The 105,002-nt window shown below is 37.3% G+C and overlaps 1 protein-coding gene across 11 annotated transcripts; it reads right to left on the reverse strand.

The window, feature by feature from the left end:
- Positions 1–1,199: 1,199 nt before the first annotated feature.
- LCORL (ligand dependent nuclear receptor corepressor like) lies at positions 1,200–86,095 on the reverse strand. 11 transcript variants are annotated; one of them, XM_027642716.1, is made up of 8 exons: positions 85,877–86,095; positions 57,813–57,878; positions 51,008–51,087; positions 50,653–50,782; positions 40,635–40,889; positions 32,077–32,167; positions 17,940–22,822; positions 1,200–2,293 (listed from the first exon to the last, which is right to left on the reverse strand). In XM_027642716.1, the coding sequence occupies exons 1-8, from the start codon at positions 86,022–86,024 to the stop codon at positions 2,280–2,282; spliced, it is 5,667 nt and encodes a 1,888-aa protein (XP_027498517.1). In that variant the 5' UTR covers positions 86,025–86,095; the 3' UTR covers positions 1,200–2,279. The 11 variants fall into 11 exon arrangements, with proteins under 11 accessions (XP_027498517.1, XP_027498523.1, XP_027498514.1 ...); XM_027642713.1 differs by lacking the exon at positions 1,200–2,293 and adding an exon at positions 2,300–3,814; XM_027642712.1 differs by lacking the exon at positions 1,200–2,293 and adding an exon at positions 3,774–16,245 and having other exon boundaries at positions 17,944–22,822.
- Positions 86,096–105,002: the final 18,907 nt, after the last annotated feature.

The following is a 105,002-nucleotide window of genomic DNA, read 5'->3' on the forward strand; positions in this document are numbered from 1 at the left end:
TTATTTACTTTAATTCTATGGGTTGAGTACCTAACTTCCTGGCTGCTTAATTAAGGAGTAAAATTTTAATCCCTAAAATATTCAAATTGGTTTAAAAACAGCCTCTTTGTTGCTCTGGACCAATTACGGTGTGACTTCGCTCTTTTTGATGGCTAAACACAACAGGGTGTGAAACATGGCCACACTAGACCACACATTCCCTCTTAATGATAAAACAGTAGTGGTCACTTGTCAAACTTAAAGCAATCCCCTGTTTATTCCCACACTGGTTTCTGTTTCTTAAAACCAGTTTTGTGATTGTCTCTTTAGACTACACCCTAAAACACTTTCTCTTGAGAACAGGCTTTTGGCTGGTCACTCTCCCAAGCTGAAGGGTGAGGCCTGCACCAAGAACGTTTCTTTTTCTAATGGTGGTGGTTTTTGTCTGACTTCCAGCAGTGCCTGGGGAGCTTGGGTTGTGCTTGAACTGACTCCCCTCTGACCACTTTTGCATCATCAGCCAATTAAAAATCAATGTGATTCAAATAATAATAATTGCTGATAGTTAACAAAACTAGGCTGCTGCTTGGAGCTGAGGGAGACATGTCCAAAACAGAAAAGTTCTGGTATTTACTGGGTCTTTGAAATGAGAAAATTCACGTGGAATCTCCTCCTGGGGGCACATGAGTAAGATACCGGCTGCATTGGCTCTGATGTCCCTCCTCACTCCTTACTGTTCCTTGTGCTTTGGTGGGGCTGCACTGAGTCAGTGCCTCTCCCCTGGGAAGTTTAATTCCCCTTTTGGCTTTCTTGCCACATAGAATCCACACACATTAAATAGCTGAGATACATAAAGACCCACTAGACAGTGCAGTGTGATGATTAATGTTTATTCTTTTAATCATGTTCTGCACTGTGTGATACTTCAGTGCCTCAATACCCTATTAGGATCTTTGGGAGACTTACCAGAATTCGTAACAATCTTTTTATTTCAGTTACTGGATTGTACCTGCAAACCAAGAAATCTCTGTAAAGAGGAACTGCATCTTCACTTTCAGGTGAATCCTTAAAACCTTTGTTTTATAAAATACAGTATCTTCCAAGGAAATTTCCTTCTGGAAGATTAGTTCTTGGCAAGCAAAGGACAGAGAACTTATTATGAAGTTGAATTAAGAAACCTCTACTCTAGCTATTGAATGTATGACTCCAGAAAAGAGAAATATATCATATGGTTTTATTCTAACACTTTTGTTATAGCTCTATTAATAATAAAGTTTTGATGAATGAAGTACATGAACCTTGCTAAAGATCATCTAAGCATGGAATGTCTACAATGTAGTCAGCTACAACCATTTACTACTTCTTTGAGTAGAGTTTAAAACTTTGATTTTACATTGCATTTCCAAAGTACACAGAAAAAATGAAATAGGAAGAGCATTTACATCCATTTTAATTGGTGGCAGGCATGAATTCATAAAAACAAATGGGGAAGAAAGACCATTTAGCAGAAACCTCAAAAAGTGCAGATACAGATTTGTTGAATGACAATCTCATGAGATTCTCCAGCAGGCTTGGCCTTTTAGACATTACGGTCATTAAACACTGTCACACAGAAGTTCTCAAGGTAAGTGAAGATGAAAGCATACTGCAGAAACAAACTGGTGCTTCCATACATTTCAATCCATTGGTAACGGAGATCTCCTCAGATAATTTACCTTTGTACTGCTTTGCTTCGAGGTAGTCGGTCTCCACTTGTTACAGATTTGTTTGAATTAATACCATAAATCTTTACATGGTGACCTATGCCACAAATTACATAATATATTAACTTTCGTGCACAAAAATAAAATTGGGAAATAATTAACTTTAAAGAACATAGAAAAATCACAATACTATTAAAGGGGAACATCCGATTCTGATATAAATTTGTACTGCAAGAATTTCATGATGGTCAGATGTGAAACTTTGTATTTAAAAAAAGAAAAAGTACATCAAACTGAATAATGCTAGTAGTATATAAAGCCAAATCACACAAGATCATTTCAAGATCAATGTAATAAACGCTTATTATTTTGCAGAAAAAAAAATCAGAAACAATGTACAAAATAATAGTGCAAGAACAGCTGCAATCTATTTGTTCTCATCAGTTTTGAGATTTTGGTTAAAAACTTTACAGCTGGCGAGAGATGCTGCTGAAAAACTCAGATTCCACTCAGTGGGCTGATTAAGGCACATCTTTATGGACTTCAAATGTTCATTTTCTGTGTTCATGTCTATTGAATTCTGCGGCTCCGAGACTTTCACTTGTAGTGTGCTGTGAGAAGAGAAGCGGGGGTGGGAGAGGGGGGAAAAAAATGACAAAAAGTTTAGTACACTTTCCTCTTCCCCTGCAAACAAGCTGATAAGAGGCAAGATGAGGTGGTGGCAGACTGTGCATTCTGGTGGGGGTTTTTTTTGTTGTTTTACTGCACTATGTTCCAGAAACACTGAGATTAGAACCTGACTGTGCTGTGCTCTGTGTTGTAAAGTAGACTGGGCTTGTTTGTGTTGGGATCTCAGAGCCCCTCCCACGTCAGTCTTCTGCTCACACTGTTCTTTGCAGAAGTGCAATAACAGGGTTCTGTTGCTTAAATTATCTCCAGCTGGCACTGTAAAGGCATAGAGCAGGACCTGGGCAAAAGTTTGGGGCTTGTTTTTTTCGCTGACAATGTTCATTTGGTACAGCCATGAAAGGTCTAACACACAGACAGTATTTTGTTTCAAATCTAGGAAAATAAGTAATACAAGAAGGGAAAGAAATCCAGCCCTTTGTAGGGGTCACTAACAGACTGGGACAGACATGTGGATTGAATCATTGAATAGTTTGGGTTGAAAGGGACCTTTAAAGGCCATCCAGTGCAACCTGCCCCTGCAATGAGCAGGGACATCCTCAACTAGATAAGGATGCTCAGATCCCCGTCCAGCCTGACCTTGAATGTTTCTGGGCAGCCTGTTCCAGTGTTTCACCATCTTCATCATAAAGAATGTCTTTTTTCACATATAAAGCACAATCAGAAGACAATTTCAATCCTAATTTCAAACCCCTCCATCCCTACTTTTTTTTTATTGTCTACCTCCTGCAGTGATTTACCTGCTGTGTGCATTTCACTGTTTTTCACCATCCTTTTCAAAGATTTCAAGAATGACACAAAATTGAAAATATTTCTAATTACTGAGATACTAAAAAATGTCCTAAGTACTGTAATTAGGGGTAGGAGATAAGCACCATGCTAAAAACTATCCAAACACAGTTTCCTATCAAAGGAATATTTAAAAAAATATCTCTTAATGGCTTTTACTTGCTGCATTTAATGAAACAGGACTCGAGTGCAAATTCTGAAGGACTGAATCTGCTCTAGTGTAGTGCTCACATGAGTGTGCAGGGTAGCTGAGGACAGACAGTCAGTATAGGGCTATAGCCTAAAACATATTGGCTTGCATTGCTAAATACCATGGACTGACTGATTAAATCTTTTCCTCTGTCCTGGAAAGAGGGAAAGACAGCTTATGTAACAGTGAAAGTGACAATTCACTGATATTTTTCACAGATCATCTGAAACACGGTTTTAATTCTTTTACATTTTGATGTATGCTCTCCAGAGAAGTCTTGTGTCCTTGCCTTTCTGACATGGCTGTGGAAGAGGCATTTCTCATGTCCTAACCCTAGTTCCCAACACTCCATAACTGGTGTATGGCTCCCATTCCCTGCATTTCCTTGTGTTGTTCTTTAGCCTCTATCTTTTGTCTCGTTTTTCCCTTGTACTCTTTTCCTCTGGATGCTCTGATCTTTTCCTTCCTATAGGGAAGGGAATGCAAGTGTAAGTGATGGAGACGACTTCAGCCAGCAAGGTTGCTTTCTTGAACTTCAAATCTCTTCAGACTTGAATATTTGCCCTCAGAAGCTCAAAGCTTTTTGTTAAGACCATGGGATTGAGTGCATATGTGAGATCGTGTTCAAGCTGACTTCTCAAGTTTGCAGCTCATCCCCTACTGATTTTGTACTTTCCAGCAAAACGTAAACTCCTAACAACTAATCAATAGCTAAATGGAGAGAAGGGCACAAATGGTGGTGTTTGGTTTGGGGTTTTTTGAGGGTTGGGGTGGTTTTGGTGTGTGGTGTTCTTTGGTTTTATTTCTACTCTCTTTAAAGCAGCAGGCAGACAATCCCTGTTTAATGCTGGGAAAATGCCAGACAGAAAAACCTAAAGGTTTGGGCTTCTCATATGATCTAGCATGTTACTTCTGTATATAAACTAGGAATTGTACCAACTTGGTATATTACCAGGATTTGGTGGAATTTGGACCATCATTCTTTCCCAAGAAAATGCTGAGTGCTATAATAGTACCAAACAGCACTTTACCAAGTAGTCAACTCTGTGAGGGACTGTCCTACTCTCCATCTTTTAGAGTTTTTTACAGGTTTCTGTACAAGGTGTAAAAAGCTGGACTGAATTTGCAAAAATAAAGCTGAAGTATGTGCTGATAATTGTCATGCAGTGATTTATTTACCTCTCACAGAAGAACTCTTTTGACTTTGCTTTTGAAAAGAATGCATAAAAACAGGAATAGAAAAATGTTATTTTTTTTCAGTTCCCAGTACAATACAAAAAGCTTAAGTGTTTTAGAAAATTTTACCTTGATAAAAATGAAGTGGAAAATATGGTCAGATATCTGCATTAAGATATTTGTTAACTGAGAAGAACCTAGTTTTTCATTTTGCTTTTCATTCTTTTACCTGTAGTGATTTATTTATTTATTTATGTTGACGTAACAAAGTAAGAAAACCTTTTTGAAATCAGAAATTTTAATTAAAGGAATACAGTTAAACAGAAGCAGTTAAATTTCTCCAGCCAAATCCATCAATAGATTCTACTCTAAATTTTATTCCACTTTGCTTGCAAAAGCTCCACAGTACATGAAGCATTCCTTGTAAAAGAAAGAGATGTTACACACAGCAACCCTCCTCTCAGGAAGAACTGCAGGTTACAGCCTGATGCTACCAGAAGCCATGAAGCCTATTTCAGCAGAGCTTGGAATAAGGCTGTAGAGTATCCCTACTCTACCTCTCCCTGGAGTTCTCTTTATCAAAGCTTGTACCAGTAAGAGGATGGAGGTCTCCAACTTCCAAAACGGCAGACATTTACTGATCGTATATAATGGTCTCTGAAAAGGTTAGAATTTCCAATTCTGAAGCCATCTGTTTACCATTCTAGCAATGATTATCTTTTTTTGGTTTTATTCACTTGAGACTGAGTCAGTTAATCAGCTTCCATGCATGTGATTTTTGGAAGTCAGCTACAGGTGCTCCTGTGACATGGAACATCAACTCCAGCCACAGCATATCCAATAGCTTTGTTTTCATTAGGGAATTTGAAGACAGGCCAACTGAGCTAAAAGCCCAGTCCATTTTTTCATAAATCTTTGTATGACAAACTAGTGAGGTTTCTTGAAAATTCACATGTTTTTCTCCATCTTTAGTTGCACTATCCTCTACTAGCCCTTGCCTCTAGTCGTGAAGTGCTGGTCACATATTTACTGCTTCATTTTAAAGATTTCATATTTCACCATGTATAATAATTGATCCTGATCATTGCTGTCTCTTCTTAGAAAGTAAAGAGAAAAAAGAATATGGAAATGTGACTATACTTTTTAATCTGAAGGAAGAGCAATCTAAAAAATGCAAGCTGAGGATACCCTCCTGTGCCCTTGGCTCTCTTTGGATGCTGCTGCACATTAAACCAGTGGGTCCAGAAAACTGTCATTGATGACTCCATGGGGGTCTTTTTTTGTGTGTTCCAACTGTAAGTTCCCATATCACCAGGACCGAATCACCTATGAATTTACTCTGTTTCAACAGTGCTGAAGAGTTAATTGCCAGTTACTCTAACAAATCACAGCAGCCAGATCAGAGTACTGCCCATGGCCTCTGAAGTCCTACCTGGTCTCCCTGGCTAAGCAGACAACCCTGTCTGTGATTATGTTTTCAGGCCCACTAGGACCTTAAAGGATCATCTCTCCCTTCAAAAATTTCCTGCTATCATTAAAGCAAAAAGAATTTAATAGAAAGGTCTTTGAATTCAACCTTTTACTAAAGTAATCAACAAGTGGCCTTCCCATGCTCCTAAGCGCAAAAGAAAACCCCACTCTTTTCTACACTTCCTGCTAAAGATGTACAAATGCAAATATTTCTTTGGGAAATTTTGCATTTCTTTATTTAGTTTTACCCAAATCATTGTGCTAATAGAAATAGATTTTTAATACAGGATGGGAAAACAACACAGGAGAAGCTGACAGGCTGCCAAGCACAAAATGAAAATAATTTTCTTTGAGCTGTGTATTTTCTGTGCAGTTTGGAGCCACATTGTTCAGGAAAAACAGGAATTTTTAAAAAATCTGGCTAGCTCGAATCCATACATTTGCTGAGTTAATCTGTGTCTACAACATGTCACAGCATGGCAAAAAAAGAAAAAAGGAAAAAGTAGGAAAAATAAAAAGTGAGAATAGAGAAAAATGTCTCTTAACTGTTAGGTGACCCCTCAGCATTTCCCATCAGAGACTACCATTACTGCTGTGTCTTTGTATGCTGTAAAACAGCTATGAAACTATCACTGTAGGGTTCTGTTTCTCTAAATCTTTTGCAACACTTACAGATAAAAACGTCTCCTGCTGAACCAGCTGAAAGCAAGGTCAAACTGGTTCTTATACCCTCTTGTCTGACAAAAATTCTGCAAACTGTACTTGCTAAAGGCCACCAACAGTGATGTGTAAATCGATAGCTTGGAAAGCATAAGAGCATCCATGATACACAGCACTGATTTGAGGTTTTTACAGGTTTCAAAATACTGAGTAGAAATAGTAAAACTTTAGGAGCATAAAAAAATTTTCTCTGTAGAGTACTCTAACATTTCCCAAAACCAGAAATAGTGGAATACATCAGGTAAAAACCTACAATGACTCAGCATGATTTCTAACAGAGATTGATTTGATAATGGAACATATATTGAAATGAAAGTAAACCAAGCACACGGAGTCTGATTGTCTCTAAAATTTAAGCTCTTTCCACAATGCCAAAATGCAATAACAAAAAAACCTACAAAGCAAAATTTTAGTGTCTTATTTCCATTTACCAAATGGATTCTCACTGTAATAAGAAATAATATATTTCAGCTGAGTGGATGGAATCCCATTTGGAAATCTGAGAGAGAGAAAGAAATGCCCTGGAAATCGATTAAAACAAGCTGGGCAGATAAGCAAGATTCAGGGAGTCTTAAAAATTAGATATAAGAGCTGGGTTTAACAAAGCTGGAATACTAAGACAAATAAAACAGCAGAGTACCAAGACAGGCGGTGAACGAAATAGAGACAGAAAGATAGGGATGGAAGTCAGAACCAGCCATAATCCCAGACCGAAATTATGGTGGAAAGTTTATTCTGCTCTTCAGACAAACTCAGAAGTGTTTTCTTGGTCTGAGGAAAAATAAAAGGGATACGAAGAAAGAAAATAGGAATGAAATACAAAACGTGAGAAAGAGAACTAAAATGAGGCAAGCAGGAATTGGAGAGTGCCTGTGGCACGTCAGTGAAAGAGGATTACTTAGTGGTTGCTATTTTCTGAATCTATATATTGAGATATCCACACACTATTCAAGCTTTAAGTTTAACTTGCACAGAGACAAAATTATAAACCAACCAGCAGATGGTTGCATTTTCAGGTAAACTTTTGGCAAGCGGAATGGATGGCAACAGTTTCAGAGTGCAGTTACAGAAATAACATGACTTTCTGCCCAAAACCAGTCAGCCTCAGAAAATGTTCTCACTTCCTTACGTGTAACAGATCATAGAGAACATAAAAGGTTTAAATTCCAATTTCATTGCAAAAATTGGGAACTAAAACTGTTTTACAAAAGAAATTTATCAGACTTGTGCAGCCATGGAAGTACAGAGCTCTGTCCGGATGGCTCCCTGAAATACAGGACAGATTGGAATACGCTGACAAGTTTAAATATAGACAACATTGCTTCCCCCTTTTAAAGTTATAATTATTTGAAGCAGTCTGTGAAAGTTATATGGAACAGTGATCTTTTTGACAAGAATCACCCATGTTTTGTGTTAATATAGATTATTTAAGAGTCCACAGAAGGCACAGGCTTCTTGAAGAACAAGGAAGTAAAATATTACTGTAAACTGTCACTGAAGTGGGCATGGAGAAGCCATAAAATTTTGAAGCATAATTTACTAGTGATGATAGTATATAATCTGATAAAAAAAATAATAATTCTATCCCTCAAATTATTCATAGTACTCTGTCTTAAAAGATCTTGGAAACAGAAAGCAGCTGAGTCTAACAGTTGAAAGGAAGCATCATTCATTTTATGATAGACATAATGAATTCTTAGCATCCAGTGAAACAAGTCTGCCTCTGACCATCAGTTCCATGAAAGGAAACTACTTAATTTCCAGTCAATACTAGAAGTTAGAAGCATGCAAACAAATTAAAAATCCCCTAAACACCTGTAGTGTAGATGAGAACTGTTGTATTAGCATTAGAAATATACCACAACAGAAAAAAAAGGTTTTGCTATCTTTATTCTACCTAATCATAATTAAAAATGGTTTTGAATGAGGCACAATAAGACAAAGGTTGGAGGTTCAGAACTACATATGCTGTGAGTTCAGGCTGCTCTCAGAGGAAGCAGAATGCCACCATCTCAGTGCTGTGATGAATGCAGCTATGGAAATCTTGTCATTTAAGCTCAAATCTTTAATTCATAATAGTTTTTTGACATTATAAATGCAATTATGTTATGGAGAGAGATCATCTCAGAAATATGATGAGACAGTCCCTGGGTGGTTTATAACCCACCAGACTTCTGAATTAAGGAAGGTCAAACAGCAATTTGCAAATAAGTAATTTCCTTTTCTGAGATTTCTACTACTTAAATAAAATTTAAAACCAGCTGTGAGTAGTAAACTGATAAATAGGAAATGTCAGCAACAAATATGATACACAAGGGAATTTCTTCAAACACACATCTCTAGAACTTTAAACTAGAAAGACAGGTAACAAAAGGCACAATTTCAAGAATTGATACTTCGAGTATAGCTCTTAACTATTTACTTGCAATTTCTTAAATTTTAAAACTAAATTATTGTTACTGAACTGTTTGAAATTTATGCTAAGTTCCCCAATAAAAATACTGAAACCTAATTTTAAGTCCCTTTTTCCCCCCCTAAAATTTACCCTTTATTCCAAATGGAAAACTTCACATATAGGTAAGACAGCACAACCTAAGTGAGAACAAGAACTTTTGTTAATTAAGAAAAACATCTTAAGGCTTCTAGACAAGAATTTTTCAGCTCTGCTTCCATTTCATGTACTGAGAAATAATCCATTGTTTGAACAAAGATTTCACCCTTTGTAAATAAGAGAGCTTTGAGGGTGAGCCTGTGTCAGTAAAACATCAAGTATAACCTCTGCATATTTGTGAAATCCACACCTTAGGTAATAGGAACCTGTGACAAGATCCATCTGAAAAGACTGACTTCTCTAAGCATCTGAATTTTCATGTATGCATGTATTTCAATATGAAATGTAAAAGTCTTATTATTCTAATTCCTAGCAGGACCTCAATTTAGAAATATTCTTCCCTGAGCTACAAAGTGAAAACAAAGAATAACACCTACATAAGACCTGCTTGGAAAAACATGAAATACATAAAAAACATTAATATAGTCACATTACTCAGTGATGGCTTGACAACTGACATAAAACATTCCAAACCAAGTAGAAATGCATAGACTTATGCTTTTGAAAGGATTTTAAGTCCTAAGTTAATGTTGAGGCCATTTCTACCAGTAAGCGTGAAGCAGATCTAAAGCTGATCACTGAAGAAAGAGCTACAGCCAAGTTAAGATACCTGCCCCCTTAGAGACAAACCACAATAAAAGACAGAAGCACTGATTCCTTTTATGGATGCCTAGATATGGAGAAAAAAAGAATGTGGCAGGAAGTGGAGGATGGAGAGTAGGTGAGTTGGCACAGCCACTGAAAGAAAAGTTTGTGGAATGTCTGTCTAAGTTTAATTTGTGATAAGGAACCAATAAATCTGAATGCAGACATAAGTCAGGTGAATTTCTGCTGCTGAAAGAAAAAAATCAAACAGTATAATCTGTCAGATTGACAAAACTAAACAAAAGAATACAGCAAAAAGTGCCTCACCTAAATCTCCATAAATCAGGAAGTTTCTCACATAGCAAGAGAAACCCTTATTTGTACTCTAAAGAATTTGAAGAATAATCTAAGTAGCCTTTACTGATGTCTAGAACATGAGAGGAATCAGCATCAGAAAATGGTCATGAAAACCATTTTTGAGTTATGAAAAAAATGCAAAGAAACAAAAATTGCTTGACCTGTTTCACAAGAACAGAAATGTGTAAGTTGCCATATGGGAGAGGAAACAGTAACTTCTCAAGAGTTATAAAGCATCCAGAGCTGCTGGCCCAAAAGCATGGAGCTGGGAAGACAAAATCTGTTTTAAACATCCTGACCTTGGAAAAAGCATGTATCTTTACATTGTAGGAAAAAAACTGAGTTACCTGGTCTTCAGTAAGAAAAAGAGGATTGTAAAGTAGGTATGGCTACTTATAAAGGATTTTCCACATCTCAGTTTGAAGAAACCTGAGAAAGGCTCATGGACATCTTGCTCACAGTATTATAAATCTCTTATCAGGTGTAAGAGATAGTATGGACCACCAATAGTACACAATGGGAAATATGCAGTAAAAACCAAAACAGGAATAAAACTAGGCTGCACTCACTTTCTGCAGAGCATCCTCTGGCACTCACAAACTTATACTTGAAATAAAAGGAAAGCTGATGAGTGATCTGAGAATTAGTTACAGTTTGGTACTAAGGGAGAGCAAAGTATGAAGAGAGGATGCAGATAAATGTGCAAAAACCAGAGTGTAATGGTCTAAATGGTCGGAACAGTGGTTCAGACATGGTTCTGAATAAACTAAAAGAATAAAAGCAATGCTGTGGAATAAACAGCAGCTCTGCAGGACCGCAGCGCTGCACCAGTGCAGGTTGGGCACTTCTGTAACAAAGGGTGGGCAGCTACTGGGGATCACAGATGGAGCACAAGCCAATGTTATACTGCTGTAAAAATACAAGTATCATGATATACAAAAAGCAGTGGGATAGCTAATATTGGAAGAGACAGCCAATGGCAATGGTGTAATTTTCATTACAGGAGCTAAGCTGATAGGAAGTGACTTGACATCCTGTTTGGGCTCATGAAAAAGTGTGTACACTTCCCATGCTTCTGTGAGAAAGGAAAAAAGGTAGGAAATTGCAGGGACAACATAGATCATCTGACTTATTAAAGTGAGTAATTCATAAAGTTCATGAAAAATCATACACTGAGAATGAAATACAAAGTGAGCATTTAGACAAGAAAACAAGTAATTCAGCTGAAAGCTGGCAATCCAACAAGGGGAAAAAAGAAATAACAGACAGAGGAGATACGAAAACTGCAGCAATTCAAGGTGATACCTTATGCATTAAAATAAGAAGATGGAGAGAGATGTGTCTCAAGAACAGCATTACTTTATCAAGGTATACTGCAACTAATCAAAAACATCAAGTCATAACCTGGTTAGGAATAAAATGTGTGGAGCACACTTTAATTATTGCTCAGTTACAGTAACTTCAATCTTTTCTTTTACTAGCAGTGAAATAATTAATATTTTGTTTTCTAGCTTTTTATAAAGCACTATTAAAAAACTCCTGTGAACAATAAAGTAATTAAAAAATTCCAAATAATTTATCAATTGGGATCTCAATCTCAGTTCTATTTGCAGTATTTCAAAGAAGTGATTTTCTCTTAAAGTTGTACCTTAGAAAGGTTCACAGTTCATTGGTAGTACATATCCCTTACAAATATATTCAGGTACAGGTCTATAAACCATACATTTCCATAAAACTGTATTTGGTAAAAACCATAATTTCGATTTCCAAACATTTTCTTCTGATTTATTTTAAAATATATAATAAATTTTTTAAAATAAGTACGAAGTAAACATTGTTAATGAGGACTCCATAAACTTGCTTTACTGCATTATACACCAAGAACACCATCATATTTTATACTTCATTGAAAACATGAAGCACGACACCAAGCTGTGATGCTGTTCTGTGTGCATGTGAATGCAAAATGCTGCTCTTAAAATCTTGAGCTTCCCATATAAAGCATTTTCCATTCAGATACATCCATATAATTAGTTGTTGATTACTGCAAAAATATCTGTCTTAATTAGAACCTGAAGGCTGTCAACAGCTTTCAGAAACACTCAGTTATGCTTGGGAACACCCAAGGCTCAAGGCCATTTTAGAGGGCCTTTCATTCTCATGTTGACCACAGGAAACACCAGAGAAAAAAAGGCTTATGAAAAGAAAATGGTGCCCTTAAAACATGACAAAAATCATATTTCTATTAAATTAATATACAGTTACCAAATGAACACAAGGAAAAAGGAACATAAAAAATGAAATATGATTTCTAACAGCCACCAAATGTTAACCTACATTTGAAACAGAATTTTAGGTAACTTAGTAAGAATTAGCACCACCCTGTATAGTCCTGAAAACAAATGTTTAGGCTTTTTCCTGAAATACTTTAAAATAACAAAAAACACTTCTATTAGTCTCAAAGCTTATTTAAACAATACCTTTAAGGCACAATTGTGTAATCATAGCAAACTTAAAGGACCCTGTTAGTGAAAGGATAAACAGTGAATAAATACGTGGCATTATATTTGGCTTGAAAATCTGTAGAAGATTTCAAATCATCAAAGGTCAGACTAAAACTATCCTTTGATGAACAAAGGAGGAATTAGGGAAGGAAAATCTACCCAAGAATACATGCAAACAACAGCTCAGTCATTTAAATTTCCCCCCTCAATTCTGGAATCAGAATCTGCACTTTTTGAATGTAACTAACTGATGGTTCTAGTTTAAGACACTGACAAATATGTGATGAAAGAAAAAAAGCAGCATTAGCTTTAGTATATAAACAATAGAGGAGTGCAAACTAAGGCACAGTACACAGGTCTCTATGAATTAAAGCACCTTTTTTGAATAGGACTATTTTCCCAGAGCTCAACACCAAAATGCGGAAGTGTCTCAGCATAATTAACCTGTTCCGTGACAGTCAGACTACATTCATACTTAATTTACAAGTTACATCTTCACAGGCTGTGTTGATTGACCTCTATCCTTTTCTATCTAACAGCAACTGAAGCTCTGCTTTAAGGCTGTAAACTCTTCAGAGAAAAGAGGATTTTAAAAAGGATATGTATTGTCAGATTTTCAAAAGTGCTGAGCAGGCCTTGAAAAACTGCTATTTTCTCTTCTAGAGAAAGACTTAAGTAGAAAGATGGAAGCTGGTCTTTATTTATATAGTATTACCAGTTCCCTAAAGAAAGCTGAAAATTTTGCTCATTTCCTCAGGACTGAGGACAAATATGAAAGCGTGAGTATGAGTTCCTCAGTTTTGGAAGAGAAAAAATTAAAAGATGATAACAAAACAATACTGAATAAAATGACAAAAAAGCCCCAACTTGGGTATAAAACTAGGTATATAAATGCTACATAAAGGCTTACTGATCATGGCACTAAACTACACACAGTTCCTAGCAGGTAAAGGAAATTAAAGATTTCAGAGTTGAGTTCTTTGAAAGAAGTCTATCATTCAAAGAAGCAAAAGTAAAAATCCTTAGCTGAGAACCCTCAAAAGAACATAAGGAACAGCATAGCCTAAGGCAATATGTAAATAACTACAGTTTAGAAGTAAATAGCACCCAAAACTTTTACACTCTACACTAGATCACGATATGAGAAAAAGAAAAGGGAAGAAAAGACTGTATGTAATTGCATTTGGCAAGTAGAATTCCAGAGTGTAAAACAAAATAGAGCATTAAACTGTGGTATTGAAGCTGCTGTTGTTGCATTATGGGGAATAAGGCAATAGACCATTAAGTTCATTAAATGAGTCAGGATTTATTGTACATGTATAGTCAACTATTTATCAAGTCTACTTTTCTGCTTTTATACATCTGCATTAAAAATGGCCCACTTATGAGAACAGTCATTCATTTCATACTCTTCCTACATTTCTATTAATGTTCTTACTTTGCTTAATGTCTGACTGTGAAAAAGTAACCTGTTGTCTGGCAACTACAGTTCTGAAAATTTCTATTTGCTTACTCTGCATCACAGGTGAAACTTATTTTAGAGCCAAGTAACCCTCCAATGAAAAGCCTTTGTGAAAAGAGCTTTCTCAAAATCAACAGATTTAAAGGCTGTTACAATGTCTCTTTTGCACTTTACCTAACCTATTATTTTAAATTTGTCCCTAATTAGGAGTGTAGAACATGCTCCTTCATGAAAGAGAAAGCTGAATAGCCCTGCTAAAGACAATCAATTTTGTCACAAGATCATTGGTGTGAGGCTGTCTTCCACAGCAGTAGAGAAGTGATTGCCATTTGTACCCTTATCACTACTGGATTGCACTACCCTATGACAAATACTCAACGATACTGGAATATTAAAGCTATACTAATATAGATGTGTAAAAAAGAGTTCACAAAATTTCCCCCCCAATTTTAGAGAAAATTTATGGTAATGGGGAGTCAAGCTTAAGAAAAGGTTTATCTGTAATATTAACATCCTTGTTATTTTATGTGCACAACGAAGAGATCAATTAAACTCACAAAGTTTCATAGCTAAGATTCTTAACTCTTGCAGTCAACTTTGAAATGACTATAAAAATTAGCAAATTCTCATTTCAAGTACTGCACTAACTTGATTTCATTAAGATAGCATTTAAAAACCACATTTAAACATGATGAAAAATTAAAACTGAAAATTCATATTCTCTGCCGAAAAATCTGACAGGTTTCTGTTCTAAAACTCCAGGCTACTTGAAGAAAAGCCAAACTGTAAGGGAGAAAATGAAAAAGTTCACTTTAGATGAAGAAAATAGCCTAACTTCAAGTGAATGGAATTATTTTTAAAAGCTTTTCTATGCAAAAGTCCCACCCTGATATGAAGGGCAAGTGAACAGGTAGGTGATGTCAGCACAGCACTGCCTGCTACCAAGAAGGTCCACAGCCTCCTGTGCATCTGTTTAAAGTCCACATCCCCTGAAGCAGATTTTTAAACTATTCAGTACACTGTAAGATCATAAAATGAAGTATTTTTCAGTGTCCCAGTTTTATTGTTGGATAACAGTTTCTCTTATTTTAGCTTGGCTTTCTTGAAGCCTTTTGGCCCAGTCCAAAGCACATGAATGTGACCTTTAGTGTTACAAGGAAAAAGAGTGAACTGCTCTCATGAAAAGAAGACATAAATGCTTTCCTAAAAACATGCTTATGTAATTTTCTTTGCCACCATAGAGAATAACAGTGTTTCAGTGTTGCTGAAGAGATTAAAATGGCCAGAACATAGATTTACAGTAAAAGGGAACTGCTCCTCAACACATCAAATGCATTGTTGAAGCAACAGTTCAGAAGTAGTAAGAAATATCATATGTATCTACCAGCCACCTTATCTTGAACACAACAGGTAATGTGAAAAAGTGATTAACTCTCTTCTGTTGCTACAATGAGTACATGGTTGCTTGATACTGCCCTGACCTGTAAGAACTCAATTGCTTTATTCCCGCTTGTACATGACAGTGAAAACTGAGTATACATAAAAATTTGGTAACAACATTCTGCCTACCTGCTACAATGCTTCACAATAAAATAGCATCACAAACCCTGTCTTTTTCAAGAACATTTGGTAAGACCCCAAGATCAGTAAAACTTGAAGAAAAACTTCAAATATTGACCATAAATGTGCATATAACAACATTTCAAGCATGACAACAGAACAATGATATAGTTTATGGTACCACATCAACAAAAATACAATCCAAAGAACATATGAACGAATAATGATGTTTTCATATGCATTAAAGTTCCAGATGCAGGAATTATGTTTAAAGTCACATGCATGCACAGCTAGAAATCATGTTCCTTCTTTTTGGGCAGTAGCTGTACTCCAACTAAAAATGGTTGTATGATTTCCTTGGCTGGTGTGGAGAATACACAATGTTGAATCAATGTGCCAAAACAAGACATCATTTCTGTATCAGACAATCCCCTGGTAATGCAACAGTACCCCTAAAAAAGATTTGGGGTTACAAGTGTGGAGAAAATCATCATTCTTTGTCTATTAACATTTCCTTTATCAATGAACTTTCTGTCATACCCTTTCTAAAGACAATGATAGATATGAGAAACTATGAGCAAAAGGGAAAATAACAAAAACTGTAAATGAAATAATGTAAAATATCAAAATAGTTATCAGATTTCCTAAAGATCCAAAACTAAAGGAGGAAAGTTATCAGGTAAATAAAATTGAGTCCCAATTAAAACTAACATGAGACCAATCACAGTAATAGGTCTTACACTGCTGTAGAAACAAAATGTTTACAGATAAATAGAATTGGAATGTAACATTTTCTCAATGAGTTACAAGGATGAGAGAGCTCTTTCTTCATTTGCAAAATAGAAACAGATACATGCTACCCATTTCCTTTTCTAGTTCTGTTTTTTTACAGCAATCTTGTGTGAAGGCTTGATCTTCTTCAAAACAAGTTATTTATGTTAAGCTTGGCCCCAAGTAAGTGAATTAAAATACAAAATAGTAGTCAAAGATAAAAGAATGTTGTATTTTGGGAAAGCAGGGTTACACCAAATGAGCTAAATATGAAGAATTCTATATTATTACATGAAGTACAAAAGAAATAACGCATACAAGAGCCGTAATACTGTTTATACTACAACTTAAATTAACTTTTCTATTTATTATCAGAGATCCTTTTCTACAATACAGAATACAAAGGGGGACTTATGACTTTGATATTTTGAATAGGGTTTTTTTTTTGGGCAGTGTATCAGACTAGCTAATACAATATTGTTTCTACAAATGAAAACTTCTGCAGTCGTTTACATCACATTGCAAAAGTTTTATTTTGTGAATATTTCACACCTTAGTTATTTTGTTGAAATGAGTTGAGACTTCTGTTTAAGATCTCTTCACCCAACAGAAGAAATAATAGTACCCTCCTTCTGAGTAATATAATGGCCTTTCTGAGATCACAGTTGTATTACAACGTATTATAAATATCTAGCTTTAAAAATTGATTTAATTTCACACTAGCCTAAAAAGATTCCAAGCCAAGGTATTCAGCATAGTAACTGTATATTGTACTTGTCAAGAATAATTCTGCATTTGAAATCATTCTGTAAGGATCCAATGTGCAAATCCCTTAGAGTCAGCAGATTTCATCTGGCATTGAATAGATACTAAAACGGATCTCTGAATGAATAATTCTCAAAAGTACAAAGTACTATCTTTTACTGTATAATTATAAAACCATTACAGATTTGCAATTGAAATCATTCAATGACAATTTTTTAAAGAACAGCTATATGCTAATAACACTGAATTTATGCGTCATTTTAGAATTTACCCTTCCTCACAATATGAGAAACGACACAATGGAATGAGATTCTGTTCCTTTTGAAACCAACAGCCAGTTTTGACTGACTTCAGAATGTCAGAGCTTGATTTCTTTCTGTCTGAACTATATTAGCTTATTGGAGCTGAAAGAGTGGTATAAAATATTATGCACATTTTAAAATTGCACTTTCTGCATTATTCTGATGTTATATACTGTTTAATTTCATAGCTTATCTGAAATTCAAATGAATGACATGCATAAAAAAAAAAATTCAAAGTGCTTAGTTGTTTGACTTCTCCAATTCCTTAAGATTTCAATTTCAAGATGAAGCGGGGAACAGGAACTTACCTACTTGGTACTTTGGGTAATAAGGTGCCATTTGTCCACTACTGCATGATTGTCTCTTATGCCTTTTTCTTAAATTTGTATCAGTGGTCTCCCATTGTGGACTTTTTCTTTTGTTTATTCTGATAAGAACTTCAGAACTACCAGCAGGATTATCGTCCTGGTTTACACTACTATTTAACTTTCTGCTGTGAAACTGGTCATCCAGCCTTTCAGTCACTTTAGAGGAATTAGATCCTTTAGATGTTTCCATTTCATTTTCTTGTTTCTTTAATGCATTTTGCTTAGTAGAATGGGACCTTAAAAGAGGATGTCTTTTTTCTTCCATATAGGCCTGAGTGCTTTTACTCTCAACAGCTTCAGGAGAATAAATGACATTATTTAGCTTAAATGAATTGTGCTGCTCAATATGGTTGATTTTTCTCAGAAATATCCTACAGTCTTTAAAGGTTTTGGCTTTCCAAGTATTTTGAAACAGTTTATCTTGGCTTTGTTCTTTTCTAACATTTTGCTGGCAACAAATTGTTCCATTCGTCTCTGGATGTGACTTAAGTATGTTTGCTATACCAGGATGTGGGTTAAAGTCAGACGATCCCATCATCTGTTGAACAAATGCATCTCTGGCTTCATTTTCAGTTGGCAAGAGGCTTTTCTGAGACTCTAACAAAGTCTGAGCGGGCTGGATTTCTAGCATATTTTTTTCCTGGAGCTTGGGTGTTTCATCATTGGTTTCCCCACTTGTACTTTTAAACAATTGGCTTTGGCAAAATAACTGCAAATTTTTCTTTTTTGATTTCCAGCCTCCAGGAGCTGCATTATAGAGCTTTTTTGTTTGTCCCCAACTATCACGCTGCAACTTTTTAAATTCATTTCTTTTTAATCTGGCTAATGCGAAATTACTTTTCATGTTTAAGACTGGAGACCTCACTATGTTATGCAATATTTGCAATTTCCCTGCTGGTTTTGAAGGGGAGGATAGTGCAAACTTTTTAAAGTGCTTTCTGAAAGGGCAAGTACTAAGATCAGATTGTTTAGTTTCTGTCTTTGTCTCTCTAGTACTAACTACTTCTAAGGGATTGCGAGCATTTGCCTTTCTCACTAGAGAGAGAGACTGTGTTTCTGTAGTTTGCATAAACCAGGTGCAGAGTTCATTCATATTATACTTTTTCTGAAAAAGCATTTTTACAGGTGATGTTTCAAGTTCTACAAGGCAGGAGTCTAAAGGGTTTGACATTTCAGTATTACAGTCTTGTTCAATGGGATCCCTTTTTTCACATACACATTTATCAGACTCACTTCCCCCCACGCGCAACCAGGTATTAGTTATCTGTTCAAATCTATTATTTAGTTCTTCCAACAAAGTGTCACTCGAAGTGGAAGTAGGCCACCACCTGAGAGAGGGATTTGATGAAAATATGGGATCTGATGATACTTCATTAATGCGTCCGAATTCATCATCCTTAAGATCCTTTTTAGCATTTCCCAAATTTCTCAGCTCTGAGGTATCTTTGGATGCTGTGCTCTGATTTGATTGCGCACGTTTTTCCTTTCGCTCTTTAGCTTTTTTCAAATGGAGTTTATAAGACTTATGTAGTAAGGCACTTCTACAAGTAAATGCACTAGAAGATGCTAATGAATGTAAAAAATGCAGTGAGGGTTTTCTGTCTCTAGCAGAATGTCTTGATGGAATGTCACGTTTTCTTGACATTGCTGCAGTAACATTGGGTGATCCATCTTCTCTAGAATCTTTCTGCACGTTCTTTACTTGACCCATATTATTGCACAGTTGATTTTTTCTCTCCTGTGGTGTGTTTTTTTCTAACACATTTTGCTGTTGTAAAGGAGGCAAACCGTTGCTAATGCTCACTTTTCTTTCCTGAGGTGAAAGTCTACTAACAGTCACTGATATGCCAGAAATTTTTACTTTTGCTGGCCTACCAGGTTTTCGAACGGTGGTTAATGGTTTCTTAATCTGCCGAATGACATTGCTGCAAGGATGTGGCGATGCTGGGTTACTCTTGATAGGTCTGACATAGTCATAACCAGAGACCTCCTCCTTTTCAGTAGCAGGATTCTGAAAGGCTTTTACTATTTCAGTCAAAGCATTTCCAGTTTCTGTATTGTGCCTCACTTTGCTGGGGTCATTGGCAAAATTAGAATCAATATGTTGTGTGGGCAGCACACTAATCACATTTAGATTACCTTCAGAAACATGTCTCTTTGTTCTTCTTGACCTTCCAAAAACAACTGTCACAGTAATATTTTTGTTGCTGTTAGCTTCTTCCAATACTGCTGCATCAGACTTGATGCTTTTACCACCACTGCCAAGTTCAGGTCTAGCTTTTGTGCTTTCATTCATATCCATTTTTGGTTTTGGAGGCCGTCCAATAGGTCTCTTAACCTGCTTAACTACTTGAGGACCTATTTTCTTTGGTCTACCGGGTTTTCTTTTTAAAACCAATTCACTGCTACTGCTTGATTTCTCCACAATTTCATCATTTTTTTTCAAGTCATTTACGTTAGTCTGACCAACTGGACAAGAGCTTGTAATTGCTTCTGCATAAACACAACTTGACTCCTCCCTGGTATCATTTTCACTGCAATCACAGTCCATGACACAGACTGCATGAGAAAGGTCTCCTGTGGCCTGTTTGTCTAACGAAGTGTTCGTGTGCCCTTGAAACAAACAGAGATCTGTGCTTCCTTTAGGAGATGCAGCTGCAGATGTCAAAGTGTATTTGACTCCTTCATGACTATTGACCTCTGAGACAAACATAAGCTTAACAGGACTAGAGTAGTTTAAGGGAGATGAGATCTCCCCAGCTTCAGGTGTTGCATCCAAGTCCCCATTATTGGAATTTGAGCTGGAAGAATTAAAAGTCAGAGATTTCAAAAGGCCATCATTAATTTCTTGATCTATAACCATTTCTTGTTTGTTTGTTGTGACACAAATTGCTCTGATTTTACTGCTGCTTGGCACATGTGAATGTGAAAGGAAGCTTTGTCCTGTGCATCCCATTTCACTCAGAGTGAAGGGTAAGCCCCTTCTAGCAGCTGGGTTCATAACCTGTTCGTAAGCATTATCTTTTAATTTTTGGCTTATTTTGTAACTATCCAATAATGAGTTGTTACTCTTTCTGGCTAAGTTTAATGTATCTTCTAAACGCTCCACAACAACTTGCAGATTTGTGTCTCTCACAATTTTGCTTATATTTATGTCACTGCATCTTTCAGCATCTTCATTTATTTTAATGTTTTCCAAACTTTCTAAGGACTTTTTTGCACTGGATGATTTTCTAAACATGATATTGTTTGTTACATACACAGAGTACCATCCAGGAGGTACAACGTTACGTTTAGTTCTGCCCAAGATTTCATTACTCTCATCCTTTAGAGGAATCTGACCAGTCTCTTGTAAGGGTGCACCATCTCCTTGTGTATTTGGGAGTTTTGCCTGGTTGGCTGTAATAGCACTGTTTTCTGAAAGAACTAAAAAGCCAGAGTTGGTTGGAAAATTAGTAAGAGGTAGTTTGAAAGACTCTGTTTGGTGTACTGGAAAGCACATTGGTTTGGTTTGGCAATTCACACATGGGTTGCTTTCAAGATGTTGCAAAGCCTCATCTTCTATCACAGTAAAACTATGTCTTTTATTTGGATGTATTTTATCGAATTTTTTTGTAGATTTCTTTGCATTTCTCTCAGAAATTGACTTTTTTCTCACAAGAGTTTCATCAAGGCTTGCAAGCTCTCTCTTGATTTGCAAAGACTGTCGTCGAATGACTGGTGAATCAGGAGAATTATATGTTGCAAATAAAGTTTCCTGACGCTTGCGAAATCTTGTCTGGATGATTTTATTTTCCATTTGTTTATCGTGTTGGCGAAGTAATTCCATAAAGCTGTAATCACTTGCCTTAGCATTATGTAAAAGAGACGTTACAAAGTCTCCCAATTTGACATCATTTTCTGGTGCCCTGTCACTGCTAGAAAGTTTTACAAGATTTGTTGCTATATCTGTAGTGTCTATTGATTTCAGCTTTTCATTAATGCGGTCCATTAAACCTTGAAAAATGGCAGAATGTTCACCCTGCTCAGACTTCTCAGAACTAATGTAATCATCACTGCTTTGGGTGTCTATTGACATCCATGTTCCATCTGAACATTTGGTCTCTTTTCCTTTGCGTGTTTTACCTCCATATTCAAATTCTTCTTTGCTTCCTTCAGCTGGCAGGAGGGATGGAGGCTGGTTGATGGATATTTCAAGCTTGTTGTTGTCTAAAGTTGGAAAATCCATAACCGATCCTTCCGATGATTCAAATTCTTTGCTGTGTACAGGTGACAGTGGAGGTGGTGATGGGCTGCGAGATCTATTTGCATTTTTAATGCTGCTTAAGAGATCACAGTCCTTAGTTGAGTAAGTACATGCTGCTGCTTTCACAGAATGCCTGTTATAATTTTGCAATTGGTCAGCACAATACTTAGGAGAACTACATGCTTTGTTCACCATTGTCTTAATACATCCAATCGTTACAGCTTGGCATGACAAAGAATGGAAATCTTTAATACAAACAGACAGAGGTGGTAAACAAGTGTTTGGCCTTTGATTTTGTAAACAGCACCTTTTCGTCAGCACATGTCCATCGCAACTGCAAAATGAAACGTGAACATCCTCTTCAGTAAGGGAACTGGGAGTTTCAGAGTGGACCAAATGTGTTTGCTTGCAACTGCAAACTATAGGAACATTTTCGTCTTGTATTAAGAATTTTAACATAGCCAGAGTCTGTTGCCAGTGATATGAACAAAAAGACTCCAAAACTTTGTTTAATGTTGATTTTCCTTTCTCCAAATTAGCTGTTTCCTCTGAATTTGCATCAGCTGTTGAGCTTGAACTGAAAATGAAAACAAATCAAAACAAAATATAAATTACAGTAAAACACCACATCTAATGGTTTTTATAATGGTTAAACTCAAACCTAAAAACCCGAAGTTTACAAAACAGTTCTGCTCTATTTGCACTATTCAATCACACTTGCAAGTGTCACTAGCAATGATGTGCACCTTATCAGTGACAGCACTACCATTAAGAAAAATAATCAGGAAGAAATTAGGGGCAAAAAGAACTATATATATAATTACAATAATGTTAACTTTCTGATATTTCAAACTATTTTAGCCGTTAATGAAGGAAAACCTTATCAAGAACCTGGTGAGCTTCATATTACTCCCATTTCACTAACTGAGGCACAGAGAAGGTAAATGACTAAGGTCAAGGTTGTGGCAGAAGAAAGAATGGATCCATCTCTCCCAAATCCCACTCTCAGATATTTAAATATCCAAGTGTATTGAGTGCTTTTCAGGATACACTTGAAGATATTTCTAAGGACATTTTCATTTCTCTATTTATTTTTAAAGAATACCTAACGAGTTAACAGAAAATGGGAAAAACAGCCACTTGCTACTGTTATTGTTCTTTGAAGGTAAAAGTTTGACTTCCAGTTTTCAAATAAATTGCAGTGGTGCATCACTGGCTCTTCATTGTAATATATTACACACACACACACACACACACGTGCGCGTGCATACACACACACACACACACACAGGTTCCTTTGTTAAACAAAAACAGAGAATAAGTAACTTCTGTGATAAAGGTTAATACCCTTTAAATCTCAAATACAGGGTAGGCCTATATCTAGACAGGACTTTTGAGCAGTTGTTCTCAAAGATATTAACTAAAAATAAAATAACTTATAAAATACTATCTTAACTATTTAATCAATTTCTTATAAATTATTAAAACTAATGTCACTACTTACCTAATCAATCATTTATATTGAAAAGCTGAAAATTTTCCATGGTAGAAATTAATACAGGTATTTCTTCAATTAAATACAAAATCCTTATGCTGGATAGCAACTATCAACAGATAGTTAACACCTAGTTCAAATGTTTTACTGAAATCAATTGCATGAGCAGAAAATGTTAGAAGAATTCTGTTTTAGAAAAGTATATATTATTTAAACATATCACCAAACTCTGAACATGACACTAACTTTTTTCCCTATTATCCCCTGTAATTTTTTTCGCATTTAAGCCTATAATTTGAAAAAAATTCGTTTTGATTTGGTTTACAACTATATTGATCAATGAACGAACATATTTAAAATTTGATGTGCTGTATTTATATAAAGTTACCTATTCATTAATTAACACATATCCAGAATTATTACATCAATAATAACTTTTAGCTTCAAGTATCTTAATAGAAATTATTACATACAAATTTGTATTTTTATTGTCCTACACAGATTTTAAAGTTTAGAGCTTAAAACCAGCCAACACTACATAATAATTCTTTGTGTTTTTTCCTTCTCCTGTAATATTCTGTATGAAATGGTATATATTCAAAATCAAGCATCTAGGTGATACTAACTCATAAAAGTGCAAGATAATTGTGCTGGTACTAGTTGAAATTGCAATTATGTTTAAACTGAAATCATTAAGTCTTAAAATCCTCTTTGCACCTGCAATCTAAAGTAGAAACAGCATTATTCAAGGGAATGTCATTGTCAGGATTTAACTGTTTTTGAAATACCACTACTTTGAGAAGAGTCTGACTTACTCTTAACTAATTCAGGAGTCACAAGGTGCTGAAATGTATCAACACTTGTGAAAATGTAGCTTATTCTAGTAATACAATAAAGGATAAAAAGGATTGCCCTCCCCACCACCACAAGTTTAATTAAACAATGTTTTGAAAGGCCAACTAGAAAAATTAACATGGCACCAGGTCTTCATCTTCAATATTTTGTTTGTATATCAAGAGTAAATTTTTTAAGTACTAATTTGCTAAAGATAGCTACAGTACAGTCTTTTTTAAAATGAATCTTTACACAGGTACCTTTCTGTCTGTCTAGACTTGCAAGGTAGGTCTATAGTTTCACTGGAGAGCTTTAATTGTAGAGAACCTGTATCCATAACTGCTACTTAAAGTCTGTTCAGTGGTGAAAGAAACTTCTGGAGCCCTACAACCTTCTCGAAGTCAGAAATCTCAAAGATTTCCACAGGCCTCAAAACTGTTTTGCATTTGCTACGTGAAGATTAACTTGTTGTATAAAGGAATATCCTGGTTACCACAGACATACTGGACATTTCTCTAAAACAAAATCTTTCCTGGTTATCTACCCCTGTGTGATGTCTGTGATCTGCTTTCCCTTAGTGTGAGTTAGTTTCTAAAACTGACAGACAACTTGACTTCACCTGTTCTATTGCAATAGTACCACACTCCACACGATCTTCCAAGTTTGTGGAAACACATCAAGCCCTTACTCAATCACCATCTGGGAGCAGAGCTTACTACACAAACAAGTTCAAGCATTAAAGCAATACATTTTCCTTGAAGTGTCTTTCTGAAGAGATATCAATATATTTAAACAAACTAATTATTAGTAGCTTTTCAATAAAACTATGGAATTATACTTCAGTCTCCTGTAATTCTTTCCTACAGTGCTTTAAATTTGCATTGTCATACAGTAGTTTAGACTATCCTCAGGATAAAAGGCTTAAACAATAATTTCATATAGGGAAGAGCTATCACTTTCACAACTGCACACTTCCCTAACAGAACTGCCTTACACCTCCTCCAAATCACAGACAGAAAGATGGCTGGAGAGAGTGCGAAGGAAACGGAGGGGTTGAGGTGAGAGGACCAATATGCACTGCTCCCCCTGTACCTTTGTGCAAGGCATCACTGCAGACAAGGGTTAACACGGAATGACACTATTTCCTTTCTGGAGGACAGGGGCAGTTAGTGACACAGAGTGAGGACTGGCTGGAGTCCAAAATTGGCACAAAGGTGGTGACATGATAAGGTTCATTACCAGCCTTTTAACTTACTATTTTATGCATAGAAGAAGTAAAACTTTGCCTGCTCCACAAAAACTATCAGCAAAGAGCTCTACCAGACGACTCCCAAAAGAGGTCCTTCCCTAGAGGTCTGTCTTCTGTCATCTTGAGCCAGAGATAAGATAGATCAATCTAGCAAGTTCTTTACAGAGTGAGAACAGGAACAAAACCGGAACAGAAAACATACTTTCAAGTACTCATACGAACGGCATAAACTATTATAGAAATATAAATCTAACAGAAATGTTTGTTTTCTGACTTTACTAAGTAAATAAATACCTCAAAAAAGCTATATCTTATCCATAATGTATAATTTTTAGCTGCAAACTAAAGGGGGTAACTGTTAGAAAATTAGTTCTCTGAATTTTTTCTCCTTAATGAACAATGAATCAATCTGAGAAAAGAAACCATCTTTCCTTAAAGCTACTATTTCTGATGAAATTCTCATAGTAAATTAGTAATTATGTGCTTAATTTGTACAGTTCTTGATCTTATGTCACTGCTAATAAACTTGTGCCTCAGGAATAAGTCAAATAAGTCAGTGTACAGGTTTTTGTTTCTTTCTTTTTTTTACTGAATGAGCAAATCAATCACACATCAGTGTTGTAAATTTATGTGCAAAAGCATTGAAGTGCTTTACTACAAATTACAACGTAGAAACACGTTAACTAAACAATTAAATTCATACAATCAGATTTAGGAATATAACAACACAAAGAAGAAACAGAATTACAGTACATTTACAACACAAGACAAATACATGGAATTCATTAGAAAATATTGTAATAAATAATTCATGAATTATAGTGCAATTGATTTATGCATAAATATAACTAATTGCCTAAAAATCAGTTGTTAACAAAAATCTGTCAAAAATCAAGGCAGCCACAGAGTTTTACTAAATTACTGCGACAATGGAAATACTGCAATTAAAAAACAAATACAAGTATTTGTACTGTAAACAACTAAAAAAATCAGTCTCACTAAAGTTAATATACAATTTAATATAAAATTGTCATTAGCTACCAGAAATGGTTTAAACAGCTTTACTGAGCAGTAGTTCTAAAAACAGAGGCACTGTTTTTTAATATAAAATACTTGAGAAACATTCAAATAAGTAGAAAGCATGTAGGGCTTGCTTTCGCCTTCATTTAAAAGTCTGCTGAAACAGGAATTTTCAGAAATTGTCAATTACTAAGTAGTGACTGGTAACTGAATTTATAAAACAGTTCAAAATGTATAATTTAAATGACAATTAATGAAATACATAGGGGTTGGGGAAGGAGAATTTACACATTTCCCTGCCTTTCCTTAGTTGTGTAATTAAAGGTTAGCCTAATAATTAGAAACAAATAATTCTGTTCCTTTAAACACTTACAGGTTGAGTATCATCTATAAACTATCAAAAAATATTTTAATTACTATTTCTGACCAAAAAATAAATACAAGTACTAAAATGTTGAAAATTAATTATAATATTACATACAAAACTACTGAGTACTGTTAAGTCAATAGTAAAATGATCCCTGATTTTATGAATCCTGTTACATTTTTGGTCAGGTCATCTTTTAAATGATATAAAAAGAGTACTGTTACTTGCCTTCAATATAAAGTTCTGACTCAAATTTCTAACATTGTCTGAGGAGTAGAAAACATCAGTATGGTACAAACAGTAGGCAATGTATTGAAGCCCCAGATTTTTGCAAGTAAAACTGTAAAAAGACAGATGTTGAAGCATTTACGTTTTTTCAACTGCATTTTTCAGTGGGGATATATTCACAAATTATTCCTTCTGGTCCTCACAAAATATGGCTTAATTCTTTTAAAATGAAAGATGACCCTGACACCTGCTCTTCTGCAAACTCTTTATCAGGTACACTTCTGCTTAAAATCTTAGAATCATAGAATCTGCTGAGTTGGAAGGGACCCGTCAGGATCATCGAGTCCAACTCCTGGCCCTGCACAGGACAACCCAAGAATCACACCATGTGCCTGAGAGATTCATTCTGTAATATGCAAGTAAACCTTAATGACTGAAGGAGATTCAGTGTAGATCTGAGAGACCAAAGAACTGAGATATTGGTTGTGCAGTTTCAAAGGATTATTCTGTTTTAAAATGGAAGTCGTTATTTTTTTAGTAGCGTTAATAGATACGGGCTAGATTTTACCATCAGTATTGCAGTATGTTCTCCACTGAATTTAATGGCAAGTTTATCTATAAATAAAATTACCTGATGTGGCCCATATGTATCCAATGTACCAATTCATTTATATAATTAACCCATACACATGCAAATTTAAGTGGGGAGAAAAATACGTGCATGTGTACGACACGTATAAAAGTTGGAGAAAAGTCTTTTTCTATGCCAAATTAGATGCATACAGAAAAAAATACATGTTGAGAGGAAAAGGGCATTGATGTTCAGTAGTGAATGTATGAAGCAAGCCCCCATTCATATGTAGACATGTTTTTGATATTACATAAAAAAAATTAAGTGTGATAAAAAGTCCAATGTAAATACTTTGAAATTTATGTAAAAACTGCAATATGAAGGTAATTGGTCTCCCTTAAATTCTATTAAAAGTTACGTATTTAAAATGAACTAACTTCTAACTACCAAATTTATAAAGACTTTATATTATTGAAAGTTCAAAACAGTTTCACTGTTTAATATTTGTATTTCTATCAAGACCCTGAACTGCAAATTTGGTTATTAGCAAAATGATAATGTAACTTGGTATTCATTTTGATAAACTGAAAATGTTTTGAAATGTCACAGCAGCAAATACATTACAGTTACAGTGAGGTTTTTCAATAGGAGTGTGACACAATCCTTAAATAAATTTTAAGTAGTCATAACATCAACTAACCAGCACGTTTAAACAAAAAAACAAACAAACCCAAACCATTCTTAAGCTCATTCTGTGCACATTATGAACATGCTCTAAGTTGCATTCCAACTTTCTTTTTAAACCTTACAAGTTACCTTAATCGTCAAACTAAAAAGGAAAATTATGTTAAAGTTTAAATTATTTTATGCTCTTAGTATTCCATCTTATTTCATATTTAATAATTCTATAACTACAGTAATTTCTCAGATTTCATAAGTGTACACTTTGTAAACACCAATTTCTTTCTAAACAAACAACAAAATTTTCTTAAAATGATAAAAAAATGCAGTTTATGCCTGCTAAACACACATTTTTAGTAATGAAATGTTTTTCTTACTTGTATTGGATATTTAAGTAACGATAAACTTTTTTTTTTTCACAGAATGTACTATATCCTACTAATACTTCACAAATCCACTTCCTTGTAAGGAACTAGCCTTTTTTTTAAAAAATCCACTGCTTTGTATAATCTGAGTTACTTACAATTTATTGCAAGTATTCTGTGAACTATAAAGTCTGCTAACCCTCGGTTGTGTATTTCCATAATAAGATGGATAATTGAATGGGTAAAGTGGTTCTCCACCAATTAAAAATTATGCTTCACATGACAAATACTTCTTTTCCCAAAACATCTTTATGCTATTGACTACTAAATAAAACCTGAATCTTTTCACCTATTTATACAAGGATTATATTAAATACACACTATCAGAATTAAGTGAGCAACTCTATAATTCTGTCCACAGTGAAAACCCTGAATAAAACTATTTTTCAAAAGGCATGTATGTGGTTTTTGAACTGTATAGTTTCATGTCTTCTGTCAGAGTGAGCATATGTATTTCTCACGTAGTGTGTGTATACAGACATACATACACACACACACACAATTCGCTAACAATTATTCTACACAGGCTTGCTACTATTTTTGCAGCTGCCAGTCCCTGAATCTGTCATATTAAATAAGCCAGTATCTGGTAATCGGAGTTTCTTCTTCGGTGGAGTCTTCAATGTTCCAGATCTTTCTTTTACTTTATATTCTAAAGTGCTGTGAGGTACCCCATAAATTCCTTGTGCTTTGGAAACACTCATTTTCCCACTCATTACCATTGCAATTGCTTCTTCCATTATTTCGTGATCATACTGCCGATAGCGGCCACGTTTTTTTCTTGGTTGTTTATTATCTTTACGATCCAAACTATCTTCTGTATTTTCTGAGGTTCCATCTACTGTCCCATTCTTAGCATTAAGACACAAAGGAGAGAGGTCCCCATGCAGAAAGTAGGAGTCAACACTTGAGTGAGTTACAGGTCCAGAACATTCAATTTTGTTCTGTTTAGGGAGGATATTTTTCAATTTTTGAAGAGCTGATCCTTCTAAGACTGAGGAGGTTTTAGAAACGTGGTACATAACATCCAGAAGACCAGCAGTATCAGACTGTGGTTTGGACACAGAACTTATTCTTAGCTGAGGAATTTTTAATTGTACAGTAGGACTTGAAGTTTCATATTGTAGATTTTCACTTTTTTCTTTAAATTGAGTGACCATTCTCTGTAGAGTTAACTGGTGGAGGTAACTGGAAGCTGTTGGGAATTTTAATTCTGAGGTTTCAAGTAGACTGAGTTTACTTTTTTCTGTGCGCTCTGCTTGAGCTCTTGCCCACAAGGCTACTTTTTGTAGGACTGCACAAGTTTCTTTACTGTCTTTAAATGAATAACTATCATTGAAATCTCGAGTTTTATTTTTAAAAGGTGCAGGCTTTCCTGCTGGTAAGGCTTCTAAGTGGAGAAGTAAAGTTTTTTGAGGTATGCCATAAAGTATGCCTGCTTTATTTATGTCCAGTGCTCCAGACTGAATGTCTTTCAAAGCTTTTGAGAGCAAACCATCTGCAAACTCAGCACTTCTTTCCACATAGTCCTCTCTGTTTCTGTGTAGTCTCCTGGATGGATGGAATGAAACGATGGTAAACTGATGTATGAGAGACTCTCACACAGCTATGGAAGGGAAGGGTCCACTCCTTTATTATACTCCTTGCTTCGGTAACATCACTGCTTCTGATACTTTTTAGTCTTTGAGATGTGGTAGTTAAATGATTATCCTAGCAAACTTACAGTTCTGGTAGGACAGTACGTCAAAAATCATACGGTGGCTTCTACAGCAGCCCTTCCAAGAACTTTATATCCTAGCTCAGTATTGGATAATAGTCTCATGTGCTTGTTATATTCCCTTGTTCACATGCTTGCAGAGCAACACTGTTATAATTTTAGTTATACAATTAACGTTCCATTAAATACCCAAATCCTGAAGGAGTTTTTGTTAGTAGAAACGTGACGTTACCGCTAAACAAGTAATAAAAGAGTCAACCCCCTCATAGAAAATTTGCAGCAATAAGTACATAACTACACACAAACATCCCAGACTTACACAAAACTAGGCTTTCTACAACAGTAAGATAAAAGTGCTGTTGTTAACAATCAAGTTCATTTTCGCAAAATGAGACACAGTTTAAAAAACTTCTAGTCACTACTTACAGCTCACTAGTTACAAAGTCATACTCATTTTCAAACTTCTTCGTATGAGTAAATTAATAAAATGCACTTCTACATCATTCAACAAATACTGCTACTGTAGTCCTATTTGCAATAAGTTATTTGGTAAGACGTACAGGTGACAAAAAGGGTCCTGCTATGGCTAGTGGATGGGAGGATGCCAAGATCATAAAATCCAACAAAACAATGCATTTCACTAATTTTGTGGTAGCTTTCAGCAGATGCAATAACATTTTCCATGCTGAATAAAGACATTTAACCATTTGCCACCACACACCATAGTCAGAACCATGATGTAAGTTTAAGTACGATGATTAAGAGCTCTCTCTCACGCGCTTGCTCTCTCTCTTATTAAGGAGTTTTATAGATAATAGTCATTTAACTTGTTCATGTTAGTTGAGGAACATTTTACATCTAATTATTAACATGGTCATTTTTGTCCAAAATTGAAGTTTCCTAAATAAACTCTAAAAGAATTATTTGCATTTTCTTCTACTATTCTATTACTTTTAATGTGTTATGTAATCAATTTTCAGGTAATTTTTAGTAACATGAACTAAAGTTTGGTGATTGTTCTGATAACTTTTCTTTAAACAGAAAAAAAGGAAAAAGACAAATGAAACATATGATATATACATAGACACACACTTATGAGTGACAAAAATTCTTTTGAAAGCAAAATAGGAACCACATGTGTGTGCCAGTATATACAAGTATGTTATGAACATAAAACCTGACCAGAGAAGAGAAACCCCGATTGTCTTTTAGATAAGCCAAAGAGAGTCCTAAATGTTGCTTACCCAGACACTGAGTTTTCAGAACACAATGGATCATATTTTGGTTCTTCCAACCTTGCGCTTTTCTTCGTAGAGAGATCTAGCACTCCATCCCCTGCAAAGAATGAGCAGTGATGATAACAGTGGTTTAAGGATCTCAACGATTTTGTTAGCAAATATTTTTTACCTATGGCACAATTTTCAAGCAGCTACTTTGTTTTTTAAAATTTCTGACACCATAATCCGTTAACAATGTCAGCCATCAGCAAAAGATTTTGTACATTTCATTTGGAAAAACACTTTTTTAAAATATGGAAAAAAATAAAAAATAAACCCATTCAGAGAGAATAAAATCTAAAAGAATCTATATTAAACAGAAACTTGACTGCTTTCCTTAAAATCATGTATGCATCTATATTGCACTGTTTACTTTCAAGGCAACCAAAACAATGTACTTGATATTACTATTATTATTATTCATATTTACATACTGTAAACAAACAAGTCTGATGCTGAAGTTAAAATTCACCTAACTAAATCCTAGGCTTACAGGACAATTCAGGTTAATAAGGATCTCAGGAGGCCTCTAGACCAACCTCCTGCTCAGAGTAGGGTCAACTATGAGACCAGCCCAGGTAACTGGATAAGCAGGTAGTACTCCAGCAATTGGGAAGCAAGCTTGAGCCCAGTACAGGGTTTTAAGAAAATGAGACCTATGCCATTAAAGGTTTAAACAGTTTATTTATAGAGACTCCTCCTGCTGCCTCCACATATATGCAATAATGAAATTAGAGAAACAGGAAGAGGTGGGAGTCTGGGGTGGAAGTCTGCTCTGTTAAGTCGCTGGTAAATGCTAAATTCAAGATTTATAGCTGGCTGTTGAAGTCTATGAAGCACTGAAACAGGAAAACATACTTTTTAAAAATCAGTATTTAAAAACATTGAAAACTAAAGAAACTAACTAGCACTTGAAATACTACTTTTAGCTTAAAGGTTTTTCTTTAAAAAAAAAATATCACATTTTAATCAGTTAAATCCCCTGAATATATTTAATTTCATACCTTTCTTCCTTGGTTCTTTGTTTCAAACTTGGGCTGTTTTGTGTGCCTGAGCTCTGCGAATTCAATTTTCAGTTTCAACATGTAGCTCAACATTCAACTCTACAATCACCCTCATACTACCCCTTATTACATTTACAGTGTCATTTTCATGTTACTGCTTATTATTTCTAAAGCATCAATCAACTGTATATATTTTCCCACAGCCTCAGATGTAGACATGAAGCACTGGCTGAAGAATCCAAATGTGAACAGCAGAATAAGACGTCAGGAAAATTGTTTGGGTTCCTCTCCTTTTTACCAGTAATGCAAAGAAACAGAGTTCTGTGTAATAATCAAAGCCAACTATTTGTTTTGGACTGATTTCTAGACTGTTCTTCTGCAACTATTTTGCAGAAGAAGGGTAGAGAAAGTAACATCATGAGTCAGCATTAGGAGAAAAATATTTATAAATATGCCACTTGTCAAAGATGCTCCTTTTCTTCTGAATACATTCCTTTCAAAGTCTTCCTTAGCCCTAAGAATGTTAAAGGAAGGACTAATGTTAATCAACCTCCCTGATGCAGTGAAGTTAAAGAAGAAAAAGCCAATTAAAAACACTACAGAAATACTCTACAGGGACTATTTGGTCCACCAAATACTCAAGTTTGCAGTGTCCCCAAGTCCTGTGCAAGACAGATTTTATCTGCTGTGTTCTGTCAGTCATACAACCCTTTCTTAAGCACAAGTGTTCCCTTTCACAACAGTTTTCCCATCTGCAATTGATATTCATAGGCAATATGATAAAGTTTAGAAGAGATCACTGAAGAAAGTCACTGGAGAAAAAACTACTTCAAAGTTGACAACTCATAAAGTAATGAAGAGTTAATCATCTCTAACCAATTTACAAAAAAAATTTCTAGCTAACTAGATTGTTAGGAAAAAAAAAAGCCCCAACAAACAAAACCCAAAGGTTCTTGTAAAATTCCATAACAAAATCTAACCAAAATAATTTTCATTTCCAATCTTTCAGAATTGGCTTTGACAATACAAGGCTAGTAATAAGTCGAAAAATGACTTAAAAGAACACAGTACTGAAAATGCAGGCTTCTGAAACCAAAAATTAGATAGATTTTGGGCCTCCAAAGGGTAAGCAGAACTGAAGTCATTTCAGATTCAAGACAGTTCCTCCAACTCAGCAAATGCATTAATTAAGTACATGACACTTCCCTGAAGACAATGCTTTATGGGAAGATGATACTCAGCAAAAAAGAACAATGCAAGAAATTTGATATCCATACAAAATATCAGATAAAGTCACTGCACTCCAGATTTTTATTCAGTGATTTCACTTGAATTAAAAAAAAACAAACACCAAAACAAACAGAAAGCAAAAACCAAACCAAATCACAAAATAACCCTCGCAAAAAACCACCTCCAACTGGTAGGAAAGTGAGAGCATTTGCTATAAAGCCTTAAAATATAATAAAATCCAACCTAATGAAAGGAACATATGTATATATACACAGTAATACCAAAGTTCACTTTGGTACATTAGGTACGAGATCTAAGAGTTTGCACAGGGGCATCCTGTATGTGGACAATGAAACATGAAAACTTGTTACTTCCAAGGTAGGAGCAGTTTTCTCTAAACTGAGCCAGAACTTTTTACTATTTCTTATCAAATCACTCAAAATAGGTATTAAAGCAAGAATTCTGAATAGGAACTGAATGATACCAGGAATAGAAAAACCACTCTCTAAAGTGGCTTTAATAAAAGACATGAAATTAATTCCACTCTTAGCTAAAGTCATGACTACTAAGATGACAGTCTTCATAAACAACACTATGTAACACTGGATAATATAAAAAAATTCTCAGATTTTTTCAGATATGCTACTCATGGTCTTCTAATGAAGCTATTTCTGTGCAAATTAAATAATTTTGATCTTCAAAGAAATGGCTCTTGCAAACTGCAGGTGTTTACAAACCCGCCTCCTCCTCTAAGAAGTTTCAGCAAGCCTTCCTTAGTTCTAATATAGTGAGATTTAGTAAATAACAACTCTCCCTTTACCTTGCCCACACACCCCATAAAGGTTTTTGTAGCAACAAAACAACAGTCTTGCCTTCCATACCTTTCCTGATGGTGTCTTGCCTTTTGCTGGCTATTTCCTGTGCTGCTGCACACAGAAACTCTTTTCATGGAACTGTCAGTAAGAACATCAAAGCCTTTTATTAATTCTTAACTACAGCTTTGACTAACACCTTTTTGCTGACTTGATGTGGTATTTTGTAACACGAAAAACTGCTAGATGAAAAGTGTATGACCAGGTTTTGGGTGGCCACAGCACAGTCTTGGCAGCATCTGTCAGGACAGGCAAGGGGTTGCCCTGTGCTGGACACAGACGGTCCTGGTTGGCTCCAACAGACCCATTGCAGGGCACGGCTGAGCCCAGCAGCCATTTGGACTGAATCTCTGGGAAATCACATTTAAGAAAGGGGAAAAAGTGCCAGATGGACAGACAAAACAGGAACCAAAAGAATGAAGAAATAGCAGAGGAAAGCCCAAAGGCAGAGAGAAACCATTAGGTACAGACTGTGGACACTGCACACCCATTACCCTTGCACCAAAGGGGCAGGCTGTGGTGGTCACAAGGGAACCTGGAGCCTGGGAGAGAGGAAAGGTAGTGTTGTAATGTATCTTTTTGTTTCTACTACCTGAATTAAAAATTAAATATTTATTTTAATAAGCAATAATTTGAGTTATTTTACCCAAACAGTCTGTTTTGCCCATGATGGCAAATGGTAAGCAGTGGCCATGTTCTTAACTCATACGCTCTCCTTTCTGTTCTTCCCATTTTCTCCCCTGTGCCATTGTGTGGGAAGCAAGCAAGTGAGCATCTGACAAGGAATTTGGCTGTTAGACACCCTGGTAGCCAAGGAATACACACCTACTTGCCACAAAAATGTACCTCTTTACGGTGCCCTTTTTGTGCAGAAGTATTAAACTGTTTCTTGAATGTATTTACAGCTCAAACAATTTATCTTTGTGAACATAGTATGTTTATCTTCAAAAACATAGTATTTTCCCCAATACATATAGCAAAAACAGGATCTTAAGAAAATAAAAGGTTATTTTCAGCAGTGTTTGGAATTCTTTCAATACACTGCCAGCTTTGATGTCTTCCAAACTATGATGGGTCAATGAAACATGGGAATTATGAAAATTTTCTTGCACTTTTTGGCTATGTTTATACACTATCATTGGTTCTAGAAGACCTAGAAACAAGAACAAGCTTGTACAGTTAAACTAACAGATTATACATTTGTACTGCTTCTACTTCTGACTCTTGTAAGTCACCTTGCTTAGAAGCTTGAGAGCTATCAACTCTCCCCTATCTACATCAAGGGAAAGAAGCCTTTGCATCAGAGTTAGCTGCTGTTGGGAACATTCCTGAAAGAGCTCAGCACCATGACTGCGTGAGGAAATAAGTTGCTGCAGGATATTCGAAGACTGTTCCTCACTCACCGTTTTACTCTGCAAGGATGCTGCTTCTTCATTGGTTTAGTTTGGAGGACAAGCAATGTTGCAAAAGTACACAATTTTGTTTTTTTGTTAGGAGCAGTGCATGAAAAACAAATTTTCTTTCACTGTACAGAATATTCTTTTCAAGGCCTGGACAGTCTTATGAGTTACAGAGATTAGGAAAAAAAGAGCAAGATACAGGTATTTCTGGAGAAAGTTGCTGCTAATTTACAGATGATTGCCTGATTATTTACCACTAAGGTGCACAGAAATTAAAGCATCCTGCTAAATTACCACTTCCATATGCAGAGGAAAGCAGAGGATAATTGGAGACTCCAATACAAGTCAGGTGCCAAACTGACATACCTGGATACCAGTGCTTAAATACTAGTATTCAGTACTAAATGCTTCAGTACTAGGAGTGCAATGGATTGATCTTGGCCAGTAGCTATTCCCCAGCTCAGCTCCTCTCTGTCCCCTTCCTCAGTGGAGGGAGAAATAAGATGAAGGTCATCAAGATAAATACCAGGATATCATTTGCCAATGACCATTATAGGCAAAATGGACTTGAGGAAAATTAATTTATTGCAAATTAAAATTAATTTGGATAATGAGAAAAAGATAAAAACTAAAGTGCTTCCCCACTCCACCTTTTCCCAGGCTCAACTTAACTCCCAGCTCCTCTATCTCCCTAACCCCCAGGTGGCATAGGCAGGATTGGTAATGGGTATGATTCCTCTCTACAGCTTTTTCCTCCTCACACTTTTCTCCTCCTCCATTGTGGGTTCTCCACAGGCCACAGATCCTTCAGGAAATATCCAGCTGCTCCAATGTAAAGTCTTCCACAGGCTGCAATGTGAACAAATACCTGCTCCATAAGCTGCAGTGGAACACCTGCTTCACTGTGGCCCTCTCGCTGTGCTCCATGGAAATACCCACTCTGACTTCTGGAGCACCTCCCTTCCCCCTTCTCTCACCTTGTTGTTCACTGTGCTGTTTCTCACTCCTCTCCCTGTCCAGCATTTTTGCACTTTCTCCCTGATGTGCTCCACTAGGGTTTCTGTTGCAGAGCTGGCTGTGCCTTGCACAGGGAAGCCCTGACACATTCTTGTAGATGCCACCCTACAGTGCTCCCCAACTACTAAAACTTTGTCATATAAGCCCAACATACAGGGGTATCAGATCTGGAAGTGACAGATGTGAGGTTTTTTCAGAGTGCTTCAGAGATGGCCTGTAGGTACTGGAGGAAAGTAAAAAGCTTTCTTCAATGGAGAACTTTGGTGGCAGAACCTTTTTTCAGTGTTGAGCTAGCACTTAGCTTGGGTCTGCTCAGTGCAAAAGCAACTGCTTCGAGTAATCTGGAAAACAGTTTACACCTTCCTCTCAAGTGCAAGAATCACTGCCATAGTAAAGAAACAAGACTGTCTGTTTTACTATTTAGATCATTGATTTCAAAGACAACTACTGTAAATACAAAGCAGCTGCCTAAACAGAAAATGAACCTAAAGCATTTATATTTAAGTCATTATCTGCTTAACAGGATTTGAATTGAAAAGACTTTAACCTTGAGGATCCATCAAATCTGAACAAATTTAAACTTCCTACTCTGTTATTGCCACTTCATTTGGAAATCCAATTTGGAAATTACAATTAGCAAATGGTAGGAAGAGTTGCATGACAGTTAAACAATACTACTAAGAAGGGAATCCTTGTATAGCTTTTATAAGTCTCCAGACTGAAGAAGTATACTATGTTAGATACAGAACTATATATTTTTAAAAATATATCCAATTAAAAAACCTTCATAATTTTCTACTGTAAGCATGTGACACTTCATTATAAACAAGCTTCCTTCAGGCAAATACAGAAGTGAGAGATAGGCAGAATAATAACACATAGTCTTTGACAAAAGCTAATTGAAATACCTTTTTCTTTAATCTTTACACATAGAACACAATGCAAATAAAATGAGGAAGCTGACTTTTTTCATCTTGATCTTATTTGCTTGTGCTGCCATCACTACAGTGAAAAGCTAAAATAGCTCAAAATTGGTATGTTAATGGGAAACAGGAAGCACAAAACAACTTTCCTGATAGGTATGATGTTCAAGCCACCTTTCTCCAACTACAGTCTTATTTCATCAGCAGCTCTAAATTTCACAGCAAGACCAGTACCTTTAACATCTGCAAAGTGCTCCAGCAAACACGGCAGTTTAAGTTCTGAGAATCTACAGTATCTTATATAGTTTACTGTGTAAGTTGTATTCTGTGTGCTGAGCAACTATTTTAGCCTAAGCTGTTTCACTGAAGGTGCAGATTTCTAAACTTGTTATTTAGCCTGATTGTAAAAAAAAACCTCCAAAGATATTAAAAAAAAAAAAATTAAATAACTTAATTTCTCTATATTTCAGGTTTTTCTTAGATAAAAGATTAATGGATTTTCAAACAGCTGTGCAGCATAGCCTTCTTCCTGTCCCTGTTCTGTTCACTCTCTGCCTTCCCTTTCATTCCTCAAAGATTTATTTGGGCTCAGCAACAACCAGAACCTGTCACTGGGGACTTTGCTCCCTCATGGACATTTAAAACCAGTTATTTATAAGCAGCTGTTGAAGCAAGCAAAAGGCAATAGCGCTGGTATCAGGAAAGTGTTTTTTTTGTTGTCCTTGCAAAAGAAACGTGCCTCAACCTGGCCAATTATAAATCTCTAAAATCTGGTAATTCACCAATAGCAGAAAGCACAACAGACATTTTCTCAGGATTTAATCTGCATAAGGTATTTACTAAACCCTGGTATTAACTGGTTTCTGCCAACCACACAGAATAAAAGCAGGAATTCCACTATTTCTTAATGCTTTTGCTGTCACAGAGAAGGGATGTTTGAAATTTAATCTAGAATAGGTATACTTAGCATGAGAAATCCATGTCAGACTTCTCTGCCCCCAAGGATGTCATCCAATTAAAGACTGCATCATTAGGCACACACCAGATCTGCTCTCATTCTGACAATGTATATTAAAAAAAAACCAAAAACAAAACCAAACGAAACCCAAAACATTTAGTTCTGCCTTCTTCCAACTCTTTTAGTATGGTACATGACAAAAGGTCAACCTTTCCCTTTGGTTGGCAGTATTACAGGATTAACACAGACCCTTATATCTGTAAAAGACAAAAGCTGCTTTTGCCAGTGCTTTCAGTTGCACATGACAGTCACAACCACTCCTGAAAACTGCTGCTAATCCAAATCTAGTTCAAAGTCCAAAACACTCTTGTGATTATACTGTTATCAGTTTTAGATAGCAATATTCCTTGAGGCAAAGAAATCATTTCCCTTATGAAAATGATAGTGAGACAGACTTTATTTCTCCAGCTTTACCTTCAATTAAGAAAGCTGCACTGATCTATAATGATTAAAGTATGAAGTATGGAAATTTCCTTCCAAATTAATCTTCTCTTTCCATCATTCTAATCAGCCTATATTTAAGAATCAAAGTGTCCAAGGGCTGATGCAGACTGAGTGACATCTGCTCTCTGAAATTCTAGTATCCTTCTTGCTTTTCTCAGGCTTCTAACAGAATCACTGTTACCTGTGACAGCCACAGGTGAGCTGACTTGGATCCAGTATTCCAAAGCTGTGAAATTCCAATACCACTTATTTAACCCAGGCACTCAGAAAGGAGAATATTTATCTGCTAACACACACTATGAAAAATGTTTCTAGAAAGAATGGAGAGTTTTTTTGTAGTGTGTTTTTTTTTTTTTAACACAGTTCTCTTATAACACTTCTCCTGGTGTTTAAGGGAAAAATGTATGAACTTTCTTTCAGCGTTAAGTTGATGCCATACCAATTTTCCTTCAACCTTTTTTTAAATACATAGGATAATTTTTTTTCTCCTGTATACCTATTACTACTTTGGAAAGGTAAAACACGTATTAGACATTGACGTTTATTTTTTAAGGGAATAAGATGCCACAAAGTAACAAATGACGGCAAAACATAGATTAGCAGATATAGAAATTTACCTTGCTGAGTATTCTGTTCTTGAGTTCGATTCACAGTGAGGTCTAGAGGGCTATCCTGTTCTTCCTGAAGGGAGTTTTCCGTTTGGTTCATTTGGACACTTTTACACATCAGACTTGGTTCAAACGATGAACCATTTCTGTTCTCTTGAATTTTGCTACTTTTTGAAATGTACTCAATCGCAAACTGACGGATCATTTTTTTCATTAATTCCTGAGCAACTAGGGGAATGTTAGGATCACAGTTCTGAGGAAGATCTAGGAATAAAAAAAACACAGGCAAGAGTCAAGCTTAATTACTTTTCTTGTAATAAACACTTCCCATAAGCACACAAATGTACATAACAAGTACATGTGTCATGAATGTAATAATTCAGGTGCCCAATAAATTTTTCTTATGAGCATTCCTAACTGGAGGTCACTTGGAAGAACATATTTAGCACAGATCAGTAATTTTTACCATATTCCTTTATCACAGCACGCAAGTAAGACTATGCGGGTTGCATTATTTATGGGAGTCAGAATGTGCATTTACTGTTGGCAATAAGTTGAATTTTCATTTGCAGACTGTTTCCTGTTTTGAAAATAAACAATTTTGAATAAAACCAGTGAAAGTTAAATGAGCTGTGAGTTAATACTGAAAGAAGTTACTTTCAAAGAACAACCATAACAAAATAATGTGTAGTAAAGTGTAGAGTAACATAACATAGAACACTTCTATAGAGTAACATAACATAGAACACTTGGACTTTTGAGGAATTGACCTCAAAAAGAAAAAAAAAAAAAAGAGAGATTTATCTCACCTTCATATTAAATTAAAATACCCACTGTAGATTCAGGATTGAAATGTCAAAACTGATATGATGCTCCTTAAAATGTCCCATACAATTTAAGGTAATACAAGCAATTGAATACAAAAATAAAGCTGTAAATTTTTATTGTAAAATCTTACAGGATTTTCAGGATATTTCCTAAGTGCTATCAATGAAACCACTTGTAAGAAAAGCTTTATTTCCTCTTCTACACTGGGTGTACTCTATTTTTTGCTTGTGTATGTAATAGTCCCATGGAAAGTAGTATTTCATTTTAAAAACAACAACAATAAAACAATTAAAGGATCAAACATGAGATACCTCTGACTTTATTTTAATGTTATCTGTCAGCTAGAAAAAAGTTAAACCTCTTATTGAACACAGATGAAACTACATTTGTGAATCAGTAAAAAGAATCCTAACAGAAGCACCAGACAGAACAAAACAAAGATGTGTAACTTAACATAAATAAGCTGTGTTACTACACTGATGACTGCAATACTTCATTTCCCAAGACAAGCAAAACTGCCCATGCTCAGAGATCTGTGTCTTCCTTGAAGTGGCAGTAGTAGTACTCACTTCACTATCCCACTCTTCCTTCTTTCCTTCAACTCTACACACATTCCCCCCCCCCCCCCCCCCCCCCCCCAAATATCCTTTTCAATGTTTTAACCATCCTTGAGTTCACAGGTAGTGAGTGAAGCAGTTTTCAATCCAGAAGGTACAGGGATTTAAAGATTTAAAAGTGTGAATGTGATACAGGAGAATTAGCTCTTAGGTCCATCTTGATTGCCTGAAAGGAATACCAAAGGACATGATTCTGTAGTTACTGGGATACTAAAGTTAGTCTGAAACAGATAAGGTAGATGAAAAGTTGGGTTTTGTTTTCATGGAAATGGAGAAACTGAAAGGCCTGGACTGGGGAGATGTTTGCATGCAAAGTGTACGTTTCCTAATAGATAGTTTGGGGATCATTTTCACCAACAGAACATGGTAAGGAATTACAAACACACACCTATGAGATCTGCTGTGTGAAGCACATGAGAGGGCAGCTGACTGTTCAGATGCTTCCTCTCAAGACCTTTTGGTTGGCGCCTCAGTAGTGCTTTATGAAGTACAAGTGAAGGTCCAAGATTTCCAAAGACTGAGTACATGTTAGACATCTTGGGTTCAAGAGAACTTATCCAAGGCATAACAAAACAAGTCCGCTTATGGTTAAAGCTCTATCTTCTGACAACCTTTCAAACAGATCTCTACCTCAATATCTAAAATTGACAGGCGTTTCTAGGAGAGAGGTATGAGGTAAAATTAGAAATGATAGAGAAAAGAGAAAGATCTCTCCCTGCCATGTAACATCCAGGTATTACTATTCTTTCTTTATATTGTTATTTCCTGATCCTAAATAATGAATCCAGAAAACGTTCAACTGGAATTTTATCATCCTAGAGACACAAGTAAAGAAAAAAATTCAATAGATATTAAAGTAGTAAGGCAATAGGTGTAAAAGTGCTAACGAATATATAAAATATAAAAAAAGAAGAAGGAAAGTTAAGAGATAAAATTGAATAACTGAATTATCTAGGAACAAAAGTGTTTGCATGACAGGAGAATGGTAGTTCTAGACAATGAAAACTGTTGATCAATAGCTTAACTTAAAAAAAAAAACATCAAAAGAAACAAAACCAAAAATCTGACAGTCTGTAATCAAGAAACTCATACAAAATTAATTATACAAAACATTATCATATTATATAGAATAATATAATCACACTATTATACTGAATAATCTACCAGATATCTGGTCTGGAATGACCCTGTTTATATCAGAAATTAGTTTTTTGCATGCACCCAAGAAAAACTACTTTGATGGCTTCTGGATAACAGGGGACCATCCCTGCAAATGGGAGAGAAGAGTTATTTTAAAGGCACAGATCATACCAGGATGTAACAAGCAAAAGACCATAGAGTGCAAGGGACACCTGCCATTAGCTGGAAAACACAAAACCCTGTAACAAATTTCTCCTTATTAATCACCATCCCCTGCATCAGTTATTATAAACTGATACAAAAAACTCAAACAAAACTCATTCAGAACTGTCAAGTTTCTACTGCCTTCCTATTCTAGTTTAGACTATTCACACTGGTAATAGCCAAGCATATATTGCTTTTAGACACTTGAAAGAGAAGTCAGCTTTTCCATTAGGAGCAAAGTCATCTTTTGACCTAGTTGGAATAAGAAAGCATTTTTTTTTGTTCTTATAACAAGTTCTTTAGCGTTAGTTTTTATTTTTTTTTAACTTCCCAATATTCCGTATGGAAAAATAAATGCAGCAGAATTCCTCATATATTCAACTGCTATAGCTATTGGTAGTTTACAGATTCTAAGTTAATTTACTCTAAAAAGGTAATACAGAAGTTGGGGTGTGTGTATACCTCTGAGCATATGATCTGAAAGACGTGCTCCAGGGATGCATCTGAAGTGCTCTTGCTGCTAATGCAAATTCAATCTACAGGGTGAGACTCAGGTAGTCTAAGATTAACTGCCACAAATGCAAATGGTGTTGCTATCACATTGACTGTTCTATATTGTAAATCATTAAATAGTAAATCATGCTGGAAGCACCTTGGGAGATCTCTAGTAAAACTGCTTGTTCAAAGTAGGGTCAACTACGAGGTCAAATCAGGTTTCTCTGGATTTTACATAGTTAGGTCAGGAGTACTTCCATGGATGGAAACTGCACAACCTCTCTGGGTAGCATGTTCCACTGCTTGCCTGGCCTCATTTTTCCTTAGACGAAAAAGAACTTCTAATTTCAACTTGTCTGTAATCTGTCACTATCCTGCTATGCACCACTGTAAAGGCTTTCGCCCTCTCTTAGAATCATTCAATACTCTATGTTGGAAGGGACTCATCAGGATCCTCAGGATCATTGAGTCCAACTCGTAGCCCTGCACAGGACACCCCAAGAATCACATGAGCCCGAGAGTTTGTCCAAATGCTTTTTGAACTCTTGGTGCTGTGACCACTTCACTGTTCCAGTGACCAACCACCCTCTGGGTGAAGAATCTTTTTCTAATATCCAACTAAAACTCTCCTGACACAACTTCAGGCCGCTCCCTTGGGTCCTGTCACTGGTCACCACAGAGAAAAGATCAGTGTCTGCCCCTCCTCTTCCCCTCACAAGGAAGTTGTAACTGCAGTAAGGTCTCCCCTCAGTCTCCTCTTCTCCAGGCTGAACGGACCAAGAGAACTCAGGTGCTCCTCATACGGCTTCCCCTCAAGGCCTTTCACCATCTTTGTTGCCCTCCTTTGGAAGCTCTCTAGAGACTTAATGTCTTTTTTTATATTGTGGCACCCCAAACTGCACACAATATTCAAGGTGAGGACACACCAGTGCAGAGCAGAGTGGGACAATCCCTTCCCTTGACCGCCTGGTGATGCTTTGCCTGATGCCCCCCAGGCCATGATTGGCCCTCCTGGCTGCCAGGGCACTGCTGACTCATATTCAACTTGCTGTTGACCAGGACTCCCAGGTCCCTTTCCGTGGCACTGCCTTCCAGTCTCTCATTCCTCAGTATGCATATATATTCAGAGTTGCTGGAAATCTGCTCTTGATCCATTACTATTAATGCTGGTTTGCTTCTTGATGGAGAATGAAGCTGGGGACGCTTAACTTGTATTATGAGGAAGAAGCAGTTTAGAGCAGTTTGAAGTTAGAAATAATTTCCCGCAGCTCTCCAAATGTTATAGAACACAAACGAGTGCTGTAAGATCTCAAAGGAAAGAAGAAAGTTATACAGTTTCATAACTATATTCTTTTTATACACTGTACATTCCTGAAAAAAAAAGACTAAGGTAAAGGCAACTTTTATATATTTTATCAATGTAACACTCAAGTTATCAAAAGATACACACTTGAAGTAGGTTACATAACGTCTAATTACTTGCCTTCAATGGCTGTAAGTCTGCAATGAAAACAGACCTGGAGCATCTCTCTTACAAGGACATGGAGTTGGGCCTGTTCAGCCTCAGAGGGGACCTCATCACTATCTATACGTGTCTGTAGGGAGGGTGTCAAGAGGATGGAGCCAGGCTCTTCTCAGTGATGCCAAGCAGAAGGACAAGAGGCAATGGGCAGAAAGTGATGCACAGGAAGTTCCACCTGAATATGAGGAAGATCTTCCTTACTGTGCAAGTGACTGTGCACTGGAACAGGTTGCCCAGAGAGGTTGTGGAGTCTCCCTCACTGGAGATATTCAAGAACCATCTGGATGCAACCTGGGCAATGTGCTCTAGGATGGCCCTGTTTGAGAAGGGAAGTTGGACCAGATGACCCCACTGTAGTCCTTTTAACCATACCCATTCTGTGATTCACAATGGCAAAGTTCCGCTACACATGAGAAATTTGTAATAAGTCATATAAAATTTTTAAATGCAATGAAACATATTCTGGGGCAAGAGAGGCATTAGATGTCTGGCCTTCGTATCACTACTAAATATTTCTTAATTATTATCAGCAGATGGCACCAGATATACTTTGTATGACCTAAAGAGTCTTTATTCTAAGGTGTTTCATTAGGAGTCATGATTATAGCTCCTTAAAAAGTTTTAAATCTACACGCCTACACCTGTTTAAACTCCTATTTTTCGCAGTTGATTTAAAACACAAGGTATCTGTATTTAGTCCATAGACCTTTTGCTCTAAAGATCACTCTGATGTTCCTCCATTTTCTCTTAGATCACTGTAACCTGATGTTATTAGGATAAAAGATGGTTAAATGACACATTTGTACACTATAATATTTTCTGCTTGTGATTTTCAAGATTACAGTCAGAATGCAAGAGAAGAGTAATAAACATCGTGTAATTATGACTAATTGCAATGATTTATTTTAATTCAAAGCTCATGTTTAGGATTAATACTTACTCAGTTTATGTGCTGCAACAGCTTGTAACTATTTGAATTCATACTCTTAACTACTCTGTTCATTATGTGTGATTATTAGACTACAATGTACAATATAATGACTGCTGTGACTGACAGTTCAGAGTTACACATGTATTTGGCAGGACAATGAACAAGGAGTTAAAAGCTCCCAAAATAGTGTTCCACAATAGTATTCTATTTCTTGAAAATGCATAATTTTTCATTAAAAAGTCAAACTAATGAATTAATTTCTCTACTGATACAACACCAAAAAGCAGTGAAAAGCAGCAGGGAATTACAATCTTCTTTGTACCTTACAAGGTTGTTGTGCGAGTAGCAGGACTAAGAACACCTGGTTGTTTATCAGCGTGTTCCCTGCATTCACTCCACCTTTCCTCTTTTCAGAAAAAGGTCATGTTTTCTAGAACAACCCCGCCTCAACAGCCACTAAACTGTCCCAGCAATATTCTTAGCTGTACTCATAAAATTGTTCATGTCACTGTCAGATCACTGACAAGTTAAAACCAGAATACAAGAATTTATTCTGAGCCATGTATCACAATTAGTTAACTTGACTGATCAACAAACAGAAGGAATAAAGGCCAAGTCCACTCTAGTTTTCTGCTCTTGTAAGCATTCCACGTTTTTCCTTCCTCTACTCAGGTTGCAATTCTCATTACTCTATATATAGTCATATCTCTTAAGAATATTCTTAAATATAGTTGAAAATGACCAAGAAATTCAGAGTCAGTGAAGACAGTAACACTGGCAGGCAGGTGGTCAACACAAAAACTATGCTTTACTTCCTTATGAAAGCAGCTGAAAACCTGCTATGTATTCTTTCCTGATGAACTTTAAGAGGAATAGCAAGGCTGTCATATAAGCTTACTGCACAAGATATGTCAGAGCTCTCAGAGATTACAGAACACCTTGCAGATTTTGAAAGGACAAATTAGATTTCTTAAAATTATTAATAAAAAGGAACTGCAGGCATTGGATGAAGCAGTGTGTACATCCCAAAACTCCAACTCAGAAAGTAACACTTCTTTTTCTAAGTCTGAGATTATGTGTGCAAAATTACATTCTCATAGGTTTGTCAAATTATATATACATTGTCCAAGAAGCATAACCAGTTTATGACATCTATGCAACTAAGACAGAACTATGCAAAGAACAGGAGAACTCAAAGTTAAATTCAGGGATACGGTATGATGTATGAAAGTCATATTTATGAATGGAAATATTGTGCAACATGAAATAGATAGCTAGAAACTATTAATAAAGAATTTTTATAAAGCTTACAGGGAAATTATTTTGATATGGGAAATGTAGCAATGAAGATACTTGACAGAGCAGCCCAGAGAATCTGGAAAGATTCAAGTAATCCCAAACATTCTCCCTGTAATTTCATGCCATAATTCCTTAACTTCTATAAGAGCTTCTCATATTTCAGTCTTCTCTTGGTGGATCATGTCCTGAAAGTAGAACGTGATTCACTACCATGAATGCATGCAAATAACCCTTTCTTTTTAATTTGTTTTTGTTTAAAGAGGTCACATTAATACTGCATGGAAAAATGAGCTTCTAAGAACACACAATGTGGAATACTAGAAACTCAGAAAATTAATAGTCCATGAACAAAATGTCTGATTAAGTACTTAAACAACCAAGGTTCTGCTATATAACAATGACCATGTCACATTCTATAATATTCATGATAAAAAAAAGGCTAATATGTATTCTTTAACGAAAGAAAACAGTTGTATTTTAACATCATGTAAGTGGAAAAGTACCACAGTCTACTCTGCTTACATGACCAAAAGGGATGTTATACTTGGGAAGAAAGCATCTGGGTTTCAGATACATTTTTTAATGGGAACATCAGTGTTTGACGACAAGAATCATTTTGGCTTTGCTGAGGTGTCTGCTGAGCATAGGACTTTTCTACTGACAATTAACTACCAAACTGGCCTTTCACTAACACACAGTGAAGTTAGGTTGCTAATAGGAAGACACTGTCACTTACAGCATCTCCAGAGTTTACACATCTTGGCAGTAATTCTATCATCCCTTGTCCCAGATTCTACAGACAAGTTGTCATCTAGGAATGTCTGAAGCCTGTATGCTGCAGACAATCATATAACGTGGCTGCATGTTCTGAGATCTTCTGAACTAGTTTCCTGATATAAAAAAAACCCCACCCTAAACCAAGACCACAACCAAATGCCCCAAAACTAGTCTGCAAATGAAAAAATCCAGTCGTATACTAATTTGTTCTAAAATAAAAGGTTAATGAGACCAACAAATCCAACTCTTAAATTTGCTCACTAGTCTTAGAAGTTGTTCACAGAGCCCTAAATGAAACTGTGGTAGTTATAATAGTAAGAGGGTAGATCATCTTGAGGAGTTTGCAATCCAAACAAGTGTCACTCCATTTTAAAGACAGCCAACCAAGAATTATGAATTTTTTCCACAATGAAAGCACATCTGGTTTAGTACCAGGTATAAGATCTGTTCCTTAGCTAAGCAATTACTGGAAATTTTTTGATTCCTTTTTTCCTAAGTTGATAGCTGAACTCAAAAACCTGCATAAATTCAGAAAGCAGACGTGAGATTTTCTCTAGTAAAAATCTTCATCTTCCTTCCTAAAATCCAAAACAGTTACTTGAATACCTCATAAATTGGTTTCACATGTCCTTTACAATATTTTTTGCTTTTCACTTCCTGTAATTTAAACAACTTAAAAGACTTTGCTAAGACCTGAACTGAAGCAATATTCTTGGAAAATTCCTAACCAAGAATACAGAAGTCCTTCAGAGAATCACAAAAACAACTGGAAAAGACTGGTTTTGTTTTTTAATAGACAATTTTCATGTAGCATGATTGACCTGGCAGATCAAATCACCTAAGGAAGATGCTAAAAGCCAAATGTTCTTTGTGAAAAACTTCACTAAGGCGAGGTCATGACAAGTTTCACTTCTCTTATGATAAAAGTTCCTCTCAAGGAGTATCAAAAGGCAGCATCTCCAGCAGAAGCATAAAGCAGGCAAACGTTCGAAAACACTGTACACATCAAGACCAAGAAGAGATCTGAGAAAGCAGAAATATGAAGGAATTAAAATCCCTGCCTAGGGAGATGCCATGCAACTGGGCCTGTGATGAAAATATAATAAGAATTTCAGAAGTAATGAGGTGCCATCTTCACTGGACATTTTATTTCAAATGGAAAATAGCTTGTTTTAAAGAAAGACAAGGAACAAAGATAGACTCAAAATGCTGTTGCACTCCACATAAAGTTCTTTAAAATGCAAAAAAGCAAAATGTAGCCTGAATAGACACACAGTACATACACCCCAGGTTCAAGGGCATAATAATTTCTCCTGCTACAGCATAGTAAAAGGGAGAAAACCAACTTTGTTTTTTTCTCCCACTTACGTGAAAGAAGAGAGTGTGTCTAATTCTTTGTTAAAAGCAAGAGAGGGCTGTCATCCTAGCCATACTCAGCTATTCTGACATCCAAGTACACCCACTAACCCCAAGAAAAACCCGTGAAGATTGTAGTTACTGAGTAAAGCTTCATTCACTTTTCTTCATTCACAGGAAGCTAAGGAAGAAAATGAGTATTTCTGCTGCCGTTGACGGTGAATAACCAAGTAACTTTCATGAACCAAGCTGACTTGTCAGTCACTCATGTACTGCTATAACTTTTTGAGTTCGAAAGAACAAGAACAGTCAAAGAATTGATGAGCTACTAAAAACTATATTTTGACAAGAAGTTTCAACCTCCAACTTGGATGTATTTGAAGCAGCAGCTTTTGTACAAGAAGATCCCAAATTCCATTTTGCAATCTGCAAAACACATTTTCTCACCTAAAACTGTTTTCCTTTTGAAAACCACAAGTGAGAATTTAGGAATAGAAAATGTTTAAATACTTAAAATTCCAGAGAATGGTACCTGAAGTTGGCACGAGGACAAAGTAGCAGTTCATGGTAAAAAAACCCAAACCAATACAATTTGATGAACAGGGATTCAAGAGAATAACACATAATGCAACAGGACTAAGAGGAATGGCAAGTAGGAAGAGTAGTACTTCATCTGGTGATTCTAGTAAGCAAAGAAAAAGATTAGGGAAAACCAAAGGAATAAGGAAAAGAAACAGCAGAAACATTTATTTCAATAGATAAATAAAAAAATACTTAAGAATCAAAATCAACCCTGAATACTTTGATTCTTCTAGATTTTCACCATATTTCTTAATATAAAAGACATGTTTTTATTACCTTTCTTTCGAAAGAGTGCATTTAGATAGTTTTCTGCTTGGCATTCAATCTTATCAGTGTTGGACTGGCCCTGAGATGACAGTTCCTCTGTAGGCGTTGACTGTGAAGAACCGATAACTGATGCACGATCCTAGAAAAGATATGAAGATCATGACATCTCTCAGAAGTTAGTCTGCTGGTAGTGCAACATACAACGAATTACTGAGCTACTGAATTAAATAGTTTGATTTTACTGGTTCTATCTTGAGTCAAAATGCAGAATTAACTTATCTGCAAAATTAAATTCTCTGATTCTTACTTTCATACCAAAAAATGGGTGTTAGGGAATAATGTTTAATATCATGTTCATACTTACACTGGCTGTTTCTTTGTGTAAATTACAAAAGGAACATTTCTCATCCATAGACCAGTCAGTTAGCTCTTCTGGCTCACAGTCTTAAAGGAAGAAAAGAAAGCTAGATGTTTTAAACAAGTAAAAATGGATTTTGAAAACAAAATACACATCCTACAATTCACTTAAGTAAATTCTGTCAATAATCTGGTATGTGTTTATTGGTACAAGGCATTCAGTAGTATTCTATTCTTCAGATATTTCCAAAGTCTTGTCTGACTTGTTACAGCTCAACTTACAAATAGCAGAGAGCACCTTTCTTAAAAGGAAAGGCAAACTCATGCAATTCAACTGATTACCTGTCATAATTACTGAAGGCATCTGAATACCGTAAATAAAGTGATGAATTGCAGACATTATTCTTTTTAACAAAGCGTGCAAACTTGTAGTAAACTAAGCTAGGAATTAGGATATGAACTCCTCACCATTCAAGCTACATGAATTTTACTTACAGTATTTTAATTGATTTGAAACCATCACCATAGGTAAACCAAAGCCATATACTCACTTCTAGCACTTGATTTATCTAGAAAAAATAACTTTATATGTTTTGTCAGAAAATGTACTTTGGTCTAGAGGGAATATAGGACTTAAATCTACATCGCCTATATCAGGTCCAGTCTTCTACTGAATCAAAACACACCATCTACTTTCTTTAAACAAGTTATTGAGCCTCATTTCAAAATTAAGAAGTTTTCCACCTATACTCTTCTCTTCCCTATCAGGAATTGCTTCAAAGCTTTTCCCAAATGAACGGTGCTAATAGTTAAAATTAAGTTTCTAATTTCTTGTTTAAAATTAACACACATGGCAGCTTCGTTTTGAGGCAACATTATTCTTATACCCATATACTTTAGGCATTTAGCACCTTGATGTATTTACAGAGAATACCATTATCCCCTTTACATTTAATTTTGCAGCTAATCTAGTTCACCTGGTTTTCTCTCATGAGATTCAACTCCATATTTTCTGCACCAGTCTCACTTGAACACCTGTTTCCTGAACAGGGTGACCAAGATCTCAAGATGATGTCTTTTACATTTAGATCAGACTTCCTTAAACTGTAGGCAGTACTTTTCCCACAGTATCCTAGTTATGCAGCAGTCTTTATCACTGCTACAGTCTTGGCAGGTGAATACAAATATGATTAACTAATACACCAAGGTCCTCTCCATCCTGCTCATTTCCAGTTCATGCACTTAAAACCTAAACAACTTTTTCATCCTCCATTATTAATTACCAAGTATGTTTCCTCCTTTTCTCTGTACCACTAAATTACAATCACAGTTTTGTTAGGCAGGTTCTTGAGATTATCTGCTTTCAATAGCACATGATGGTAGGCTGACCTTGGCTGGCTGCCAACCCCCAACCCAGTGATGCTGTCACTCCCCCTCCTCAACAGGGCAGGGGTGGGGAAATAAGATGGTAGGGGAGAAAATAAGAGGAAGAAAATAAGAAAAACTTGTGGGTCAAGATAAAGACAGGGAGATTACACTTACCAATTACTGTCACAGGCAAGTCAGACTCAACTTGGGGAAAATCCATTTCATTTATTGCCCATAAAAATAGATTTGCATAATGAGAAAGGGAAAACACTAAACCACCTAACCACCCCTTCTTCCCAGGCTTCAGCTTCACTCCTTCATTTCTGAGTCTTCTCTCTCCTCCCCCATCCCAAACAGTGCAAGGAGGATGGGAAACAGGCTGTCCTCAGCTCATAACAGTTCCTCTCTACTTATTGCTTTTCCTCATTATTCCCTGGCTCCAGCTTGGGGTCCTTCCCACAGGCTACAGGCCTTCACAAACTGCTCCAGTGTTCTTCCCACAACTGTAGCTCTTCATTAACTGCTCTAGCATGTCTTTTCCACAGGGCGCAGCCCTTCAGGAAGAGATCACTCTGCAGGCCCACAGTTCCTACCAGAAAACCTGCTCCTGCATGGGCTTCTCTCTGTGGGCTGCAATTCCCAATAGAAGCCTGCTCCATGGGCTCTCCGTAGGCTGTAGCTTCCTTCATGGCATCTCCACCTGCTCCAGTGTGGGGTCCTCCATGGGCTGCAGCGCAGATATCTGTTCCAACGTGGTCCTCCATGGGCTGCAGGCTCTACCTGCTTCACCATGATCCTCTCCATGGGCCACAAGGGAATCTCTGCTCCAGTGTCTGGAGTACATTCTCTCCCCTCTTCCTTCTCTGACCTTGCTGTTGGTAGGGCGGTTTCCCACTGCTCATCATCCCCCATCTTTCCCCCACAACTCCTTAACTTTTACTTTTTCTTAAAGATATTATTACAGAGGCACTATCAGAAATAAAATGAGTCTGAAAAAAGTAGGTTCTTCAGCTGAGTATGAACACAACCCAAGTAACTCCATACTATTATTAAAATCTATTTTACTCAACTCTAAAATACTAATTAAGAACAGAACTTTGTTTTAACATGTTATATGCTTCCAGGGATGCAAGTCAGCAGTTTCTGCAGGTTGGACAGCTGATGATCAAGAAACAGACATGAGATTTTCCTTGACTGGACAGTAACAAGAGATACTGAGTTATTTTTGCTGAATTAATCTAGCTGTTGCAGCCTATTAGAGTTATTCCTTTAAGATATACACAGATGAAAAAAACTGGCACTATTCCTTCATACAAAGTTCAGGGGTTTCCTTGCAACCATGAAAAATCTATTTACGAACCTTGGAATTCTACACATAACTCTAAGACAGGTGTCATATTTTCAGAGAAATTCTTCTGCCTTGGAATCCTGAATTTCCACTGTTAAAAGTCAAACTAAAGAGTGATCCTTGTGTACTGCCAAAAAAGCAAACCTTGAGAAACATCAGCTCTACATAACGTTAAACTTATTCAAAGTAGTATAAATCATGTAGGATAGTATAAATCATGTAGTAGTATAAATCAAGTATGCCAGTGAGCTAAGCAAAACTGACATCAGACAGCAGACATATACAAGAGATATCAAATGCCAGACATCTAACAGTCTCGGGTCACCATCACAGGAAACATACTGAGATCAGTATTAAGTTTTTAACTACAGATAGGCATCTTCAAAAGATCAGAGGCACAGACAGAACCTGAAGCAGAACAAACTTTCCTTGCCTGTACTCAATTTAGGGTGACGATCACCCTGCCCCATTTTATCTTGCTTAGGGTCAAATGATGCGAGATCTGCAGAAGACCTACAGCGTTTTCAGCCCACGAGAAAAAGTTGTTAACATTGTGCAAAGAGCATTTTAATACTAAACACAGCACAGATTATTACCTGAAACCAAAGTCACTTAGTACAAAGTTGTTTCTGTTTCTTAAGAATAAAACGGTGAATTTCGACAAAAAAAAAATACTACCTTTTTACACTTCTTAGGGCACTCAAATCTTTGTTTCCCCAAACCATTTTTCCCAAGGAGTCATGCCAAATTAAGCAAATTAATTCAGACATCTGTAATGCTGAACAGATTCCATGTTTACCTCTTAAAATATGAAATAGTTTTCTAGTAAATCTGAATATAAGATAGCTTAAAAAATTCAACTCTTACTTTCCATTATTTTCTGATTATAATCATATCCCAAGAATTTTTCCAGCTATTTGTGACAATTGTGAACAAAATACCCTCTTTCTTTTTATATAGCGCTACTGCTTCCTAGTAAGTACATTAAAACATCTGAGGTGTTTATCATGTTCCTTCATATTTTTAATTTCATAAATACTCAAATTATATTAGATTTGTGTTTCTAACATAATTGTTCACTACTGTAAATACTCCAGAACAACATATGGAAAAGTAAAACACACTCTCAAACCTTTCATCCTGTATAAAGAGAAAGAACAATGAGAGCTGCTTTTCTCCCACTAGACACTGCTTCTACTCTGTGGTTAAGAGAATAGAACCCCAGCACCTAATCCCCAAAAAAAGAAAGTACACACACACCAGCTGATTAGAGGAAAAGCTTTCTAACAGTTTAGCTAAATATCCATAAGTAGAATGTAAAGAATAACAATTTACATGTGAATCTACTTAGCTGAAAATGGGTATAAGCAAAGGATTAGAAAGCCCTAAAGATTCAATAACATAAGAAACCTCAGTTCAGAGTGTGACCAAGGTCAGATGCCAAGATATAGAACTTGACACCTCTGCAATCAGAAGCAGCACTATCAAAGCAGTCAGGAGACAAACCTGGTGCTGAACAATGGTGACAACAAGAACCATTTAAGCAAGACCAAAATAAACCCTCCATATACAAGAACTTCAAGATATGAAAAAAGATTATTTTCTTTGAAAAGCATAAAAACTCAGTAAAACTGATGTGTACCTTTTACCATTTAAATTTGTCATTAAAATTTATTATTTGCTCAAGTAACTTTGAGGAAATACAATACAATAATTTAATCTATAGATCAAATACTATTTCAAGACAAAATTAAGAAATATATCAATCATGTTACATTTTATGCACATTATTGATTTTTTTTCATGTCACAATTGATAAAGCCAACAATTTAAGAGAAAAAAATGCTATTGTAGCTAAGCAGTATGTATTTCAGCTGATTCTCACACACTTCTGCACAAGAAAGCCACATAATTTCTTGAGGTATGTTTGAGGAAACATACCCTTGCCAATGAGCCACAACATTGCACGTTGACAGTATTAGTTTAGTGGTTATGATGAGGAAAAATGAACACCTTAAAAGATGCAGTGATCCAGGCACATTGCTAAGAGTCTAAAACCTTGGTTTCTGATTCTACCAGCTATATTTTTTAACCAAGGCAAATTATTTACTTTGTATCTTAGTTTCGTTATCTGTAAAGTGAAAAGTGGCACTTATGACAGTGGAAAAATTTATACAAATTTTATTTGAGAGTTCTATAATAATTTTTATATGAAAAGTTAGACCTCAAATCAGAAATAGTATTGCATCCTATACTGATGATAAAGTTGACCTCTACTGTGCTGTGTTTTGTACAAACAATTTCACACAGCATTACTGAAGTTACAGATACTGTATCTATAAAAATGAACCAAAAATAGTAAGGTAAGGAGGGCATCCCAACTAACATGCCATCTATCTCCTCTGCAGTTGCTTTAGAAGTAAAATCAATTTTACAGATGCATCAAACACGGAAATAGGCTTTAACTGTTAAAAAACTCTTGCACATTACTGACACATTCTTAGAAATTGGAAGAAAAAAGCTTTGAAACTTTACATTTTAGATAAACATGAATTTAATTTGCAGGATAAAGTCACAGGGGCATCGAATATCACAGATCTGCAAGCAATGGAAATATCAGATTTTAAATAGGTAAGAAATCTTCAACAGTGTGAGACAAATAAGTTAAAACTTTTCCCATAAGACAGCTCAAACACAACCATTCATGAGCTCTGAAGGAGCAATATAACACTTTAGTGTGTAGTGTATCAGGCTCCTTTAGCTGTAGCAGTTAGATTTTGAAAAAAAAATCAGCACACTATTTTAAAAAAATGTGAAACCTTTGATGCAAAAACCCCCAAACTTTAATCACTAATCACTGTAAAGCCCAATACATACAACCAGGAAAATAAAAAGAAAAGATAGTGCACACATAACAATATCCTGTTCCCTTTTCAAATGTGCTTGCTTGTCACAGCAAATGGGAGTACTATTCATGAAAAAAAGCTTTAATCTAAATTTATACATTTCTTAAATGTTTTTATGTCTTACTAGTAGCATGCTTAGCTAGAGACAGGAAAAAAATATTCTGAAAACATCAGCAAAGTAGTATTTCAAGTTGTCCCCTTTCCCCTTGAAAATACTGTGTTATGTATATGATACAGGCCAAGGAACTTGCACATTATGAAGAGGACAAAACCATAACCAAGCTAAAGCAATCATTCCAAAACTCTTCTAAGGAAAGATATACAGCACATGCCACTCTGCCTCATGTACTAGCACTACATAAGTTACATGCTTTACAAATTACCCTATCAGATAATGAATTGTAAAGAAATGAGATGGAACATTCCGAAGGTATGAATACAGAAAGAACTTTTTTTTAAGCCAAAAAATTAACTTGACAAAACACTTTTTTCAACACTTCAAAGCAATTTTTTGCTGGATAGTCCTCATCTTGTCAAAGAGAGATAAATCATTTCATACTTAACCAAGGACTCAGATGTTATTAACAGTTATTCCAGCAAAATCAAACCCATTTGGCCTAAGACTAGGTCTTATAAGGGTAATGATAAAGGTATATATACAAACACACTTCAGTATAGATAAGAGTTTATATATATATAAAATATATAAAATTAAAACCTTTGATTTATATGTAACAAAGACATTTTACACACACACACACACACACACACACATATATATATAAAAAGCCTAGACTTTCTTGACCACTAAAAGACCAAACTAGCATCCACTACCTTCCTTTGCACAGTTAATGTCAATAGGAAGCTGAACAGCTTGTCTTCCATTTCTAAAAGATGTTCAAAAACAAAGTAGGAGAAGCAATATCCCAGAAGACTAAATCTTTCTCATGAGAACTTCTCAGGAAAACTTAGCTAATCTTAAATTTCCCTATACAGGAACAAAACCTAGGTATCATTTTACCAAGTGTTTTGCTTATGCACAGTACTGACAAGAACATCATGAAATGAACATTGGAAAGAAAAGCATAGGAAGAGTTCCTTTTTAGAATTCAGTTTCTACTTTAAACTACTTTTAGCTAAAAGAAAAACCAGTAAGTTAAGGTCATTGCACTAAAAGCTGACTCATTTACCTTCAAATAAACTGAGGTCTCTTCGTAGCCTTGGTCCATAAAGCCCTTCTAAAATACTTTCAAAACCTGGAGACAAAAGAAACATTTAAAACAGTCAATCAAAACTTCTTCAAATAAAGCAAATTCGAGAACACTGGCAACAAACATTCTCAAATTCTGAGAGCAATCCCAAAAATTGTTAAATTTATGACACAAATATTTACTTCTTCCACTATAGTACTACTCAACAGAATTAGGAGATAAAAATAAGACAAGGCAACTGCCATCTGCCCACAATCAGCCTATTAAGCCGTGCCCCAACAACCTCATTAGACTTAAAATAACTACCACAGAATCTTAAAGGTGGGAGGATTAGCCTCATAGCTCTATACAAGTGAAATAGTCTCTCTCTTACACTGGAAATCAGAGTAATGCATGGAGAGGTGAAAGAGAAAAAAAAAAAAAGAAACCTTCAATATCAGAAACTTCTCATTTATGACCTCCTGAAATGACATAATCTGAGTAGGCTAATATTCCTACAAATATAAAAAAGCAAGCTTATTTTGCTTCTGATACCACAACAGTACTCCCTAGTCCTCTGTATCCATACAAAAATGTTTTAAAATTGAGGATTAGATAAATCCAATTATTTTCCAGATTTACCAGCTAGTCTGTTTAGGTATTTGGTAAAAATCACATACTGCAATAAGGGAGAAGAGACACAGAGCAAATCAAATGATTGGAAAAAAAACAATGAAAAACAACCAAAAAAAGAAAAAAAGAGATGCATGACAACTGATGAAATATGGTGAGAATTTACATCATCAATATAACAGAAGTTTTGTTCAATACAGAGACAGTTTCCAAGTGCCCCCCTTTCTCCTCCTTCCAAATAATAAGCTTACTTGAAAATAAGAGGATAATTCAAAGCAGCATTTGAAGGTTCTCATTCCTTATACTAAAAGCCTGTCTGTATTATATATGTAGCTATTTTACAGAACTTTGCAAGACTATTTTATCATCACACCACATAAAAGACACCAAAATCTTCAGGAAACAAATACCATCAACAGAGAACATTTAGAATCACAAAATTTACTCATCATGTGATGCCTTTTAAGACAACACAACATCCTGCTCTCTCGTCAAAAGTTACATTTACTTTTTGGTTTAGATCGTATGCACACTAGTATAAGAAAAATAAGTAAGTACCATATCTTGAGTAGAAAAGGGAAGCTATCTTAACACATTGGAGCTGCTCAGATTGACAGGTTAGATTTTGTTAAAATTTGCATTATAAAATAATTTTAACATATGGACTATATATTATGAAATTTAATCAATTACAATTATACTCAATAATAAAATTATATTCATACGAGAGGACACAAATTAAATGTTAAACCTGCTGTCCACTCACAAATATATATGCACACATTTTTTAAACAGTAAAAAAACCCACAAAGCAAAAATCCAAGGCCCAAGCTTATACTAAAATTTACCTTAAAGCATTATCCAGCGACTCTTAAAATCAATGTAATACAAATTCACATCATATTAGCATTGCACAAATTCCTCTCTCTTCTGACTTCAAAGCGTTATGGACAAAAAAAAGCAAGAGAGGTGGAGTCTGAAGTTAAGATAGCAATTCTCCAGACATAACAGATTAGAAATATAATACACACTATTATCCATTGCTATGATCAATAATGTTATAAACTACAAGCCACTTAGGGTCAGCAGCTAGTTAGGTTCTGGCAAATTACTGTCACTGAGTAAAGAAATGAATGAAGCATCTCTTAGAGACAATTCTGCTTATTTCAAAAGAGCAAACACCAACACTTATTTCTTAGTACTTTGTCAGTCAAACAACAGGAAGGTTGTTTACCATCCCAGCCAGCATCAAAAACCTCCTTGTTCATTGGACACCTACCACCCCCCCACCCCCTGGAGGGTGTTACTTGTTTTTGCCTTTACTTTTGTCCTTATCTGCCTGCCTTACTGCCTGTTCCTATCTATGCAAAAACATTATTTTTTTATTACCCTGAGCAAAGGACACACCAACCCACTTCTCTGTTAATTCACCAAACTTAGTTCCATCCTACCCAACTGCTTCTCTTCCAAGTCTTACAGAACTTCTCCATGGAGCCAAAATAGATTTACTCTGCATGATCATTTGCTTTTTTTTGGATACTGGACACCTTCTTTTAAAAGAACATTTAGTTTTACAATCTAACAACATCGAGACAATCTTCTTCCACACCTTATTCTAAAATTTTCCCAGAAAACACCTGTATTACTTCCACACTCCACAAAGTACTTCTGCTGCCTTTCAGTAGGATTGATACAAGTTTAATTTAGCCTAAGCATGAAGATACAATCTTAGTTTCTAGTACAGCTACTGATAAATGTGTGCTGGCACTGTTTCATAAAATGCAACCACCTCGACACAGGCATTTCAATAAATCTTTGTTCTCCTTCTTGAGTCAATGTGCGTATGCAAACAGTAGTAGCAGTTTTGGAACTCTCCAGAACCTGAGGAGCCTACAGAAACCAGTCAGAAACACATTTTGCTTATACCTCTCATGATTCACTAACAAAAAAATCTTCTCCAAAGTAATTTTACAGAATTTTCTGTCTCTTTGTGGTTGATTGCCTCTCTGATTCCAAACTGCCTTTCAAAAGTGTTACTTGAGATCTGACACTTCCTGGCTCTGAACTGAAAAGCAACACTGTTGGCTCTATTAACTTGCAATATTCCAATCTGTCCAACTCCTATCTCTTAATAAATTTCTTCTGTTGTCTCACTTCTCATATCTTCATATAGAAAGAAGATCAGCTTTCTTCATTATCTCATACCCTTTAAGATCCAAGACAGGTTCCTCCAACAGTCTTCATAAGCAGAAATTTGTGATACAGCTAGTCTCTTAACCCAGTTACAAGTTTCCATAGTTTGCTTCTCTGAACAAAGTTGTGAACAGGTTTTTATCCTCTATATTAACTCTCACCCTGCCCCACCACCCCCTCTACCAACTCCACTCTTTCCTCAGAGGGACTCCCAGAAGCTGGCAGGATGAAGCTATGATCTCCAACAACAGGAAGGGGGCTCTCTTTTTCTATAGGTAGCTATTCAGGTGCCGAAAAGGTGAATAGCCCAGGAACAAGTTCCATCAGGTTTGGCATCTAAGCCTGATCCATGGGTCAACAGCCAAGGTCACTAAAAGGAAGCAACACGTGACAGTAATTGCAGAATCCCACGGGGCTTCTGTACAGCAGCTGGACTGGATGTCTTATAAATTCAGCTGTTTGCCTGTGGTCCAAACATGGAACGTTGCAGAAAAACTTTTATGGCTCATCTGGCCATTGCAATATTATCATTTGTTGCCCATCTACCTGGCCACTGTGATACTGCCAAAGGTGGTCTTCAGCAGATCAGAGCTAACTACAGGAGCACATGGACAATGGTGAATGACACCAGGTATCAATATAATAAATAACAGAGCCCAAATGCTGATCCAGGGGGAACACTTTGTTAGGGAAAACACATCCCATGGATCAACATCTGACTACGTGGCTGTAGGAAGGACTTCATCTCTTAAGAGAGCTCTGAGAAACAGAAAGCTTGAGAAAGACAGGATCTATTTGACTGTGCAAATCACTGCTAACAGGCTTGGCTCATAATGAGGTCTTCAACCTAGGTTTGCCAGGAAAGTGGAGACAGAAGCCTAGAAAGGAAGAGAACGGCAGAAAGGGTAAATGCACAGGACAAGACACAATGAGGACCTTACAGTCCTCCTGAACAAGTGGCATAAGCAGGGACACACCTTAAGCAGCTCTATATGAATGCATTCAGCACAGGAAGCAAGCATGAGGGATTATAAAACTGAGCACATAATGATCTTACTGGGAATACACAGTAGAGTGAGACAGTTCACACAACTGCTCAACTGCAGTTTAAGGAAGAAGTGAGAAAGTCAAGGACAGTGCTCAGACTTTATACAAAGAACTTGAACAAATGGAGCCTTAGTGTGGAATAGGCTACAGGACAGTTGAAAACCCACCAGTCAGGATTCAACCAGGCAAACATCATGGTGAACATCTGTTACAGACATTACAGACTGCCAGTCAAGGGTAAAGAAGAAAAAAGGCTGCACAATCACCAGCTTTAGCTCCCATAAAAAAAAACCAGTCACTAAGACATACGCTGGAAATGCAGCATGGTAGCGTACCAGCAACACAGAAGATTCTCTGGTGCTTGGAGGACAAACCTGCCTGAGAGGTGGGCAAGCTTAGCAGGAGATGAACCCTGCTAGCTGCTACTCATCACTAAGGAAGAGTTACTCAGTGATGTGACAGTTAACAGTGGTCTTGGTCACAGCAACCATGGGATGGAATTTAAGAACCCAAGGGAAGTGAGGAACCTGAGTAGCTGAATAATTTCCCTGGGCTTAGCGGTCACTGATTTACAACCCTCCCCCAGGACAGGGGGACTGCAGTGGAACTAGAAGTAGGATGCTGTACTATCTTGTCTAAACCAGGGAAGCCTTAAATGGGCCAAGGGCCTATGGCAACATTTTTGCTGAGTTATCCTACTAACTATTTCATAAAGTCAGAGAAATTGCAAAGTGAAGAGCAATTACCACTGCTGAGTAATTTAAAAACCAATACTTTGTGAATTAATTCCAGTATGTTATTTTAAGTGTCTCTACAAGTTTACTTAGATTTAAAACATGATTATTAAATCCAAAGGATACCTTCACAACTTTAAAATAAAATTTTCTTAAAGAGAAGCTACCTTTCAGCTGCTCACAGAGCTTTATGATTTAAGTTTCCCCCCAATGTTTTATCGCAGTAAACTGCTTAGTGTCTGAAACATCCTAAAAGTCTGTCTGCATTAGAGAGTGTATGTTGATATATATAAACAGTACAGGCTGTAAAATTCATTGTAATGAATAAAACAGAGTAATAATTAAATGGATACATTCCATGGAAGCTTCCCAGATTGTGCACGTTATACACACTTAGAGGTACTCAAAGAACACACAAGGGCTCTTTTCTCACTCCGTGACCAGATAGTGCCATTCTTCATTCTACTCCTCAGCAGCAGCAGCAGTGTGGTGTTTATTATGAAAGCCTCTTCCATTCAGAAACTAGTAAATAGCCCAGTGGTCCCTGTCTCCATGGAAGCTATCAATATTCTACATTGCACTGAGTCTAGAGAAAATCATGAGGTACACTTACAAATTTTAATACAAGGTTGGTCTAAGTTAATTTTGGACAGATGTAGCAATTGAACAATTATAAAATACAAATTGAGGTCAGACAGGTTTAGCTATACATTGGCTACTGTTTTTCCAAATGCTTTATCTTCATAATGTTTCTGAGACGAAATAGTTACTTCAGCCTCAGAGTTGAATTCAACACCTTCTCAAACTGCCTGTCTCCTCCTTCCCTCCCCACATCCTCTAAGTGATCACAACTGAGACTGCAAGTATGTTTTCAACAAATTTGAATGACTCAAATTGTGTGTCAGGAGAACAGCCAAAAAAGGAATAAATATCATGTCATAAGTGCAAGCTGACATTTGAGCACTGCTTTCAAATGCACCACTTGGTGGGTCTGAAGATAGGAAGGGTAATTACTATACAGCTGGAAAGAGAAGAGTAGTATATGCACAGGTTGTATTAAAAAGCTTTTGATAGGCTCGGTACATTCTACGTCATACTAATTTCTTGATTCTCCTAGTCTTGTATATGGCCATATTAACTCCAGTATTTGCATGTTCTTTTCAAATGCAAGTCCATTTCATAAAAGGAAATATATTTTCATTAACCTTTGAGACTTCGTTCTTTCACAAGTAATCTTTTCTTTCCTTTCCCATTTCCATGTTTCTATTTCAGAAGTAATTAGATTCTCAGACTTTTTCTTTAAGTCTACTGTATTTGAGACATTTTACTAAAATTTAGTAATTTTTAGTTTTGGTTTTTTTGAAAGCTTTTCACCTGTTCTTTAGCTCAGTGCTAGAATACAATAATACTAAATCTCAAGGAGGGGCCTCACAAGACTTAGGCAAACTATAATAATGACAACTGTTGCAAGGGCCATATTGAGTACTTGCCTAGGCACCTGTAACAGGATAACTGGGAATTCATGTAACCACTGAGTTTAAAATAAGAAAAAAAAAAAAGGTGATGGAAAATCCTATTAAAAGCACTGTAATTCAGAATGTCATCACGTCAATGACCTCACAATAAGCCATCTAGAAAAACCTTTCACTTATACCTGCTCTCCCTTCCTCTGATCCGCAGCAGCTTTTTTCAGTTTAGGAAAGTATGAGCAGATGAACTGATAAAAGCTTTCAGCAAAAATACTTCTAAATAAATTCACTTTTGATTTGATATTTTTCTGAGCCATAACGACTGTTTTATTCATACTTCTGGATGCATACCAGAAATTGTAGATGAATGCTCCTCACACAGATAGAAAAAATTGAAATGGAAGAGGCAAATGCTTAACAATACTGCTCATCTTATTCATATTTACTGCTCTAGTTTTCATCTTAATGCTGAAAGGTTACCTTTTAGATGAGATCCTACTGTTCTCTCTAACTACGTTTTGGAGACTTGTTAAAGAACTTGGAAAATTCTGAGAGCAAATTAAGCTCTGCTTCTTCCCTTCTTTTCCAGCATATCCTGAATTAGGTACAGGGTAAGACTGCTGCACATCACTTTGAAGGACAGGGCACGCAGGTGTATTTTTGCTACAATGAAACAAGACATAAGCCTCTGGAGGCAAGGTATGAAGAAAAGGATCTTGAGACTCTGTAAAACATACCTTTGTTAACTCACCTAACAAAGTTAGCAGAAGTGTATGTTGAAATCTTCATAACTTCTGCATGTCCAAAAATTAACTTATCCCAGAAACTTTCATCACCCTCCAGTTTGTGGCTTACTATACCAGCAATCACATCTGAATTATGGTATTTCAAGTTTTTTTACTGAAGTTCAAAACACTTGTTATTTAGCTTCTTAAGTAAAATTAGTCCTCACTCCTATTCCTATTTGAGACCCTGGTAAGTAACAAGCATCAGCAAGGAAGTTGTATGTATCTTCTTTGTTTTTTGAGTTTATTCAATAATCTTAGCAGAGAAAATAATGCAAAGTTAAACAGAAAAAAATTGCACATTCTAAATAGTGTAGAGTTTAGCCCATTAAGGCTGCTTTTTAAATCAAAACTAATATGAAAGTAGGTTCAGAGTTGCTGATTTCAATTCTTAGAAGGCTGCAAAATTTAATAAATGGTCTTTAAAATGTAATTAGGAAAATCCAAAGAACAGGATTACATTTAATGAGATTGGGCAGAGTACTGCCAGACACAGCATTAAAATGAAACTACCCTCTTTTATTTTTTGGTGTGATAATAGTTACCGTTACTTCACTTAATTGTTAGATTTGATAAGAACTAAGAGTTCCTGTTTCTGCACTTGCCTCTGAACACAGGAACACTTATCTAGTTCTCATATAAACTCTATTCCCATTCTGAAGTCATATAACCCATGTTTTGAGGTGATATTTCTTAATCAATGAGGACTATTACATAAATTGTATGAGGAGTTTCAGAAACTAAAATCACATTGGGTTATGCACAAGTAAGGACAGAAAGACGGATCCTGCACATTGGTTTCTGCCCTAACCAGTGGGCTAATATCCTTAATGACTAGCATCCTTTGCCCCATACACTTCTATTTGTTTCATGCCAAGGTACAACACACAAACACACAGTTCTGAGCTAAAACTCACTGACATAACTGACAATACCATGAGAAGTAAAAATTTCCCTTCATATATATATATATATTGCTTATATGTATATATATGAAAATATATAAGCAATTAAAAACATTAAGCTTGGTTCTTCCGCACCAGAGCAATGACTTACAAGATTTCCCCCTCTTGCCTTGGCAGTTTGCTCTCCTTCACTTACCTAAAAAGTGATCCCTTCTGAAAACAACATGTAATTCAGAAAACTACTATATCTAAATGACAAACTTCAGTTCTCCTTCTCTCCATTCTATACATTTTCATTACTGCATTTTCAAGTTTGGCCCAGTACAAGGGTACTTCTGAAGGAAGTTTTGTACTTTGCACTACTAAGTCAGCTATCTTGGATTAAAACAATCATACCACAGACAAAATTCAGCTTCGTTAGGTTCATAGAATCATAGAATAGATTGGGTTGGAAAAGACCTCCAAGATCATCAAGTCCAACCCCTGATCCAACTCCAATTACTATATCATGGCACTAAGGGCCACGTCCAATCTCTTTTTAAAAACCTCTAGGGATGGTGAATCCACCACCTCTCTGGGTAGGCCGTTCCAATGCCTGATAACCCTCTCTGTAAAGAATTTCTTCCTAACATCTAACCTAAACCTCCCCCGGCAGAGCTTGAGCCCATGTCCTCTTGTCCTATTGTTGGTTGCCTGGGAGAAGAGACCAACCCCCACCTGGCTACAACCTCCCTTCAGGTAGTTGAAGAGAGTGATGAGGTCACCTCTAAGCCTTCTCTTCTCCAGACTGAACAACCCCAGCTCCCTCAGCCTCTCCTCATAGGACTTGTGCTCCAGTCCCTTCACCAGCCTCATTGCTCTTCTCTGGACCCGCTCCAGCACCTCACTATCCCTCCTGAACTGAGGGGCCCAGAACTGAACACAATACTCAAGGTGTGGCCTCACCAATGCAGAGTACAGGGGAAGGATCACTTCCCTGCTCCTGCTGGCCACACTGTTCTTGATGCAGGCCAGGATGCCATTGGCCTTCTTGGCCACCTGGGCACACTGCTGGCTCATGTTCAGCCTCCTGTCGATCCAAACTCCCAGGTCTCTTTCCGCCTGGCTGCTCTCCAGCCACTCTGTGCCCAGCCTGTAGCACTGCAGGGGGTTGTTGTGGCCAAAGTGCAGGACCCGGCACTTGGCCTTGTTGAACTTCATTCCATTGGAGTCAGCCCATCTCTCCAGTCTATCCAGATCCCTCTGCAGAGCCCTCCTGCCTTCCAGCAGGTCGACACTCCCTCCCAATTTGGTGTCATCAGCAAATTTGCTGATGATGGACTCAATCCCCTCATCTAAATCATCGATAAAGATGTTAAAAAGGACTGGACCCAACACAGACCCCTGGGGAACACCACTGGTGACCGGCCGCCAACTGGATGCAGCTCCGTTCACCAGCACTCTCTGGGCCCAGTCCTTGAGCCAGTTCCTGACCCAGCACATCAAGTATTAGGACAGCTTTTAGTTTTTTTTTAACAAGTACCCCAGGCAGACAAAGTACCAGTCACAGTTTCTCTGAAAGAAAAACTGCTTCTCTTCAAGTGCTTGGGTAAAGTTATGAAGAAGATTATTCTGGGAGGTATTGAAAAACATCTGAAAGAAAATGCAGTCATTGGTCACAGCCAGTATGGCTTGATGAAAGTCCTGCTCGTCAAACTGGACTGCCTTTTATGACAAGGTAGGCCAACTAGTTGATCAAGGGAAGACAGTCATAATCTTTTTGGATTTCAGTAAAGGTTTTGATACTTTCTCTCACAGGATCGTTCTGGACAAAGTGGCCAGCACACAGCTGGATAAACACACCATGTGGTGAATGAGCCATTGGCTTATGGGTCGAGCACAGAGAGTAATAGTGAATGGGGTAAGATCAAACTGGCCACCTGTCACTAGTGGGGTTCCACAGGGCTCCATCCTGGGCCCTGTGCTCTTCAACGTCTTCATAAATAACTCGGATGCAGGATTAGAAGGGATACTAAGCAAGTCTGCAGATGACACAAAACTCAGAGGAGCTACTGACTCCCTGGAAGGCAGGGAGGCCCTGTAGAGAGACCTTGACAAATTAGAGGACTGGGCAATCACCAACCATATGAAGTTCAACAAGGGCAAATGCCAGATCCTGCAGCCGGAATGGGGCAGTCCCAGATGTTTGTACGGGCTGGGGAATGTGAGGCTGGAAAGCAGTGCCACGGAAAGGGACCTGGAGGTCCTGGTCAACAGCAAGTTGAATATGAGTCAGCAGTGCCCTGGCAGCCAGGAGGGCCAACCATGGCCTGGGGGCATCAGGCAAAGCATCACCAGGTGGTCAAGGGAAGGGATTGTCCCACTCTGCTCTGCACTGGTGTGGCCTCACCTCGAGTATTGCCTTGCAGTTTTGGGTGCCACAATATAAAACAGACAAAGTCTCTAGAGAACTTCCAAAGGAGAGCAACAAAGATGGTGAAGGGCCTTGAGGGGAAGCTGTATGAGGAGCACCTGAGTTTTCTTGGTCTGTTCAGCCTGGAGGAGATTGAGGGGAGACCTTATTGCAGTTACAACTTCCTTGTGAGGGGAAGAGGAGGGGCAGACACTGATCTTTTCTCTGTGGTGACCAGAAGCTGAGGGAACAGCCTGAAGTTGTGTCAGGGGAGGTTTAGTTTGGATATTAGAAAAAGGTTCTTTACCCAAAGGGTGGTTGAGCACTAAAAGAGGCTGCCCAGGGAAGTGGTCACAGCAGCAAGCCTTGAAGTGGTAGACTTAAAGAAGGGCTTGGACAAAATTCTCAGGCACGTGGTGTGACTCTTGGGGATGGTCCTGTGTAGGGCTAAGGGTTGGACTCAATGAGCCTTGTGGGTACCTTGTAACTGGCATATTCTGTTATTCTGTAAATAGTGCTTCAATATTTATTGATAAATACTATTTATCATTAATTCAGGGGTAAGAGTAGGAAGCAGTATTTTGTCTTATTTAAAAAGGCAAAAGTCATCTGCCTTTCTTACAAGTTATCCCTTTCATAGGAAAAGGACATGGAGCTAGTGTTCAGTCATCTTTCAGTTTCTAATCATATTAACTTACAACCTTCTGAAGTACACACCTTCATTTTACAGGTGCTACTTGTGCTCTGTTGTCCACCATATCTGCCACTACAGAGGGCAATTGGTTTTCCTGAAAAATTGTTTTCTTCTCTGAACTGCATTTCTTTGTCTCCAAACAAAGACATGGTCTCCTGCCTCCAAGCGACAGGAAAATTATTTGCATTAGAAAGTCAAAACCCTTAGAAGATCTGTGTTTATTACTCAGTCATCACCAAGTTCCTTTGATACAACAGATCACTCTCAATTGATTCAGAAAATATTTTATGAGCTTTCTGTAGCACTGAATCAAAACTTTGAAAAGTATTAAATAATTACATCCTTTTTTTTACTACACCTAGTCATCTTTATCCCACCATTAGGATACAAGCAGCAACTCCTGTACAACTTGTTAGAGGAGATTATTCTGTAAAGAAGACAGTTATTTTAATATTTTATAAGAGTGGAGCAGTGTGTTTAACAGAGAAAATTTAAGTGTTAACATCTCTAGCTGTTTCTTCTGCCTCTCCCTTCCTTCCACAGTTCAGCAGCTGTCCTCTCTGCCCCCCAGCCATAGATGGATTAATAATTTTAGTCTTGACATATTGACATAATTCTCCAGGTCACAGAGTTTTTGCTATTGATGTGGTCTGTTTCGGTTTGGTTCTATTAATTTTTTAAAAAAATCTACTGTCACAACAATCTGGAAAGGATTGACCGTGGTATGAAACAAATGAAGCACTGAGATTAAAAAAAAAAACAAAACAAAACAAACCCCAATAAAATATACAAAACAATAAGGAAACACTCAATCACCTTTTTTTTCATTTATAGAAGTGGCAAGAAAAAAAATAAACTATCTTGCTAGACAGAATACTCAAGACATGAAGCATGACAACAGAAGCAAAAATTAATATATATTTATTCAAAGATTTTATTTTTCCTGTTTGTAATATCACTACAGAATATCTATTCCTAAAATTCATTATTTGATAGAATCTTGGACAGTTTCTCAGGTAAGAAGCAGCCAATTTTCCTTGCAGAAAAATTCTTGAGACTTAATTTAAAAAAATTTTGCATATGAGTGGAGTAAGGCGGGGGCTTCTATTGAATATGTTGTCTAACTTGAATCCATTTCTTGCTTACAGCACTAAAAAGAAAAGTATAATAGAAAGTTCTAAACATTTAACTTAAAACACTCATTTTCTTTACCATATTGATTCAGTTCCCTAAGCAAACAGGAACCAACATACCAGAGATTCCAAAATGAAAGGGAGGAAATCCTCTATTTAGACTCCAACACAAATTCCAAACCATAGCTAAAAAAGATGCTTGTCCTTCTCTGCAAATCTTGACTCCAAGAACTAATGTAGTTGAGGACACTGCTGCTGCCAATGAGACAGGAGGACCAAAACTTGAAATGAGACTACAGAACAACTTCAGTTTTAACTGGTTACTTTTCACATAGGATAAAAATCTTTGGTTTCAACCCTTTATGCTGTGCTTTATTGTGGGGATGAAAAGAGTTATGAAATACAGTTTCCAAAAACTAATAGGTACATCAAAAGAACTAGCTATAACATTAAGCAGTTAAAAGTATTAAGCAGAATACAAAGAGGGAGACTGACTCTGGCCATACCTCAGAGGCAAAACAAAATGAGGAAATGTTATGCCTCCCCCCCCAGTTGTTCACAATTTTAAAGAAAAGGGTGGCAGCCAACAGGGAAAAAAAAATTTGTGGGTTAAATAAAGATTGCAATTGGCATCAACTCTGTATTCAGGTACTATAAAATCACAGCAAGAAAAATGAGGTTCAATAAGAAAGGAAGCATCTCCACACTCCAAAGTAATCTTCTAGGTCAATAAGAATGTGTCCTTGCAGACCTGAAAATAGGAAGGCCCACATGACACCTCTTACTGTACCTTCCAGACACTGTCAAAATTAAAAGAAGATTTAATTTCTAATGTAGTAGTGGCAAGATATTTTGAGAGATTTGTGTTATTTATAATTTAAAAGGCATAAGAAAAACACTTCAGAAGTGACTATGCTGCTCTGTGATAGGGGGAGAGAAAAACGCTTCCAAGTGACAGTTACCAGAACTTCGTTTCTGTTCTCAAAAAATTCTTTCTTTGAACAGTGATCCAATCCCAGCTGCCACACAGGAACAATGCAATATGGAGTTGGTGTGAAAAATCAGTGTTCTTCAGGCTCTTAAGCTTATTCTACTGCCTTTCTTTTTTCAAGACTCTTACATCAGAGCTAGCTATACATACCAACTGTTACTCAGGAAAGTGCTGCAATAATTTGACCAGTTTGAACCTTAAAGAAGAAAATTCAGGGAGAAGAAGTCACAGTAAAAGAGAATTACATCCAGCTTGGAAAAATGCTCACGACTTCCTCATTTGATATCAATTTAAGTGTTTTGCAACATGAGGAAAATAATGCCCAAGAGTAAAACATAGGAATAACTGTCACTTTCAGAAGATCATGTGCCTGAAGCATGTTCTTGTTTCTTAATCATAATTTTAAGAAGTACAAGAGGACTGAAAATTTGGGCTATTTTATCTTAAAAGTTTAGAATTGCTAGACAAAGACTTCTTTTCTACATGAAGGCCTAGTCAGATGTTCACTAAATCATCAGGAAAAGTGAAGTCCACAGTGAATCTGTAGCAATGAATAGGTCACAACACTGTTTTACTACTATGCAGTATCAGACATCTATGTATCAGACATCTAACCAGCATCTGGGAGAAAGTCTAGCAGTCAATTAACAAATGAAGTTGGGCTGGTACACTTCCTGGGTTATCAGAATTGAAGAACATTTACCTTTCTGTACAGAAAAGCTGTTAGAGAAAAATACAGTTATCAGAAAACACCAGTTCATTGAGCCAAAAAAAGAAAAATATTCAAAACATACCTACCCTGATGGGCTTTTGAGAAACTGAAGCTCAGGATTCTGTACTACATTATGTGTCTACTGCAAGCTAATGAAGTGGTAAGCCTTGAACTCCATGAAACCAATGCCTTGACATTAAGTTTTACAAGTATGAGAAATTTCCGAAGAGAATCAGAGTTTCATGGGAATTTTCAGAAGGTTTCTTTTCAATTATAATTTCTATTTCACTCAAACAACCTGCCTATTCCCCACAAATGGCTCTGAAATTATAAACTGGAGAAAAGTCGTTCGTCTCTCCCGGTAGATCCAACTTCTTCATATTCAGAGATTGCTTGTTATTCAAACTATTTAGCAGTTTCTATCATTAAAAAAAAAAAAAAGTTTGACTAAAATCCTGCAACTACACTTCACTAATATAGGGGTTCCTAAAATCAATCTACACTTTTCTTATCTGCTGAAGCTACAGAAGGAAAGGCATCTTGTGTCTAGATGCCAAATGATAGCACTATCAACCCTACAAATCTCAATGCCGCATTCTTCAAAATATTTATTTATAAACATATCATTAACACAAACGCTGAAATCATATTATTAAAAGCATTTTAATAATCCTAGAAATACCACAATTTTATCATTAATTGAGTGGAACATACCTTTATACTAGCAGGTAATTTCTTAAATTTGTCATAAGTTCACTTTGAAGCACTTTATAATACCTACACCATCTATTTTCACCTTTAATTTACAGTTTATTTTTACAAATACCTAGTTTTAAAAAATAAACAAACCCCCCAAACCCCTCTAACAGCCATCATTTTTTAATCCATTTGGCTAGGCAAATTAGACAAAATTTAGAGCTAGCAACATGTTAACAATAAATGGAGTATCTCATCTATGTGAAAACTTCAAATAAAAATTATTAACTATGTCTACTTTCTCTAAAAGATTTTCCGGTACTCAAGGTTAAAATTGCAAGTGCCTCTGATGCTTCAGTTAGGTTCAAAGAACTCTAAATTCAGATAAACTGTGATTTCAAATCAGTTCTTAAACATGCTCAGTGCTTAAAAGAAAATATGACATTGCTCAAGGTAGGCAGGCAGCGTATCTCAGCTTCCACGTCATGGACAAACAACCTGGAATCTGCATCATTAAGTGAACATCTGTTGAACCTGCATAATATACTGGAAAGAACAGACACAGGTTTCTAATTGTTTAACATCTGATTAAGGCTGAATTCCCTCATTTCCCATAGGAGATTGGAAAAGCAGAAGTATAGAAATGAAGACTTTATATACGAATTTTAGTCTCACATTAGGCACTTTCATCAGATAAAAAATGTCACACATAAGAAGAGAACAAGAAAAAGTTAGACACCCTCTGGCTTTTGCTTTCAGCATTTGTCACAATTCAAAGATTAAGAAGGTGTGTTTGGGTGGGTTTTTTCTTTGTTTGGCTGGTTTGTCAAGGGGTGCTTTTTGGTTGGGTTTTTTCTTTTTTTTGGGGGGGAGGGGGTTGGGGAAATTAAATCAATTAGCATGCATCTGTAAAAACTGTTGATAAACTTTCTCCCAATCATTAAAAGGTCCAATATAAAGCACAAAACGGTAAAATTCAGAGTGTGGGACTCACACTTTCATCTGCTGTGAAAGAGAACTCATACAGTACTCAACTGAAACCATATACTAAATCTGAGAATTTACTGGGAGATTTTTGTAACAGTTTTGTAATGAATTTCTGAGTAGCCTCTACAAAGCTCACATTACTATCAACTGTCCAACCTGAGCTGGCGAGCAGGATGTAGAACGCCACAAAGGAAAACCAGATACGTTTTTTAAGTAGTGGCAAGATTCTGAATACTTGAATCATGTGGAGAACAGACAAGAGCTCTTACGCAAGGCGGAAGGGTTTAAACAGTAGCTATCCTGTCTTAGAAACACTCTGTTCCTTCTGTATTCCAGCACTGTCTCTTCCTTAGCAGAAGCAAACATTCATTATTTCCAGACAGACAGTGATTCTCGCTTCTAAATTTGTTAGTCTGCTTTAAAAACAATGAGATACCTCTTCACTTTATATTGTGAAAAAAGGAAAAAAGTTCATGTCCCTATTTCATGCGTAAAACAAACAACTCCTGAGCAAAATTCTGTACTAAGTTTAAACAGAAAAAAAAAAAAAAGGCATTTGAACCAGTTGTTTTGGGTTTGTTCTTTTTTTCTCACAAGAACCATGAATTATAAATAGAAAAGGTAGAGTCTTTACCAGAGTTCACTATTCCATTCACATTTTAGTGAGTTTCTTTGACCCAAGACAGCCATATTCCATTGCTTCCCACAAATTTCAAGCAAGACAAAACAGGAAACTTCAGTACTTTGAGCTGATCTCTAACTAGGGTAACTTTTTCCTCCTAATGAACCAATTTAAAAAGACAACAGCTACCACTTAGGGAAGCCAAGTGAACTGCAAGGTCAAGAATACATGAATAGAATTTCTTAAAAGAAAGGTGTGATTACAGTCTGCATTTCCAGCAAGAGGGAAACTTCTGCAGGAACCAGATAAATCTCAGTTCCAGCATTCTGGAAAACTTCATATAAAGTTACTTATCTGGTAAGCTTTTTTATCAGTCTCATAGGTCAAGATCACTCATATCTCACACAAAGAGCAAAATAGCACTTATTACTTATCAACAAGGTTAAGAAGGAAAGAGGAGAAAATACCTGATTACCACTCGATATGTACAAATCATGAAGCTGTCGAATATCCAGTTTGCAACTATCCTGTACACCACGTAATCAGGTCAGTTAAGGGTAAGGTGGAGAAGTGCAGCAGCACACAGAGCCAAGGACAGTTAACAGCTCTTCAAATACACCACCCAAATCACTACCAAGTAACTATGCTCTCAGACAACAGTACAAGAGGCTGTTCTGGCTCTTCTCAGTTTCTGATGCTGGTGGTTGAATGAGGCAGACAAGGTAAGCAATTTATTGTCCCTATCTAGGAAATTAATAAAAAAGGCCTTGAGAAAACAAGCAGTCCTGTGTCCTTTCAGATGCTCTGTTATATTGGTCTCCTCAAAGTGATTTGATTCCTCAGAAGACAGATTCTGAAAAGATGTCAGGCTCTCTTCAGACACGGAAGAGCCAGAAATGACTTCAAGTTACATCAAGTAGAAGCAATCAAACTATTACTATATGTGACAACCTGAAGTAAAGGCCTTACAAAGTCAGGCTTGGGCCAGCAAACCCCCTTCCTGGACCACTGGACAAGTATTCTTAAAGTCACCAATTAACAGAAATGTAGCAAATAACACCACAAACTTCAATAACCTAAATCTTCACACAAGTTTCCTCAAGATACACTAGAGTGGATTTTGGTTTTTTATCCTGCAGTGTAACTGCAGAAAGCACTGACTAGTTTAATAAGAAATGGATGATCTCTTAAACTTTCACTTCACTCTTCGAAGGGACAGAGTGCTTGCCAGAGATGTCAACAGTAATTCAGACATAAAAAAAGTCCGGTATTTTAGGATTTACTAAAAGGTTTCTCCAATGCGAATTCTCCAGTGAAACTCTCATGTTTTGTCGAAGCCCTAGCTTTAAGAAAACACCCTGTTCTGTGCAAGTGACATAGTGAGGTGCTAAGTATCCAGGATTCAACTGTCTACCATTGCTTTTGAGGACTGTGCACAGAAGTTGATCTAGGGTCAGTGCTGAAGTGCGGTTTTTCACATCAGCACTAAGCTCAGGGCAGTCGGGACACTTCCAACATTTCAAGATAAGAACCCACATCACAGATTCTAAACTGAGCATTTCTTATTAAATACTATTTCATTGGGGCAGAACACATTTGTTCAGGAGTCAGTAGACTTTGACAAGGGTGCAGATGGGAAATAAAGGTACTTTTCACTACATCCTGACCAGTCTGATGGTGTTGCTGAAGCAACTCTTTCTAAGAAGGTACTAACATCTGGCATTCCAGAAGAGAAGGCCAGTATCAGTTTAGGGAGATTTTGTTGTTGCTATTTAAAAAGCAGCAAGGGATTAAAACAAACTACAGTAAGGCACCCAAGGAAAAAGGGAAAGGCCAAAAATCAAAATCCACCTCACATTTCTGAGCTCCTCATTAGAAAGCTGTGAGGACCTGGTGACATGGAATAGGAGTGCATCTTTCAGGATACCGCTATAGCAGACTGGTATTAAGTGCCTCCAGCACATTTAACAGCTGGAGTTAGGACAGATGTATTGTGACAGTTTAACCGATTTAAACACAAATTGGCATCTCAAGACAAAGCTTTGTCAAGTCTGAGAGGAATCAATACAAGTCATGTAAAATAGGCATGGAACCGACAAAAAGGGAGGAAGTCAACAAGTAATGTTGAAGGAGATGGTCCAGCCAGGAGACCAAAATTTCTTTAAGAGTAGGTTTTACTTTGCTAAATACATTTAACCAACAATTAAAAGAAGCGTACAAGTACACTTGAAGTTCTGACTGATGGCAGCAGCAGAGAATATGATATAGGCCTCAAAGATAAACACATGACATTTCATTTCACATCTAATTAAATGATGTGCAGGAACACACCTGTAAATAAGTAAAGAACCCATCAGGAGCTGCACAGTTGAAACTACTTTGACCAAAGGATCTCGTTTTCTGACAGATCACAGGACAACTACAACTGAATAATTTCTCAGATTTAGGCATCAACAGAAATAGGTACGGCAAGACTTCAATCAGGAGACCTTTGAAACAAAACCTTCTGAATCTCTTCCTTATGGTAAAACTCTCTAAACATCACCGGAAGATCTCTGAACCTCCCAAGCCAGGTACCACAACTGAGTGGAACACACAACAGGTGGTGAAATTCCAAAGTAAATAGGTAAGATCACAGAATGGCTTGGGTTGAAAGGGACCTTAAAGCTCATCTAGTTCCAGTCTCCCTGCTGTGGGCAGGCACACCTTTCAAGATGGCAGAAGTGAGTTTATAAACCATATTTCCCCAACAGCCATTGTACCGTATCACTTTAAAGTTTTCTTTTTAGTCAGTTAAATACTACTTATGAAAGTTGAAGGATGGAAAGAGGGATGAAGATGGTCCAGGAAGAATAAGAAAATTGAAGGAGTATGTACCAGAATCACAGGTAAGTCCACCATCACTGCATTATTCAGTTGGTAGCATAGCAAACGCTTGAAACAGTTTGTCACAGTTAGCACTAAACCCTTACATGGAACAGTTTAAGACAGCAGTACAACCTCAGTCGATCCTGTTTTTCTTCCCCCACTCATCAGATGGCTAACACCAGAATGACCTACATCTGAACTATAGGTCACAAAACAGTAGCCATTTGATAATCCTCCCCCATTTTCAGATTAGGGGGCTTAATAGCTACACTTAGGTAAAGTCAGATCTTTGCATTTAACTGGACCTTGCTACAGCACAGTCTCAGTCCTGTGAGCCAAACTGACAGCTGCAATCACAAGCAGGAGTCCTTTAAAGCAGTTTTCTATAATCTTCATTATATATGGTAGCAATACTAATTCATTGTTTATCAAAAGACATCCAGTAGTTTTGCATGAGGAATATTTTAACCTGGCATTCCTAAACGGCGTAGTGCCTTTAGAATGGAAAGTAAAACTTTTAAATAAGATGTGCAAAGCTTTTTGACAATAATTACGAAAAGCAGTAGCATATTCAACCCTAGATTAATTAAACAGCTCTCTGACCCATTAGTGGCTCAGCAGACTAGAAATGCACTATAGCCAGTTTATAAAGCAGTGGAATTATGACGGTGAGAAGTATTATTCATAAGTAAGACTAACTAGCCTGTAGTTAAGATGATTTGAAAAAGTTGAGAATTGGTGGAACAAGGAAGATAAATATTTTTAATCTGAAAATTAAGCATTTTTAAAAGAAGTTACTAGCATTTTAGAATAAAGTGCTGAAAACAAAAAATGTTTTTCCACTGAACAGCACTTTGAACATAGACTAATCAATCCCCAGGTGCCACAAGTTAGGATGTCTCATAATTGGATACCAGGACCCTAGCAAGTTATACAGAAACTGGAAGTGAGGAGCATAGTTAAAGAGGTCACAAATTCAGCGAGCTTTCATCAACCAACTAATTTAAAAAACAAAACAAAACAACCCCAAAGAAATCACATTTAGTAACATTTACCCAATACTCACTCCTGCAATACAACACATGCTTCAATGGAGATATAAGCCTGGATGGATGTTGAGAATCAAACACAAGAGCAGTAGCTGAGACTCCACAAGAATTTTGCGAAGAATAGGATGTTTATCTAAGAAGGAGTTAATCCAGCTTTTCAAGATACTACGCAGGAATCTGGTCTGTGCCAAAGTGGAAACAAAAAAAAACCCCTGACACGTGGCTCTTTGATCAGCAGAGTGACATGCTGCAGACCACACCCCATAAAAAGGCATTCAATCTCTACCATTCATGGCATTTCTACAAATTCAGAGTTCCCTGTTCTTTGCAATACATCTTCTGCCCCCTTACAGGGGGGTAGTGGCTTGTCAAACAGATGAGCCACTACCATCTATCTTCCCTTCCCTACTCTCTCCTCCCTTCTTCCTGTCTTCTTTACACCTTTAGAGAATAGGAGGATAAAGTGATAGATTAGCAGTGGTAAAAGAAGAGATGTATCACTTCCCCAACAAGGTTCTGCTTGGTTTTGTTTTTGTTTGCTTTTGTGCTCTCTGGGTTTTCTTCCTAAGGTATGGGAGCTAAATTTATAATGCCACCCTACTTTTCAGAAGTTTGATACTAGACATGTGAGTCACACTAATTCAGTTCTGTTCCAACCTCTATTAATGTTCCAACCTATCTTATCAAAGTTCCCACCAAGCACATTGAAGAGAGCAAGGTTCAAGAATAACATAAAAGACAGTGGTTTTAACTGGGACAAAGAATTTTAAGTTAGTGAAGTCTATAAAGCTCTGGCTGACCTCTACACTTTACATAAACACACTAAACTCTAAAGGTTAGAATAATAACTTTGTTTGAAGCCCTGATACTTGAGTCATATTCAAGAAGGGATCCATTGTAACTATCTATTCAAAACACCCATATAATACAGCTGAAAAATAAAGGCAAGCATGGAAAAGGGGAAGAGGCACTAATTTTTCCCATTTTAGCAGTAGGCAGCACAAGCCCTGTCTATTTGCTAGTAGCTGGAATATAGCTCCTCAACCGCTTACACTGATCAATTGATCAGCATGACACATTCATATTATTATTTCCCTTACACAGCAAGACAGTTCAACTAACAGAAAACCAAACCAGAGCAACAACAACAAAAAAATTCACAGTAGGCCTCCCAGACTAACTTAAAACAGAAGGGCAGTTCACTGTTACACCAGACAAGTTCCACTACAAAGGGAGATCAAGTGGAAAGATCTTGTTAGTGGTACTGTATTCTTTCTCTCCTCAACAGTTTTGTTGGTTAGGACACTCTTCAGCCAACTTACGTTTTTCAGCTCACTTCAAACCCACAAATAAGGAATTGCTAAAAATCAGTAAAGCTACTTACATTTGATTCAGGAGAAAAAGCAGGTATGTAGTAAATCTGATCAGAAAAGTGATCCAAGTTAGACTAGATCTGACTTTTTTTTTCCTATTTATCCTCCTGCCACATCTCTTCTCCTATTTTCTAGGTTAGTGTTAAGCTAGATTAGTTTTACAGTCTAGTTTATCGAACTGTTTAATAAATGAATAATTATACCAGTCCACATAAATTGTGAAGGTAGGTACAGCGAGTCCAGAAAAAAAACCAATAAAATTGTGTTATGCATCAACAACAACAAATCCCCTGAAAATTACCAACTTCAAGTATTAAACAGTTACTGAATGCCAAACCAAGGGAAGAACTGAGATGGAGTTGCAGTGACTTTATCTGCACTCCATGGTTTTGGTTTACACAAGTTCCAGCTTAGGAAACTCTCAGTGTAGAAAGACTATCAAGAGTTTAAACTTCTCAGCTCACTATCAGCCACATAAAAAGTAAACAGCTACTATATAAGAACATACAATAAGAAAGTTCAAGCTATGCCTAAAAACACTGACATAGATTACAGTAGTTCCTGGAACACTTAAAAATTGAACTGCTTCCACATACCAGTATCTATACATAGGGAGCACCAAAAACAATCACAGGTTTTATCAACACTACTGAATATGTGTATCTACTTGCATGCTCTGCAAAATGTTTCTGTTCCAAGTGCAAAGAATTCAAATAAAGCACTGCTTGCATCTGGCACAATCCATGGATTACTCTGTGTAGCAGGTACAGTTTTGTCTTTCATAAAAATTATGCTCCATACATCCTTGCAATTGCAGATTCACAAGGGATCAGTGAACTAGTGCTGCATCTACTGCTAAATACACAGAATTTCCCCCCTCTGTCTTTTAAACTTAAGCCTCTGGGTGTCATTTATCTAACTTTTCTTGTACTGTTTCCCACATAAAAATTTCTCTCAAGGGTCAATTTTAAGACATCCCTCCAAAAACACATAATGACAGCAGTAGGCAATTACTTCTTTCTGAGAGAAAAGTTGAAACGGACTGTGAGAGAATATGGAAAAGAAGCCGATTTAACACTACATATTTGAAACAAAGATAGTCCAACACAAGCAAAACAAACACCATGTGTTTTCTCTTATTTCAATCTAAAAAACAGTTAACGTGAAACATACACCACATCAACTTCCACTGACCTATATACACACACTGACCATTTTTTCCTCTTTTGTTAACCTGCTTAGTTCAGGGGAAATTGGGATTGCATGTTTAAGGCTGTGTTCCATTCCTGGCAGCTGACAGTGCCACAGGCAGTTAAACCAATCCAATGGTTCCTTTCTGCTATCACCCATCCTGCTTCCTTTACACAGTCCTATCCTTATCCTTGTGTTAACAGCAGCATCCAGATTTTTTTTCTGCAATCCCCCAACTTCTCAACAGCCCGCTGATCAGCTATTGAGTTACAACAGATCAGACAGGGGACCAATGAGTGCTGATGCAAGTATCCAAGGAGTATGAACATATAGTGAGAACTGCAATTTCTCCAGTCTGGTAACAGTTCCACGGGACTTGATGATGCAAAATGGCACTTCACTGCATTCTTAAACTGTGGTTTCATAATAAGTGTTCAATACTAATGTTGACTTGCACACTTGCCTTCATAATAGTAGTTTGAGCTATTCCCTTACATGATACCATCTTCCCTCATTGCATCAAAAACTGCCTGTGAACCTGTGCTGTGATTCTGATCTAGATTTAATGCCCATTCTTTTTCCAACATTTGCAGTAACACTGAGATTACTTCCTTGATCTGTTTCACACTGGAATAACTCAAAGCACAACAGATCCACAGGAACATCTTACACAAGTATTACTGTCCATCACATGGATGATGGCACTACAGCAGGCTTGTTCACTGGTTAAAGATGCTGGAGTGACAGGGAAGCAAAAGAGTTCAAAGCAGGTATCCTATCGAAATCATTCTTGCACAGTCTGTTAGTAGCCTGACAAGTAACAGAGCATTGAGCCACCAGAAAGATCATTAGCAGATACTCATGAACATTATAGATGTCTAGTAAAATAAAGTTCTCCCACTACTACTGTGGCAACTATAGAAAATCACCTAAAACTGCAGCAGTGTTACCAAAAAAAAAGTGACACTAACCTGCTGCAAAGTACTTACAGGCACACTGAAAGTGAGAACACTGCTAAGTGTTGTGGGAACAAAAATACAAAGTACTTAATGCAGGAGTGTTGCAAGAATGGGGATGCCACCAAATGCAGTTGCTACAAATCTTTTTTCAGTGGGAAATTCCCCTTCTTTGGAAGTGCACCTGCAAGACAGTTTGTTCAAAAATAGTCAGTTGGAGCAGAAGTTCAGCTTAAAAAAAAAAAGTAAGGTCTAGACCTATCAAAATAGAATTAGATGCACTAATATCCTAGTTTTGAAGGAAAAAAGTCTGAAAAAATGTAACAAGAGTAAAGGAGTATTTGTATGCTAGATTTCAGAAACATACAAAAATGGATTTTTGCTTTGATCAAATTTCAGTTTTCATAAGAAAGCAATACCAAGGCTATTTCCTGTCAAATGTGTGTCCTTGAGCTGCAGCAGAAGAACGGTAAGACTTCTGCCCTTCCCCCAAATAGTAATGTATTTTTTTTCCAAAAAGTAGTTGCAATAATAATCTAATCTTTCACTGAAAATGAAAATTTTACTGTTATAATTTCATGACACCCTGCAAGGCCCTAGCAAGACTTCAATATCCATGACTGGAGTTACCTGGCACTTCGCATTAAAAAGCCTTGCGTTACTGCCCCAAACTTCACCCCTAGGATACTCTGATAATATAGTAAAAACACAACCTTATGCTTGAAGCTTTTTCTTGCACCCCAGCAATTATTTGGTCTCTTCTCTGTGCCTATTCATGAAAGTAATGGGAACTCAATGTACTTGCCAACATTTTACCTGTGAAGTTCAAATGAAACTGGGCAGTAGGATCAATGATTGCTGGAAAAAATGGTATAAATCCTTTTTCTTAAGGCTGACCACAAAGCTAGACTTACAAAAGACTCAGACTTGCCAAAGCCTCTCAATCCAATGGAATAAAATTAACCAATTCACATTACAAAGTTTTAATCAAAGAGCACCAAAGAGCAATTCTTAACCATTCCGATATCACATCTACAAAATACCTTGCAATTTAAACCACCACAGAACTCAGTTACTGGCTAAGTCAGGTACTTCAAATCTGAGCTTTCTGTCACTTTTCTATAAACTCAGAACTTTAGATGTTATGTCACAAAGACTGATCCTAGGACAAAACATAGCAGTGAGTACTGCTATAAACAGTACTTGTTAGCTTTTATTATGCATGCTGTAAGAACATCAAGAGAATGGAGATCTCTAGGTGCCTTTAAAGAGTATCTAGTTTTGAACTCTGATTGAGTCATGCAAGAGTTAGGAACATCCAATAAGCACAAGTCTAGGCATCTTAGGAATGTTAGTGCTCAACATAACACACACAAAGATTACCAGCTCAACAGACATTTTGTACTGAACACCTATTTCGAATTTCTGTTAATATATTCTATTTGTTTACAATGTGAAGTCTTTTGTACTTTCAAATATGTTTAGGTATCAAATAAGCAAATTTTCAGCAATGTCAGTGAAATTTTATCACTGTTTTTCTTCTCAAATTCTTTAAATGCTTGAACATTTTGACATGAGACTTTAAATCATATTCTGCAGGACACAAATTAACATATTATGCTGGTAAAACCTAAGCTTTTAAATACATGCATGGGCTTTAGAGTTAAGTCTGCAACCAGGTTTTGACCAACAAACAATACAGCAATTAAGCCCTTTGAGCAGAGGTCCCTAACCAGCACTGGCTCTCCACTGAATATTATTTCAGTCTCACTGTTGTGGATAAAAATGTCAACTGTGAGCCTCAATCACTGTCTTGGAGGTATTATCCCTGACTCAGTTTACCACTTCCATAAAGAAAGTGGGTGAGGAATCCTTGACAGATAAAGGATTATACTACTGAAATGCAAATATGAAATTTAATATCAATACGGTAAATGACACAAGACATCAAACTACTGCTGAATATCTGAAGAATGTAGCAGAAACAGTATGACTTGTTAAAGGAGTCTGTACTTTCTTGCTCTGCTCTCTGACCATAATCCTTCACAAATGATAGTCCACAGAATCATATCACCCTTCTACATTTTTTTGAAATCAAAAAGAATTTTAAGGGTAGAATGATCTGTTGTTGGTGATGCTTTTTTTGTTTTTTTTTTTTGTTTGTTAGGATTGACAGTAAGCTAATTCAAGAATTGGGGGGCTACTGCCTTACCACATTGTTTTTCTCACCTTACTACAAACATGATTTTAGAGAAGAAGTGGAGAAAGAAAAAGTAAATTATGAAAAAATCTATCATACTCACCACTCCTCTCTCCACCATGTTGCCATTTCAGGCATCAACCCAGCAATTGTTCAGACCTTCACTCAGACCTTCCCATTAATACTTTGTTAGACTCTTCAAATCCTTGGGAATACTTGGTTGAGTGAGAACAATGAACCATTTTTACTTTGGAAGTTATTTTGGGCTATTATGGGAGGTTTTTTTACAGAACTTAATGCAACAGGATTTCAAAGAAGGGGGGAAAAAAAAAATAATCAAAAAACCCAGCCCAAACCTGTTAGGCATACTCTACCTCCACTATCTGGACTACTTACTTGCCACTTTGTTGACACTTTCTGATAAGGGCTGCTCAACTGGCAGGCCAAGTAATAGTTCTTAACTGAGACAGCTCTTGACTATTAAACCATAATCAATGTCCTTCCTCCTTAGCAGTTGCTAATCACGTCAGGGTTCCCTTCTGAATTAACTGAATTCTACATCATGAACACACAAAGATATCATACCCTAAATAAGTTTTATTCCAATGAAGAGAAGGTTGAATGAGAAGCACCACTAGAGTGCAATCAGTGTAAAATATCAGTAATTATGAGACAGTTTTGCACTTTACAATTCTCAGTGAAAGGACAACCAAAGCAGCAACTCTGAAGAAGTTCCCCAAACACTGCAGATCTGCCCAGCAGAGGACCCAAGGTGTGATATTTCTTTGCACTCTTTCTCATTGTTGGTCGTGCTGCACAACTGCATTTCCTGAACAAATCTAGTAGTATGCAATTATCGCCCCAATGTTTCTTCAGTCATCCACTGTGTCAAGCAGACTTTTGAGATTTAATTTAAATTTGTAAGAGAAATGCCATTAAGTAATGAGTAACCACCGAAATTGCCACTTACATACTGGCAGAGATATCTGTCCATGAGATTTAACAGCTTATCACAGCATCTACGCCAATGAACTGGCTCTCCCTGTATATTCCAATTAAACTGCATTCTTTCAGCAAGAAGCATAATCTAGTGTAGCTGTGTATGGAAATACATAAACGTTGCTTTCCTATACAGTATTATACTTGGAGGATTAAACTTGGAGGATTAAAAGGACAGTGCAAGCATATACAAGTACGATATCATACACACAGGTGTTATAACAGGTGTTTAGAAGAGTTATCGGGGCAACACAGCAAGATCAAGAAGCTTGTGTGTATGAAGCAGCCACCAGGTTACTGAAAAATGTAAAAAAAAATCCCCACTCGAACAAAGCTAACTGCCTGTAAGTGTACCTACTTAGATATTCACTTCTTACTTTGATCTCAAGTGCACTCAGCAGCAGTGAATGAACCCTCCCAGCCACACTGGATGTGCTTCCCTGCTCAGCCATCGGGGAGGACAGGCACTGACACTAACGCGCTACTTGGAAACCAAGGATCTTATCTACTTTCCCGAGAAGGGAAACGTCTGTTGAAACAATACAAATAAAGCAGTTCCTGGCATCAGTGTTCACCCCCCACACACACACACAAAAAAAAAAAAAAAACCAACAAAGAAAGAAACAAACAAAACCCACCCCAATCGAGGCGGCACACGTACGGAGTGCCAGCGCTTACAGGGGCAGGGGCGGGGAGGGGAGGCTGCCTTATCCCGGGCGGAGCGGGAGCAGACCCGCTCCCGGGGCTGCTCCGGGCGGGAACGCCGCCGGTGCCCGCGCGCCCCCGCCCGCCGGACACGCGCTGGGGGAGTCACGTGAGCCCGGGAAGCTCCCGGCACGAGAGCGATCGGGACAGCCCCGGGGCGGGGAGGGCGGGGGGAGAGCTGCCGTCGCCATGACAACTTCCAGGGGGAGGGAAAACTTCAAATCCCAACCGTCAGTGCAGGAGCGGCTCCCTCTTAAAGGCGCACGCACACACACAGACAGGCACACAGAGGCGGGCTCCCTTCCCCCCTCCGCCCCCCAGGCATTGGCGATGGAGGAGGAGAGGAGGGGGGCAGCCACCGGCGCTCGCCGCGCCAAGGACGAGGAGCCGAGACAAAAGGACCCGAGCTGAGAACGGGTCTCGGTCGGCGGCGAAAGGAGAGCCTCAGCGGCCGTAGCCAAAGCCGTAACACCCACCCTCCGCTGCCCGGGGGCGGCTTAGGACCTTCATTCCCCCTCGCAGCCCCTGTCTCCGCTCCCGCCCTCCAAGAAAGCCGCTGGGGCCGCTCCTCCATCCCCGCTCCCCCCCTCCGCCCAGCCGGCAGCCCCGGGCTCGGGGCGCCTCGCCCGCCCCCGCTCCCCGTCCCTCTCTCGGAGCCCGCTCGCCGCCCCGTCCGCCGCCCCCCGGTCCCGCCGGGCAGCCGGGACTCCGCCGCCGCCCCCTCTCTTACCCACACAGTGCATGAGCCGGTGCCGCCAGGAGTCGAGTTCTCGGCGGACTCCCCTGCGCTCCGCCGTGCAGCGGGGGCTCCGGCACTGGGAGGCGGCGGCAGGAGGAGCGGGAGCCGCGGCGGCCATTCCTTCTGTTCCCTTTTCCATCTGCCTCTGACCTCACGCCCGCTCATTTACATACGAGCGCGCGCTCCCCCGGCTCCTCTCCCTCCCCCCCACCCCCCTCTGCCTCGCTGAGCGCGCGCCCGCGCCCCCCCGTCCCCCCCGCTCAGCATCCGGCGCGGGGAGCGCGCGCGCCGCCTGGCGGGGGGACTGACGCGCGTCCCCGCGGCGCCCCCGCCCCGCCCGGGACCCGCTTCTCCCCCGCGGACCGCGGGCCGGGCCGGTCGCCGGGCCGAGAACCGACACCCGCTCCCTGCCCGCCACCGCCCCGCTGACCATCGATGTCCCCCGGCCTACAGTTCCCGCAGGGTAGCGCGCCACCCGCTCCCGCCCGGGCAGGGCGGGCGACGGCGAGGCACGCCGGGAACTGTAGTTCCTGAGGGAGGGGAGCGGCGCCACCCCCGCGGCTGTTCCCCGGGGAAAGCGGCGCGGTGGCCCTGCCGGAGGCCCCGGCGCTGCAGGGCCGCCCTCGCCCCGCGTCTCACGACCCCGCGCTCAGAGCATCGCAAAAAGCGGCGCAGGTTTCTTCTTCATCCCCTGGGCTGCCCCGGACGCTGCTTGGAGCAGGGCTTGTTCCTGGCTCAGATCCCCCCTCGCCCACCCTACCCCCGGGACCGCTTCCAGCCCGATCCCCGTCCGGCCCTGCCGCCACCGCACAGCGCTGTGCCTCCTGAACCAGCTTCTCAGATTCACTCTGTGCGGAGATTTTCAAAGTTCTCCGAGCTCCTCCTCGGTTCACCAGGCTGTTTTCCACGGCTTTGCCTTCAGCCTACTTTTTATGGGGGTGTTGATCCTGTAGAGAGGGACAGGGAGGTTTGCTGGGGACTGGCGTCACACAACCTTATCCCCCACCCTCCCTTTGGAAAAGACTAGCGTGGAAAGTGGGAGCCAAATCGGTTTAGTTCAGTATCTGGGAACACGCCTGAGAAGACTTACTATCAACCTACGAATGACTTCAGAACTAAAGTCAGATTAAGGTAACTGCAAGAAAGTTAACACACAAACGTCACACTGGATTACTTGGAGCACTTGACAACCCCTTGGATGGTTGGTTGTGCTGCTCTGCACACAGTTACCCTTCGGGTTGTACCTCCAGCACAAGACAGACATCCCTCCACATCAGTCTAATGTGACAATTGCTACCCATGCCTTGCAAGAGAGCAATTAGCAGACTTTAATTGCCCAGACAGAAAAAAACAAAATCTTGCTGTTTTCTCACATCCTGGTGCGTCTTTGAGTGCCTCCTCCTCCTCCATGCTCCCCTTCTCATAACAGTCTTTGTAAGCAGTGTTGCTTCAGCAAGAAATTACGTTTTGTGTGCTTATTTACAGGTTGTGATAGAAAACAGGATTTCATAAGGACATAGAAAAGACAAGACAATGTTGCTTCTCCCCTTACTACCCCATACGGGTTGAAGGAACAATGGTGGAAAGAACCATGTCACGCCATATATATCTGTTTTTTTCTCTCGTTCTAGAGTATGAGCAGAATTAACAGCAGCAATACTGTGTCAAGGCTGCAGAAGAGCTTCAACTTTAAACAATGAATGGGAAGCCATTCCCCACTCATTCATTCCTCTGTGTATCTGTGTAGACTGACACAGGCAGGGCTGTTTGGGAATGGAGCCCTTACCACCTTACAGTGGAGAATTTCAGGAGAATGGCAAGACTGGAAGTGCAGATAAAAAGGCAGCCTATTGCTTCCTCTAGCTTTTCAGCATGGTAGACAGCAATAAATAGCAAGCATAGATTACCAGTCTCCTGGCTGCCTCCTTCACCTCAAATCTACTACGAGTACCTTGGGTCTCTTACTTGCACTGGCCTTCCAAACAGCCACAAAAATGGTCAGCTGTGCCTCAAAGAAATGGCAAAACCCAAGGCAACTCTGGGAAGTTGTTGTCAAAACCCACACAAACCAAAATGTAACCTTATTTGGATAGAATGCGTCGGTTTCGAACTAATAATACCATCCAGTGATTTTTTTTTTTTTGGCCATAAAACTGGCTTAAAAAAAATAATCTGTCATGCATTGGCTTCTACTGCAAGCCTTACATGGTGGATATTTCCTTCTGAACTTCATAAAGATGTTCTTTTATTTTGTGGGTGACGGATATATTCAGGGGTTGCTTGTAGAGCACAGCCCTGAATATCAGTTCTGCTTCCACTGTAATGAACAAAACTTTGGTAACAGATGGCAGATCACATCTTTTTTTTTGTGAAGAAATATCATAAAAATAAACTATGTGACTTCTGTAAAACAGCTAATTGAGCTTAATGAATTCAACACAGGAATTTTAAATGAATAGTGTTTAACTGAATCCCTGAGGTTATGTGACATGAATCAGTTTTGTAGGGACAGAAATGCCCTGAGTCTGAAGAGTTTTATTTTGAGATGTCTATGATTAAATAAAGAGTGGAGAAATAACTTTCCACCCTCCTCCATTTTGCAAATTTAGGATACTTTTTGTTACAATTTTAAGGTTCCTCCTGTTTGAGAGACTTCTCCAGGCATGAAAGAAAAAAGAAGTAACAAAACTAACAGAGTTGGTGGGTAGATTTCAGAGACCGGGTGGAGGAAAGGGAAAAGAAAGCATTTCCCACTGAATTTTTATCCTTGCCTAGATTTTGAACTCCTAGTCCTTCTGAAAATACTACCTAGAAATCAGAAGTGCTGTAGAGACTAGTTTTGAGTCACTCCCTCCCTTTTGAGATGCTTCATTTTTCCAAACATCAAACTGAAACAGGTAACCCAAGGATCCTGCTTCAGAGATGTTATTTTTACGTTAACAGTACTGGTTTTTCTTCTCTATGAAAATTACTTCCCAGAAAAGAGGTTACTTCTGATGTGGATTTGTACTTGATTTTATAGAAACGTTTCCACTTTTCTGAACAAGGGTTGGATCAAAACCCCAAAGCTTATTGAGGGCAGAAGCTGGAACAGCGAGGGATAGTTTTGATTTAGTTAATCTTAGCTGCCTGTCCTAGCTAATTTTTATGGGATCAGAACATCAGTTACTTAGAAACGGCTCTGGAGGCCAAGTCCAGTACAATTTTGTTTCAAGCTACAGGACTTATTGGTGTTGTTCTTCCTGTATGTTTTATCTCATATTAGTTTGTGGGTAAAAAGAAATTAAAATATTCATGGATGCTTATGGTTTGATACCACCACCCCATCAAAATCTGACATTTTGAATTAATTTTTTGAACACTTTGGGGAGATTTAACTATCTTATTGAAACATTGCAAAATTGTTCATCACAAAAACCTCTTTATAATTAATCCCCAAAGGTGAAATTCACTCCAGTACAGACAGCTTTGCATGGCTCTTTGTCACATAAGTACTGCTTTGTGGAAACTGGGGGCAAGGATAAAGTGTAATTAAAGCAGTCTAACTTGAACAGAACCCTGTAGCAAGACTTCTGCAGATGCTATCTGAGGTAATGAGCTCCTTCTCTCACAAAAATGCAATTTGTAAACCTTGAAATTGCCCGTGCCTTGGTAAAACAGAAAGGGTTAAATGATGAATTGAGTGATAACTTTACGAATGAGTATTGCAGATAATGATTGATACTTGAAAAATATATTGCAACAGAAAACAGAGGCGTAAAATTAATGACACTAGAGGAGATTTCACCATGAACACTAACATGGTCATTTAGATACAGGATCTAGCAAAGTAAGTAAGGGTTGTTTAGTAACTAGTGTGAATATTAGATTGCAAATACAAACACAGACAGAAGATACCTCTGCTATTCCAAGTTTGATGTACAAGTTATTCTTTTTCCTGCAGCAGAAACAGCTGGACCAGCTGTGTTGCGGTATGACAAGAACGCTGTGAGAAGTGGGCCAGCCCTGCCTGTGGTGGCAAGCAGCACAGCCCGGGTAAAAAGCTTATCCCAAAGTTTAGACTTCAAATTTTCATTACAACCTCAATCAATGTGAAGATACACAAAAATATGTTTAAAATCCAGATGTTACTGACATCTACAGTAGGGACCCTGTGAGCCTGGAAACTTAACCCCCAAACGTTTCCTTACATTGTCATAGTCTCTAAATGAAAATGAAGGGAAACAAAGAGAAAATGAAAGCTGAAACTAATAGAAACAGTTGGAAACAAATCCCTTTCAAACACAGGTGAAAGGATGAGCTTTTTCACAGGCTAGAAGAGTCAGGCAGCTTCTGGTCTGCTCATTAGCTTTTGGATCACTAGGAAGAAGTAAGATTTGCAAGCATTCCAGGTTTAGACTTTTATCTCCCTGTGCTCATAAAAAATTCAAAACAGTTTACAAATGGTGATGTGTGGAGAGACTATAATTTAATGTCTAATATCTTACAGATGAAGAAAGAAATAACACTTGTTTACATCTGAAATCTCAGGGTACATAGAATATCATGAGTGGGAAGGGACCCACAGGATATTTGAGTCCAACCCCTGGCCCTGCACAGGACAACCCCAAAAATCACACTGCACATATGGAGTATATATTTAGTGTTCAGTGACTACGTATTTCAGCAGAATATACAATTAAAAGTACTGCTGTCTCCTAATTACAGGGGCTGCTTTTATGAATCTCATCAGCATTAGCTGATACTAGTACCCTTCAACTCAGGTATAAAACTGTATCTTTCTACAAAGTGAATTTCTAAGTGCACAATAACATTTTTTAGCCAAAACCTCCTTTAATCTCTCTACCTAGAGAACAGTACCTAGAAATTCATGAAATGAAGCTATCCTCAGATAGAAAGGCAGCACTAAGCCAACCAAGCCAGTGCTGTGCCCCTGTTATTGACCTAATTCTAAGTATATGAAACATAACTATTAGAGGCAGATGACCATTTTTTACAAAATCTTTGTCCTTTTTATAGGAAGGTAAAAGATAGGAGAATGATTCTTGTGTTCTAGCATTAGTGCTCTTAAATCTGTGAACATCTAAATAGGTAAAACAAAGTTCATATCTGAGCGGATGCATTCTTATCACATCATCTAATTAACTTAGCGAAAAGCAGGCAGGCTTTCAAGAACACCAGTATTCTTCATGTCCTGTCTACTTATATCAGTGACTATAGTTAAATAGAGATGTCACTTCCACGCATCAAACTAGCCTTGTCTGTAGCAAGCAAGCATTATAATGAAACTCTACGGTGTTTATAAAATAGATGCTCTTGGTTTAACATGGATAACTGAAACATAAATAGAGCTCTCAGTTTATACCATTTCAGAATACACAGTGAAGTTTTCATAGGTTGTTTTCAGGTCTTTGTTTATTGCTACTGTTTGGAGACCAAGAGTCTGGTGATACTGGGGCCAAAGGGCCATGGTCTCGTCACGCGGGTGTCGTTCTGTGCAAGAGCACACATGTATGAAGGCTACATTAAATTTAGACAAACCCTTAGAGCCAGAAAACCAATCACAACTTTTATGGTGAGCTGAGCACATCTGATCAGAGTAAAATCGTGTTGCTTAACAGAATCACTCCTCAAAGCAGAGCTACATTTTGGTGAGGTGGACAAAAATGAGGCTTTAAACAATACAGGCTTGTAAGGTGAAATCAAATGTTAATATGCAACTATCTGAAAGACTCTGTGTTTTTATCTTAAAAACCAAGTAGAATATCAACGTTTATTCAGTACTAATTTAAAACATTTATTTTTCTCAAAGGATTCTTTTGAGGGTGATATATCCTATGTTACACTACTAGCCTGGCAGAAAAAGGTGTGTAAGTGAAAGGAGTCAGCTTGAAATGCCAAAAAATAACAAGTTACTCTTGTATAGATTAGACCACTGTTTTAACATGTCATTATTTCATTATTAAAATTAAATTTCGGGGGAAGGTAAAATCCAATATATACTCCTAAGTGATGCCTGCACAGTACTATCTATCAAGTATGGCTGTGTTTTCCCTTCCATTTAAACTGTTATCCTATATTCCACACAGCTGAGTAATGTCACTCACTCTCTCTAAAGTTTCCCATGTGGCCAAGTAATTTAAGTATGCCATCACCAGAGCAACTCTGCAGCTGAAAATATACTGCTATTAAACCCAGAGAGAATAGATCACTAATTGCAGCTTAATATTAGAGATAGACATGAAATACTGAGCCAGCCATCAGAGCATGCACTGGTAACCCAAAATTATGTTGTTATTGAAAAGACAAAGAACTGTTTATTGTCTTCATGAATGACTTTTACAATTACACTAGCTAAGAACTTTCTAAAGCTAAGACAAGGACTGCTACTTCTGCTCTCCAAGAGAGTCATTGCCTAAGAAGCAGAGCATAGTGTACCACCTCCTAGGTCTCTAGCATCTCCCCAGGAGAGGATGTGTGTGTGATTCTCTGAGGAGGAAGGTATATACCTGTAATAGGTTTTTCTTTTTACTGCAGAAATTAATATTTTTGAATCCTTTGCACCTCTTTCCAGCTGCAGTTTCCAGTATAGGCTGCAATTTTTTCACCAGCCTAAGCAGTATCCACCATGGGTGGTGGGAAATAGGACCGAACAGCTCATTGGTCACTTGGGTAGAGCAGTTTATTTCCTGCAACATCACTTGCACAATTATTGCCTCTTGAAGTAGAACTTTTCATGGTTTGATTTAGGACAACTATTTTTATTACATATTATCAATTTTACATATAACTTTCTTTTAGCTGAATTGCACTTGGTTTAGGTTATGTTCTGAATCCCCTACTCAGCTCCCCTTCCCCTCCTTTCCTACAATTCCATATCTTCCATTTTCAAGCTAAACATCTTGAATTGAAAAAAAGTAGAAGAAAGAGAAAAGAGGAAACATTGTGGATGAAATTCACCATCCTTTTAGCAAAATAGAGAGCAACATGATTTCTCAGACACAAAATAATTTGAAAAAAGGACCTGGTTATTACTGAAATGCAACTCTTTTACTAGCTAGATCAGTGTTGTGGGGTTTAATTTGCTGTGGCGTTATGTTACTTCGTATACCTGCATTCTTAAAATGTTTGGGTTTTGTCTTCTGGTTCTCAATAGGTATCTTTTCACATGATTTCCATCAGTTTCAGAAGTGCTGCAAAAGTACTGAAAATAACATTTTTGTTTTGCAAAGGCAGTTAATTCAACATAACCAAGACATTCTTGTATTGTCCCTTTTTTTCATACTTAGATTTTAAAATCAAACACATGGAATTTTTTTTGTTCATGTTATTTCTCAAATAATTTTTTAAAATTTATTTTATTATTTTCTTACATTGTCTGACCATTTTCACATTAATTTTTAAAGACTATTTTTGTATTAGGTCAATTCAAACAAATTAACAAAACAGTTATAGATTCATATTAAGTATTCCTTTTTAGGACTACATGAAGTAACCTCTCAGCTAATAAAAAAATGAAGTAACACTAGGCTGAATATGCCAGACTGAACAACTCTCCATTGGACTCCTACTGAGAAAAGGAAACAGGGAAGATCTACTGCAGATCATCATAAGAAAATGCATAACATTTCTCTGGTCCTTTCCCATAATTTGATCATCCTTGGAAAAGCCTTTTTCATTCCAAGTATTCATGAGTTCAGATGCCAATAGAATTAATCTTTTCCTTCTCTACCTTAAGCAAGGCAACTTCCTCTAAAACCCTAAACATTTGTTTCTTCCTTTTCCTCCTCTTGTTTAAAAATTTAAGTGTTTAAGTTCCTACCATTTGCCTTGAAGGATGTTTCCACAGCTAGATATCTATATTCCCTGGCAATACCTCCCCACAGTGCAGAGCAAGATGGCTAAGAAACTGGTGTGGTGCAATTCAGAGCAATGCTGGGATCCTGTTCCTTCTGGTTTGGAATAGTGCCACAGTCATTCACATCTGTTCCTTCTTCGTTCAGTCTCTCTATCCTGTTACTTTCCATTTTGCATTTTTTCTTGCCCTTCTGCTTAGGTTTGAATCAAGGTATGTTTTCAATCTTTTCTGCACTATTATATTTGTAATTTCTTTCAAAGAAAAGCCAAGAAGCTCCTGTCTTCAGGGGTTCTACAGTCTTGGACTTAAAGACACAGCAAAATTTGTAATGCAAGTGTGACAGCTGACAGTGTTTTGTTTTTTAAGATAGAAATTCTATCTTAACAGTAGTGGTTTACTATTAAAAATAATAAAAAAAAATTAACCACAGACTTAAGTGTTACACAAATATTGGTATAAGCCAAGGCTGTACCATCACGTCATTGTCATTTGGCTGACAAGGTTTCATAGTGATTACTTTTCATACTCTTGTAATAAGCCCTTCCTATTTAGATTATTTCTCATATTGTTGGCCTTTAATGTATTTACACAACCAGCTTTTCCTCAACATTTATCAATCAGGTGTTGCTACCTTAATATAGATTTCAGTGATATTCAATTAGTCATTTAGACTAGAGGGTCAAAGGAGGTGCTAGGAATGTCTTAAACCAACAGGATCAGTTGCTGATGATTTAGGTGGGCTCTAGACTTTTATCACTGTACCTACAGGACTATGAAACTGGACTAGCTTTAGCTACAAAATCATTGTAGAAATGGTATAAGCTTTTATGATCCAAAGTAATTTTGGTCTTGATTTAGGGCTGGTGGTGGTTTTGGTGTTTTGTTTGTTCGTTTTGATTTTCCCAATTTTTATTTATTTTGAAGATACCATCCCTAGAGATCTTCTACATCAGGTTCCAAAAAACTGTAAGAGCTCATGCACTTCCACTAGTAATTGAGCTATTTCAATCTGGAATTCTTTTAGAACTCAAATACTCAAGTCCTGATGATTTATTTTTAGTGTTTATTTTATCATCTTGTTCCATAGCTACTTTGATTTCAGACAATGCCTCTGCCAAGTTCCCTCCTCCCAGAAATAAGGGGCTCAGCATAAGGATCTCCCTGTCTTCTCCCACCTCCAACACTGATGCAAAGAACTCATTAATCTCCTTAGCAGTGGCCTTGTCCGCTGTGAATGCTCCTTTTATGCATGAAGAGCTACTTCTAAAATAAATCTCAGCTCCATTTCAACATTGACCTTGTACAACTGTTTTGCATGGTTATTAGCAACAGATTATTGGAAATAACATCTTTTTACTGCTAGGATCAATATTTCTTATCAGTGAAAATATTATATTTTAAAACATCTTTCATTTCCTTTCTAGGAAAGGAAAGTATAAGAAGAATACACTAACTAGAATAGAGTCCGAGTATCAGAATTTTCACTGCACATTCAGAGATACTAGGACTTTTAGTGGAGGTGCTTTTATGTTTGGTATAGCCTTACCAGGTCTGACCTGGAAGACAGGAATTTCATCAGCTGCTGGGAAATTCCTGTGTAGCTCTGTAGGGCTCTGTAGGTTGATAGACAGAAACTGGTGCATATGTGAAAAATTATCTCCCCAAAACTACCTGACGAGCTAAGACAGACTTGGCCCATCAGGTGAAACCAGTCCAGGTCAGCACAATTTGCTATGATGCACAAGTATCTTTATGTATAGAGTGCTATGCTAGTGTACAAATTCACCAGCGCAGAATTCCCACTCACTGGTATCCTGGTACTTATCAGATTTCCCTTACCACAGCTGTCATGTTTTCCTCCCAGTTATCACCATTCTCCCCACAAAAGGTCCCTGGGTAGATGTGTCAGAGCTTCGATAAGACTTGCACACTCCAGCACAAGAAATGTTGCACATTTACAAACTTAAACTCCTCCTTCCCTTTTTTTCATACGTGGACGATCAATTGGTTAAATGTAGGGGACACTGATAAAACATGTTCTCTCTCAAACACTTAAGCTAATTCTGTGTCCAGTGAAGGGATAATAGTAACAAGGTTACTACCTCTGTGCAGTTAAAAAACATTTTTCAAATTTAACCAAACATGCCAATTCTCATCTTGCTGTTTCTTGTCTCTGCAGAGCAAAATACAGTCACAGCATTCTGTTTTATTTCCCTATGACACACACTCTCCTGTTATTCTCAGCTTCTCAAAGCATTTGGTTAAAACAGCCATACTTTTTCTTGTGAAAGATATCTCAGGAGCCCTGTGCTTAATGTTTAAAGATCTCCATGTGTACCCAATTATGAAATGAATTAATATAGTCAAAGACTAGATTAACTACCAACTGTGGCCTGATTGTTTCTTGATTTGAGTACTTCTGGTCAGAGTTGTCATAAACTCTTACACAACATGTGACAAATCAATGTTACCCAAGGATGTCTTGATAGGAAGAGAGTTCAACATTGTGTTCAATATTATTGCATGATGGCATCATTTCAGGAACATCATCACACTTGGGCCAAAAATACTCAATGGATATGATCAGCATTTGTGAGATTTTCCAGATAGTCCTCAAAATCACGTTTTTTAAATGAGTAAGCAATGGCAACTTTCTTTTAAGAAATGTACTTCACAATGAAATATATTTTTTTATATTTTGAAGTCATGTTTATTAAGTGAATGAGAGGAAAAAAAGTCAGGGTTGATAGGTGCCTCAGAAATACTTTGAGTGTAATACTAGCCTGTCATAAGTGAGAGAGGAAGCAAAGAGGTGTTTCTATGTTGTAGTCACAAATTCGTCCATATTCCAGAGTTCGATGTAGTAGATTTATCTAAAGACAGAAACTTAAACGATGGTGGAGATTCTAGACATGAGAAGATGATCACCCTTTTGATTATCTGGAAAGACATTTCCTCTTAGTTACAGAGTTATTCAGCCAAGCAATAACATGCCTTGGAGCAGGGAAATGCACATAAACCAAATCTTTTAGAGCCAATATGCTTCCTTAAAATGCCAGTTTATAGCATTGAAAACAAACAAACAAACCTTAAAAGTGAAGAAACAGTTCAATTCTGTGCACAATCTAGATCACCTGCAACAGATTTTCCTCTCTCAGAACCAAAGCCACATATATATACAAACCCCAGTAGCAGTCCTTTGTCATGCAAGCAAAGCTCGATATGAAAATTAAAGTCAATATAAAGGAATACTGAAACATATTCTTACACATTTTTCTTCCTTCACATTGCTTCTTATATAAATACAGCAGAATTAGAGAGATGGGTGAATGTGGTCTTACCAATGAGGCAAAAGTATGTGAAGAAAGGGCCATTACGACAAGTTTTTCCTACTGCATATTGAGAAGAAATGTTGATTCTTTGTATAAGTGACAGGCAAGAGTAGCTAGAGGAAGAGGCTGTAAGGAAATCCGCTTGGTACAAGTTATACAAACCTCTGAGCTACATAAGCTTCTAGAAGTTTCATTTTAGAGAGCTTTCATTTAATTTTGATATAGCTTGCTTAAGAAATGATGACTTAGAAATCATCTTTCCTCAAAACATTAACTGATCTGGTAGTCATCTCGCATCTCTCCCTGAGGAGATCATGGAATTTATGGAAAGATTCCTAGGAGATCTGCTGACTTGCCTCTAACATAACCAATACTTCTCTCTTCAGCACATACTGTGGGCTTTGTTGGCAGTACCAGCAGATCTTTTATTAAAAAAAAAAAAACAAAACCACCAAAAAACACCAACAAATAATGAAGCAAACCCAAAACAGAATTAAAAAACCTGTAATGTGCCATCTTCAAAAGAATCAGAGCAAAGGAAAGTATATTCAAATAATTACACAGTACAAGAACTGAGAAATGCAAAACACAAGGTAATCACTCCCTAAATGAGGGCTATAAATCAACATTTCTTTTCTTTTTTTTTTTTTTCCTTTCTTCTACAAGAGATACATTTCAGATTAGAAAATAAAACACAAAGGTTATTTTTAGCTAACCTAATCACCCAAGTTTAGAGCTATAACCAGGTCTATCAGATAGTCAACTGAAGTTTTTGTACATAGTTTATGTTATGCTTTGTCAATAAAGCTGTGACTGGGCACAGAGAGAACAACTACCTGTGTGTACTGCTCTGGGTGTTGCACTCGACTCAGGTGAAGTCCACAGGGGAGAGGGAGGTAGTTGCCCCAGGAACAGTTAACCACGTTCACTCGGGAGAAGGTGTTGGTGTAAAATAATAGTATTATTACAATAATTACAATAAGTGATTGTAATTGTAATAAGCCTTTTTAGGAGATTGAGAAAGAGTCTGAAGAAGAGGACATAGTGAATTTCTACAGGAAACGAATTTATAAAAGGGGATTAAGTTAGAGTGCCATTAATGCTCAAATAGTTAAGTCTCAGAGGGAATAGAAAAGTTGTCTTTGTTGAGGAGGTTGTACAGAGTGTATTCAGTTTGGGAAATTTTGGGGTAAGGAAAAAGAACTGCAAGGAAGGTCACAGCCTCTAGGGGCTTAGCAGGTAGGGGACAGATTTGTTCTCAGGTCATTTTATAAACATATGTCTCAATATTTCTGAATTTGCTCTAGTTACAGGCATAGTTTGTTCTGCTTTATTATTTATCCAAAAGTACTTCTTTCTAGGGATTATGAATCTATAGCATCTTTGGGTGAACTGATCTTTTACAAAAGGGGAAAGTGAACTAATGTCAAGCTTCTGGCTGAATTTGAGTTCTTTTTTTTTGTGTAACTTAAGGCCTTGATGCTGTAAGAAAATTCATGTGGACAAGTGTTGGCTGGTCCAAAAATTCCATCCCATAATTCAAAAAATTCCATCTTTTTTACTTGACTCCAGGTAAAAAATGAAGATATTTGTATTCTTGTTTCATTACTCATCTCTATATCTGCAAAATAATTATTTCTGTAACATTCTGTAACCATTTTTTGTCACTTTTCACAGGTGAATTTTTAGTAAAGCTCAGTTTAAACTATGCAAGACTGAAACTGTATAAAGTATCTTTTTGTTCTAGAGAAATGTGTTACACCAAATCTGAAATATAATATGCACAGGGATAGTTTCCTACCCCTGAAATGAAATGCAGTGAGTATTTAAAAACCTGAGCAATAATTTTCAGGAAGCAAAGATCAAACTTTGGACTGATGGATGCCCTTGCTGATGTTATAACTGCATCTGGCTCAATTCTTGTGTGAGCAGAATAAATTACATTTATGAAAACCTGGGAGTTTTTCAGAATAGCTAACAATATTTTTTCCACTTTTTATGACATATGTTGGAAAATGTTTAGTAAACGCAAAGGTGTGGAACTGTTTTCATCTGAATTCAGTGAACATAAAATATTCAGTGCTGAAACATTGTTTCCAAGAATAAATGTCCTGTTGTTTACAATTAGCAATAAGATTATACTAATTCTAGCTCGTTTTCTTATTTGTTTTGATTTTTTAAAATTGCTTCAATAATATCAACTTTATATATTTCCAATTCTTTAAAAATGAACATTTTAATTAAACTGCACTGAAATTATTTCTTTGTAAATATTTACTCAGATATGCTGTTCACCAGGGTGAGGGACAGGAAACAGCTCTCTGCCGTATACACTGAACAGTTATGGCTGGAATTACTGCCAACCTAACAACCATATCTATTTAGCAATAGAGGTAAGAAATGGTACAAATTGTTATAATATGAGGGAAAACAAAAAGTAAGGGGGAAATGAGGAAATATGTTTTTATAACTAGGCTATTGCTTAGTAACATATCAATCTCAAATTACAAAAATCAAACAGATTTCTAAATAAAGATCAAACTGGTATGACAGCATTGAAAAAAGTCAACAAAACTAGCATGAATAGAATTTACTCAGCTTCATTCCCCTTCCTTTAACCTGAATAATTTCCTTCTCTGCTTCTGTATAGAATTATAAAATGAAGTCTACATAAAGATACAGTTATCGGTTATACCAGCGTATGGCTCCAATTCAGGAAAGCACTTAAGCAGGTGATTAACTTCAAGCCACTTACCCACTTTCCTAAGTATGAACTTAAGTGCATACCAAAAGTTCTTTCCTGGGTTGGTTTTATGCTGTGCCTGTTGACTGCAGCAGAGCACAGAGCTATCTGAGCTAGTCTGAGAGGAGTATGCTCAGGGGTTGGAAATGGTCTGTAACCACAGCTGCCGGGCGCTCGGGGTCGTTTCACTGACTTGCCTCCAGTGCTCAAGCTGCCTTGATAAAGCCTGTTGTGTCATGCAGTTTGCAGTATATATGATTCCTTCTTTTCATCTGCCCTGTTTTCTGCAGAGCAGTTGCCTTTCTTTATTTTTCCAAGGTCCTGCTATTTCTTTTGTAGGAAAAGTACTAATAGACCTCAAAATCAGAGGAATCGCGTAGTAGATCAAATAAAAGGCTTATGATTATGAAGCCTAAAGTACAATCCAAAAAGACCTTACTCAGTAGCTGTTTCATTCTAAATACTCTCTACTTTATTTGTTTCTTTGTCTTTAAATGTGTACATGTGTCTAGACCGTTGTTTTTGTTCATGTCCAAGGCTGCTTGAAGTTTTCCTATGTTCTGCCTCAGTCTGGCAGTGATCTGGGAACTATTTCTCTACCAAATCCTTTAAGCAACTTCATCTGGGAGGTATTCTCAGAGCATACAGGATTAGGCTCCTGACAAAATGCAGTTATAATGTTTTTTCTAAACCAGTGCTCGGAATCACTTTCTGCAATGGCAGCTACAACTACCTGCAGAATGTTATTGAGTATTCTTGTCTTAAAGAGAAATGTTTCAATTAATAAGTTGAAGTTGGTCTCTCTTTCCTATCCAGTTTATCACAAATCCCTTTCTTCATGATTTCACAGTGTCAGTAGTATGGATAGAAGACACCTTCTCCCCCAGATCACCCAGAGGTTCATGGTTATAGATATTTCTTGAGAGGGAGAGGTTTAAATCCCTGCAGATGGAGCCAAGAGTGGAGTATGGATCATTTTGTTGAGTTTCTTATTTAAGAGGTGAAGATGCATTGTCAGGAGGGATTTATTAGAGATAACCTGGAAGCTTAAGTCTCAAGGATGGCTTATCACTGGATATTTTGGGAAACACATAAAGGTGAACCACTGGCAAGGGCTGATGTTCCGCTGAATTATTATATACCTCATAAGAAGAGAAAAACTTCCTGTCATCTGTTTCAGTCACCATAGTGCTTATGATTTCTCTTAAAAATCTTGGGTTTGAGTGATTTGTGCATTTAAACATCAAACCTCCTATAGTGCTTTTCTGGACAGAAAGGCTATGTTCACATCAGCAAGTGGCTTTGCTTGTTGAACCTATAGACTTATGCCCTGGTGATCATGTCTTATGTTCCTATTTATACTTTTTGGAGGTTTACTTTGGACTTGCTGCAGTCTGGCCCCTAGCCTAGTTGTCTGGCCAGGAGTGGACACTATTACCTGTGCTTCTGGAACCTTCTGGCTTAGTTTTATCTGAAAATAATGCAGATTTTGCACTCTAAACCAGTTCCATAATGTGAAGAGGAGCATAGTACATGGCAATGAGTGGGAGACATGCTCGAGAACAGCAACCTTTGATTGAACGAAAATGCTAATGTGATATAATATTCCTCCAGTAAAGATAATGATCCAATTTATGAATAGGAAAATACCTGATATGCTGATAGTGTTGAAACATGAGCATGATTTTACTCAGGACCTCAGATATCACTTTGATATATATGAAAGAACTATGTAAATAAATATATGACAGTAACTCCATACTACCTCAGAGCAAGTAATGAAGTTGATGGTTAGAGAAATAAGGGTTTTTTTGTTAAATCGATATTTATTTTCTAACAAAGGAGGAGGAGGAGGAGGAGATGGTCTTTTAGCATCTTTCAACATATAAACACAAAAATATTTAATAGATATTCCAGCAAGAAAAAGACAATCCCCTAAAACTTTTTGAAAGTCTTTTTAAAATCTTGCTTCTGTTACATAAGAGTTCTTTTGACCTGCTGGCCACACTACTTTTGATGCAGCCCAGGATGTGGTTGGCTTTCTGGGCTGCAAGCCCATATTGCTAGGTCATGTTGAGCTTCTCATCAGCCAACACCCCCAAGTCTTTCTCCTCAGCACTGCTCTCAATCCATTATCCATCCAGCCTGTATTTGTGTTTGGGATTGCCCTGACCCAGGTGCAGTACCTCACACTTGGTCTCATTGAATTTCATGATCTTATAACATATTAAAAAGCAGTTCAGAAATAGGATAAAATAAGACCAGTGGTGATCTGCTCATGATTATAAATATAAGCAGAGTTTTTGTGAGTTTAATTTTAACCATGTTATTTTTAATCTCTTATTTCTTGGTTCCATATCCTTGCTGATTGGCAAGAGAGCTAGTTTCACTTAAGTTAACAGGATATTTACTTAGATATCCTGTTAGTGCAAACCCTTTGGCTTTTAAACCCTGCATCTGCTGTTTGGAATTGTAATTAACTCATTTAAAAAGTTTTAAAGACATATAAAAAGTGAAGACATGATTTGAACAAAAAAAGACATTCAAGTCTGCATAGAAGTCTGATGTGTGGACAGAGTGGCAGCATTAAATGTCAACTGAGTTATTGAAGATTTTGATCGTATAATTGAGATTGAGTGAATTTTATTGTAGTAAGTACACTAGGGCATACTCAAGTCAATATGAATCATCAGAAAGATATAAAGTAAATAAGTACTCACATAAGTAAAGCTATAACTCAGAAGAGACAGGTAATACATAAAAGTAACATTCTTGCTGCAAATTTGTCCCCTGGTTGTATCTCCATTATCTCTCTCTCCAGGTTCTCACTAAAGTTACGATGGACATTAATTTTTCACATGCTGTGCTCAGTAATACTGTCATCTTCTTCACTTGTATCAGATAATTGATTTGATTTAGAAGATTTTTTTTCTGCATTGTGCCTAAGAAATAGAAAGAACTTCACTTTCTATATTCTTGCTATTAAATTTATGCCACCATAGCATAGGGGTGCTTCATCACCTTTCTGTTCTGGTTCTCTACCACCCACTGTCTTTCCACACAAGCTATAGAGTCTTGTCAATCATCTTTCATGGACCTTGGTCACTCAACAACCCAATATATTTTTGTATAATTGGGTAATTACATTTAAAACTTGTGGAATATTATTTCAGTGTTACAGGGTTGCATTTATTTGTAAACTGTATCACAGGAAAATAAATACATGCAATATTTTGAAATTTAAACAATTAATGTCATAGTCTAACTAAATTTGCAGTTAAGATAAAAAGAAATCATTATTTAATAAGGATATGAATTGAGGAGTTTGTTCGAGTTTTTGGGGTATCAGTGCTAAGTATAACCAAAACATTAAGAATATATTAAAATATTGAGTTGCACAATTTGTGTCTTAGAACCATACTCTCACATGGGTAAGTGGCAGGTTATGTCTGGTTTTCTAGTATGACTATAGTGCAATTTAGTATAGTGCTGTGCAGAAACTAGCATATGAGTTGTTAGGGACCAGGTATAAACTGGAGATTGCCAGTGGGCTATAGCACCCTCCATCAGTCTCCTGACTTCCCTTTCTATCCCTGACAAGACCTACACATTTTTGTAGTGGTGGTGGTAGAGACAGGAGGGGCTGTGAGGGCTGAGTGGACCTGACCTTATTGGCTTTGTGGTTCCCAAAACCTCTTCTATGCTCTCCTAGCACATACCAGGAAACTTGAACTGTTTGCAAAACAGGGCTGAAAAGACCAAGACAGAGAAATGGCTGTGTACTATATAAATTTATCTTAGGAATTCTTGCACATTGTTAGAAACTAATTCACAACATTTTATTTTACATACATCATTCTCATAGTTTAATCTACTAAATAATTACTGTTTGCAGAAATGAAGTCTAATTTGGAGGTCAAAGCATTTTGTGTTGCGCCATAAAATATTTCTGTGGCCAGTAAAATAATTTTTAAAGATGTACAGTATTTCACAGCCATTGTGAAAGGAGGATCAGAATAAATTATTTATTTTATTCTTTAAAATAATTGTAGCATATTTTGCTATGAAAAGTCACCAAAAATTAAGCTTTGTAGATAGGATTTCATATGTAACATTCTTTGATAGCTACTTTAAATAAAGGAAAATAAATAAAATTAATGTTGTATTTTGAGCTCCATATTTACTCATTATATTCTAACAACATTTAAAAATTTTAAAGATGAGAACTGACATAAGATGTAAGTTGTTAAACACTTTAATTTTATCTGCATTTTTTGTGTCAAAAATAATTTTAATATTAAAGGACAACTGTAGACTCCTAATGACTTGAATACAGTTTGACTGTTTTCATGAAGTGCTCTGCGGGATGTCAGAATATTTAATTCAGGATGTTAAAAACATCCCAAAATGTCACAATAATTATATCACAGCAGGCAATTAAAACACTGGAAAATGCCAACTGACTAAGTGCGTTCTCTGTTATTTGGGAAACTATAATACAAATTATAACCACAAAATCCAATATAGATTATAATTGATTTAAATATACAATGTGTATTAAAATAAAGCAACCTGTCTTAAAGAAAACCCAAAGAAATACTTATTTAAAGCTGTTGTTTGAGCTTTAGGCTCTGTAATTCCCCAGGCATCAGAAACTGTTTTTATGTTTCCCTTTCATTATTTAGTTAATTAGTTATATATTTGTGTTATGACACTATAATATGGACTTGTTCATGAAACCCTTACTAACTACAATGGTTCCATTCACTTCACTGCAATAGCCTCTGCCAAATTCTCCACGTGTCCTTAAATTAGTCTGAGGGCAGCGAGGGAAGATCTGTGTGCTTGTGGGGTGGAAAATACAACTCCCTTCACAGCAGGTCAGAGGCACTGTAAAATCTGCATGGACCCAGGGAAGTTACAGCACAAGTAAGGATGCTGATTCCTAGACAGAAAACAACAGAAGCTTGGAGTTCTTCTAGAAGAATTCCTGCATCTGATTGGCAAGGGGTTAATTGAAGCGGCAATTCAATAAGAGAGATGCTTTTGATTTAATTTGTACAGAGATTTAATCCATAAATGTTAAACCAACATCCTATTCTAGCAGACGCTATGGAAATAAACTCGTCCTATTCAACTTAGGGGAAAGAAGTACTGTAAGAACCATGACTATTAAAAAAAAAA

The sequence above is a fragment of the Corapipo altera genome, unplaced genomic scaffold (genome assembly GCF_003945725.1).
Source record: "Corapipo altera isolate COAL_440 unplaced genomic scaffold, ASM394572v1 22, whole genome shotgun sequence".
In the NCBI taxonomy this organism is placed as follows: domain Eukaryota; kingdom Metazoa; phylum Chordata; class Aves; order Passeriformes; family Pipridae; genus Corapipo; species Corapipo altera.

Bases quoted from the DNA above. Each gene is read 5' to 3' on its own strand.
- LCORL (XM_027642712.1), bottom strand. From the start codon at position 86,024: ATGGAAAAGGGAACAGAAGGAATGGCCGCCGCGGCTCCCGCTCCTCCT. The intron at 40,890-50,652 runs GTAATAAAAACA...TTTTATTCCTAG, and splicing joins TGCACTCTTTCGAAAGAAAG to ATCTTCCTCAGAACTGTGAT. The intron at 16,246-17,943 runs GTAGGTAAGTTC...AATCTTTTTTAG, and splicing joins CTTATTACCCAAAGTACCAA to GGGTACTGTTGCATTACCAG.